At 41.1% G+C, this 103,662-nt stretch overlaps 3 protein-coding genes across 4 annotated transcripts; 2 read left to right on the forward strand and 1 right to left on the reverse strand.

Annotated features, from left to right (window-relative positions):
• Window positions 1–19,399: 19,399 nt before the first annotated feature.
• LOC124273511 (nuclear protein MDM1-like) lies at window positions 19,400–43,050 on the reverse strand. Of its 2 annotated transcripts, none has more exons than XM_046708781.1 (16): window positions 42,935–43,050; window positions 40,449–40,563; window positions 39,299–39,528; window positions 38,462–38,869; window positions 37,260–37,388; window positions 30,846–31,001; window positions 30,107–30,134; window positions 29,302–29,434; window positions 28,688–28,793; window positions 28,230–28,462; window positions 25,796–25,984; window positions 25,079–25,287; window positions 22,804–22,856; window positions 22,393–22,558; window positions 21,277–21,408; window positions 19,400–21,011 (listed from the first exon to the last, which is right to left on the reverse strand). In XM_046708781.1, exons 1-16 carry the CDS (start codon window positions 42,950–42,952, stop codon window positions 20,857–20,859), a joined length of 2,460 nt encoding a protein of 819 aa, XP_046564737.1. In that variant the 5' UTR covers window positions 42,953–43,050; the 3' UTR covers window positions 19,400–20,856. The 2 variants fall into 2 exon arrangements, with proteins under 2 accessions (XP_046564737.1, XP_046564745.1); XM_046708789.1 differs by lacking the exon at window positions 40,449–40,563 and adding an exon at window positions 42,102–42,216.
• A 5,780-nt stretch (window positions 43,051–48,830) lies between these two features.
• LOC124273500 (inter-alpha-trypsin inhibitor heavy chain H2-like) lies at window positions 48,831–73,887 on the forward strand. The gene is made up of 13 exons (XM_046708768.1): window positions 48,831–49,006; window positions 58,402–58,559; window positions 58,890–59,000; window positions 59,744–59,991; window positions 60,187–60,350; window positions 60,597–60,876; window positions 61,145–61,284; window positions 61,999–62,553; window positions 62,841–62,976; window positions 63,776–63,823; window positions 69,624–69,737; window positions 70,022–70,390; window positions 72,985–73,887. The coding sequence occupies exons 1-13, from the start codon at window positions 48,932–48,934 to the stop codon at window positions 73,230–73,232; spliced, it is 2,646 nt and encodes an 881-aa protein (XP_046564724.1). The 5' UTR covers window positions 48,831–48,931; the 3' UTR covers window positions 73,233–73,887.
• Window positions 73,888–79,554: 5,667 nt separating this feature from the next.
• Window positions 79,555–97,720, forward strand: LOC124273488 (inter-alpha-trypsin inhibitor heavy chain H3-like). Its single transcript, XM_046708760.1, has 13 exons — window positions 79,555–79,708; window positions 86,370–86,527; window positions 87,035–87,145; window positions 89,276–89,523; window positions 89,706–89,869; window positions 90,113–90,392; window positions 90,551–90,690; window positions 91,049–91,639; window positions 91,982–92,108; window positions 92,661–92,723; window positions 95,774–95,887; window positions 96,231–96,599; window positions 97,102–97,720. The coding sequence occupies exons 1-13, from the start codon at window positions 79,634–79,636 to the stop codon at window positions 97,347–97,349; spliced, it is 2,688 nt and encodes an 895-aa protein (XP_046564716.1). The 5' UTR covers window positions 79,555–79,633; the 3' UTR covers window positions 97,350–97,720.
• Window positions 97,721–103,662: the final 5,942 nt, after the last annotated feature.

The raw sequence follows: 103,662 nt of genomic DNA on the forward strand, positions 1-103,662 counted from the left end.
TTCTCTGGAGACAGTGTTATCTTAGCCACTGTAGTATTTACCTAAAAACGTACTTTGAATTGTATATGACAGTTTGTAAACACATTCTTACCACTTCACCAACAATATACCTGAACACCATGAATGAAGACACTGTGAAGGACCGCGACATACCTTCCTGGAACTGATAACAACATAGTTTTTTCAAGATCATCTGAGGAGAAATTTCTTTTCGTCGAGCCAGCTGGCAATCTCGACTGAAAGATTATTATATTCATTATGATATTTGCTCAACATCCTGCCGTGGCCACAGCTGTCGTATCAATACCTGCAGCTGGAATCTGCTGAGTCGAGTGTTTATGTTTCTGTGCTTGTCCAAGACAATGTTATCAGAATCAAACCAATTTTATCCTCTGCCCCGGCGTCAAAGCAGTGTATAACAAACTGCACTTTTTTCATCGCGATATCTTGCTAATATGTCTCCATCACGGTGATGTTATGATTTGTATAAACGAAGATAGCATTATCCCTTGAAGTTTCTTTTTGATACATTGATTTTTTTCACAAAACTCGCTTTGCATAATTCAGGATAATATTATCAGTTTGTCGCCTTCCTATGTGTTGACACTTGGACATATCCTGTTAGTGGTCATAGGACAACCATGATAGATGTTGAGATACACAAACCCCCAGTGAGACCAGAGAAACCTCACAGACGTACTGTGAAGACGTAACGAGACGTGTAGACATAGATCGTTTGCCACTGAGATCAAAGTAAAGCCATGGTAGACATACCAATCTACCAGTGATAACAGAGAACGGTTTTAACCTGTAAGTTGTCTACCGGTAAAGTCAGATAAAGGACATTGCTGTTACACATGTTGGCCTTCTAAAATAGTTCACTATGTCCTAACAATCACCAGCCTGCAACGACACTATCGAGGTTCTTCAAGAACCCTCTGATGTCATCCTTCTGTCAGCTGGTAACAGGTTATATGACAAATAGGTAAACTGTTTTATACACAAACTTTCAATGGACCTTCGGTTAACATTAGTCTAACAAACTACATCAAAGAATATGTCTAACAAACAACATCACAGAATATGTTGATTATGAACTTGATGTTTTGCATTAATAATGTCTCCACATACAACATGAATGGGCTTGCATAATAACTGTATGTGGTGTTATTTATGGAAACATCCAAATTATGGGAACAATACTTGTATTTTAAAACTGTAGTGTGTGTTATCGTGTTTAGTTATCACATGTAAGAATGCTCTTTGTGAGGTAAATGACATACAGAAACTAGCAGAAATACCACGCTTGTGTACTTGTTGTTCATGATACGTATAGCATGTCAGAACGTCAAATGCTGTCTCCAGTGAGAAATTAACAACAGGGTTATGTGTTTTGTCGGTGTATTTCGTCAAAATTCTGTCTCGAGTGAGAAATCAACAACAGACCGTAGTAGTTTGTTTCCATGGAGGTCTTCCGCCCAATGGACCATCTCGTAAGGCGAACACTCTCGCCAATGTTTGTCCAACTGCAGAACATTTAACGGTGTCACGTACCACTAGCATCTCGATGCATTACAACAATGCTACACTTGGCCACATCTAAACAATCAGAATGTCACGTGTCTAAAAATCTCTTCCAGTGTTGTGGAAAGGAAATCAACCCTGGAGACCGTGCCATAAACATCCTACATGATACCACTACAACATTTCGTGAAGTCTTTTCTCTATTTTCTCACTTACCGTTTGGGACATCAAATGTCAAATGGTTACGATCGTAGATTTCATATCCATTCTTAAAAGCAGTTGATGAAAACATACTACATCCTTGTTTTAGATACTGATAATAATCGGACAAAGACAATACTTCAAAATCTGTTGGAATCGCAGGAATTTCGTCTGTATCATAGCAGAGTGAAAAGAAAGCAATCCCAAATCAGTCGCTCTCACTAATTATTATGAATATTTTAGTGGGTTGAATGTAGAGTAAAATCATATCGATAACACTGTAGTCCCATTATGTCTGGACTTGTAAATAAAAATGACAAAAGCCTTTTTTACAGATTCTAAGAGACTATACCAGAAGCATGTATGTTACCAAACTGTGATGCCATATCGGTGGCAACCGTCACAAACGAATGCAAACGCCTGTAATATTTCTACCCGAGAAACAAGAAACAACACAAGAAAAACCAAGGTAGTGCAAGACTCTCTCTACCATTGTGAAATGTGTCTGATAAAACGTTTTCCTACGTTTGTCGTGTGATAGTGGTTTAAGTTGAAAAATCCTTTCGGACATACTTTCGGATACTTCTTAAATTACAAAAAACTCATGAAATCATAGGCAATGGATTCCGTTGTAATACAATGGACGCAGTCTGTACAGAGATAAATTTAAAAGTGTTCAGCGCACCAGGTCATAACATTACCTCTTCAAGATAAATTCGTTGTTAAGGTGTATACTGATAGAGAATGTTCCATACTTTCTTGAATATCAGACAATACGCTGGGAAATACAAACATGCTATCGTATAATGTATGATTATTTATCCTGTGAGTAGTTTCTGTTTTAGTGAAACTTGCCCACTTAGGGAACATATGTCAGCAGTTAAATCATCTTCAAAGGAAGTTCTGGAGGTCCCAGTGCAGCAGCAACCCACAACAAGGCATCTTTGAACATGGAGATCATGACCCCACTCAACATCAGAAGAACAACATGTCCACAACCCAGTTGCCGGGATGTACGGTTGGTCGGTGTGATGCAGGTGCTCTATCTACGGTCTTGTAGATGTCGTCATAACGGTGGAATCTGCGGAAGTATGTGAACACAATCATACTATGGAACTTACTATTAATTCTGATTAGTTCACATAAGTTGTCAATTTTCAGATTGATACCTCTGTTAAATTAACCCGCTAAAACAGATAATCGAACGCATATATATCGATAGCTATAAAGGAGTCAGAGTACTGTTGCTGAGAAGTGTGAATATTTTACCACCACTGTCTACATTGCCCTCACTGTGTTTTATTACCTTACATCCCATCGCTCTGTTGTTTGACGGACTGATTCCATGTATCAACTTGGGAATCAACACGTCAAATAATTCTATATTTTACCAGTTTATTTTCATGTACTTTATGTTATGTACGTGTAGGAGAACAGTTCCTAGGACTTCAGGGAAACAAACAATGGTCATGCAGAGTTACTGCCCCTACTAGAGTGATTGTGATTCTCGATCAGATACACGTCCATCTCGTTGTTCATTTTCAGACACTGTTACATTGACATTCGATGGTATATAAGATACGCGGTCTGCTAGAGGAGCGCTAGGTCGAAGATTCTATCTTCTGGTCGCACCATGCTGAATGGGCATACTGTAAAACATGGAGTGGAGTCTTGGAGTGGAGCCTTGGAGTGGAGTCTTGGAGTGGAGTCTGGAGTCTGGAGTATATGTGCACTTGCCACTTCAGTAAATACTGATTACTGTTTAGAAATATACCATTAATGGCTCTTCCCAGTTGTCATTTATACCTTTTGAATCACCGGTTTAAAAAAGTACTGCAAATTCATATACATGCTGAAATACCTAATTTTTTAACAAATATATATTATATTTGTAGTTTATACAGGATATTGCCACTGTTCCTTCATTGACTGCTATGCAATAAATATGTTATCTAATTCATCTTAGATATTAGTCTTTCTTGCCTTACACATTTGGGAAATTGTCATTGTTCATATCTATACATTGAGATGCAAATCCTAAAGATAATCCAACACATTTACAGTCCAGATAGTTACGTTTTATTTCTGAAATTTGATATTTATGAGGGAAAGTTAATACAAGTATATAAATCATGAATGGGTAGATGGTTTTGTGTTTGTAATTGTGCTATTTGTTATGTAAAACATAAAACCAGACAACAATACTGTATTCACGTTTATATTATGCTGATGGGACTCCTGATGTCATTTCAAATCTTTTCAGTTCAAAATATGTTACATGTGACATATTTATAAAACAAACTATCTAAACGATGAACGATATATCCTGCCATACTGAAATTTGTGCTGAATCCCTGGGAAGGCTGTCAAGTGTCATGGGTTGAGGACTGGTCATTCATTCTTGGAACAGGGTTTGCCTGGAACTTTATCAAGGCATTGACATTGTAGATGTTTATCAGAACTAAACATCCTGTAGTTGGAAAACGGTAATTCCTCGAAAATATTTCATTAATTTCTTTAAAAAAGAAATATTGATAACAAATAACAATAAAAACGTGAATACAATGTCTACAATACTTTAACTGGAAAATATATTTGTACTTTCAAGGGGAAGATATTTTATGTTGGAAAGATTCTTGGCTATGCAAGGATTCATATTGCAGTATTACTATATTTACTACCATAAGGGTGTTTACACCAGTTTATCCAAGTGATAAGGCCACATCAAGAAGGAAAGGTAAATCCAATTCCATATCGTCTGAACTACTTCAATACAGTGGTCACGTGCATTCTGCTAGTCATTCATCTACCCCCACCCAGACTCAGCCATTTCACCTGACATTCATGGCTGGCCTTATTAGGAAATGTTATGGCTGTGGACAACCATTCAATAAAAGACATAAGTCCCCACCTCACGATTTGCTTCTGAAGAGATTTGATCATCATGTTTACACCAGCCCGAGGAGTAAAGAAAAGAAAACAACGGTTAACTTGCAAAACACATATTTCCATCTAAATGTTCACCGTGCAAGGCGATTGGATCCAGGGTTTGAGATGAAGAATATTCTCATACATAATGAATTAAGGGAACAACTGACTCTTGTTCACAAAGAGAAATTAAAAAAACTTAACGTTTTCACAATGTAATGTTCATTGTATTTGAGGACACTGAATAACAAGTCATGTCTACCAATACATTACTGTGAGACTGATATGGAAAAGATGGGCAGGCCTGAAGTGCATAAGAAGTATGATGTCAAAGATGTTCATATATTTATCTTAAAGATGCAGTGCATGATCAACTAGTAATGTTTGACTTGGTTTTACAAGTACATCGAATGTCTGTTATGTGCCAACTATTAAAATGTCTTTACTATTATTATAACTGTCATAGAAATGTTTGCTATGTCAGTTTTCTCCAAACTCCTTAATAATTTGTCACAAATTCAAACTCTCTGCAATTATGCTTTCATTTGTAGACAGCAACGTAATCAAGAGTGTGAAAATGTTTACATGGCAATCCTCAGTAGCACTGGCTTAGCTTTCTGCCATTCTGAGGGCAGATCGTATCAGTGATGTGTTGCCTGTTATCTGTCACATTCCAATGGACTGCCCATACATAACCTTACAGAAAGTTAAGATTTTCGAAGGCACAGAGAACTGATGAAACTCACTAACAATCAGCTTGCAAAATATTCAACTGTATTTATTTTTGCTTTTTGTTTGTAAGTTCAAGGATGTAGAAAGATAACTATTTTTATAAAAACAAGACAATTATGACATTGCAACAGTTACGTTTGCCATCACTGACAAAAAAATTCCTGTTCCTGAATAATATAGTGCTATGTATCTTATGTTATCAATTTCTTTGTTATGTAATATGTCTTAGCATAGACCGTATTTCTGTAACTTTCCCTTAGAACGGCTTCCTCTACACAAATGTGCATTTGCATGAGTCAATGTTATGTATGTCCTTCATCGGACAATAAATAATGCCATTATTAGTATTTGGTTTATAGGTTGTAAATCATTTCCACCGTACATTCATCTGTTATAGCGCCTAATTCAGGACAGCCATCGTTCAAATATTCCTAAAGATAAAAAACTATGTAGCCAAACCATGTGAAACTTAATTGCAATTATTTAATCCACGAGCAGGATAATGTCGCTCGTAGGAAGTGCCCTGGTGTTGAGCCAGAACTCCACTCACCTCATTCATGTATACTATTACTAATGTTTGCCATGTCTTGTGCAACCAACTAAAGAAGTTTGAACTTAACCTATCCTTCGTCTTTGTCAACTTATTGTACTATAATTCCAAGCTAGTTCCCCTGTCGATCATATCTACGCGTTGACACATCCATCCTTCCGATCTATTCATACACATTTTTTTCTTGATGTCAACAAAGCCCCAGAACAGGACCCGCAGTTAATACAGTTACAGAATGACATTTCTGGAGTTGACAGGGCTAATTGATAAGTGTATACAAAATGGCTCCTGCCATCTGATAAAACTGATAACCAGCTACAGATGTTGGAACGAATGCGCTGGTTTAGTTTCCCTTATGATCAAAACAAAACAAACTCGGTCTTCAAAATATTTACATTTAAACTCCATTCCAAGACTCCACTCCAAGACCCCACTCCAAGACTCCACTCCATGTTTTACAGTATGCCACACGTGCAGCTTTCGACTTAAATATAGTTCCAACCCGACTTGATCCCTACTTTGCCTCACTTCAAAGCGGCGTCGAACAATATCCACGTTGCTCCCTCTCTAACACAATATCTGTGTACACTCTCTAACTCAATATCTGTGTACACTCTCTAACACAATATCTGAGTACACTCTCTAACTCAGTATCTGTGTACACTCTCTAACTCAATATCTGAGTACACTCTCTAACACAATATCTGAGTACACTCTCTAACTCAGTATCTGAGTACACTCTCTAACTCAGTATCTGTGTACACTCTCTAACTCAGTATCTGTGTACACTCTCTAACTCAGTATCTGAGTACACTCTCTAACTCAGTATCTGTGTACACTCTCTAACTCAATATCTGTGTACGCTCTCTAACACAATATCTGAGTACACTCTCTAACTCAATATCTGAGTACACTCTCTAACTCAATATCTGAGTACACTCTCTAACACAATATCTGTATACACTCTCTAACACAATATCTGAGTACACTCTCTAACTCAATATCTGTGTACACTCTCTAACACAATATCTGAGTACACTCTCTAACTCAATATCTGTGTAACACTGTGTACTCTCTAACTCAGTATCTGAGTACACTCTCTAACACAATATCTGTGTACACTCTCTAACACAATATCTGAGTACACTCTCTAACTCAATATCTGTGTACACTCTCTAACACAATATCTGAGTACACTCTCTAACTCAATATCTGTGTACACTCTCTAACTCAGTATCTGAGTACACTCTCTAACACAATATCTGTACACTCTCTAACACAATATCTGAGTACACTCTCTAACTCAATATCTGAGTACACTCTCTAACACAATATCTGTGTACACTCTCTAACACAATATCTGAGTACACTCTCTAACTCAATATCTGTGTACACTCTCTAACTCAATATCTGAGTACACTCTCTAACTCAATATCTGTGTACACTCTCTAACTAGTATCTGAGTACACTCTCTAACTCAGTATTTGTGTACACTCTCTAACTCAGTATCTGAGTACACTCTCTAACTCAATATCTGTGTACACTCTCTAACACAATATCTGATTACACTCTCTAACTCAATATCTGTGTACACTCTCTAACTCAATATCTGTGTACACTCTCTAACTCAGTATCTGAGTACACTCTCTAACTCAGTATCTGAGTACACTCTCTTACTCAATATTTGAGTACAAGTTGTAAACAGTAGGTTTAGTGTTTAACTGTCGTTAGCATTGTAATCATCATCCCGCACCAAGTATCACCTAAAATGTCAAAAAATGGCGATGGCAAAATCCTTCGAAGAACCTATCCACATTTTCTGTACAAAAACTGACAGTCGCAGAACAGGTTCATTGTGCTTTGTCGTTCGTTGTTCGGCGAATTCGTGACCCTTTCTCGAGGAAGATATTAAACTGATCCGTGCAGTGGCGAGTACGCCGATGTTTCATCGAGGTTATATGTCTCCTCTATGGGAGGTCCCGTCTCGGCTCCGTGTAAGGCGTATTCGGAAAGTGATTCTGTATGTAATCTGCCATACAGGTTCTTCTAAACATTATTGTAAATGTTGGATAAATTACAAGTAGATCGGACTTGTTTGTTGTGTCGAGCGGTTAACACGAACACGTCCGCCCCGTCCCGACGGGTACAATATCAGTCCTGAGCTTCACCCTTGATCCTTATAACACTGAACACCATTCTAGGCAACAATTAACTGTGAACGGAAACCCGTCTATTTCATCCACGTGTTTTAATTTATTGTGATGTTTCCTGAGGATACAATCTATAGCGGCGGCCATTTTGTAAGCCTCTGTAAAAGGGAGTTAACTCCATCTGTCCAAAACACCGGCGATCCGTCAATCATCAGCCAGTCATGAATGTCAATCCGATATTTGCTGATGAAGATAACTGATAAATATAATTATAAGATACTATATACAAGTTCCACACGTAGGCTGTGTGTTTTCTGTTGGGACATGGAATGTAATATCATGCAGCTGGTTAAGTGTGTGAAATATGACGAACCGTATTTTTAAAAAACTCAATTATCAGATCTCAGACTTCCTGTCTGGGCGATATGAAACGCATCTATAGATGGTGTACGGTGGTCCTCAAGGAACATCGCACATACTCTCTCCTGACAGGGTAGAGACTTCTAAACGTTAACAGTGTAAATTATGTGTCAATCATTTTACCTATCAACAAGTAAAATTTATAACATGTTAATAGAAAAGGATAAGGTATAGAATGTCTGACGCCAGTTGTCAGGCTCGAAGTCTAAAATTTTAATGTAAAAATTCATTTCATGTCAAATATCTCCCCTGTGGGTGTTATCGGAGTGCATCTGATCATATCGTGTGTTATGTCTAACGTCATGGCCGCTGACAGATCAGCGAGTGTCAGTGATCAGGTCGGTCAGTTGGACCATATTTTCGTGTAACCTTTATCGAGGAATCTATCGTATTATGTCAAAATATATACAATCAGATGTGATAACGTGTATGTAACTAAGTGTACTACCATTACTCAATCCAAAATAGCACGACAGGCATTAAAGTCTTGTCACGGGATAAATGATATAGGGGCCGTACATAACTGTAGTATATTACAGTGAGATGTGAAATTGTTCTCTTCATAACGCCAACATGTCTGCAGGAACCATCTACATCTTACCAGGTTGTTTTGTCTCTCCACGGTACTAAGGTAACTTTCTGAGTATCATCATTATGTCGGTACTATAACGTAACCCAGGAAACAATATTAAAATTATAAATTCAACAATTGTTTTCTCTTGATATTGAACATATATAAACATTGGGGTAAATAATAAAAATGATGAGCTGGATGTTTGTGTCCTTTGAGTAACTCCAAAACACGAACACAGATTCCTGGAAACTTCAAGGTCAATGTTATCTCATAGCTGTTGTTGTTTCACATGTACATATATAGTTGTCTGTTTCCTAATTCATTCACCTGATGATGGAGTAAGAATATACGTTGTGTCCATCACTATAAAGAAGTTGACATCCATAAAAATTCTTGCCTTTATGTGTAACTCTTCTAAATGTCATTCAAAGACTAAATGTCAATGTTAGTTGGATAAAATGTTACATTTGACTGTTCACTTTGTTATATGTCGTAGTGGATGACGGCGTTCTGCAGCACCTCCATGGCCGATTGCCTCCGTGGTATAGTGGTTACATGACACAGAAGGGGGTTCAAGTCAGTCACCAGTCGTAGTTCCGATACATGGAACATGGCGCCGTGAAAGAGTACTACAGTACCAAACGCACGTTTCAAAATGTGAAACCGACTACATGTGACCTCCTACAGCACACGATGTCACATTGCGTGTTGGTATAACGTTCCCTGTTTATTTTACACGATATTTAAAAAGCAAAACGTATGGAAACAGTTCATGAATGGAACAATATATATGGCAATTCTCATGCTGATTGTCAGCCTGTTACATTATGTTTATCAGTGTTGTGATAAGACAACTAACTGGCTGTATAAGATTCAGCTAATCTTAATCATGGCGACATCAGTGTCGAGTGTCAAAATTAACCGTATTGCTCTGTTGCAATTTCTGTCTCGTAAACACTGACAACCTCGCGATATCTGTGACACAGAGTAACAAGACTTGTGTCGCTTGTGTCGCAATTCGAGAATGTGTTTTCTTTCTTTTGAATGCATTGGCAAAACCTACCCTGTCATAAATAATGATAACAACTTTGTCTTGATGTCCCATACAGCTTTTCTCATAAATCGTTCTAAATTACACACATTCTCCACTGGTGGCCCTGTCAAAAGGATAATTAAACTCTCGTCTTTCGTTGAATGTATACATTGTAAACATACTATACCATGTTGACGAAAGCCCTAGATGGCTGATAAAGCATGGACGTGTATTTTCGCATTCTCGGCAGTTCTGCTCAAAATGGCATGTCAGTCTTAATTGAGTCAATTTCGACAGGGTTCGGTAATAACATATTATACATTTGTCGGAAGTAGATTGTGAATACCGTTGACGTTTTGTGCACTACTCAACTGAATTGTCAAAATATGTGCAACGGACAAAAATTAAACGATGATTATAATGGTAAACCGGATGATTTCTGAGAACACACTACCTTCCTGATATCATGTTTATAATACACATAAAACAACATATGTCAGATGTCTTGCCATCTCTCGCGCTGCGGTGTCAAACTACTGGAAGCCAGAGTTCACTGACGACAGCTTATGGAGTTGGTGTAAGACACGCTTTTCGGTCGGGTACTGTTGAAAATTGTATGAATATTAATACCTGCCCCAAACTATCAAAATCACCATTAATTCATTAGAAGTACCCCGGAATGTTCTTGCATAGTCAAAACAAGCATGTGACAGAGTTTTCCAAAAGAGGTAAATACTGTTCGTTGAAGGTAGGCGAGACTCTTTCTCATCTCACATTACACGAAAACATATTTGTTACGATTGTTTTTCACCCTGGATTCCATTTTATGCCTATTTTGGAAACTCGTCCATTGTTACAGGTAGATGGATTATTGCTTTAATCAGTCATCACTGTTTTACGTCATACGTTTTACGTCGTTTTACAATGCCCCAGTAACTGATTATAACTACCACTATATGTTTACTACCAATGCAGTTCCTTTGAAGTGATTAGGATTGATTTGTAGACTCAGTTACGTTTAGAATACATGTTGCTAATGTATCACATTTCCTTGTTGTTTGTAGGTATCACATCGAATCTTTTACGTACAGATGTCTGTGTAACTTGTTGTTTCAGCTTGGTAATCGATATGTAACAATGGAAATTTCATTGTCTGGATAAACGAGTTGTCATGCTAGAAAAGGAATAAGCTGCAATATGTACCGAGCACAAGAATTCTTCATGGTGACACTTGATCAACTTTGTCTATCTATGTGTATTGCACGTTACCTTCAGGAAATCACGTCACCTTCAGGACATCAGAACAAATACCTGTCAGGGGTTTCGTATGTTACACCTTTTCAAAGCTCATGGAACGTTCAAATAAGTAGTTTTTGGCAGTATCAGAACATACCTTCCATTACCTGTCAGCGTTTTCGTATGTTACACCTTCTTCAGATAGGTGCTGTTTGATGCAGTTTAACATTAATACCATACGACTCAAACAGTCCGTGTCTTCTCCCCTGAATGCCAAGCTCCAGGCAACAACAACCATCATCTATTAACGTGGCTGGAAATAACAGGGAAAGCACTAACAACTGGGCCTATTCAGCGATAATAAACGTGTTAATCCACCTATAATCCACAAACCCAGTCGGTATAGTTCTGGGAACACCTGCATACATTAGTAAACAACCATGGGTCAGGACGCCCTGGTTTATAGATGTTTCCCTGCACGACAATGCATTTGGCAGCTGCATTTCCGTGAACACGTTTGAACTAACTCGGGCAGCAGAAGTAGGCTCATCTCAAACAAACATCTCGATGCACTCGCCTATACTGTAAAAGCAACACCAGCATGTTTCAGTCAAGTACGTAATGCATATATTCACTGAAAAACTTCAATTGCGTGCGATGTTCATTTACTGGGTTATTGTGTGGAACGTGTATCGTTCTAAGCAAACACAACGCAACAGAATCCTGCAGCACCCAAGGATTAACACAACACCTGGCCTGTTGCATGTATTGTGTTGTAATAAGTATTGTACATAGATGTAAAGTCCATCTGCACTCTATCCACGATGTAGGCAGCATATGTTATATTTAGCATTACACCTTCTCGTAACGTATTCTTTGTGTTGTGTATTCTAACGATGCATGTTCAAACCTGACCAACATTCACATACAAACACACAGTGAGATAGATACCTAGACACACACAGGCAAACATACAGACTGCACTGACATAGAGTATCACAGACACACGACACACGAACACTCACACACACAAGCACACACACCAGCACACACCCCATACCAAGTGTAAACCGAGTAACACCCGCGGTGTGGACTAGGTAGTGACGAGTAGCTGATAACATGCGAGTAACGGGTAGGAATATGTTACAGGAGCGTTGGGGCTCACGTCAAATCATGCACTTTCTATATTTACTGTTTCATTTATGTACAAACACGTATTATTGTTTTTAAGTTTAACTCTGTCAGGAAACTCTCTTAGCTTATAGAATACTTGTTTCCAAAATTGTAAATCAGTCAACATTAACTAACACAAGTCAACCATGGTTGAATTCGGATATATCTCCGTCAGCAGGCTTTCCAGATCACTGTCGGTAACGTCACAAAATCATGCCCAAACCCTGCAGTAGTGCTGTGTCTGATGTGTACATGGGAGGCAGGGGTGTACTGATGTACACGTAGCCCTACACAATTCCCCTTGTGTGGATCCGGATATCTTTTTGAGATTGATTATTTTGATAACGAGTAAACCATGCCAGTTAGGGTATAACAGTGGTTACTGTCTAATCTGGTTTCAGCAACAACTCCCTTAAGGTTTCCGTATAGAATGTATGTTTTCCAATTGCCTCGTTTAACATTATCATCGACCGACTCAGTGGTGTAGTGGTTAGAGCGCCCGCCTGGAGAGCGGAAGGTCGCGGGTTCGATCCCCGACCGCGTCATACCAAAAGATGTTAAAATATGGTACTTGTTGGTCCCTGCCTGGCGCTCGGCATTAATGGGTACAACAAGGACTGGTCGGCTCGGAGTCAGTATGTGTCTGTATTCATGCTTCACTGCGGCATGATATCTCAGTGGGCTAGCAGAATAAAACCAGCTTAAGTCTGGGCTAGTACAAGCAGACGCATATATACATACACACGCATGCACGTCGTCATATGAGCGAAATATTCTCAAGCACGACGATAAAGCCAATTTCACCTCACCTAACATTATCATCAGTTATTATAAGGACAGACCTACGTATATAAGCACGTATTCCTTAGCAATGAGACCCAGTCCAGTGTACACCTTTGAATTCTTCATTACAGCACCACATTTGGTTGTACGGGGTTTCATAACAGAACGGTCGTTACAGAACTGACATGTCGGGAAACATGAGCACGCTTGTGTTGAATGAAAGCAGCTCATGCCCTGTGAATAGTGTTATTTTTTTTACAGGTACTGATGCCGCGATAGTTACAACCATTTCTAGGGCGCTTCACCCACTGTCTCCAGCACACTGCAACTGAAAAGGTCTGCTGGAAGAGTGAGTGAGTGAGTTTGGTTAACGTTTTACGCCGCTTTTAGCAATATTCCAGTAATATCACGGCGGGGGACACCAGAAATGGGCTTCACACATTGTATCCATGTGGGGAATCGAGTCCGGGTCTTCGGCGTGACGAGCGAACGCCTTAGCCCCTATAGACTACCCCACTGCCCCCATTTACTGGTCCCTGTGTACAACCTCTATATGTACGTTTCGCTGGCTGTTATTTCTGTCGACGAGTAAACTCACCTTGTACACGTTCGGACGTCAGAACAATCTGTTACTCCCCAGTGCAGATTCCAAGTCAGACCACGTCACACGAATTAGGAAGTTCTGTTTAATATTATGTCTTTGTTATATTTGATTGTTGTTTAACGCTGCACTCAGCATTTGTCCAGTTTTCGGACGGCGGTCTGCACATGAGACAATCCAATGACAGACATCATGAGCATCAATCTATGCAATTGGGATAATAATAATAATAATAATAATTGGCTTGTATAGCGCCTAGTTTCCATCATTGATGCTCAACGGCGCTACATACATCGTTAAAAACACAATAAGTGTGAAAAGAGTTCTATTCAGAAGCCATCTGGAACAAGTAGGTTTTGAGCAAGTTCTTGAATTGTGAATGGGACTCAGTTCGTCTGAGGGTGACGGGAAGATTGTTCCATAGAGCTGGTGCTGCTACAGAAAAGGCTCTATCACCCATGGAGGTTTTAGTGCTTGGCTGTGTTAGTCTTAACGTATCCATTGATCTAAGAGCTCTGGTGGGTACATGCAGTTGTACAAGCTGGCGAAGGTAGTCACAGGACTGGTTATCGTAGAGGCTGTTATGAGTCAGTAGCAGAATCTTGAAGTAGATCCTATACTTTACTGGAAGCCAGTGAAGGGATTTCAGAACTGGCGATATATGGTCATGGCGATGGGTTCGAGAGACCACACGAGCTGCTGCGTTTTGAATTTTCTGCAATTTAGAAAGTGTTGAAGATGCCGTGTTGCAAAAGAGTGAGTTGCAATAGTCCAGCTTTGAGATTACAAGTGTTTGGATACGATGACAAGCATCAACCAAGACAGCAAGCATGACCCCCCGATCCTGTTGGTCGCCGTTCTCGACAAGCATGGGTTGCTGAAGATCGGTTCTAACCCGTGTCGGGTTGATATGCTTCATGCTATGAAACGTGCCAAATAATAACTTCGAACTCTAACAGTTCCTGTCATGCTTCTCCACCAACAGCTACAGTCAACACCTTCATTATTTTGGGATCTTGGTGAGGACCTGCTCCATGATCACACAGAACACTTTTACTTTCTTCAGGCAGAACAATATTTTCTTTTATCTTGCTTCAGGTGCTAGATTGAAATGTGAGGTGTTTACCCTTCGTGCTCGAGGTCATAACACTTAATTTATAGTGCTTGAATACTCCGCTCTGAGACACACACTAGCTGCTGACTCCTCTCCCACTGAGAGTTGTGCAAGGTAACGTCTTAACGCTGCGGGGGATCGAACAAATGACCTTCCGGGCAGACACATCGTCAACTCGCCCACGTACTTGTAATAAGTGTGCTGCCGTTTTTGGCACAATACCACGGAATCAATAAGGCCACTAAGTCTGACAACCTCATCCGTTCAGTTTGAGAACAGGCCCAGTACCTGGACCCCGTTTCACAAAGCTATCGTGGCGTACGACTGTCGTACCTCCTATACTGTAACCGGAGACCATATATCTATTATATGGTCTCTACTGTAACATACACTAACAACAGTCATAGCGCTACGATAGCTTTGTGAAACGGGGCCCTGGATCCCCACGGAGAAAGATGTTTCGTTCACGTATCTGTATATCGGAGGATTGCCACTGTTCTTTTTACTGTTCACTGGGTTATGAATCGAAAATAACGATGTGAAAACAGTATGAACCAGAGGAACCTAAACAATATATGAAATTCTACAAAGAAGCAAACAATCATTATACTAATCACTTGATGAAAGTTCTATAATTTGCTTCATAAATTACTTGGGAACTGTTTTGTACATAGTATGCAAAATTATATCTTGTGTATTTTCAGTCTGTTGCACTTCACGTATCTATAAGCCACCATCGTATTTCTACTTCTGAATAAGCCAGTGCATTTGACCATAGAGGTCATTTAAACCTAAACGATACGGGCAGTGCTTATACGACTGCTGTCGTCAACGTCTTGCATGTCTTATATTAATGTTACAGTCCGATGAAATATACAACAACGCGTAACAAACTTTCTTTCAAACACTTTTATGAAGAAGTACCAACATTCATTGAATCGAAATGCACAACACGTTCCCGATTGATCATGCTTGGAGATTTTAATGTTGATTTTAATAGCAAATAAAGTACTCAGTGTGATAACATGAAATGTCTTCTCGAGTCCATGTACTGTGTCTAGTTAGTTCCACAAGAGTGGACATACCCTAGACTTGGTTGTAACGATGAAGGATACATGCTGTGTTTGTGACCTTAGTGTGACCGACCTTCAAATATCAGACCATTATCTGATCATTTTCTCTCTGGATGTCGATAAGCCCCCGCACCCGAAGAAAGTCAAGCAGTGTCGGAAGATAAAGGCTATTGATAAAACTGCATTCAGTGTTGACTTATCAAATAGCATTCTTGTGCAATGTCCTCCCTCGGATTTAAATGATATGTCAGAACTGTTTAACTCCACACTTCTGGGTGTATTGGACAAACATGCGCCTCTGAAAAACAGGCGAGTAACGGACAGGCCTGTGACACCATGGACTATGACGTCACGTGTATTAGAGGCTAAACGCAGTAGACGTCGAGCTGAGCTGGAGATCTTCTCTCCTGGAAGTACACAGGCAGATTTACTGTGTTGCCAGGAACAAGGTCACCTTGGAGATACGGCGTGCCAAACAAGCATCCCTGAACAGCAGAATCCAGGAATCAATGTCCGATCCTCGGTCAGTCCATCAGCTTATGCCCCGCCTTCTTGGTAAAGACTCATCCCGACCTCCCATCTTGTCCAATCCTCCTGATAAGCTGCCAGACGTCATCCAGAATTTTTTCACAAATAAAATAGCCAAAATCCATGATTCAATGGTGGGATCTAGTAACAGACAAGATCCTGGAGTTTCCAGAGTGTCCCTAAACTGTCGAGATTCCAGTGACAATGACGAACAGACTCTCACACATTTCAGAACTTTCAGGGAGGCTGAAGTACGTACGTTGATCAGGAGATCGATCCCCACATCTTGCGCTCTTTACCTTTTGCCTACATCTGTACTTTTAGACCATCTTAATGTTCTTCTCCCAGTACTCACTTGAACACGCTGTTTTCAAATCTGCCCTAGTGAAACCTCTTTTGAAGAAGCCAAACCTTGACTGCAACGTACTTGGCAATTACAGACCTGTATCCAACCTCTCGTATGTTTCAAAACTCATTGAGCGAGCAGTGAATGTGAGGATGTCAGAACATCTCCAGCAACATGACTTGTATGACCATCTTCAGTCAGCCTATCGTGCTCACCACTCCACTGAGACTACTCTTGTTAAAGTCCTAAATGATCTACGACTTGGTTTGGACAACATCAATATTGGTATCTTAACACTCCTCGATTTAAGTTCGGCTCTCGATAAAATTGATCACGACATGCTCATTCATCGTCTCAGGTGAGATTTTCACATTGATGACACCGCTCTCTGTTGGTTAAAGTCCTACCTAACCTCCCGCCGCCAGACTGCTCATAGATGGACATCACTCTGCTCCAGTCCATCTCAAACATGGTGTACCACAGGGATCGGTCCTAGGGCCGGTCCCCTTCACATTGTATGTTAAGAAGTTTGGAAGTGTGATTGCCGAACACAACTTAGATCGTCATCAATACGCAGATGACGCACAGCTATATAAGTGTTTTCCTGCAGACCATGAACAGTCATGTAGCGCACAAACAGACATGAGTCACTGCTGTGATGACCCCCAACAAACTTAAGCTCAACAGCAACAAGACAGAGTGCATTCTCCTTGGTCCAAGTGTGGAATCAACTCACTGGAATTTGACAATTCGCTTGTATCAACTTCAAAGTCAAAGGCCTGGGCGTGTTCTTAGATTCAATCTTGTCACTCGATTCTCATCTTGTCAAAACCTGTTTCATGTCACTCCGCAACATTGGACACATTCGCCAATGTCTTACAGTTGAATCTGCCAAGACTCTTGTATTGTCACTTGTAATGAGTAAGCTTGATTATTGTAACTGTTTACTGGCCGGTGCATCAAAGACCCACATAAGCCAAGCTACAGAGAGTGCAGAACGTCGCCGCCCGCATCGTGACTCGCTCTGGAAAATATGAACACATTACTCCTATACTGTACAGTCTCCACTGGCTTCCAGTCGAGTTCCAAATTATGTTTAAACTCTTTTGCCTTGTTTTCTGCTGTCTCACTGGAACTGTGCCTTCCTATCTATCCAATCTTCTAACCGTGTACACGCCTTCACGATCTCTTCGCTCACAGGATAAGAACTTGCATGTTGTTCCCAAAGTAAAGACAGTACAGTATGGAAACAGGTCCTTTGTCCATGCAGGATCAATGGCCTGGAACAGTCTCCCACAGAGTCTTAGATACTGTTGTGACTTTCATACTTTTAAATCCAATCTAAAAACACACATGTTCAAGATAGCCTTTGAACTGTAGCTCTTTGCCTTACTTGCATTTTTATTTGTGTATTTTCAGCATGCATAAGCATGGATATATGCGCGTTACAAATATGCTATTATTAAATATAACGTTAACACCATCCGTTATGGACACGACTCATGCACAGATAAGCCAGTATCTCCCTGGTGTGGTTTTGATGACAGCATACGAGGCAACGGCTACTTTGGCCATAGTTGTGTTGTCAATAAATGATGGCTACACCGACGTTTTCACAAATACACTATAAAACTATCTTGATATAACTTTCGTGCGAAACAATCGCCCCTTCAAGGAATAACATAGTCCAATCGAAATCCATTGACAATTGTACATGTTTAATGGCAATAGCTATGGTGGTCATTTTGACAACCCTGCACTTGCTTTCTCTGCATCATAGCATGCAACACCGTACACAGGACCATGTGGAGGAACATACTCTGCTCTCGTGACAGCTGTTCAGTGTGTATCCAGGGCATACCGGTATGTACTTTTATCAAATGCCATATTTCGGTATATTAAGTCAAATACAAGCAAGTACAGGATAATAAGGAAGTGGTTGTGCTTTGCCTTTACCATGCAAATATATTTTCCAGGCACACATTCTATTTCTGATGGTTGGTTAAATAATGAAACCTTATTTCAAAGCAGATGAATGATCTGATAAACAACTTCTGAATACTTCAGAGAAATATATATAAGCATTTCCTGTATATTTCCTTGGCAGTTATATTTTCGGTAAGGTTCAGAGGTAATAGACTGACTAACCGTGAAGAAGCTGGTTTGGCAAGATTACTGATGTGTATTGCCATGGCAACAAGCAAACACTTCAGTCTGATGTGTGCTGCTGGTAGGGCACGGCATGCTTACTCATTTCATGCTAACACCTGGTGTCAACACTTTTAGTGATCTATTTGTGTAGACTGGTGTTTTGCCATTACGTCCACTGGAATCTGTTGTGGCATAGAGTCCAGACACATACTCTGATGTTTCCACAAGCTTATCTTACTATAAAGAGGAAAAATTCCACAATTTCAAAGAAATCAAAACTTGTAATGATACATGTTTTATTGAGTTCACTCGCTACTTGAATGTATTAGTTACAGCTAATGTAAAGAGAATATTTCACTCAGATATCGAATACATTGCATATTAACATAGCTTACACAAAAATGTTCAGTATGTCATTTTAGTGCAAGCACTGACTGAAACAGCAGGCTAGTAACAAACATGTTGTCAGTATCACAGTGAGCTTTGCGAGATGAGTCATGATTACAATAAATAGACCAACTAGGTATCTACGCCACCACTTGGGCAGATAACACAAACTAGAGGATTTTGAACCTATCTCGATTTTGTTCCTTGAATGTTAATTCCTGGGTTTTGAAATGAGTGAAACTATCAGTACTACATCACAAGCACTTTCAATAAAAATGACAAAAATTAAATATGCCATTTCCTGATCTCTATGTGTACTTTCATGAAATGTAAAAGAATATAGCAGTGATTCAAGATAGATCCCCCTGGAGAGAAACCTACAGTTCCTTCATTGATAACTGCTAGAATGACACCTCCCACTACACCATCTCCAATGAATATTTGCTTGCTCTTTCCAATTCTTGGCATATTTCTAGCTCAAAGTAGTTCAACATTCATTTCAATATGGACAATGCCAAACATTATGTTGAACATCACAATATAAAAGGTGTCTTTTTTAAAGACACTGCCAACAGTGACAACTTTCGGAGAAAAAAGACGCCATAAGTAATGATTTACTATTTAAAAGTATCCCAAAGTACTTTGGTCATAGTAAGAAATGCATCTACTCTAGTATGCACAAAATAAAATAAACTATACATATAATCTAAACCATAAAAGAGTTGAATTCATTTTGATTTTGCATTTGCATCATATAATCCTACAATAAAACGGCTGCAGTAAAATGAGAATTAAAATAACGTAGTTCTTTGCAACAACTTAAACAAAAACTAACTGAAAAATTTGATTTCAATAAACAAAGCAAGATAACAGTATATCATTGTAACATGTAGAATATGCTAAAATAACCCTAAGCATATGGCATTTCATCCTGAAATGATCTTGTAGAATGGTTACCCACAGGAGGGTACCTGTAATGCCAGGTAAGGTCAGGCCAGGTCATGTCTCTCAGAAAGAACATTAGGTTTGCATCAAGATGTTTCTTGACTAAAAGTCGATGATGTCACTGTGGTAGAACATAGCATCATGCTTGCTCTGTAACTTGAAAACAGATTCAGCATGATTTGTAGAGTCGAAAACAAAACAACAAACCATAAAATTTGTTTCAGTAAACAAGATCTAGTAACAACTGTAGAGTAATAGAGTACAGCATCGTTCACTGGAACTGCCACTAGAACTGATATACCATGATCACAGCACATAACCCACCATCAGATCCAGATACAGAGGAACTGTTGATGGTAGAAACACATCAAGCACAGCAGTCAGTCAACATCTAACTACACAGGTATTCATCTGGTAGCAATATCTCCCTTCCTCCAGAAGTTGTCCCTTCGATTCTTGGATCGCTCGTAGATGTCCGACACCAATGAGCAGCTGGACGCGATTGAGCGGACAGACAGTGAGAGAGACACATTGTCATCATTGTCTTCTGCGGGTTCGGAGTCTGTCAAACAAACAAGAACTTTTTGAAGTAGTAACAGATCAAGAAATGATCTGATAACTATCAGTTATGAACTGATAACTATTGTCAACAATATTCTGTGTGAATGGCCCTCAGATAATGGAGTCAGACCAGAAAATTAGTGACTGACACAGCATTTATTGGCCAACTCCAGCCATCAAGCAGTGATGATTTCACTGAGTCAGGGAAACTGAATTATAATCATTACCACCTAGTTGGTGTAACCATGACAGTTGGCAGCACGTACCTGGAGGCAAGTTGAGGACTGGCTTGGTGTAGGTCTGAGCCATCTGCTCATGTAATGTGGAGGGGACACCGGCCGGCCGCATCCTCTCCTTCCTCCGAGACTGTCGACGTACAGGAGCTACATCTACTGGCTCTGTGCAGGGGAATAGTGCAGTGTTAAAAACAAGCAAAATATTTAAATGCTGCATTCCATACTTTTTTAAATAGCCCAACTCTCTGAAATACATCTACCAAGAGCTACAAAGCAGATGATTAGTTCATGTGATATCATGACAGGCGTTTTCTTTTTTACATAGATCTGAAGCAAAGGGTTGTCACCTTTAGTCAATTTCTTACACACTTCATACATGTCCTTGTATCAAACATCACATTGAAACATGTCTGAAGGAAAGTGTTCACACATATAAATTATTACACGAACAAGTGTGTCCTACCACTTATACGAAACGAGTGTGAAACTTTGTGCACAATTTTACATGAGTTTCGTATAAGTATTCGTGTAGCACAGTTTTGAGTGTAATAATTTCTTTAGTATCCATTTTATTCATGTACATTAGTGGAGTAAAACACGGTAAGCATGTGTGACTGCTCTGTTCATTGATGTCACATTCAATTGTTTTATGAGGTCACAGACGACGAAATACAGAAACAATGGTAGCTGGGCAAAAGTGATATGTGCACACATGATATATATATGACACTGGTTATGTTTCACCATAGGGATAATAAATTCTGTTTAGTTCAGACTACATACACATTCATTTTCAGCTAGAATCCAAACCACGAAAAAAACTTGAACCTTCATTCAATACCTCCCAAACCCTTTACAGGAAAGCCCTTTTCTTTCAATAACAATGTATGTACCTCAAGTTTTTAATCAGAAATAGAATTCAAACACTGACATAACTTTCAGTCAATCCATCCATATACAAGGGTAAATTTGGATAAGTGACAGAAAGGTTTCCCAAAATATTTCAAAAGATCTCAGCAAAAGTCATGCAAATGAGGATCTGAATTTCCCAAAGCACTCATGAAAATGTTCAGTGGGGTTCCATCACAGAGAAGGTTAACTATTGGCTGAAGCATCAGTAGAAGATATCAAGTAATGTGTTCCAACCTTCCACAACCTGCTGTTCCGGGTCAGACAGATCCTCTGCTGGGGTATACACATAGGTGGTCTTCAGCGGCTGGTCCACGGAGGCGTCATCATCTCTCAACATGTGTGTGTCGTGTGATGGCTGGCCGAACGTGGGGGTTGTCAGCAGTCGGTTCAGATTATATGTCTGAAGGAAACATTGACTTTAGTCCTCTATCTCTGATGAACTCTCAGGGTATATCATTTATCCTGCTTACTGTATTAGCAAATCTACTTTCATTGAACCAAAAACAAGTAGAAACCAGAACGACCTTGAATGAAGAAATTTGAATGGTATGTTCCAGAAACAGTTCACTCCATAAATTAGGTGATTTTTCTGGTCCTTAAAAATAAGATGTGCATGAAACAAGATAAGGATGTGCAAAAACTGACCTTTCCAAACTGTTTTCTCTCAGATTCATCCTCCAAGGTGTCCTGACTGCTGCCTGCTCAAGGGGTGCAAAACACTGTGAGTAAATTCAGTCAGCACAGGTCATAGAGTAGTCACAATACTCTTACTGTATGAGTCAATTCAGTCAGCACAGGTCATGGAGTAGTCACAATAATCTTACTGTGTGAGTCAAATCAGTCAGCACAGGTCATGGAGTAGTCACAATAATCTTACTGTGTGAGTCAATTCAGTCAGCACAGGTCATGGAGTAGTCACAATAATCTTACTGTGTGAGTCAATTCAGTCAGCACAGGTCATGGAGTAGTCACAATAATCCTACTGTGTTAGTCAATTCAGTCAGCACAGGTCATGGAGTAGTCACAATACTCTTACTGTATGAGTCAATTCAGTCAGCACAGGTCATGGAGTAGTCACAATAATCTTACTGTGTGAGTCAATTCAGTCAGCACAGGTCATGGAGTAGTCACAATAATCTTACTGTGTGAGTCAATTCAGTCAGCACAGGTCATGGAGTAGTCACAATAATCTTACTGTGTGAGTCAATTCAGTCAGCACAGGTCATGGAGTAGTCACAATACTCTTACTGTGTGAGTCAATTCAGTCAGCACAGGTCATGGAGTAGTCACAATAATCTTACTGTGTGAGTCAATTCAGTCAGCACAGGTCATGGAGTAGTCACAATAATCTTACTGTGTGGGTCAACTCAGTCAGCACAGGTCATGGAGTAGTCACAATAATCTTACTTTGTGAGTCAATTCAGTCAGCACAGGTCATGGAGTAGTCACAATAATCTTACTGTGTGGGTCAACTCAGTCAAGCACAGGTCATGGAGTAGTCACAATAATCTTACTGTGTGAGTCAATTCAGTCAGCACAGGCCATGGAGTAGTCACAATAATCTTACTTTGTGAGTCAATTCAGTCAGCACAGGTCATGGAGTAGTCACAATAATCTTACTGTGTGGGTCAACTCAGTCAGCACAGGTCATGGAGTAGTCACAATAATCTTACTGTGTGAGTCAATTCAGTCAGCACAGGTCATGGAGTAGTCACAATAATCTTACTGTGTGGGTCAATTCAGTCAGCACAGGTCATGGAGTAGTCACAATACTCTTACAATGCTTGGGTCAACTCAGTCAGCACAGCTCATGGAGTAGTCACAATAATCTTACTGTGTGGGTCAATTCAGTCAGCACAGGTCATGGAGTAGTCACAATAATCTTACTGTGTGAGTCAATTCAGTCGGCACAGGCCATGGAGTAGTCACAATAATCTTACTGTGTGGGAGTCAATTCAGTCAGCACAGTTCATGGAGTAGTCACAATACTCTTACTGTGTGAGTCAAATCAGTCAGCACAGGTCATGGAGTAGTCACAATAATCTTACTGTGTGAGTCAATTCAGTCAGCACAGGTCATGGAGTGGTCACAATAATCCTACTGTGTGAGTCAATTCAGTCAGCACAGGTCATGGAGTAGTCACAATAATCTTACTGTGTGAGTCAATTCAGTCAGCACAGGTCATGGAGTAGTCACAATAATCTTACTGTGTGAGTCAATTCAGTCAGCACAGGTCATGGAGTAGTCACAATAATCTTACTGTGTGAGTCAATTCAATCACACCGTCTTTTTGTCAATTTACTAATCATATTGATTAGTCAACTTCCTTGACTACCAGACATGTGCTAAATAAGTAACAGTAATATCATTTTGCCTGTGGTGGTAAATGGGTGCATGGCATAATGAAATAATAATGGCTATTTATGGCGGCTTGTTTCCACACACTTAGCATACTCAGCGATGCTAACACATTATATCCCAAGCTACCTGTGTGGCTAGAAGTCATATGACTTACCCACGGGTACCCATTCACCGCTGGGTGAACTGAGGCAAATTTGAACAAACTCACTAGCCTAAAGGTGAGACCACATGTGTTACGTGTGCTTCTGTGTGGGGCAGTCCTAGAAACTCTCAGGGGTCAAGCTGCCAAACAGGGTCACTCATCTATGGACTGTCCACAACCAATGTTGCTTAACTTCAACAGATTAGTGACAAGGCTCTATGTACAGGACCACACACCACTACGTATTATATCACACATAATACATAGACACCACACCATTCATCCATATAGCACTGGATAATTGATGTACAGTTAATTTTAACATGGCAAACTGCTGTTCAGATTTATGGTGGGTCAGTCAAATGTTATGTCTTGACAAAGCCCTTCATTGTTTCTTGTGTCAACTATTGCAGTTACCTGATCTTGATGACCTTGACTGGGTGACTGGATGAGGGGGAGAGGTGAGGATGGCACCCCCGACAGCTGGAGTGGTGCGGTCAAGATGGTGCCTGGTCTTCTTTGAAGTCTTACCAGGATGTCTCCACTGTGGGGTGGGAATCCTGCCTTGGGGAGTGTCATAAGATGCCGACGGGGAGATGACACTCTCTACTGCATCCTCTTCCACTCTACAATGTCATGCACATCATCAGGGAACTTTATCAACTTTATCCAAGTTGTCCACTTGTACAAGTTTCAATTAGCTATAGTCTTCACAAGTAAACATCTAGTTCTCATATGTGGGACTACAGCATAGAGACTGTAAAATCGCAAACCTTGTTGAAACCAAATATCCAGACTATTTAACTCCAGTCACATTTTGCATTGTTTAATAACAATGGGCAAAAACACCTCTTCAGTTCCAGCTCCCACTAAGTTCTTTCATTGATTTCTTTCAAAACACAGAAAAATCTCATGAAGTTAAGTTTTTAACAGGTCCAAGTTAACTCTCGCAGGTACAGTGAAATATTCTGAACTTGTGTCAGGTATGATATATACAGCTGACCTTGAAAGTTATAGGTTTGTCATGTAATCTGCCATTTTCATGCTGTTACATATTCTGCTTTGTGTTATTGCTAGCAATGTATATGTCTGACAATATTGGTCTTCAAATGACCACAACGGCATACAACTTACTGATTTTGTTCCATGTTCTCATCACTCCAAGCCATCTTCCGGTTCTTCTTCCCAGCTGCCTGCCTTTCCTCAAATATACCATCCTCCAGCTCTGATGGCGTCTCAGAGTCGGCAATGGTGGCTTTGCAGGACTCAAAGTCTACAAGATTCTTCTCGGACTCTTTCTTTGATCTTATTTGTTTCTTTGTTCTGCAACAAAAACACACGCAAATATTTCTCATGACAGTTGTCAAAATACCTGTGTTAAATGTCTGCTGAGATATGAGATTGACAAAAGGTCCTGACATTTTCTATATCAGAAACAGTGTCCTTCACTCTCTGCACAGGCTCAGCGGAAAAACAACAACATGAAACTGTACCTGTCCTGAGTGGACCAAAGTAAGCTGATAACTCATAGCATCATTCACTGTCAATGTTCTGATGATTCTTTTCATCAGTTGAATTGGAGCTGAGTAAAAAGATGTCTTGAAATAAAAATACGGTTAAAAAAAATGCTTTGGAGGAAATTCACCTTTTCAACCCCTACAGTGTATGATAAAAATCAAAACCAAAAAGTATTTTCTCTGACTTACATACCATCTAAGTACTACCTTTTCAAGAATATTTGTTTGATATTATGTGCATTACCGCAGTTTAAGGAAACGCTTTGGTCAGGAAAGGTCCATCCAACAAGATATCTTCTCAAAAACAAAAAACAACTTGTTTTCAACCACTTCTCTGGTCTAATTGTTTGATGGCCAAAAAACCTATAAAGAGGATGTTGGATGCAATTCCAGTCATCCATAATGATGCAGTTTGATTTTGTCTTAGATTTTAGCACGCTGGATGTTTGAGACATACCTACTTATGTACAAAGTTGCTTTGAACCTAGTGTGTCTCAATTTACACTTTAGCACAAGGTTGGTGTGTCCAGTGTCTGGACATGTACCCACACATGCAGTGCTGCATCCAGGAATTTGGGATTAAGGGGGACATCCCCCTTAACTGTTACAAAAGAGGGGGACCTGACACCAAGAAGGGGGTATCACATATTGACTGACGATAGGTACTTACTAGAGCTGTGTATTGTGGTCTAAGTGGTGAGGCGATATATCCCGATACCAGTTTAATTAAGTGAGGCGATATATCATGAAAGTATTGGCAAAGGAACCTGGCAAGGAGGCGAGGACGATTATCATCACGATAAATGGTGGCGATCAGCTGATAGCAGGGTGGGGTTCTTATGATCATTATCCGATGCTACAATTTCTAATAGCAGAACATATATGATAGATAAAATAACTGAATCTTTATTTGTTATACAGCAGATCTTGTGTTGCATTCACACACACTTAAAAGCTGTTCATTTAATAAAGTTTCAGCATTTAATGTTTTAAAGTACAGTCAAACATATTCAGTATACTTTGATCTAACATATATAAGTTTGAAACCAAAGTTTCCTTTGGGAAGATGTGTTTCTCTACGCGGATGCTTTCACAAACAATTGAATGTAATTTATATCAAATTCAGAATCACTGAAAAAAAAAAAATCTTAAGTATGCTTTCTAAATTTTATCTTCTCTTTGTTCTCTTTCTTAACAAAGCTAAGACATCGTTAGGTGTATGTTAATAAATGGTGGTATTTGTCAAACAACTAAAACATATTTCAATTACTAAATACAAGTATTATTCTACAGTTCACAGAGTTTGAAAAATGTTCACCCTCTTTCCTTAAACACCAACTCCTTTGTCCATGTAACAAAGATAACAGACACAAACAAATTCCTAAAAGGTTCAATTTGTTTTTAAAATTCAGAAGAATTTCAAAGAGACTCCCTTCCTATTCCTAATGCAACACTCCTTACAACTTTAATTAGTATTGAAGTTGTATCAGGATATATCGTCTCTTGTGGCGATATATATCGATGTATCGTGGACCCTTGCGATATAAATATCCTGATATATTGCCCTAAATGAGTTTTGTATCGATGCACTTTCATTATTGCGTAGTTGATTTGATGCAAACATCGATACTATCGATGAATCGTTACACCACTAGTATTTACTGTAATGCTGATGTCGTCACAGCAATGATATCGTCAAGAAGCGATTTGGGTATTTGTTATGAAAGAGAGAATAATGAAACTGGTTTGGTTTACCAAACGGAAGAGTTTATCAACACGATTCACAGTCTTGTTCATATATTTACCAAAGATGCTTTTGATTTGTGATATGTAAATGCATCCACAAGACCCACACGTTACACAGGTGCGTGAGTTGACACAATATGATAGGTACGTGGTCATTTATATTGCGTGACAGGTCGTGCATCGATTTTCATTTTTAGAGGGGAGATGTATGGTAATAGGGGAATCCCGCAATCGCACAGCCTGGATGCAACACTGCACATGTACAAGCTTCCTATGAGCCCCATGTGTTTTAGCGAAGTACCTACTTGTGTACAAGGTTGCCGGCCTCCAGTGATAGCGCCGACAAGGTGCTACTGCTGCTGCTACGTGCTGTCGGGATGTCCCAGAAGCCGGCCTGTTTTGCCATGAGCTGCACCAAGTGTTCCCGGGAGAAGTGTGTGCCCTGAGCTCTCTTCTTGTACTCATTGGCCTTACGTCTCAGCTCCAACACCTCTGCAAACCAGCTCTTCAGTGGTGGCTCTTCACAAGTGACTTCAGGCTGACAAGGAAGTAAGTGGCTTAAATTGCTCAAGTCGAGAATATTGAGTGAGTGAATGAATGTTGTTCACCACAACATCCCCTGTATATTACTAGTGAGGGAAGGTTGTTTTCACCACATTTAATAAACATCATCTTGTCCTGTAACCATCGGACAGGCCTGCACACAATATTAATGACAGACAAACAAGGTTGATTATACAATCAACCGATTCCATGAACCAACCTTCTGGGCATACAAGTGAGGAGGATCAGCCCCCTTCCAGGCTCCCTTGTCAAAGCTGAACTTCTGGGGGCTCTTGAAGTTGGCAGCATACTCTGTGACCACCCTCCTAGAAATCGGGAGAAATATATCTTAGAATTGGATATAATTAGGTGATTTTGTTTTATTCAATATTTCTTGAAGGAGTATTTTATTGCTCTTCTGTTGCAACAATGACAAGACAATTAAAAAAGTTTAAACTGAAAGAATATTTTTGTTGTAAATTTTGGTGGTAAAAAGGTGTAATTCAGTCTTTGGCTTTGTTGGATATTTAGACATGAATCTGTCAAACAAGACAAAATTGTTCTCCCCATGCAATAACTTCTTGGTCAGCAACAAAAGTTGTCACACCAGAGATCGGGTATGAACTGCACTGCTATAGTGTACTGGGCATCTAATCATTAAAAGACAGTGGCACTGATTTAATTACAAACATACTTCATCTAATGAGCTGTAAAGTTGTGAAAAGAGACAGTTCTGGTTGGTACAGCAGGTCATCTATGGCCAAAAGGACAATGTGGACAATGGGACAGTTAAAACAATGAGTTACATTGGGATGATCTACATCAATGCCCCACCTGAGTTTGCCATGGTGAGGCTGGGCTTTAGGCACCTCTGCCTTAGTCACATCCTCCTCTGCCTCATCCTGCCCAGCATCCCTGTCTTGATCTACAGATGAAGCACGTCGGGCAGCACCTCGGCCCTCCACAGCTGTCAAATATTCAAATAGGCATTTACTCAAAGACAAGGGGAGCAGCACGTGAATTACCCATTGGTGTAGCTGGCTAGAGCAACTATGTTCAATAATACTCAATGGCAATACACCGTTAGTATAAAGGTACTTGTTGATGAGACAAGCAGAAGGAAGCATGCTAACACACATACAGACATGACAAATTACCAGTCAATTTATAAAAGGATATTTAATAGACAACAAATCCAAAAGAATTGTCAAAAGAAGTAATTCATGAAAAAGACAAAATGTCAGTAACCAGAAATTTCAAAAATAATGATCATTTGTAGTAATTGTACACACGATGAGCAGGTTTAATGCAACATTGAACATTATTTCAGTCGTGGAGTTGCAGGTAGATATGGCTGGAAGACATAAAGTTATGCAGGTTTTACATGTTTAGTTTTTAGTGAAACCCACAGTAAAACCAAGAATCCTAATTGTGAACCCTTCACCATTAACAGTTCATCCTATCAACATGTTCAAAGATACCACTCTGCAGTCTCAGACTACTGGGCTGTCCATACTCTATCACTGAATGGTATGGAACGGATGCAATCCATCCCTATCACAGTCTGGTGACACTTACTCCTGGCTCTCAAGTATCAAGCATGTTATGTGCATAACAGTTGTTATAAAACACTTCTCACCACCAACACTCTTGCTCCGCTTCAGAGCCTGAAAATAACATAAATAGAATCTAAAACATCTCATAAATAACATATAAATTATTATACTTCTCCTGGGCCAACACATTCCAAATTCCCTTCCTTTGACCCCCATAACACACCCACAGTTGCTACACTGCCAAGGGGCACTCCCAGAGTTACCTCCCCTTGAACTCACAACCCTTCTCATCAAGTTTCCCCCATTTGCTAGTGAACTCAAATGCATTTACACTTGAACACTGAACTCATAATTTGTTGTTACTGAACCATGTTTTGGTAATACTCAAAAACAATTTGAAAATATCATCTTATTTCTACTGCTCAAACACAAACCTGATGAACAAATACAATGAAATAACTTCCTGTTGAACGATTTCACAGTAATATTATAACTTTACGAAGAGCAGTTTTAAAAAAATATATATAGAAAGTGGACATTAGAGCTGATCTGATTACTTAACTATCACTGTCAACACGGTCAAAACATGCCAAGAAAAATCTAGTTACTATTTACTGTTTTACTTGAAAATCATAAATAATACATCTACTTCTGATTTGTTATTGCATTAATTATTCAATATTCGATGGTGTGACCCCCTATTCATCATTTAAATATCATATATCCCAACTGTCCTGACATTTTCCAACACACACCCCAACTACACATGCTGACACAGAAGGGTACTTCAATCACTGGACCTTCAGTCAACACTGTCCCTACCTTCTGTTTAACGGCAGCCATCTGCTGCACTGCTCGTTTCACGGCTGGGACCGGCTCGTTCTCCACCGCCCTCCACTTCTTGAACTGGGCCTTGTACTCGGATGTCTTTGGGAAGCCGGACGTCTTCACTGGCCCCACCTTACTGTTGTAGACAATCTACAACAAACATTGGCATCAGTCTCAGTTACACCAACATCATCAACGACACAAAACACCTAAACAAACATCCTATACAGTATAAGAACATGTAGAAATACAATTGCAAACAGGGACATTTTATACAAGATAAAATTTATACAAACCTGTAGAGGTTAGAATTCTTTGAAGAAAGTCCTTATATGGGGTACATATAAGGACTAGGGCGAGGACCCGGACTGTCATAGCCTATATGCCGATTGGCTTATCGGTGTCACACCCATAGTAACACACCCCACCCCGCAACCCAAGGGTTGAAGGTGGGGGACTTGCCAAAACAAACTACTGTCCATACCACACAGCTAGCCAAGCGTGGGAAAATGCAGAGTATAAGCAAGGCACCGATATACCAAAGTATTACTTCAATCTCATTATCATGAATGGAACATGTGGTTTAGATGCAGGTGTTGGTGAACATACTTTTGTTTCAGCAGTGGGTACAAGTGTCATTGGCTATATTATCACTTCAAGTTCTGTATTCACATTGTGTCACGAATTCGATGTTGTTACGAGGTCTGAGTCTGATCATCTACCTGTACGATGTACGTTTCAGTCACGTGGCATACACGCCACTCTACTCGAGGATGGTAACGTAACACAGGATGCACGTGGCGAGGGTGCGAAGTTTAGATTTCAGTGGGATGTTGACATGGTCGGTTAATTCAGGGAGAATTTACTTTCACCTGATATATCTAGATTGCTTGAAAGCTTTAGTGATAACGTTCTTTCAGATATTAATAACGCAGTAACATTTCTTACAAATGCAATATGTCAAGCTGCACAGTGCATGAAACGCAAACATTTTTATCCTACAGTCCGTTATTGAACGCTATCTCCCAAAAAAGAGAGGTAAAGTGTATGCATGTTTCATAGATTTTTTCCAAAGCCTTTGACTTCGTGAATAGGGCAAAACTGTGGAATATTTTAAGGCTAAAGAGGAGTAAGCAGCAAAATGCTAAAATCAATCCAAACCCTCTATGCAAGTGTTATCGCGCGTGTCAAATTTAATAATAATTTATCAACATGTTTTGATTGTCCATTGGGTCTACAACAAGGGTGTATCCTAAGCCCTCTTCTTTTTTCCATTCTTATCAATAAACTAGCTTATGAAATCGAAGCATGTTGTGTACCAGGAATTCAGCTTCATCCTGAACTTGTACAGTTATTTCTTCTTATATTTGCTGATGATGTTGTGTTTATCTCTGATACAGTGTTTGGTTTACAGAAAAGACTTTATGTCCTAAAGATATTTTGTTCTGAGAATTGTTAGACGGTAAATATGGAAAAAACAAAGGTAATAGTTTTTACAAAAGGTGGAAGACTGTCCAAGTATGAAAAAAGGTTCTATAATGGTGTACAAATAGAAAGTGTTTCCTGGTACAAATATCTAGGTATTTTATTCAGTAGGTCATTAGTATGGACCAAGCACACAGAAAATGTATGTCTGCAGGCTAAGCTATGTTACTGAGACAGTCTTCATTATAACATACTTTCTCACTCTGTAATTCTCAAAGTGTAACCTGGGCCTATGGCCTATATTACTTTTCTGAAATAAACCACCATTTGAACCAAAGTATAAATAAAAGCCACCACCAGATACCGTCACCCGATAAAAAAGGGGAAGGAATAAAACCCGACACCAAGTGCAAAACAGAGTACATCATCTAGAAAGCTCAATCGGCTTGAGAGGTGCTACTCTGTCCACTGCGGAGAACCGTCTGGCCAAACCGAGCACTCTCACGCGAGTGTTTGTCCAACTGGTAATGGCGGATGAACGTACTCGGTAGGCTCCATATAAGCCGCGGAGCAGATCCCCTCAATGGGCAGAACAGTAGCATACGCCTTGGAGGTGGCTACTGCTCAAACCGAATGAGCCTTCAACCCCTCGGGGGGAGATAGGCCTTTATGTATGCAAGCCATACAAATTGCTGACACAATCCATCTCGATAAGGTTTGTGTAGTAGCCGGATGACCAGCCTTGCCACCGCCGTAGCAGCAGAACAGCTGTTTCTGTTTCTCCTTGCGGAGAGACGCTGTTCTCTTGATATACGCTTTAAGTGTCTTGCGTACGTCTACCACGTGAACTCAGCGTTTCGTGTTACTAGATGAAGCAGGAAGCGTAAAGGCGGGAAGATCAATAGGCGCCGTTACATGAAACGTGCTAGTGATCTTAGGGCGGTAGGAGTCAGGTAAGCCTATCCTTATGAAAAATGGTAAGTTCCGGATCCGATGACATAGCATGTATGTCACCGACCCATCTACCTGATGTGACCGCCACCAAAAATGCCACTTCCAACTTAAAAGCTGGAGAGACAAATGCAACATATCGTAAAAGAGAGGACTGGACATCAAATCTAAAACGATGGACAAATCCCATGGGGGACTCGTCCGTCGGCCGCGCTCTGTCCACACCTGCTTAGAAATGCTGTACCAGGGGGTGTTGCCCTAAAAAAAGAGCACCCTCGGCAGGAATGTGGAAGGCTGAAATAGCCGATGAGTAGCCTCAGATAGAAGATGCGGCTAGGCCAGCTTCTAACCGAGACTGTAAAAACTCCAACACCTCGACTACAGTCGAAGAAAAGGGGTCATGGATCAAGGTAACGGGTCCATCTATCCTCGTACTGTACGTTAGTAGAATCCCTCCATGAAGCCAGAATTGTGTCTGCAACTGGTGCAGGAATTCCGCTCGCTTGGAGGCAATTCTGGACAGGGGCGAAGCCACCCACTGAATCCTGGGATCCGGGTGTGGCTGGCCGTTCTGGGATAGAAGGTCCGGCCGCATTGGTAATAGTACAGGTGCCTGCACGAGTGACCTGAGTATTACCGGAAACCAGCACTGAGACAACCACAGAGGTGCAAGAAGCACAAGCAGTCGCGCTGGCTGGGTGGCTAGCTGCGATAGGACCCTGGAGATCAGTGGTATCGGTGGGAAAGCCCACAGAACCCTGTCCGTCCAATCGAGCTGGAAGGCATCGGAGGCGATTGCTCTCGGATCCAGCATCCGTGAACAAACCACCGGAGTCTGGTTCATCACCCCAGAGGCAAACAGATCCACCTGGAACAACCTAATCCCGAATATCTCCCAGTCGAGCAACCACTTGTGAGGTGCTAGAATACAACGTGAGAACGCATCTGCACGAACGTTGTCTACCCCTGGGAGATAAACAGGCATGACCCGTATGCTGAACTGATCGTACCACCTGAAGGCGTGACAGAGACACCGTACCACCCTGCTTCAAGATGTAGGACATCGCAGTTTGGTTGTCCATTTCTAGACGAACCACTCGGTTTTGAACCTGCTCCACGAAGCGTTCGAATACCAACCGGACTGCTCTTAATTCTAGCACATTGATGTGCAGGGTCGCCTCATTCTCGGACCAAAGGCCAGAAGCTGTGAGGTCTCCCAGGACACCCCCCCAACCCTGTGAGGGAGGCGTCCGTCTGAATTGTGAGCGCCGCCACGGGGTCTCCAGCGGTATACCTCTGGATAGATTTGTGGTGTCGGTCCACCACCGCAAGTGAGGAATAGGCCACACCAGAGTTACTAGAATCGTCTCGTAGCTCTCCGAGTGAGACCACAGCTGCGTTAACACTTGCTGCACCGGACGCATCCTCAGACGCGCACGCCAAACTATGTCCACTGTGGCTGCCATGTTGCCTAGCAACTGAAGCCGTGTTCGAGCTGAGGCCCTTGAGGACTGAAGGAAATGTAAAACAATCCTCTGGACTTTGGACTAATCCCTGCTGTGTCTCGAATCTCGCCCCCAAGAAAACCAGATCCTGAGTCGGAACCAGTTCTGACTTCTTGAGGTTGATAATCCAACCCAACTTGGTGAGAGTATCCATCACTGTCTGTGTGGAATCCTGACTCAAGTGAGTGGCGAGTGCTCTGAGAAGCCAGTTGTCCAGGTATGGGTAACAAAAGTTGCCCAGAGCCCTGGCGACTTGAGCTGGCACCAGCATGAGTTTTGTGAACACCCTTGGCGCCGTGGAGATGCCGAAGGGGAGCACACAAAACTGATAACACTTCCCGTCCAAGGAAAACCAGAGGTATTTTCTGAATTCTGGGTGCATCGGGACATGGAGGTATGCGTCTTTGAGGTCAATTGACGTGAGCCAATCCCCTGCCTCTACAGACGAGGTCACTGAGCGCGGTGTCTCCATCTTGAAAGACGGCACCTCAATCATGTCGTTCAGACACTTTAGACACTTCAGCAACGACTGGACCTCGGCAGGGAGTATATCCGCCTTCTCCTGAGAAGTCGGCACCGGGGTGCACCGAATCCCCGAGACAGGAGGATGGCCTTGCTTCCACTGCGACATATGACATTCTCTCACTCCTGAAGGAATAGAGTTAGTCAGCCGACTTCCCCTTCCTCTGAAAAGGCTGCTGAGAGGAAGCAGCATGCCCTTTCCTTTATCCTTGCCCTTGCGCGCCTGAAGTGGAGCAGTCCACTTCCTTGTGTATTTCATAGCTTTCGGCCGTGGGAGCCGTGCCAATTAACACTTATCAGAAGGGTACACAAAGTCCGCAGTCTAGACTACCAGTTGTCCGACTTCCATTTTTGTGGAAGCCGCGGTGGCTGAGCGGCCTAGGCGTCTGACTTTGTGTGCCGGCGATTAGGTGCCTGACTCTGACGGTGTGGGTTCAAATCCCGGATGGGACTCAACCCAAAAAAGTACTAGAATCTGTACTTTACTAAGAAAGTGTAATCCCAAATATAACATATGTTATATAAAAAACGTAACAATTTTGTTTCTTAATTATGGCGACATTATAATAAAGTCGACTGCACGATTCTTTTTTATAATAAAAACAATGACTGATAAACATTCTACATCTTGAACACAGCACCACGGCAGTGAGGGGTTGCAATACAGAGATACAAGATCCAGCTTGCAGTTACTTCCCTTGGCATGTGCTCTACTCTACAGCACATCTCATGTTATGGTTTCAGAGACCATATACTAAACTTAAATTTAAATATCATTTTACTGTATGGTCTCTGGGATGATCAATGACAATAAGAAATTTGCAATAAAACATTTCTGAGCATAATAATTTACAAATTGAATGGTATATATGTGTGCTGACTTCCAGACAATGTTTCATGTGCAGAGATTATTTCCATAAAAAAGAGCTGGAAAAAGCAATCAGCAATCAGCTGTTCACACACTTTCTCCCCAACATATGGTGACCTAGGATACAGTGGTAGGGAGACTTTGCATCGCTTATGACCAATATTCATTTTGCTGAGAGCTTGTGGTGAGGTGGCAAATGGCAAAGGTGACCATAGAAATATAAGGGCATATGATATTAAAGCACACAGAGGTGCTTAACTGGTTGCTAAGAATGAATATACTTTTGGTAGTCTTGATAGTATACACAGTATACATACACTGGATAGCCTGAAGTTGAGATCTGTGATTTACAATTGTACAACAGATGGAGAGTTACCATGGTGACCACCACAAGCTATTCAAATTGAAAGGAAGGGTCAAAGCTACCATTGTTGTACCTATCAAAGAACAATTCCTGTTAAGAGTCCCTTTCAAGGCTATAAAAAAAAAAAAATGAAAATGGGGAGGTACCTGCCTGAACCATTTCCTCAGAGGCAATTGTGTGAGACTCACTTTTATTTTTTCATTTTGCATATTGCAGTATTCATGAATAGCGTCAAACCCTCAGACAAATTTGGCAGATTTGCCAACGGTGATTTGGAAGTCTACAACCCATCAGCCCCAGTGTCTGACTGTATATTTACACACTGACTTTGACTGAAGTTGTTATATGTGACATGTGACACTTGTTTGCTGTTCATAAATTTTATGCTTGTTTAAAATTTCAATGTCAATTACAAGAAATGTTAAATCTGAAATATGTGTTATTTTTTCTTCTGTGTGGCCTGTGAATTTTCAGTGGGTCAGACAGACGTCTGAAACTTACAGGACCTAACGTCCGTCCTGTTACTTTGAAACACCCTCCGTGAACACTGGATAAAGCAATTTGTTATCAACTTCATATACCACCTTCAAAATGTTAGGGTGTTTCCATGAAGGTTGCTGCTCAATTATTTGATTCTAAAAATCAGCCAGATTGTTAATTCTGTGATTTGAAGGGAGATAACCACCTGCCTTTCAGTCAGGAGTAGTAACATGAAAGTATTGGCAGTAACAGCAGGTGCTAATCCATTGAACTAATCCTCACTCCTTCATTACCTGTTCTGCAGCTAACATTGGAGATGAGCCCACTCTGTTCTTCCACTCAAACTCTCGCTGGTACTCCGACTGTTTGCGTGATGGCCGAGCTGGCGCGACACCTGCCTTGTACTTCATGGCATATTCAGCCTACAAGGGGGACAGACTGACATGAAGAGGGCAAGTTGACAACACATGCATTATCTAGCAACATTAAATAAACTAAATCTGAAACAACATGACCTACAGTAAAGACACACACCTTTCCAAAGTCAAAAGGAGAGGATATCCACCATGCAGTGATTGTGTTACAGTTAAGTGTTAGTTGGACAATTTATGATGCTAAGAAAATTCAAGTTTAATATCATGGGATATACATCTGTATCACTGATAAAAATACTGAACTGAAAAAGTCTGAAGTTTTTATGATAGTGTGTCAATGTCATGGAAACCATGAACATGATAAATACAAGAAGATCATTTCCAAATTCCACAAGAACTTGTTCAAAGCTGTTTTAGTGTAGTATCATTAAGTGGGCTGATTTAGTGCATTTTGAATGATATTTCAGTTGGTTATGTGTGACGGGGAAAGGCCAACATAATGCAGTTAGTAGAAGTGAAAAATGTGAGCACAGGTTCTGACCAACCCAGTCATAATTGGGGTGAGTCGAGGTGAAACTTCAGCTGAACATCCCCGTCTCTCAGTGATGAAATCCAGATTCCACATACTCGCTAACATGTGATAACAGCCATGCTGAGACATTAAATAATTCTACCACTGTTCAAAAGTTATCTAACGTATAGTGAAAGTGGTAGTCCAAAACAATTGTCACTAGTAACGCATACGTTTTCTCAGTCTTGATAAACCCTCAGACTCAGAAATATGGTCTTTTTTTCAAGAATTATCCAGGGACCTAGCGTAGAGCTTATTTCTCTAGTCTTCAGAGTTAGTAGCTAGTCCAGCTTGAATAAAACAAACATATTTGTTGTTTACATTTCCTGTCAGTAATATTCAGTACCAATATGTAGCAAATTCACAGCACTGAGAACAGGTTAAGAAACATATCCCACAAATGCTACTTGTCAGTGAGAACTCCCATCTGTGTAATTTCACTTGCCCTCAGCTCAATTTAGTGAACTCGACATTGTGGAATATTGAATGGAATGAATTTCAAATCTTTGAACCCTGCTTAATCCCTTAAACATTCAAAGTGCAGACTCACAGGAGCCTCAGGGGCTGAATCAAGCACACCCTTCTCTGTGTTGGCCTGAGTGAACTCATTCATGCTAGGCTTCTTCTTCTTCATCTCCCCCAGAACATCACTTAGATTCTTGTCCTTCAAAGCTTGCTTCACTGGTGCTTCATTCTCCTTTGTCTTGCTCTTCACTGCAGCCTGCTTCAGAGGCAGGTTCTGGACAGACTTGTCCTTGACCTTCTGAGTTGCAGTGTTGTCACTGGTCTTCTGAGGGACAGATTTACTCTTTGGTTGTGCTTGCACCATCTTGGTCTTCACAGCCACCTGACCAGGGTCTCCGCGTGGGGCAAGCGGAGTGGGAGGCATCTGGGGCTCCACAAACTTCTGTGTGTCAACTATCGGTGCAGGTCTTGCTTTGTCAATGATTTGATCATGCTGGTGCAAACAAAGAGGTTACATGTGACACAGAAAAACACTCAGTGCATAGTTATCAACAAACAGCTTACACACTGAAATTGGGTGACATTTAAAAATGTTAGCTACAGATTTCTGACTTGTAGCAACTGCAATGAAATATCTGTTTTACATTTTGTAAATGGAGTTGTTTATAGCCAAAGTGAGCAATGTTCCAGCTGTATCAACAGCAAGTAAACAATGGTGTTGGATCCAGGCATCCTAGTGGCTATGAGGAAGTGTAACAATCCATGCCATCAAGGCATGATGACAGGCAATCAGCAAAAAGACCACATTTCTGTTGACACAAACTAAAATAGGTTTGAGCCTGGAATGCCATAGTTTTCAGCATGGAAGTAGGCTTATATGTAAATGATGTATATTCACAGGACCAGTGACAGAGTATCTTACCTGCTTTTCCATGCGAAGTTGTTTTGGTGGCGACATAGCTCGATTGTTGTTGTTAAAGTTGCCACTCTTTGGTCGGTACTGAACATTGCTGGCAAACTTCTCATTTTGACCGAGCAGAGCAAAATCCCTGGCCGGCTGCGACGAACGCGGGTCATAAAACTCAGTGGACAAGGACACCGGCGGGCCAGCCACTTTCCTCCTCCTCTGTAGGGGTGGCTCAGTAACCAGTGCTAGAACACATCAGTGGGTGAGTACATCCATATTAAGCTACTATCATTACATCCCAAAGTTTCTCCATGTGACACTGAATGGAAGCCCAAAGTAAAAGTTATTTTTATGTTTACAAATCCAACAAACATTGGTAACAGTGACTGAATCACTACAGCAGGAAACAGGGATTTGAATCCCCAAATATGTTCTGAATACCAGATGTGTCTGTTAATGTAACCATGGTAACACAATTTCATCTTTATGAAACATGTCAAGCACATGAACATAAATATCATCATCAATATTTTGTTTTCTTTACATAAATGATATTGTAAACAGTCAGCCAGGGTTATGACAAATGATATTTGATATTTACAAACTAAGGATGCAGAGCTGAGGAGAAATAAACATGCTAGAATCAAGTAAAAACATACAAGAAACATCTTGAGAATACATTTAGCATCTTTCCTAACTTTCCACTCTGATCTGCAAAAAGTGTAGAAATGATCATGAGGGCAAGTATAGAGAAATCTTTTGAGGACACATTGTGGGCAAATTTTTACTGTTTACAGAGTTTTCCAAGACATGAAGATATATAGACAAGGTAGGACATAAAGATTTTTAAAGATAATATTAGTCATGCCTTTTGGTTAAGAGGCAGCAACAAAATGCAAACTAGGTTACAAAAGGCTAAGAGAAAAGCAAATCACACAAGTTAAAAGACTTAAACAACACACATAACAACATATTATAAAGATGCAGTGGTAAGCATGGAAGTCCATGTCACAGTGACCAGTAAAATGCCAAAACAAACAAGAAAATGAACTCTTAAATCCTTTCCCAAGATCGACTCTATGAAAATGAAATGATACAACAGTGAAATCTGACTATGAAACTGAAAGTGTGCAGAGATGCCAGAATGGGCTGTTGTGACTGGTACCTTGCTTCATCGTGTTCAGCCCTGCTGACGCTGCTGCCTGCTCTGGGCTGGGATCGAAGGAGGCACTCTTGTATGATTGAAACTTGGGATAGTTATCCGTGTATTCTGACTCACCCTGAAAGTTACCAACTCCTGACTTTATCATTGTGACTTTTGCACAAATTATTGTGACGTAAAATAATGTAAATGTTTTCTCACAATACACAAATTTGAGTCTGTATTTATGGGCTCCGTAATACAAATGTACATGTCATCACTCACCAGTGTTGTGAAATATGCTGATCTCTTTTAGACCTTGGGATCTTTTTGCCTTAGTTACTTCTCCGATATCTATTGATAATTGATCAATATTTAGCTGTGATCTATATCAATAGCCAGTCCAAATTTATAATGACCTATACTTGTTTATCAAGAAGTCAAACGTCTCAACTAGTCCAGAAACATGCAATAACACAACTCAGCTACGACATTCACTATATAGCTGCTGCAATTTACATGACACAGATCAATGTAACAATTTTCTTTTCTTTCTTTAGTTTAACAAAGCTCCTTAACCATGTGAACCCTGCTAATTACTGAATGCTTGAGGGTGGAGTTAACGAGTTTGATATAAATATACTGTACTTGGGGATTAATTAGGGCTTTTGCAAGTTTGTCATTCAACAAAGGAAACAAACTTTCATAATGAACAGCATTTTCACCTTTGTGATAAAAACAAGTCATGCAAAACATGGAAAGAGGCAGTCATTTTGAATTGTAGTGGAATTTCTCAGAATCAGAAGCTGGCTAATACACTCATATGTCAATGCAAGATAGATTTAATGTTCTCGATCATATAACAAACATTAATTGTATTAATCTGCTCCAAACTGTTGCAAATATGCATGTTTCGATAGGCCATTCAAACGTTAAAACTAAAGGTAAATGTCATTCAATATTAAATGTGAGTAAGACAGTCCTAAGACCGAGACAGAAACTGCACACATAATAAATGAAAACTATGATTAAAATAGTGTAAGTTGTGTACATATAACACTTCCTGGCAAACAACATACTGTTGACAACACAAGATACATCACACCACCTCGGTTGACCTTGGTCTGGATTCCCCAGTAACCCATAGTCACAATAACCATGATAAGAGGCTTGTTTAATATTTAGTAACTTGTTTTACCACATGCCATACCAACATGGAGTGGACATTTCTCACAATATCAACCAATGGTCTATCAAGTCCAGACTTGATAATGTGCAGGCTATGTTATATGATGCTGAATCTTGCTGATGTCAGTCTCAAACAGCAACCAAACTGATAAGACTGAGCAATCAATCTCATTCTCTGTTGGTTATAGTTAGTTAGCACTACACGTAGAACGCATCAGCTGGTAGCATGCACATGAAACAGACAACCACAACCAGGGATGAGAATGAAGTTTTGAGCAAAACAGTGAAAACTAGCTGGGGGTTTAGCATCTAATGGATTTAGACGATTCACAAAAATGACCCTTGGCCTTATGAAATTCCACGAATTCAGCGGATCCGCGGAAAATTCTCATCCCTGCACAACTAGCATCTGCAACTTAGCATGGTGGCTATGCAGGATATGCAGCATGCAAAACGCCATCACAAGCCTACGAGTGTATCACAACATACAAGCCTTCGTTGTCTCCATCCCAGCTGATGGAACTGCCTGTTCACATGTTGGCACAAAACTCTTGCTACGATATGAATCAAACCATTTGAAATTTTGTTTGTAGTCTGATTTTCCCTGTAAATAAATACACATTTCTATCTTACATCACTTATTACGCATACATTATGCCATATGAGTGATCAACATTGGTTTTAGATTTAATAACATTTTACATGGCTAATGCTATGTTTACTTCGAATAACGATATTTACAATCAACAATTACACTCTCTTTGTGCAAAAACATTTCGATCAAGGTCCTCCATATTTTTCCAGTAGATTTTAACAGAGACCATATTACATGGTCCCTGCAGTAATTATTTGTAAACGTCTATGTTTGGTATAAATTGGTACATATTTGTACGACCCCTTCAGCAAGACTTCAGCCAGTCGACTTCAGTCAAAGTATAAATGTTTGGATTTAACCTACAACTACAATTGTCATAATATATTTTTGAGAACGTTTTCTTCATGTGAACTGCAAGCCCTACGTTATCAGGAAAATGACATTTCTGCAACATAACAACTTTTTTCCAAGGTGATTATTGAAGACATTTACATCAACAAGTCGTTTATTTAGTCAGACCCTCGCATCACTATTACAAATATACCATCAGTTCTACTACGTGGAATTACTCTTGCCATATCATGTATTCAAGTTCCTAGGAAACAAGTAACGACTTGCCCAATGTTGACAATATTTGAAACGGATGCATCGAAAATTTCATTGCTGATTTATTTTAGATAGTATGTTGTGTACATCAGAAAGAGCTAGATAAATGAAACGAAGATACCTTGAATTTTACCGGCATGGCTGCTTTATGGTAAAATTTGGAGCAGATCAACGGACTCAAAACAAACTGATTTCTGTCTTTGAATTCGTAACTCCCACCGGATGCCTCCAAAAACCGCGTCGTCCGCAACACGCATGCGCACTTTAACTAGGGGACGCTACCCATACCTGACAGTAAGTCTTCGTCAGATTCTGAGCATTGAGCCATTCGAGTTCGTATCACAAGTTTACATAAAAAATTTAACAGTCATTATCAGCAAATTATTCTTACCAACAGTATGTCTTTCTTTCCATCATACATAATGAAATGAATAAATAATTATATACTCCAAACGTAGTGTGTGTGCGCGTGCGCGCGTCCGTAGATCGTGTGTCTATATAGTGGCCATTTATATATATATTACTAGACCATATATAGACGTATATATATATGTCGTCTCTGAAATCAACATAATTTACAGAATAAAATCTGTTCTTAAATTGTAATCATAAAATATAATGAAAAAGAGCCTAGATTCGCATGGACAGAGATCTTCAGATAACGGAGAAGGTAAGGGGTGGGGAATGTGTATGTACATGAACCAAAAATGGTGTAAAAACTATGTCTTGCGTGAAAGTTTGTGCACAAAGGACGTGGAAATGTTATCAGTTTCATTCAGACCATTTTACCTTCCAAGAGAATTTGGACAGGTATTTGTAACTCTTGTATATGTTCCACCAAATGCAAACTCAAGCAAAGCCGCTCTTTCAATTCGGACAATTACAGAAAAATTGCAAGTTCTTTCACCGGATGCTCCCAATTTCATTATGGGTGATTTTAATAAATATTCTTTAAAAGATGTACTTCCACACCATTTTCAATATGTGACGTGTCCATCCAGGCGAGACAAGACATTGGATCTTTGCTACGGCAATATTCGTGACGCTTACAAAACCTACGTAAACCGCCTATCGGAACATTAGATCATGACGCTATTCATCTTGTGCCAACCTACAAACAGAAGCTGAAGTCGGAAACACCTGTTATCAAGCAGGTTAAATCATGGACCACTGAGTCACTGGATCAGCTGAAAGGGTGTTTTGAGTGTACTAACTGGGATATTTTTGATGAAGCATGTAATACTCTGGACGAGCTAGCCAACGCATTCATAGATTACATAAAGTTTTTTGTTGATAATATTATTCCTCTCAGGGCAATCAAAGTTTACCCTCATAATAAACCGTGGGTCACAAAGGAGTTTAAATCTTTATTGAATGAAAAGAAACGAGCATTTTGTTGAGTTAATATTCACAAAGTTAAAGAAATACAAGGGGATATTTCATGTGAAACAGCAAAATGTAAAAATACATATAAATCTAAAATTGAAAAAGTGTTTACCACAAACGATTTGAAACATGCTTGGCAAGGATTTAAGTCTCTAATTGGGATTATAGAAAAACAGCAGTGTATTGATGTTCAAAATAATCTTGTTTTTGCTAATGAATTGAATTATTTGTTTTATGCCAGATTTGACAATCATGATTTTACCAGTGATATTGATAACATGTATTCATTTTTACCCTCATCTAATGACTTAGTAATATCAAGAAGTGATGTTCTGTTGTCATTTAAACAACTCAAAGTAGGCAAATCTTGTGGCCCTGATAACTTACCTGGTATTGATTTGAAAGAATGTGGAGAGCAACTATGTGTCTTATTTCAGATGTTTCAATGGTCAGTTAGTTCAGCTGTAATCTCCACTCTCTGGAAACTTCCAATAGCATTCTTGTTCCGAAAATGAATAATCCCGCCGTAAATAATGACAGTCGTCCAGTTGCTTTGACATCGATAGCCATGAAGTGTTTAGAACGGATTATCAAACAATTGTTACTTGATAATGTATATCATTTGTTAGATCCTTTACAGTTTGCATATAGACCAGGGCGTGGGACGGAGGACGCAACATTAACCCTCCTGCAAAATATTTACTCTCATCTGGAGAATTGTAACAACTATGTAAGAATCCTCTTTATTGATTTTTCTTTTGCCTTCAACACCATCCAACCTTTTGATGATAAAACTGTTTTATCTAGGCGTTAATAGCAACATTATCAAATGGGTTAAAGAGTTCATGGCACATAGAACTCAGTATGTCAGTGTTATTGGCTATCAATCGTCTTTTCTCTCAACCTCTACTTGAGCTCCACAGGGCTGTGTTCTTTCACCCTTACTCTTCATTTTGTACACCAATGACTGTTACTTGGCATTAAGTGACGTGTTTACTGTGAAATTCGCAGATGACGCCGCTGTTATTGGCCTAATTTCTGATTCTGAACATAATTATTGTCAAGGGATTGGAAAAATTCTATCTTGGAGTGAAGACATTTTTCTTTTTCTGAATGTAAAGAAAACTAAGGAAATGGTGGTTGATTTTCGGAGAAATAAGGAACCTCTACATCCTCTTATAATTGATAACGCAGAAATTGTAAGAGTGGACCATTACAAATATTTCGGTGTTATTTTAGACTCAAAACTTTCGTTTTCAAAACACATCGATCACATTTACAAAAAAAGGCCAACAACGACTTTATTTTCTTCGCCACTTAAGAAACTTTTCTATTGACAAAACCATTATGATCGGTTTTTTTCAAACCTTTATACAAAGTGTGCTGACCTACAATTTTACGTTGGTATGGGGGTCTGTCTGCTCGCAACAAAAAACAAACTTTTCAAAATTGTTAGTACTGCCAGCAAACTTACTGGAGTGTCTTTCGAGTATATTCCCTTTATTTATGAGCGCCAGGTTGTCAAAAAGGCAACTAAAATTAGATTTGATAGTACCCATATTTTATCTCACCACTTTCAATTACAGACCCGTGCAAAATGTATTCGGACACTTGATGTAATTTCCATAGACTTACATGGTATTTCAGTGTCGCAAAAATAATTTTCATGAAGTGAGTTTAGGATGGATCTTTGTAAATTTTTACAGGCAAATATGAAAACATCTCTGCTCTGCGCACATTATTTCAGTTTAATTTTCCGACCACTATTTAACTAATGACATCACATTTATCAACTTACGTATGGTTCCACAATGCACAATCCCATAGGCCGCCATGTTAAAGGAGTTTACGGTACTGTGCACATGTTGATTAAATTGTTGCCATTCGATAAATAACAAACGGAAAATTAAACAGAAATTATGTGATTGTAGGTAAGATGATTCCTCACAAATGTGCAAAATTTGACTTGTATCTCAAGAAAATCAAATTCATGAAAATTAGTTATGCTACACTAAATGAAACACGCAAGTCTATGGAAATTACGTCAAGTGTCCGAATACTTTTTGCACGACATGTACCTCCATCTGGACGCCGCTTTCGATTACCTTCCCTTAGAACAAACAGAGCTCGACAGTCCCTCATACCATCCAGTATTCGTGTTATTAATGCAACAAATGTTTTGTAATAGTCACCATGCATGCGATACCTCCTAACGTAGCCTCTTTACATATGTGGTTAATTATCATCAACATTCTATTATCATCAGCATTCATTTTGTACATGTAATTATTGTGTATATATTTGTGAAATTGTATATATTCAATTTGAGGCCGTTTTTGATACAAAAAGAATTTCCTCCGGGATAATAAAGTTTCATCTTATCTTATCTCTTATCTTATCTTAGATACTTTCATCATTTCCTGAAACTGTGGAAATGTAGACTTGCCACATATTCTAGACTTGCATGGGCTTTCTTGGATACATTTGTTTCAGGGTCTGTATGACTGACTAATATAGTACATACTTATCATCTTATACACAGTTATCATCACTGTCTTAACCTCATCTCTCTTCCGCCAACGGAAACATCTGCCTCTCCTCCAGTCCATCACTCCTAGCAAGTCCGCATGCTACTGACACAGGCCAGTACGGAATAAGCTGAAGGCTGCAAACCAGCACATGCCTTCACTGTGTATGTATGAAGTAATTAGCTAATTTCTGTATTGGGTCATTGACATTTGTTACAGCTGTGTAATGATAATTGGGGTGTTGATAAGGTGTCAGTAAGTGTAAATGGCTGCTTCCACGCCTCTTTCAACCGTATTTAATAATAATGCGCTACACTCCGTTCACTGGGTGAATGCTCATAGCGCTAACAATCACAGCGCAGCACAATCTAATTATCATCACCCCGGATAACCCAAGCTGTGAAAGGTTAATAGTAACATGACTTATCCCACCGGGTACCCATTTTCTGCTGCGTGAACAGAGGCAAGTTTGAACAAACTCACTTGCCTAAGGTGCGACCACATAGGTGTTTCGTTGTACGGCAGGACAGAAGTTCTAGAAACTCTCAAGAGTTAGGCTGTCAAACACGGCCTCCCATCCAAGGACTCTTCGTGCCCAACGTTTCATAACCTCAACTGATATGCGACCATGCGGTATTTCACGTCTGTCACGCGCATGAGCTCCATTTCTAGGAAATCCCAAAATGATATATTATTTGACGCTCTAATGTGTGCTGAGACCGAAACGCACGGGTGTGGTGCTGGCAAACCTTCAGGTATATTCACGGTAACCTGGATTCAAACCAGAGATCACAACCCAGAGGTGATTCTAACGTTGGGCCTACCGAGTGAACGGTGGCGTCAAAGACGATTGACTCAGACGCGTCCAAGCAAATTATTAGATACATAACATTTCATAGCCTCACTGCACCTTTTAAAAGCTCACCGAGTGTGCATGACAAGTGTGTTTACTGATAAAATAAATCAGTGAAAGAGTATGGGTTAACGCCTTCCAGCAATACTCAGCAACGTCATAAGGTTGGGATATTGTACTGTACCATGTTGGGAACAAAACCCGGACCCTCGTTGTGACAAGCGGGCGCTTTGACCACTGGTCTATCCCACAGCTCCAGGCATTATACCATATGTAGGTCTTTGATATACATAGATACATATGTCACGTAACACAGTCACTATGTCTGATAAGTATTATGTCAGCATATGTTAACAATGTTTTGCATTTGAGACCAACTCACTATTCATCCAAATGTCAGGTGGCTATCTCCAACACGAACAATAAAGAAATAATACCTGTAGATCATGGATAACCTTATATGTCAGAATGTTTGATAAATTCGACCCCATGGACGCTCCAGGCTAGAACTGGTAGGGAGCAACCTAGCAAATCTATCGTGTGGTTTATCTGGAACTAGTGTGATTGCGTGGTTATATCAATCACTGGTTCCTCTGTTTAAGACTTTGTGCTGGCCGTTGTCATATTACTAAACTTTGCTAAGGTTTTGAAGTATCTAATTACGTGATACTCATGGCATTATCTGTTTAAGCTTCCCCACTGCCCCCATCCTCCATGTTAAAAGACTCACCCACTCACTCTAGACCCGTGAAGATCCGGGTTAGAATTGATCTCCAGGGCCTAGATTTTTGAAGTTCTCTTAGCGCTAAGATAGTCGTAAGTGCCATACATTAACATTAACTTAGGACTATCTTAGCTCTAAGAGAGCTTCGAAAATCTAGGCCCAGCAACCCATGCTTGTCTTAAAAGACTAACTAACGAGATCGGGTGGTCAGGCTCGCTGACTTGGTTGACACATATCGTCGTATAGCAATTACGTTGAACAATGTTCGTGCTAATGATCGCTGGATTGTCTGGTACAGACTCGAATTACAGACCGCCGCCATCTTCTACATGTAGCTGGAATATTGCTGAGTGCGGCGTTAAACAACTTGCTCGCTCGCTCCCTCCCTCCCTCCCTCACTCACTCACTCCCTCCTCACTCGCTCGCTCGCTCCCTCACTCGATCACTCACTCACTCTAATGTCAACACAGCGAAGCGCCACTTCAGTTCAGAGGAAGCAGTCCACTCGAGATGTGTCAGTCCCATCACACATGACTTACATCTTGTCCAGGCGGTATTATATCGAGCATTCACAAGGTTACCACACGTGCAGGGTGCTCCTGAGACAGGTGCGTCAAGGTGTGGGGGATGTCCAGAACAGACATGTGGATCACGGCGTTTCTTCTACTTCTACCCACCATCACTGTGGCGGAATCAGAGAAGGTAATGCAGTATTGTTTAATTATGTATTTAAACCTTGCGTTATAAATAATTACTTATGTTAATTATGTTATGTTCAACCTAATTTCGTCAATATGAACGTTTGTTATTGGTCAATTAAGTCAGGTTACATAAAACATGTCCTAACAACACGATAGAAATAGGATCTTTATGTTTATCACAAGTTTACTGTACTTTTAGTTATTTAGGACACTTCATTACAAACCTATATATTTGTAAATTATTGTTTATGCAAATAATTGTGAAACTTATGCAACGAAAACACAAACTATATATAGGTTCACTAACGTTATCCTAAAAAAACACAGTTTGTTCACAAAGAACTTAATATCTACCTCATGATGTAAAAGGTGGTTGAGTGGGTCACTTTGACAAACAAAATCTGTGCCCAGCTTGTCTAATTGCTGTCTGAGTCCATCTATCCTATCAATAAGTAAAGAAATTGTACCGAGTGTCTGTTTACTTTAAATTGACTTAAATCATACATTTCCCGGAAACATAACCATTAACTGCAAAATGGATTATGAACGGAAAAGATCTATTGTATCCATTAACCCCGTGAAGACCTGGGTCGATACATACCATTGTACCTTGCTAGACTAGATCGGTGCTCATGATGTCAATCACTAGATCGTCAGGTCCTGATTTGCCGTCACTGGGATATTTCAGAGTGCTCCATGAAGCATCACATCAAACTATGAGTTTCTGGATAACGTTCTTTGCACAAAATCACTATTTAGACAAATTGTCACCTTTTACAAATGATGATGCGTCACTGATTAAAGGTCTACATCTGTAGCTGTAGTACTCGGCTAGCACCTGGCATTTCCGTGTCAATGGTTTGTCCTACTTCCCTAACAACTGGTCTCAGGCAACACTAAAGACAAATCTTCAAGCACATACCACTTTGATTGTATAGTTCCCAGAGTACCAAACTAAATACTCCACGTTAAGTCTCGCAAATTTGTTTGTGTTTATTCCATACCACTATTAAGATTATTAGATATGTCTGTCGTAGTCACCGGCACAATGCACTGTCCAAAAAACAAGCGCATAGTAAATGATAAACTAACACGTAGTCTCTGAATATATACCATTTTTATGGAAACAAAATATTCCTTTTGCATTAAAAAGGAGCCCCAGTGAGGAAGGGAGATTCTTGAACCTGAGGAAATCTAGACTTGCTTCATTGAGAACTTTAGCATTGCAGAAAGTGACGAGGTGCAGGGACTGTGAGACAGATTAAGTAGATGATAGGAGTGTTGATGTTTTTAATTCAGGAGACATTTAATACAAATGCAATATTGGATTGACTTATGTTAATCATATGTTCGCTATCTGGTGTCGTGCGCCAGTGTAAATCATAGTAGCTCTATACAGCTATTTCTATAAGACGGCACGAACACGTGCACTGACAATAACTATAAAATGTCAGTCATCGTTTTGTCGTACGTTTGTCGACTTATTGGAAGTAAGTTGGAAAATGCCTAGGCTGGATGCTGCCAGTCGTAATATCACCATGAAGCACAAATCCCAATCTACAGTTGCGCGTCAACGTGCACCACGTCATCGTGTCATGGACATGTTTGAGAAGGGTATCGGGGCAAACAATCAGGAATCGTCTGTGTGACCTGCATTTGTCCGTGAGACGTTGTATTAAGACGTTGGCATCGACGACAACGTATGCGATGGATGAACATCATATAGTCATGGTCTCTGAGAAACTGGTTCAGCGATAAGTCCTCATGTCTTCTCCAAAGCTGAGATGGAAGACAGCGTGTCTACCGACGTCGAAATGAACGTTATGCATCGAACTGTGTTCGCCAGGTCGTCAAATGTGTTGGCGTGATGGTGCGGGGTGTCAATTCCTACACACGCAGATCTGACTGGGTGGTGATTCAGGGTAATCTGACAGTAAATCGATCATTAGATCAACCGATCAACAGATGGAACCGATTCAACATGACAACGATGCACCACATTCAGTGTCACCATTGAATTCCTTGACAATTCAAACGTCAATGTCTTGCCATGGCCTCACAGATCTCCAGACCTGGGTGCCGTTCCAATAACCGATCTTATCTAAGACCAATTTTAGCAAGTTACGCCAATTTTACAATCGTCTTAGCTAAAAGTTACACCCGTTCCACTACCCGATCTTAGGCCGATCGTAGCCGGTCCCGATCTTACGATCCGACCCAAGCTTAGATCGAGACTCTTTCGTGCGAGAGATAGAGGAATGCGAGGCACGAGTTATTTCCCTTTGCATAGTCTCGCAAATGATGGAAGTAGTTTACGAACCAACTGAGTGAGTGAGTGAGTTTAGATTTACGCCGCACTCAGCAATAGTCAAGCTATATCGCGGCGGTCTGTAAATAATCTAGCTAATTAAGATGCATAGCGTTCACTAACATGAGCGTTCATGTTAGTGAACGCCATGTATCTTAGCTATAAATAATCGAGTCTGGACCAGACAATCCAGTGATCAACAGCATGAGGATCGATCTGCGCAGTTGGGAACCGATGACATGTGTCAACCAAGTCAGCGAGCCTGACCACCCGATCCCGTTAGTGGCCTCTTACGACAGGCATGGGTTATTGAAGTTCAATATTCTAATCCGGGCCTTCATGGGTATTTTTCCAACCAAGTGTAAACGTGGAGAGAAAACCTAGAGCAAAATATTAGGGTAGTGAGCACCTTGGTTTCAGGTGCAAGTGTGTGTGAACGCTGCTGGGTATCAGGCATAATATAATAATAATAAATGCATATTTATAGTGCGCCTATTCCACATCCTGGGGCATGCTCAAAGCGCTATGTACAGATAATTTACACGAGAGTATTTACAGCCGAGATTATAAGTAATATACTGAGAACAGGTTTTAAGTCTGGACTTAAAAAATGTCAATTGTGTCAGAGCTTTTATTGTGTGCCTGAACCTTGTATAACAGAATAAACAAGGCGTGACGAGGCATCCTCTATAACGTATTTTCTATAGAATCTGTCAGTGGTCTTGAATAACACGCGGCCTGCCTTTACAATCCCCACCAAATAAGCGCACGTGAAATCAAACATATTTGTATCTTTTTGTTTCAGAACATTGTTCACTTCACGGCTGTCCCTATTCTTAACCATAACGTTGCAATATTGTTGTACAAATGTGTTACACCGACTCGCTCGGTTGTGTTCCCATGACGACAGTGGTCAGACTGGCCTGACATTTGTAAGGCTTCACTATACTGTGTGTTTACAGCACAGAAATATACAAATTCATGTCATGGCTCTTATTTTTCACATAGAATAGGAAAGCCACCATTTTGGTTTCTCTACAATTGATTTTAGCTATCCTAAGTTGGTCATGAGCAACGTAGACTTTGAATCTTAACTTTACGATTGACTTAGGTAAGATTGGTTAGTGGAACGGTATGCCGATCTTAACGTCACGCTAAGATTGGGATTTTAGGGGTTTACGATAAGCATAGGGCTAAGATCGGTTAGTGGAACGGCACCCTGAACCCGACAGAGCATCTGTGGGATGAACTCGAAAGACATGCACGCCACATGCACAACTAGCAAAGTGTTTCAGGAAATATGGAGGAGAATTCCACGCTACAGCTTCGGTCGACTTATTCAGTCTATGCCCAGGAGGTGTACACACAGCAGTGTTCACAGCCGTTAATGATCGGAGCGTCCCCTCCCCTCGTGTCTTGTGACAGGAGATCAGAACTTGAGACTATTGCCATGCCATGCGTTTCTATTTTTAGAAGTGTGTAGTAGGGAATGGCACAGTGTACCACGGCATATATGTCCTAGGATTATGGAAGCTAGCTAGGTTGTATTTACGTCGGCCATCTTATCTCTTCCGTCGTGGAAATGTCCACTTGGTGTCCGCCACCGTCTTGGCCCCAAGCATCTCCACATTGCCATGTGTGTGGATGAGCCTGTTGGGCTACAGCCTCCACATAATACAGCCACAATAATATACTAGGCACATAAAGAAACTGTGCATACAAAAATTTAAAATCTAAATTTATCAAACCTGTGTAGACACATAAGAATTAAACTCAGAGATTAGTGACATGTATCCAACATGCATGCACGTGCCACGTTCTGTGACGTCAGTGGGTTCGTCCTTGAGACGTGCAATACGTTGTTGCACGTGCATTCCGGGAAAGAGAAACAGAGCAAATGAATGCCACACAAAACTGTCACTTTGGAAAGCTCAACCCCTGCCCTTGCGATCGTTCAAAAAATTAAACGGCTATTGAAACGCATAGCATGCCAAGGCTCACGTCTGCACAACGTACGTCATGAGGCCATTGGGATGGTCCGTGGGGGAATGTCTTAACGACAAGTGGCTGCACATTTCCACTGCCACCGGAACACCATTTCTGCACTGGTGAGACACTACCAGAACACAAATTGACGTCATCGATCGGCCACGTTCTGGACGTCCAGGTGTAACAATGACAAGACAGGACAGATGGATAAGGGTGACCCATCTGCGCCACAGGTTTCAGACTGCAGTGATGACAGCCCGAACCATCCCAGGACTTCGCCGTATCCACCCCAACACAGTTCGACAACGTTTACGTCATCACGGGTTTAGACCATACGGCCTATCCTGACACAACTTCATCGACAAGCTGGCCGAATGTGGTGCCGAAATCATGTCCGCAGACCCTTGTTTTGGTGGAGAAATGTTGTTTTTACAGATGAGTCCAGGTTTAACATTTCCCATAGTGATGGACGTCAACGTGCCTATAGACGCGTGGGAGAACGTTATGCACAGGCCTGTGTCTTGGAGAGGAATCGCTTTGGTGGTGGTTCCGTGATGATTTGGGGTGGAATAACAGCACGCCAAAGAACTCCTTTGGTGATTGTTTAGGGCAACTTAACTGGTGTGGGCTACAGGGATCAGATTCTTCGACCTGTGGCAATTCCTTTTCTGCAACGTCATGGCCCTGGGTTAACATTCCAAAAGGACAATGCCCGCCCTCATACAGCAAGGGTTGCTATGGATTTCTTGCAACACCACAACGTTGACTTACTGCCTTGGCCTGCAAATTCACCGGATCTCTCCCCGCTAGAGCATGTTTTCGGACGAGATGGATCGACGTCTACGCCGTCTTCCTCATCCGCCAGATAACGTCCTTGACCTTGCAACAGAACTTGAGAGAATCTGGTGGACACCCCACAAGCCTTTCTTGCACGTTTGATAGGCTCTATGCGTCGTCGATGCACTGCTGTTCTCAATGCCGATGGTGGACATACCCGTTAGTGAGCTTGTGACATGGTCGTTTGACCCCTGTCCCGCTTGTGGACTCGTGACGTCATTGTGATAGACTTTTCAATTGAAATTCTCCCGACTTGTTATGGCCTCATGAGCCCTTCATTAAAGTTTATATGTACCTTTGACATTGTTATCGTACTTATCAACTGGGATATATATTATAGCGTTTCGATCATAGACATAGATATACTAGACATGGATGCACAAGCAATTATAAAAATACTGTAATATGCCTGTCATTTAAACCTATATCTGATATATTTGTGAAATGTGAATTTTTTATTGAGGATGACTCCAGCACCTGCAGACCCATTTCAGATGTTGTTAGTCACCGAATCTTCAAAATCACTGGGTCTACTTTTCAACAGAAATTACGTTCTTTGTCTGTTTCCCTAAATTTACATATATTCAAAGTTAAAGCGTCAGTGTAGTTGTGACAATGCTGCAAATCGACCATTGACCTTCGACCTGACGAGAGAACGCTTTAACCACGAGCGTACCCCATCGTCCCTTTATATTGTTAAACATATATACATTGGAACATTTGTTATACATTCAAGACCCGTGAAGATCCTGGGTAGAATAGGTCTTCAGCAACCCATTCTTGTCATACAAGGCGACTATGCTTGTCGTAAAAGGCGACTAACGGATCGGGTGGTCAGGCTCGCTGACTTGGTTGACACATGTCATCCGTTCCCAATTGCGCAGATCGATGCTCATGCTGTTGATCACTGGATTGTCTTGTCCAGACTCGATTATTTACAGACCGCCGCCATAAAGCTGGAATATTGCTGAGTGTGGCGTAAAACTAAACTCACTCACTCACTTTTATCCATTCAAGATTGATACCAGTTTTGTCCACTTATATCCTTCAGTTTTTGTGTTAGTGATATGATATGTACACGGATGCATATCCACATACAAAACTCGTATACCAAATACGACCAGAATATCTACTTGATCGTTAACTGAATTATGAATACTGACACTTCTGTTTACGATACATGCTATCGAACCTCCTCATTTATCTATTAGTAGGCATGGAACTTACTTTAGTCACTCACGTTCCCTACTTTCTACCCTTTAGTCACCACGTTCCCTACTTTCTACCCTTTAGTCACGTCACCACGTTCCCTACTTTAGTCACCACGTTCCTACTTTACTTTCTCACCACGTTCCCTACCTTTAGTCACCACGTTCCCTACTTTCTACCCTTTAGTCACTTTCTTTAGTACTTTAGTCACTCACGTTCCCTACTTTCTACCCTTTAGTCACTCCCACTTTTACCCCCTACTTTCTACCCTTTAGTCACTCACGTTCCCTACTTTCTACCCTTTAGTCACTCACGTTCCCTACTTTCTACCCTACACATGATTCAAAATAGGTAACTGAAATTTGAGAAACCGTCCATATGGGATAATGTCTGGATTCCGAATGAAGTGAGTGAGTGAGTATGGTTTAACGCCTCTTTTAGCTATATTCCAGCAATATCACGGCGGGGGACACCAGATCCCAATGAAGAACAGGTATACCAAGTATGTGCATGTTCACGCTTTTTCAATATCATTTTACTCCGGAAACCATTATAGCACTGTAATTATTGTTTTTGGATAGTACAGCTAATTATAATTGTGCTGTAATGGTCGGTCAGCAAACTCAGACAATTGTGCAATAAAAGCAGGGACGGTTAACGTTTTATGAATACCAACATACATATCGCTTTTGGTCGATCTTTGTTGCATTAAGGCAAGATGATCAGGTGGAAACTGTCAATACATAGTTTGTTGTGAATTTAAAATGCAAAAAGAGTCAACTTGGATCTATTAAACATAATAGATCTTCGCGGGATGGGAGGTTGCAGAAGTCCAGTTACAATACAACTTAAGGTAGAACAATCTACCGTTGTTGACGTGTATACAAGTGACAAAGGACCACTGAAACACTGGTAAACTAAGTACAAATAATATCCATCTTACAAGTAATCATCATTGATCATCCTATACACAACATGCTAAGTTCTTTTTGACAAGAAAAAAAGCAAATGGTAACGAAAACAGAGTGCCAAATGTTCACCCATTGACCCGATATATGAACCTTTTGAACAGAACACTTGTAGGTCAAGAAAGGCACTCATGTTTATTGTCTGTGCAGCCCATGAAATTGTAGGTGCTCAGTCCTAATGTTCATGTACCTTATGATCTCAGTACCTTATATAGCGTGGTCGGACGTGCTAACAAACCCGATGTTAGTTTTATAGCCGAAACATTGAAATACATGTTAAATTTGAGTCAATATCGTAACACTCCATCTACACATTACCATGTATTTACAAACCTGGTCATACATGATTTCAAGGGTATTAAAATCCATGTCCGACATTCACAGCATTTACGTCTGTTACACATGCTACAAAACACCTATAAGAATGGCCAGATTTATACACTAATAAAACACACGTAAATACAAAGTTGTGTGTTCGTGTATGTTAACACCCCCTTAAAAGCTGACAGTCAGATGATGTCAATTGTTTTTCATATGCCGCTGGATGAGACGTTCATTTCCCAGTGTATGTAACTGTGGGAAATAGTGTCCTTCGTGTTTCTTGACCTTACTTGACGATATCAGTCTTTATCAAACAATGGATAGTGTTCTCGGCAGGATAAAGCCAACGGATATTTTCGGTATCCGTTGGGGTCATATACGGATATCGATGCAAATTAGAGAGGTCATATGCAAATTTCAGGGACTACTTTCACAGTGTAAACAAACATGGCGTCAAACGTCTGCGCACACTCCGGCACAGCGATGACTTAACATAACATCACTGCCACAGGCTAATTTGCATATCACGTGACCGGACTTTTCTCTTTTTTTTAATCAAACGCGCATATTCATAATAAGAAGAGACTGGACTCATGAGAGCTTTTCGGCGCTCTCTTCATAATGTTTTACATTGCTACGTATATATTCTTTCCCAACTGCGACAGTTAGGCCTATGACAGTACATATTTAGATATCAAACTGGCTGAATCGTTTGCTCTCTGTTGGCTTCGATGACAGCACGTGGAGCCGTACAACCTGTGTAAACAAAGGATCGCTTCGCAAATCGAAATAGTGTTACATGTTTTTGGATATTTTCTCAGTGAAACTAAACCATTCTATTAAAGATGTTTAGTTAGATGTGTAGACTCGTCAAAAATAAAAGAGTAAAAGAAATCTGTACATTATATTGAATGGACGGTGCAAGATGTGACGAATCGTCACATTTTTCTGGCCTGTGGCAGAGGTAATTATGCTGGCTTGCCGCATGGAACTCTGGGTAGGAGAGTGACGTCGGCGGTCGTGTCCGGATTGACGGTCGTTGTTACGGTACTGTCAATGCTTTGATCCCAGAAAATTCATGCCTGGTTATGATAGATGGAATAAATTATAAAGCGAAGATAGAAATTCATAGGCTTACGAAGATACCAACATCAGTTCCCCGGCCGAGTCGGACTGTCAGTGTTAGCAAGAGAACGGCATAGGTGCACAATGTCACGCGAACATTAAATCGTATTTTGTTGTTCGAAAGGTTAATTGAAGGTTTCTGAAGTTCCACGCGAGTTTGTTGTTATTTTTCAAACGTAAGCTAAGGTTTGTTGACAACAATACGTGCTTTAGCATAAAGCTTACTGGGAACTAGATGACCTACCGCAGTCAACTGCGTGATCAGGAGAAAATTTATGTCACCGGGCTTGTGACGTAGTGTATTTCTCCGCACATATTTGTGACGTCATATACATTCCACAAAGTTTAGTTTCATGATTTGTAGCGTTTCAAATAGCATTTTTTTAAATTATAAAGCAAAAATGACATTGTATGATAAATAGGTTATCACACTCTCGTGTAGTTTTGATGGTTAATATCCTGCATTAGGAATAACACTATGTATTTAGCTCGCCAAGGCTCGCTAAATACAATGATTATTCCTAATGCAGGATATTAACCATCCCAAAACACACTCGCGCGATAACCTATATTTCTTTTTGTCCAGTTCTACAGTTAGATAGATTATCTTTCGTATATATGCCATCAAATGCATTATAGATCGAAGAGTTCAAGTTTCTGCATGTGATAACGGACATACGGTACCGCTTCGCAAAGACATTGGTCACAGGTGGAATCTCCAACACAGCAGACAGCTCCACCGAAGTCGCTGTTGATGTGAAGCTGCCAAACTCGGCATTCATCAGCGGCTTCTTCTTGTGAGTACAGGCGTATTGAGTACAGGCGTATTTAGTCCTTAAATAGATACAGAAACGGAGTGAGTGAGCTTAGTTTTTCGCCACACTCAGCAATTCTTAAGAAGTTGTGCAATATTGACTCCTTAAATTGAACGTTATCATCGCGACATGCTTTAATACTTTTGGGGGGTTCACGTTACAGATCATTTGATCAGTAACCTCCCAGTTGAAATGTGCATTACAGTTTCATGTCGAATGGAGGTGAATTTTGTAGTGTTCTGGTGATAGACGAGTGTTTAGATCAATAGAAAATACGTAGTGATCCTACAAAGGCATGTCTTTTTGATTCAGTAAATCCAATGGTCTGCAGTACAACAGCTCAATCCTCGAAAAGGAAACAGCGGAAAAGCAGTATAAAACATCAACAGCACAGGGCAAAGCTGCCGGACACGTGAGCAAGAGGTACGTCATGTTCCATCTTCATACGTCATGGCTAAATGTACAGCTCATTTGGTGTATAATGGTATGGAGGTATTCACAGGTTTGACGAACGTAGGTCATGTTCCATCTTCATACCCCATGGTTTAAATTTACAGCACATATGATGTATAATGGTATGGAGGTATTCACAGTTTTGACAAACGTACGTCATGTTCCATCTTCATACCTCATGGTTTAAATGGCTTATTTGGTGTATGATGGTATGGAGATACTCATAGGTTTGTCAAACGCACGTCATGTTCCGTCTTCAAACGTCATAGTTACATGTGCAGTACACATGGTACATATCATGACTTGGTGACACTTGAGGAACAGTCAGTGGTCCTTCCTGTTATCAACCACCGACATATGTCATAATACATCTTCACAGGTACACTCAAAGAAGTTTCCAGTCATCTACTATAAAACGTTCTTTTGAGATATTTGATAGAATGATAAGCACTATATGCAAGTATACGCACACAGTATGATTCATGGTTAAACGAAATGCCAGGTACACGAGAACTATTTGACATCATTACAGTTATCTGAGAGGACACACAGAGCCCACGCTTTTTCTCCTTGATGAACTTACAGCAATGTCATGATCACTAAGGTTTGAAACAGTGACTGTCATTTTGACTCATCACGTTTGCAAATAACTGCACCAAAGACAAGGTATGCAAATTGACATACGTCAAAAATACATCTGTTTTGAAATTCAGTGTCCATGAGACGAACAAGTTCAGGTTAATCGTCAATGTTCCTGGGAAAGCCTACCTAACCTTCAACCTGACGTATGAGGAGGTGTTACAACGACGTGACGGTGTCTACACACACTCCATCTACATCGACCCTGGTCAGCCTGTTCCGGACATGAAGATCGACGTCGCTATACAGGACACACGTGACATCACAACACTCAAAGTCCCGCCAATATCTGGCAACAGCATAACGGATGTAGACATCACGGGTAGGAACTCATTTTTAAACTAGAAAATACTTTTGAGAAACTCATTGAACAGATTTTTGAAAGCAAGCAAAATGCTTTGTTGATATCCCAGATGCGAATCATTTCTGTAGCACATCCTCCAGACATACATGTATTTTACACTGTGCCTGAGGAGACATTGACTGATATATGGTGTATATGTGTTGTTGATACTAGAAAACAACAACATGGCTGTCATACAGAGACCCACCCCCAACTCAGCCTACATTCGCTTCCACCCGACCCTGGAACAGCAGTTGACTCGGTGGGCAGAAGGAATCTCTGGGGTCTTCTCGGTGATGTATGATGTGGACAGGGGCTTTGATGCTGGCGATCTCCTGGTGAGCTTGGTAGCCATTGATGCATATAATATGGGAATATGGGTGTCTGCAATAATCAAGGAACGGCTTCAACATAGCTTACGTTATATATGATACAGAGAATCTACATTTTCAGCACCTGCCCTTATCCATTGGCCCGTAGTTTATATGTTTATTTGCAACACACTTAAGACACTAAACCAGGGTTGTTTGTTATTTTGTTTGAGATATGTGTATCATACATGGATTTCTGTGTGTTTCATCTAGGTCTCGAATGGCTATTTCATTCACTTTTTTGCTCCCGCCGTTCCTAACCCCATCCCCAAAGACATCCTGTTTATCCTGGACACGAGCACATCTATGTACAACGGGAAGATGGACCAACTCAAGGCCGCCATGAAGGTCATCCTCAGAGATCTCAGAGCAGACGACAAGTTTAACATCATCTCATTCAGCTCTCGAGTCCGATACTGGCAGTCGGACATGGCGGAAGCAAAAGATGCCGAACTTGCTGTCAAGCATATTGATTCACTCAAATCTGCAGGCTGTAAGTTGTGCATATGCTATTCAAACTAGTCTGATTTACAGAAGTCATTATATCTCATATATTTCATAAATTTATATTCCTGTGAACAGTACTTGATATCCCCACCTATGACTTGTCCCTCCAAGTGCATGTGTACATGAATCTAACAATGTTACAAGAATTAATCTGACTATTGTATTTCATGGGGCAGGGCTTGTTCGTAAACCCTCTCCAAGCATATAGGAGGACTGAATGTGAACTGAGTTTGTAACTGTTTAATCATGTTCAGGGACGAATATCAAGGAGTCTCTTGTATCCGGCCTGGAATATCTGAGCGAAAGACAGAGGTCATCTGAGGGAGCTCTCATTATATTTCTTACTGATGGAAGAGCAACTTTAGGAGAGCATGCACCCAACACCATCTTGCAGGTACAGCTGATGTGAAGGGAAGTGGATGATAGCACTCTACACATGGGAAGAACTTGCATGACTGCAAATGTTTCTGAAATGAATATTTAGAACATTTTAACACAGTTTCCCGAACACAGACAAGGCATATTTTCTCATTACTGGTGTTAAACTTAACGAGTAGATTTTATTGTTTTATGATCTGTCATAACTGCTGTGGATCAGTTTTCACTTTTCAGTGTCTAAAATATTAAGAAAAACCAATATGTACCATCCTCGATAATCTCCAGGGTATACGTTACGATCACTCTCCACTATACCCTGGATGCATCCACGGCTTGGCCCCATAATTATAACAGTTCATTCGTTTGCATGTTATGTAATGCCGCAATCAGCAATATCCCAGTTAAATGACGGCGGTCGGAAAATAAATAAGCCTGGAGCAGATAATCCAGTGATAGACATGATCAGCATTGATCCATGCACTTGAGATACAATGACATGCATCAAACAAGTCAGCGACATTTACCACCCGTTCTAGCTGGTCGCCTCTAAAGACAAGCATGGGTTGAATATTTGAATTGCCATATTCTTTAAGATATATTGATGTTGGTTCGATGATTTGCTGTTTTTCATTTAAAAATTGCCATGATTTTCGGATCAAAATCATCTGTAATTTGACCATTTTAGCACATACCCTGTTCCTGAAACCAAACTACCACAGTATCCTTCCAGAATGTGAGATCAGCCAACAAGAAGGACATCCCTTTGTACACGCTGGCGTTTGGCAAGGATGCCGACTGGGATCTCGTCAAGAAGCTGGCGCTCCAGAACTTTGGCATTACGAGAAGGATCTACACAGATGGTGATCCAGCCAGGCAGATTCAGAGCTTCTACCACCAGGTGTCCTCAGTCATGCTTCACGGTGTCACTTTCCGGTACAGTGACGCCATTACCACCGGAACACAACGGAACTTTACAAATTTCTTTGAAGGATCAGAGCTTATTGTAACTGGCGTCCTTGAATCTCCAACATACTCACTGACAACAAACATAACAGGAACGTCTGTCAGTGGGCCTGTAAACCTGAAACTCTCTAGCCCAAACGTGGATCTGAAGTCGCAGTTTGAGGCCCTAACACCCTTGTATGACGACTCCAATATGGAGGGTATGCTCCGGAGAATGTATGTATACCTGTACATCCGGGACCTCCTGGCACAGAGGGTTGGCGAGATGGACAGGAACAGAAGAGAAGTCCTGAAACAGGAAGTTCTTAAATTGTCTCTGGAGGTGAATTTGAATATTATAGACGAATCAGATTCGTATTTGTAACACATTAATCGTTAAAGCTAGCATATCGAGGACCGTCGCATTGAATCAACGTCATACCTTAACAAAGGGATAAACAATCAGTTAGCAATGTTTTCTGTTTCTGTGTCTATTTCCTACATGCAGGTACATACATGTATGTAAGAAAGGTATTTTGTACACGGACAAACATTGGTATAATCTACAGTCTGTATATCTGAGTTGTGCCTTATATTGGCCCCAATGTGCATCTTATTTCTGTTTGACAGTATCGGTTCGTGACAACTCTGACGTCGTTAGTTGTAAGTCAGGGTCATCCATACCCGCGAACAACTTTGCCTGATCTCGTCTTGGATGAAGATCTGTACTCTTTCAAGGAAGTCGTGTTACCCACCCCTGAACCAAGTAGGTAGAAGTAGGAGAAGCAGGTAGTGAAACATGAATCATATTTTCACAAACAACTGTTAAATAACATGAAAACATTATCTGTATTATGATGTTTTAATACCCCCAACCAATATTTGTTAACGGCACTGATTGAATACGACAGTTCGTTGTTTCGCGGGCCTACTGCTGGTCAGTATATATCGACGTTATATACACACATCACTCTTCAGTCCATGTTGCTAGAACGTACATTTTTCCATCAATAAGCTATATCTGTTCTTGTAGGTGTGAGATTCAACTCATCTCGGTTATTTAAGTTGATCCAATATATTGTCCGATGTGATACCTACATTGTGGTATGTTTGTTGATTACTCGGTTATTTAAGTTGATCCAATATATTGTCCGATGTGATACCTACATTGTGGTATGTTTGTTGATTACTCGGTTATTTAAGTTGATCCAATATATTGTCCGATGTGATACTTACATTGTGGTATGTTTGTTGATTACTCGGTTATTTAAGTTGATCCAATATATTGTCCGATGTGATACCTACATTGTGGTATGTTTGTTGATTACTCGGTTATTTAAGTTGATCCAATATATTGTCCGATGTGATACCTACATTGTGGTATGTTTGTTGATTACTCGGTTATTTAAGTTGATCCAATATATTGTCCGATGTGATACCTACATTGTGGTATGTTTGTTGATTCTTGGTTATGACGAGATTGTTACAATGACATTTGATGAAATTATTCACATTTGTGAAATAAACCTGATGGAAACACAAACTTTAAATATTCAATTTTCTAGAGAGATACTACAGCTACTACAGGCCCAAGTACAACCGCAGAGGTGGAGGTAGGTCTACTGGTTTTCTTAAATACCTTCTGACGAGAGAGCTGCAGTTGATGCGTGACTGCTTCGATATGCTTGATGAAATCTGTAATAAGAAACTGACAACAAGAACTGTTCAGTGTTCCGTTAATGACTGACACTAACCGTGTGCTACACCGGGTTCAGGCTCAGCTAAACTGCTGAGGGAGACAACTCTCTGCTATGGCGACTGAAAACCCACCAGTTAATCTCTTTATCCCATGTGGTTGTGTTGACACCGGTTCAACCATCATGTTCCATTCACAGGCACAGTTACGTTCACATTATCTACATATTGTTCATGTGAGACATCGAGATATCCATGCATAGTTTCATTCCAAGAACCTTCTTCGGATTTGCATCAGACTTATTTCTTCACCTAATCTGTTTAATCACGAAAACAGAATTTGAAGCAATGGTATCTGCACATGGAAATAATCATATTAGTGTGATTCGCAAACTAGAATAGTCGAAATTATTGTATGATTAATCACAATAATCATGATGAAACAATGTGAAATCTATTACTGTGAAATCGGACTTCGATTAGTTAAATATAGACCGCCAACGCAGGGTAATAATCAGTTTCGACAGTCCGACAAAACAGATTTCATAGGGCGTAAAACAGCCGTGAACAATGGTATGAGGAAAACATAGAAAGGCAGTGCTGACCCTGAGATGCCAATGAAAGGAGAGGTCATGTCCCGCCCCATCTGTAGCTTCTTCACCTCACCTCACTTGTACATAAAGGACGTGTTGTATTGCCTTTAGCATCATTGAAGTACCGCGTCGTCATGTGCACGAATTAGAACTAGTGTTCTGCTCCCTGATAATGTACCATGAGGCCACCAGCATACATCATTAATATTACCAGGCAACACCTCCCTGATAATGTACCATGAGGCAACCCAGCATAAATCATTAATATTGATTAAGACAGCTTTTCGGTCTGTTAGGACGACCTTTAGTGCTAGGTGTGCTAAAGGTGCTGTCAGGCCTCGATTTGGGGAGGAATTAGCTATAGGGAGCAAGCCTTGAAACCTTGAAACAAGAAAGGAGGCAGAGCTGTGAGATCCTGAGTTTATTCAAGCAAGTGTCCTTGCATGACATTCAATATACATCAGTTCATACATAATAATGACTTACAATAATAGAAATAGTAATCAATGATATCCTAATACAGTTCATATCTAAGTCAGGTAATACAAGCAATGTGTGGTACAACAGGGTATGTACGGTAACTGCTTACATAAACATAATACAAATAATACAACATTTCCTTGAGTAACTACGGTACTGATAAATAACATGACCTGACGGATAAATTAATCATTAACAACAACAATTGCAAGGAACAAGTACTGAGTGGAGCGCCCAACAGTTTAATTACAGCATGTAGTGCCTAGTTCATTAACTGTTGTGCGGATTTATGACTATTACGTTATGTCGCGCCTAATGCGTTAACTATGGTACCGATTTATGACAATTACGATATGTAGTGCTTATTGCGTTAACTACGGTAGGAATTTATGATTATTACGGTATGTTGCGCTTAATGTATTGACTACGGTAGGAATTTACGACTATTACGGTATGTCGCGCTTAATGCATAACTACGGTAACTATTTATGACTAGTGTAAGTACATTTCCGTTATCAGCATATATGCCTTGAGCAAATACGGTAAACGGCGCGAAGTGCTCAGATTTGACATATACCATTTAACTCCGGTATTGACTGTACGCGTTCTAACTCGAATGTTAACATTTATTTTCTGAATACAATAATTTCAGTAGATACGGTAAGTGATATTAGAGAGATATAAAAGTGTTGTAAATACGGAGACAGAAGGCCTAGTTTAAGTTAGAGTACTACTACTTAAGCTTGTTTTTTTCATGAATTATTTTGGTTATTACGGTAAGTGTATTTCGACGGTGGGGTTGCTATTGGCAACGTGCAATTTCGTCATATACGGAGTTAAGCCATGACCTAGAATATATGTAATGGTGTAGTGCTACATTTTTGTGCGTTACAAAACAAGACAGTAACTTAGTTCAATGAATATGTAATAATGTACTAGGACGGCGCTGTTGTCATTGGCTACGCGTATTTTTTTAAATAAATACGAAATGAAGACTGTACTTGCAAACTACACTGATTTGAATGTATATTTTCTGGTAATATGAAGAGTACACAATACCATTTTCTACTGATTACGGTAATGTTATTCGCGTATAAACTGTTCTGTACGGTATACAACTGCACGCGGAACGGAACGTTTAATACATCATTATTCAAATTCCTATAGTGTTGGTGAAATATCAAAACACAAATGTTGGCTGTTATGCCTATCATGTGAGCGTGTTTCTGAGGTAAATCTACACGAATATCATTTGATCGGCGTACTATAGTAAAATACATAAAACTTCGTCTTTGCTGGAAATGATTGTATAAACTCTCGGAACTGTTTGTGACTAAGCTACTAGAATCTAGGCTACTGAACGAGAATCTAACCTGCATATACAGATCTAACACGCAAACATGAATGAAACTAGACAACGACTGGGAATACACACATGTGTGTCGAAACATAGAAAAGAAATATTCGTTTGTACATGAAAAACATAAACTTGAGGAGCCCACGACGCAATGTGCATAAATAAATATCCCTGGATAGTGCTTAAGAATTATCGGTTATCTAGAACTAGCATTTATAATGATAGGTATTTAAAGTGCTACAATATCGTAGGAATGTTTCAAACCTAACTCTAACATTTTCTAGACGATAATTACAAAGAAATAACAAGTGAAACATAAACAAGAATAAAGTTTAAATGTTTCTTGCCTTGAAACAAGAAAGGAGGCAGAGCTGTGAGATCCAGGGTTTATTCAAGCAAGTGTGCCTGAGATCGAAGAACCCAGGATTTTATACCCCACAGCTCTGCTCGTTTGTCATTATCAAGTTTCTATAACGTTGAAGTTTCCATATGCGTTATCTACCCTATGCTGACAAAGTATACTACACAAGGTAGGTGGTAAGAAGATGATTACCTAACAAGGTTTGATTTTATTTATGGTGTAGCCACGGTCAGCTTGCGCCAGCTGCTTAACAAAATATCTGTCAGCGCTTGACCATGGCATTTACGACAGGACAAAGAGGATAGCATGATGGTAATCTCGATCTTGTTCAACAAAAGTTGATTTTCGATTACGACTAAGTTGGTGGTAGACATGCTCCTACTGGGATGGGACTACTTATCTGTGCTTCACCAAGAGATGTACCCGAGAAGAAAGGCCGGAGCCGACACAGCTCAATAACTTCATTTTTGATTAATTAGTTTGCTAATTGCCTTTTACTGCGCTTGCCATGCGGGCCTATAAACAAGATACACTATGCACTGCGACTTGCACGTATACGGATTTTCTTTGTTATGAATAATTTTTGAAAAATATATAAATGTATGAAGAAATATATGCACTGTAATAATACCCCTATGCGTCGTGGAGCTTTTGTCCCCAAAAGCTTTTACAAAAACAGGAAAGGGTTACAAATACCGAGGTGTACAATGAGAATCAAAGAGGTGCGCATGATAGCGTTTGACAAACGTATACACAATGATCAAAACAAAAAATAGGATGGACATAGGGTTGGTACGTTTAAAAAAATTATGGTACAAGGACTGAAACACAATTATTTGACCTGAAATACAAATACACACTGCAGTAGAAGAAATCAGGGACAATTTAAAAAGATGGACAAGTCAAAAGGAACCTGAAAAGGGTGAAAAGATACATAGTATATAATTGAGACAGGTTGAATGATGAGGGAGTTTTTAGCGTTCCCTAACAATTTGCCCTTTAAAAGACCTTTAAAAGACCATGCCAGTTGGTTCCAAAACTTGAAAATACCCATGGTGGACTAGTAAAATATATGCGGTAAACGGTTGCTAAAAGAGTTTGTGTAATTTGCGGGAAGTGAGATAGGAGACCGAGATTGATCTGGGGATGTTGAGTGAACGGTCGGTCAGTTTATTGGTGACATGGAAATCAGGCCCCTGGAGTGTGAGAGTGTGAAAGAAATATCGTGAGAGTTGAAGATTTTCTTTGACATAAGGCGGTTGGGTGTGCAAGTAGGAAAGACACGGTGTGAGCGAAAAGAAATAGGCAATAGTGACATACTAAGGACCAGAAGTGAGTTCTAGGAGTAGACAATTGTTATGTAGAGAATGTTGCATGTAAAAGACAAAGATGAGAATTGCTGGCAAAAGAACAGTCGGGACAGGAAGGACAGATATCAGCAGTTACGAAAGGATGGTGACTCCCCATGATGGGACCTAAGACAAAACAAGAAACCAAGGGACAAGTCAGATGGGATGACCATAATGCAGGAAAGTTGTGGCCACAACATTTCACAGCATAGCACTTATAAAACACAAGGCAATATGATTACCTGTAAGGGTTGGTCAGAGCTCATCTGCCTTGACCGAAGATGTCATGTCGTCAGGAGGAATACCATGGAAGGTCATGACCTATGATTTTGCAAAATATCTGGGTTTCCGTTTTCGTCTGTGACCTGATCGGGTTCTGTAAGTGTGGTAATCACTTATCATTTCAGGACTAAGGTTAGAGGCGGGTTCCCAGGTACGCTGTGGGTAACCTTCCCATTCAATTAAGTAATGGGTTTCTCCTGATCGCTTTTTGGCTTTGTGAATGCGTTTTACCGCATACAGTTGATCATCTTGTTGGGAAGATGATGGGTGTGTGTTGTCTGGTTCATTATCTGGTTCTTGGCTTGACATGTGCTGTGTTGTGATAGGATTGTCTGGCTGTGAGGATGTTGACGGAGTTGGAGCAGCTGTTTGTGAGCCTTGTCTATGTGCATTGTCAGGCTGGGAGGATGTTGACTGAGTAGGTGTTGCCAGATGCTGGGTGGGTTGTGACACTTGCATACGAGGGGTGGGAGGTGTATAAGGCTTGAGTCTGTTGGCATGTATGAATGATTTATGTTCCTTGTTTGTGCTTGTATTCATGAGCTTGTGTGGTTTAGACCAATGCGAATGATTCTGTAAGGCCCTGTCCATTTCTTTGATAGTTTGGGTGAAAGGCCAGTTTTGACTGTGGGATCAGTCATTAGAACCTGATCGCCAACAGAGTAGGAAGGTTCCCTGGCTCTGATACCCTGAAGACCTTTGCTTTTGTCCTGTGCAGCAGACATGTTGTCCTTTGCAAGTGATTTAGCCACACTGAGGTTTGTTAAGAGATCTTGCAGATGACCCTGTGCATCATTGCCAAGAGTAGATTTGGGTAGCAAGGTAGTGTCAAAAGGGAGATTCAGTCCTTCCCAAACAGAAGGTAGTGTGGCGAATACCCAGTTGATTGACAAGGTACATTGCGCATGGCCATCATTACACTTGGAATGAGTTTGGCCCAGTTGGTTTGATCAGGGTCAGCATATGTTCGGAGAGCTTGTTCTATTACACTATTCCTCCTCTCACACATGCCATTGGTTTGGGGGTACCATGCAACGCCTCTCTGATGATGGACCATGAGGCCACAAGCATAAATCATTAATATTACTATGCAACACCTCCCTGATAATTTAACTTTGAGCCACCATTGAGACACATGTTATCGTTTCCCAATTGCGCAGATCGATGCTCATGCTGTTGATCATCAGGTTGTCTGGTCAAGATTTGATTGTTTACTGACCGCCGCCATATAGCTGGAATATAGCTGGAGTTCGTCGATAAACAACAAACAAACAAACAATCCGCATATACTTCCAGGTGGTTGGGATCCTCACTTCATGGTGTTCCTGGAAGGACTCACGTACCCCATCTGTTTTGAGGTGCAAGGAGAAGAGAAGGAGATCTACCAACTGATGCATGACCCACAGACAGGTACGTGGGTTGAACTGGACCATCACCGTTCAGTCAGCAAGGAGTAGTTTTACATGACACTGTATTTGAATTGAAAAGGAAATATATATTATAAATAGTTGGCCATTAAACGATGTTCTTTCATGTTCATCTTTTATTGATAAATGTTTGTTGCATGTCTCCCTTAAAAAAACAGCTATTCAAAAATTTTCACTCTATCTAAGATCTTTCCCAGTGGTCTTTCTTTAAGTGAAAATATCAACAATGAGTAAAAGCAACTCTACGATAAACACGCTATATTTCAGATTTGACAGTAAATGCACGGATAGGCAAAGGTAAGATGCTCAATCTACAGGGCGAGTATGTAACGTACATGGTGGAGGTTGCGGTTCTATTCAATGACCTTCACCTTCTGCTAACCTGTAGCAACATCACCCTGGAGGAGGACAGCTATTCCTGGGACAATGACTTTAACAAAACCGTCCCTGGAGTTCGGCTCTTCACAAAGCAAGACACAGGGCGCATCACCAAACTATCTGTGGTTTTTGACAGTGGGTTGCAGATCGACATCGTGAGACATTTACACCAGGCCTCAAACACTTTAGGGCGAGACTTCCTTAACATCGAGCTTGGAAATGAACAACTTCTGTCTGAAGAGTCAGACGGCATCATTGGTGAGTCACAATTGTGTTTCGTAATATATTTTGACAGAGAATACGGCCTATAGAATTAGAATGTTTCCAGACTTTTATCTACGATATACCACATTAGAATAATATTTGTCCCACTGACCCATGTTTCAAAAAAGAAGCCACTACCGTTTGATTTGCTTGATATCAGTTGAAACGATGAGTTAGATTCCTTCTTCACGTCACTGAAAATAATAAATATCGTAATCCACTGACATATGTCTTTAATTTGACATTTTGTGTTTCTCCTCCACTGTCTATGAGCTATATCAAATTACCGCTCACATGAAATGTACATGCATGGTATCAAAGTCTTCTGTGTGGAGGCACTGCTGGCCACAAATGCACGTTGATGAACACGCATGAAGTCGCAATGCAGAGTCATGTCTGTTGGGTACACTATCCGCCGGTTTAAATCGCATCGCGGTGGGATTATGGGTTGTACCTCCATCACTGTCGGTACTTCTCCCACATTGAGCTGCATCACTTCCGGTACATCTCCTAAATTAAGTTGCATCACTTCCGGTACATCTCCCACATTAAGCTGCATCACTTCCAGTACTTCTCCTACATTAAGCTGCATCACTTCCGGTACATCTCCTACATTAAGCTGCATCACTTCCGGTACATCTCCTACATTAAGCTGCATCACTTCCGGTACATCTCCTACATTAAGCTGCATCACTTCCGGTACATTTCCTACATTAAGCTGCATCACTTCCGGTACATCTCCTACATTAAGCTGCATCACTTCCAGTACATCTCCCACATTAAACTGGATCACTACTGGCACATCTCCCACATTAAGCTGCATCACTACTGGTACATCTCCCACATTAAGCTGCATCACTACTGGTACATCTCCAACATTAAGCTGCATCACTTCCGGTACTTCTCCCACATTAAGCTGAATCACTACTGGTACATCTCCCACATTAAGCTGCATCACTACTGGTACATCTCCCACATTAAGCTGCATCACTATTGGTATTTCTCTCACTTTAAGATGCATCACTTCAAATACATCTCCTATATTAAGCTGCATCACTTCCGGTACATCTCCTTCATTAAGCTGCATCACTTCCGGTACATCTCCCACATTAAGCTGCATCACTTCCAGTACATCTCCCACATTAAGCTGCATCACTTCCAGTACATCTCCCACATTAAACTGGATCACTACTGGCACATCTTCCACATTAAGCTGCATCACTACTGGTACATCTCCCACATTAAGCTGCATCACTTGTACATCACCTACATTGCTGTAGTACATCTCCCACATTAAAGATCACTATCACATCTCCGGCACATCATCCCACATTCCCACATTAAGCTGCATCACTCACATCTCCACATTAAGTACATCACTTCCAGTACTTCCCACATTAAACTGGATCACTACTGGCACATCTCCCACATTAAGCTGCATCACTACTGGTACATCTCCCACATTAAGCTGCATCACTTCCAGTACATCACCTACATTAAGCTGCATCACTTCCAGTACATCTCCCACATTAAGCTGCATCACTTCCGGTACATCTCGGGACTACATTAAGCTGCATCACTACTGGTACATCTCCCACATTAAGCTGCATCACTATTGGTATTTCTCTCACTTTAAGATGCATCAATTCCGGTACATCTCCCACATTGCGTGCATCACTTCCAGTACATCTCCTACATTAAGCTGCATCACTTCCGGTACATCTCCCACATTAAGCTGCATCACTTCCGGTACATCTCCCACATTAAGCTGCATCACTCCTGGTACATCTCCCACATTAAGCTGCATCACTACTGGTACATCTCCCACATTAAGCTGCATCACTATTGGTATTTCTCTCACTTTAAGCTGCACCACTACTGGCACATCTCCCACGTTAAGCTGCATCACTTCCAGTACATCTCTTACATTAAGCTGCATCACTTCCGGTACATCTCCCACATTAAGCTGCATCACTTCCGGTACATCTCCCACATTAAGCTGCATCACTCCTGGTACATCTCCCACATTAAGCTGCATCACTACTGGTACATCTCCCACATTAAGCTGCATCATTATTGGTATTTCTCTCACTTTAAGCTGCACCACTACTGGCACATCTCCCACGTTAAGCTGCATCACTTCCAGTACATCTCCCACATTAAGCTGCATCACTTCCGGTACATCTCTCACTTTAAGCTGCACCACTACTGGCGCATCTCCCACACTAAGCTGCATCACTACTGGTACTTCTCCCACATTAAGCTGCATCACTACTGGTACATCTCCCACATTAAGCTGCATCACTTCCGGTACATCTCCCACATTAAGCTGCATCACTTCCGGTACATCTCTCACTTTAAGCTGCATCACTACTGGCACATCTCCCACACTATGCTGCATCACTACTGGTACTTCTCCCACATTAAGATGCATCACTACCGGTACATCTCCCACATTAAGTTACATCACTACTGGTACATCTCCCAAATTAAGCTCATTCGCCGTGGTATAGCTCGAATGCTGTTCTAAGTGGCCGTAAACACAACTCACTCGCTCTTATTAACGGTTGTTTTTTATTTCTCCACAGGGCAATTCATCCACAAGAAAATCCGGCTTCACAAAATCACCTTCTGGAAAGGACATCTGGTGGGGCACCTGCGGAGTCGGTCTGTCCATGGACGCCATGAAGGGAAGGGATACATCAAACACAGACGGGACCCCGTGTGGAACGAAACTGTCTCCTGCTGGTGGCTGGGCGAGAAGGGCAAGGAACTGTTTAACGCCCCTCCGGAGTACTACGTCGTTGACGACATGTATCGGACAACGTTGTATTGAATAGATGTTTGTCCACTGTATTGTCAATACGGACGTTAGTAACACTTATAGACATGTCATTGCTTGTTTCTTTACTCCCCTCATGATTAATCTAAACATATTATACCTCTCAGCTATTTGTCCAGTGTATCGACAATATACAAGTTGTTGCATGTTCCTTGCCAAGTATCCTGATTACTCAAACAATTTACGCCTGTGCCCTAACCGCATACAACATAGTCGACGTGATTATCCCGGATGACCCAAGCTGCTAGAGGATTAATGGTCATATATCCCACCTGGTACCCATTCACTACTGGGTGAACAGAGGCAAGCTCACTTGCTTAGGTTGAGACCACATGTCACGTGTGCATCGTTGTGGGGCAGGTCTGAAGTCCTTGCAATCCCCAGGAGTAAACTGTCAAATGCAGTCACACATCCAAGGACCATCTTCAACTGATTTGTTACCTGGGCTTTATCCAGAAGACCACTGACGAAATCAAAATACACGGTATTGAATAAACGTTGAATTCGGATACCAGGTCTTGGTCGCCAAATGACGATAACTCTCAGTAGGGGGACTACAGTTTTGAAATGTACTCACATGTAATATATATATAATGTAATATTAATATTTATCCATTTTGTACGATTATTAATAAACCACTAAAGTGAGCCACTTTTCGTTCGTTATATTCTAAGGGTCCAGAACTAAATAAGCAGAATTTGTAGACAAGAGGAAAAGGTTTCAGTTAATGTCACACGATGGCATTTTAATCTTCCTATGTGAGATGTTTAAAGCATGGGTGAACGCGGGAATAGTACAGGCCAAGCAGCATAATGACGATAACTCCAAACCTCCACCTTGGGAACAAACATTCACGTGTACACCATACAAGGGACGCAACTCTGAATGCCTCCCACTTCCCTTGAAACAGTACGGCCCTGAAATGCTGTATGCAGCCCATGAGAAACAGAAACATGTGTTACGGTAGCAGTGTGTTTAAGAGAGACAAAGTTATCGCTGTGACATTCTGGTTACAAGAATCTGACGCCAACTATACACTGGTACAGGGACAAATAGGCACAGCGCACATGTGTATGCTGTTGAAATATGTACGGATATTACCCTCGGAATTACACCTGGCGTATCAGTTATAGTAATTCAAATTTAAGTGATAAAAATAGGAGGTAGGATGCCTCATGGTCTATTCCTTACTTAACAACATACAGCCAAAATACTGTAATGTATTAAGAAAAATGGCGAACAATGATGTAATATGAGATGTTTTAATGTATTATTGTCCAAAGAATACAAGTGCATAATGCCCAACCTTTAAGAATGTGGTTACTGAAAAGACAAAATGAACTGATCTGTTCTTCCACTGCAATGATAAATGAAATTTGGAAAGAGAGCAATAGATGGCTAGAAATCAAAATTTGAATTCAACTTTACAAAATGAAACAGCGAGTTTTCAAGTCCACAGACCCCCCAAAAGAAATATTTCTTCAGGTCAAGTACTTAAACTACTAAATAAAGATTAGTGGGTCAGAGTACCTGAATGTGTAAGTAAAACTGTGAAAGTAATGGTAAGTGTGGGCAAATGGAGTTGTTGGGAAATAGATTGTTAATATGTGGTTGTATATTTGTTGGTTGTTTAACGCTGCACTACTTTAATGGATAGGGAAACGAGGTCATCACAACGTCGTAATCGTCTCTGGTGTCTGTGAAGTGTAATCAGCAGGGTTTTGTTTGTTTCTTGTTTAATGCCAGAATCAGCAAGCAATGTTCCAGCTGGACCAACAACTAGTCTCTGATATGAACATATTTTACAGATAAAACAGTTCATAATAAAGAAAATATAATATAATGAAAAAGGAGCCCTGAGATTTTCTTCATTTTCAGAACCGGGGCTATCTCTACTTGCCACATATTCTAGACTTGCGTGGGCTTTCTGGGACATAACTGTTTCCGGGTCTATAAGACAGACTATGTTCCAGCTATATGGTGTGGGTGTGTAAATAATCGAGTCTCGATCAAACAATCCCGTGGTCAACAGCATGGCCATCGATCTACGCATCTGGGATACAATGACACGTGTCAATCAAGTCAGCAAGTCAGTAATTCCGGCAGTCACCTCACATGGCACGCATGGGTGGATGAAGACCATTTCGAGGGTGAAAATCAAGTTGTGTGTAAGGGAAGGTTTGGGAAAATTAACGTGTGTGAAGGTGTGAAGATGTTTGAACTGAAGTAATATGAGTTGATGTGAATACATTATGGAAATGTATATGGAAATGAGTATTTGCAGCTGAAAGTGTGTTGGTTAATACATGTACACAAAGGTTACACTATGTACATATATTCCAGTGTATGTACTTGAGGGTGAAGGATGACGTAAGCGTGTGTACATGAAGGAGGATGTGCATGTATACATGAGGGTTAATGGATTTGATTGGATGAAAAGCTATCGGAAAGGGTACAGATTGTATGAAGCAGATAGACTCCGATGTTGAATGGCAATGTCATTGAGTGAAGGTTCTGCGTGAAGGTTTGAGACATTGTATGGTTGTTAGATACCTGGATGTACGTGAGAAGGTGTGTGATAATGAGAAGGTGTGTGATAATGAGAAGGTGTGTGATTATGTGAATGTACTTGAGAAGGTGTGTGATAATGAGAAGGTGTGTAATAATGAGAAGGTGTGTGATAATGAGAAGGTGTCTGATTATGTAAATGTACATGAGAAGGTGTGTGATAATGAGAAGGTGCGTGAATATACGTGAGAAGGTGTAAGATTATGTGAAGGTGTGTGATTATGTGAATGTACGCGAGAAGGTGTGTGATAATGAGAAGGTGTGTGAATATACTGGGGAAGGTGTAAGATTATGTGAAGGTGTGTGATTATGTGAATGTCCGTGAGAAGGTGTGTAATAATGAGAAGGTGTGTGAATATACGTGGGAAGGTGGGAAGGTGTAAGATTATGTGAAGGTGTGTGATTATGTGAATGTTCGTGAGAAGGTGTGTGATAATAAGAAGGTGTGTGAATATACGTGGGAAGGTGTAAGATTATGTGAAGGTGTGTGATTATATGGATGTACGTGAGAAGGTGTGTTATTATGTGAAGGTGTCTGATAATGACAAGGTGTGGGATTATGTGAAGGTGTCTGATTATGTGAATGTTCGTGAGAAGGTGTGCTATTATTATGTGAAGGTGTCTGATAATTAGAAAGTGTGGGATTATGTGAAGGTGTCTGATTATGTGAATGTTCGTGAGAAGGTTTTATGATTATGTGAAGGTGTGTGATTATGGAAATGTACGTGAGAAGGTGTGTTATTATGTGAAGGTGTCTGATTATGTGAATGTTCGTTAGAAGGTGTTATTATGTGAAGGTGTCTGATAATGAGAAAATGTGGATTATGTGAAGGTGTCTGATTATGTGAATGTACATGAGAAGGTGTGTTATTATGTGAAGATGTGTGAGGGTGTGTGATTATACGGATATACGTGAGAAGGTGTGTTATTATGTGAAGGTGTCTGATATGAGAAAGTGTGAGATTATGTGAAGGTGTCTGATTACGTGAATGTTCCTGAGAAGGTGTTATGATTATGTGAAGGTGTATGATTATGTGGATATACGTGACAAGGTGTATTATTATGTGAAGGTGTGTGAGGGTGTGGTCTTATGGGTGTAAAGGTGTGTGATGGCGGGAAGGGGTGTGAAGGTGCATGCGTATGGGAAGGTTTTTGACTTTGTATGATGTTGTGAAGGTGTATTCCGATGTGTGTTGATGCGAGGGGGTATGAAAGTGTATAATGATACGAGTGAGTGAGTGAGTTTAGTTTTACGCCGCACTCAGCAATATTCCAGCTATATGGCGGCGGTCTGTAAATGATCGAGTCTGGACCAGACAATCCTGTGATCAACAGCAGAGGATCAATCTGCGCAATTGGGATCCGATGACATATGTCAACCAAGTCAGTGAACCTGACCACCCGATCCCGTTAGTCGCTTCTTACGACAAGCATGGGTTACTGAAGGTTCATTCTAACCCGGACCATCACGGGTGGTGTATAATGATATGAAGGTGCGTGACAATATAATGATGAGAAGGTGTGTAGGGTGTCTGATAGGTCATCGTGCTTCATTTGCTTCAATACATGAAAACTGTGAAGAGTTGAACCAATATAATAGTGCACTTATACATGACATCTATTTGAAGATTGAATGTACAGTTTATCTTTACAAACTGACGTACGTTCCTGCGTTTCAAATACGCGTGTACACATGTCCATTCGCTCTAACCCTCGCCACCTCGGCGTTATCTCTCTTCCGCCTATGGAAATTCTACTTGGTATTCCCTGTGTGTTAACGCTGTCAGATCCATCCAGCATCAACTCCTATCACTGACACTGAAGTATAACGTCGATGTTACCATAGAACTGCACCGTATGCAGGACTGTCAACTGTCTATATAAACCTTTCCATGTTTTCTATTGGACATCAAGTTGTGTCAGGAATCAGTAGCAACTATCTTGACTTGCTTACAGGTCTTATTCTGAATAATGGGTGTGAATGCATGAGCACTTAAATCATTTCAAACTGAAGATATTGAATATAAAAAACACCAAATATTATTAACTGGGTCTGAAATATGTACCATGTTTCCGGTGCCCATGATATTCATATTTTCATCCAGATTATTCACATGGGACATATACCCATAGGGTGGCGATTGTCTGAGTGGGTAGTACATTTGTCTAGGTTGTGCATGTGCAGGGGTCGTGCAAGTGTGTCGTGTGTGCTTGTGTCGTGTGTTTGCATGTGTGTAGGTTGTGTATGTAATAGTCATGCTACTTGACATACAAATCTTCAATGAAGTGTATTCCAGCTGACTGTTTTAGTGTATCATTTACGGGATATGGGCTCAGATAAATAAACGTAATGCAACAGACATTTTAAGTAATCTAAGTATGCATTCTCAGCTTCTAAGCCTGGGATTCTAGGTAAGGATACAGATTCCCAGCAACATGTGCTTGTAACAGCAGTCAGCTATATATGGTGTGTTGTGGTGGGTGAGGCTTGACTGATTGCATCCTTGTGCTTGTAACAGCAGTCAGCTATATATGGTGTGTTGTGGCGGGTGAGGCTTGACTGATTGCATCCTTGTGCTGGTAACAGCAGTCAGCAATATATGGTGTGTTGTGGCGGGTGAGGCTTGACTGATTTAACAGCATCAGCAAATATATGGTGTGTTGTGGCCTGACTGATTGCATCCTTGTGGTAACAGCAGTCAGCTATATATGGTGTGTTGTGGCGGGTGAGGCTTGACTGTCAGCTATATATGGTGTGTGTTGTGGCGGGTGAGGCTTGACTGATTGCATCCTTGTGCTTGTAACAGCAGTCAGCTTGTAACATATATGGTGTGTTGTGGCGGGTGAGGCTTGACTGATTGCATCCTTGTGCTTGACTGATTGCATCCTTTGTGCTTGCTTGTAACAGCAGTCAGCAATATATATATGGCGGGTGAGGTGTGCATCCTTGTGCTGGTGGCAGCAATATATGGGGTGAGGCGGGTGAGGACTGATTGCATCCTTGTGCTGGTAACAGCAGTCAGCTATATATGGTGTGTTGTGGCGGGTGAGGCTTGACTGATTGCATCCTTGTGCTTGTAACAGCAGTCAGCAATATATGGTGTGTTGTGGCGGGTGAGGCTTGACTGATTGCATCCTTAAGTCGTAGCTCGGTTTTCATACTGTTGATCACTCGAGGGTCCAGATACGATTATCTACAGAACTCCGTCACACAGCTTGAATATTGAGTTTAGTAACATCAGATCAGTACATTAGTAGTATTTGCTGTCAACCATCTGTAATGATCCTAGAAATGTGTATCCCTTTATATCCAAAATTATAATTCTTCGCCGTATGGTCATTTCAAACAGTTTTCATGAATCCTGCAGTGTTGATAATGGCAACTTCCATGTCAGCACGTGTGCAACTGTGTTTTGTAATAGTGTCAGTTTGAAACTTGGACGAGGAGGAATACATCCTCACGAACCAGTATCACTATTCTATCTGCAAAGGGTCAGGCAAAACATACAAAAAGAATTACAAGTTCCCTCTATTTACTTGGCTTTGTATGGTGCGAAATACAACATATTTTGACTTGAAGTAGCGCAACATATTCACAGCCATTACAGTAACGTCTTTGCGCCAGTACCACGTCAACACGCCACAAGATGATGCTGGGAGCTGTCCTTGAGACGAAGGGGATGCAGTCTGTTTCCCCACTTGACCGCCCCATGTTGTGTTGGTCACATGTCCCATGACTCACATCTTCTCTCCATTATACTGGAGATTCTCGGTGATACCACACGTGCAGGTTGCTCCTGTGACAGGTGCGTGAAGGTGTGGGAGGATGACCAGGACAGACATGTGGATGCTGACGTTGCTTCTACTTCTACCCACCATTGCCGTGGCGGAAGACGAAGAGGTAGTGATCTTTATTTAAACCATGTGTTTTTTCTCAGTGCTCTATTGACTTATAAGTTATTTACATGACCCATAATTAATCCACACCATCTTAAATAAATGATTTCAACATATGTCGTGAAATGTTAAGCTTTTCTTAAGCATGGTCTTTCTGGAAAGATTTCAAAAACCGACGCTTAGGACTGTCGCTCAAAAGTTGTTTGATTAAGGTAACAGCACTAAAAGCTCAGCTCACAAAATGTTTTACGGTAGACATGTGGAGTTTATTTCCAAAATGTGACGAATCAGTGACAAAAATGATGTCCCATGAAATTCCCTAATTCCATTTGTATCAACTGTCCCCGTGTGTTTTTTCAGTGAGGCATTTGCCTTGCCTTCGCGTGTGTTTGTGACAAATACCGCCGGTTGACACAATAGGTTAACCTTTGCCCGCACACCCGGTATCGCCATAATTTGAAAGTTATTCCTCAAAAGACACCTATGACACAATTATAATCGTAGAATGGGTTCAGAGGTCAACCGAAATTATTATTATAGGATATTTATATTTAAATGTTCATATAAATCAGCCAGTTGCTGTTCATGTGAGTTATATAATGGAACACATTTTTGTTATTTTCCAAGTGCAATAATGATGTTGGTATACCTTATCGTAAAGCTGTCTAGTATCATTTGACTTGATGTCGCCCTGTTACAAGGTCTGTTATTTGACTACCATTTCCGTCGCTCCCATCTTTACATCAGATGAGTTTACTCCCAATCTTTGTGGTGGTGTGTAGTTCTGTGCCTACAGTTCAAGTCACAAATCAGGTGTTGGCGAGGAGAGTTCTTGGATGGGTGACCGTGTTTGGCAGATTGACAATTGAGAGTTTCTAGGACTCCACTGCGAAGCACGTGTGATACGCGAGGCCTCACCTTAGGCAAGTGAGTTTATTCCAACTTGCCTCTGTTCGACCAGCAGAAAATGGGTACAAAGTGATGTGACCATTAACCTTCTACCGCCTTACAGGCACCGTGGGGTAATAATAATTGTGTGTTAGCGTTTTGAACATGTGCCCTGGACATCGAAAAGGCGCATTATAAAGTCACAATTATTAATTATTATTATGTTGTGAAACGAAGGGTATTCTTGAACCAATTCTCCATCAAGTGCATGTGATATCTTATGTAAGATGTAAGAAAATAAGGAGGGTTTGACGATTGACGTTCTTAAGTTCAGGTAGACACGTGTATCAGAACTTTCAATCTACATTCAGATATACCACATGACCATATCCTACAGTAGCTGCTACATACAGGAATCTATGATATATGACGGCGGTCTGTAAAAAGTCAAGTATGGACCAGACAATTCAGTGGTCAACATCACAAGCATTGTTCTACGTAATTGGGATACGATGATATGTGTCAACCCAGTCAGCGAGCCTGACCACCCGATGCCGTTAGTCGCCTCTTACGACAAGCAGGGGTTACTGAAGACTAATTCTAACCCGGATCTTTAAGGGTTTTCAGTAGTAGTAATAGTAGTAGTAGTAGTAGTAGTAGTAGTAGTAGTAGTAGTAGTAGTAGTAGTTATTGTGTTTCCCGTACAGCATTATTCCCTCTTCCGCTCAGCCCGCTAAAACCCGCCGAGGTCCAAGATGAAGTGAGTCTAGCATCTTGATTAGTGGTCAGGATATTTTAGTAGTAGTAGTAGTAGTAGTAGTAGTAGTAGTAGTAGTAGTAGTAGTAGTAGTAGTAGTAGGATATTTATATATCGCTAATTCCACAACACATGGCCATGCTCAAAGCGCTTTTTGCCAACATTTTCATCTGTCAAAACTTGATGAACAAGCCAAATGTTTGGTAAGAGGCTAGGGAGGTTAACACCTAGTCCTGTGTATAAGGCCTTGAAGGCAGTCTACAAGCGTCTATGGGAAAGCCTTGCTCTGTCTTTAAGTCACTGCTTGGGCAATATCTTTTTTGAAGTTTACAGGTGAGGTGAGGTGAAATTGGGTTTAACGTCGTGCTTGAGAATATTTCGCTCATATGACGACTTGCATGCGTGTGTATGTGTATGTGAGGCTGCTTGTACTAGCCCAGACTTAAGCTGGTTTTATAGTGCTAGCCCACTGAGATACCATGCCGCAGTGAAGCACGAATACCCCACTCAGACACATTATACTGACTCCGAGCTAACCAGTCCTTGTTGTACCCATAAATGCCGAGCGCCAGGCAGGAACCACTCCGGGCGGACACTCTAACCATTACACCACGGAGATGGTCAGATTACTCAGCAAATGTGAGAATTATATTGATAACTTATTGGTCCTAACCTATCCAATCACTCGTGGCACCAATATATAACTACATTTTGATAATGTCACTATAACAAATGCGGGCTTAAAACTCCGTGATTGTATAGAAACATTTATTAGATCTTCAAGTATAAGGCAGGTGCCATTTGTTTCACTTCCATTGATATTTTCTTCTACAAAGAGGTTCATCTATATCATCAACATGATTATATATCTGTCTGAAAGAGAATACTGTACTGGAATGGTAGTACTAGACTGGGCCATCTGTGGGTATGACAGCAGCACTGTAGTCAGGCTCCTTGGAGACAGGAGAGAGCTTGACAACAGGACCAAAACCTGTCATTTCTCATTTTATCTGATGGTTGTAGAATGTAATTTTAATTGATAATGACAGCAGCATGAGTAGCCCCAATTCAGATGTTATTGGTCTATGAGTCTCCCATCTCACTGGGGCTCCTTTTCAATATAACTGGAATTATTTGATTCTGTCAAATATATATGTATTCCGAGACCACGCGTTAGTCAATAGTCAATGTAGCAGCAGCAGTAGTAGTAGTAGGAGCATAAGTAGCTGCAGTAGTAACATTAATAGCTGTAGTAGTAGCTTTAGTAGCTGTAGTAGTAACATTAGTAGCTGTAGTAGTAGCATTAGTAGCTGTAGTAGTAGTAGCATTAGAAGCTGTAGTAGTAGTATAAGTAGCTGTAGTAGTAACATTAGTAGCTGTAGTAGTAGCATTAGAAGCTGTAGTAGTAGTATAAGTAGCTGTAGTAGTAACATTAGTAGCTGTAGTAGTAACATTAGTAGCTGTAGTAGTAGTAGCATTAGTAGCAGTAGTTGTAGCATAAGTAGCTGTAGTAGCGTTAGTAGCTGTAGTAGTAGTATTAGTAGCGTTAGTAGCTGTAGTAGTAGCGTTAGTAGCTGTAGTAGTAGTAGCATTAGTAGCTGTAGTAGTAGTATAAGTAGCTGTAGTAGCTGTAGTAGTAGCGTTAGTAGCTGTATTAGTAGTAGCATAAGTACCTGTAGTTGTAGCATTAGTAGCTGTAGTAGTAGCATTAGTAGCTGTAGTAGTATTAGTAGCCATAGTAGTAGCATTAGTAACTGTAGTAGTATTATTATGAGCTGTAGTAGTAGTAGCTGTAGAAGAAGTAGCATTAGTAGCTGTAGTAGTAGCAGCATTAGTACCTGTAGTATTAGCATTAGTAGCTGTAGTAGTAGCATTAGTAGTGTAGTAGTAGCATTAGTAGCTGTAGTAGTAGTATTAGTAGCTGTAGTAGTAGCATTAGTAGCTGTAGTAGCTGTAGTAGTAGTAGTAGCTGTAGTGTAGCATTAGTAGCTGTAGTAGTAGCAGCATTAGTACCTGTAGTAGTAGCATTAGTAGCTGTAGTAGTAGCATTAGTAGTTGTAGTAGTAGCATTAGTAGCTGTAGTAGTAGCATTAGTAGCTGTAGTAATAGTTACTGCTCTTGTTAGACTTACTCTAAAGTGAACGTCTTATCTCGCTTCCGTCAGTGGAAATGTCCACTTGGTGTCCCGACTCTCCTTGGTCGCAGGCATCTCTATAGATCCATGTGTGCACATTTGTCTTCCAAGATACCACTGGAATAAAGTAACTGTACATTTTTGATGGTATGGCATTTTTAAATGCAAAAAGATAATAACATGATTTATGGTGTTTTCCCTAATCACATTTAACTGTGGACCTTTTGGAGTCAAAGGTCAGTTCACATATTCAGTATCGTGTGTGTCCACCATTGGCGTTGATGCAGGCTTGACAACGACGACGTATAGACGGCACTAAGCGATTGAAGAGAGCTTGGGGAATGTTGTTCTAGTTCTGAACCAACGCTTGTCCCAATCAGCTAAAGTCAGTTGCTGATTCCGGGCTTGACGTCAACGTCGCTCCATTTCAGCCCAAGCGTGGTCGATAGGGGACAGGTGCAGAGAAAAAGCTGGCCAGGTAGCCAGAGGAGTACCGGAATGTTCTTAGGTTATGTCTTGTCATTGTGGGGCACATGAAATTAGGATTTCTGAAAATTCAACTCGTCTTAAAATATGACATATTCTTTAAAGAGGTGTTCCTAAGCATAAGGACATTACTGTTGTGTATGTATAATTTCTTCTTCAGGGTGTTTATGCCGAAATTAACCATATTTCTAAATCTTTGACATTAAAATCCTGCCAATTATATTGTTTGGCTCTCATGTTATGGGTATTCAAGGGTGTACATGTATTGAAACAATCCGACAACTAGTGATAGGGTACTGGAGGAATGCGGAAGATGCCACGCGTCCTTGACGCTAGACACCTAAACCATATAAGGTGTTTAATTATTTGTCGGAAAGTGCAAGTGGTTCTGGAGATATATGTAATTGGGAGACATTAATTTAAACCACACTTTGATCATTGTACAACAAAAATAAAACAATTGATTTCACTAGAAAAGTTCCAAATGTAAAATGTTCATACTCGTAGTCACAGTTTAAACAACAATTCATGTATGAGAGTATTCGACCGCTGTATAATACACTCTCTAAAAAAAGAAACGCATATAAACATTTGAACTAATTTGTTTTCTTTATCATGATACATTGTATTGGTTTTAATAATCAACGAAATGCAATGAAACTTCGCATAGGTAATGTCCCAATATCGATGTTTGGTATAGGCTCGGCAAAATGTCAGATAGATCACACAAAGACGCTTGGTGGCGCTTAAGTTAGTATATAGTGTGACCACCATTGGCGTTTAGTACTGCGCGACATCGGCTCGGCATCGAACAAATCAGTCTCTGGATCTGATGTTGCTGAATTGCAGTCCACTCTGCCTGTAGTGCATGGGCGAGTTGTTGAAGGGTCTGCGGCTGTGGGTGACGCTGTCGTACACGCCTGTCCAGAGTGTCCCAAAGATGCTCGATCGGGTTTAAGTCTAGTGATCTGGAGGTGCCATGGCAGCACATTGATGTTCTGATTCATGAAGAAAACTCTCGTGACACGTGCTGTGTGTAGTCTGGCATTATCCTGCCGGAACAGCTCCCTCTGACGGTTGAGAATAGAAGCAGGTGTGGACGAAGGATGTCAGCACAGTAGCGTTGCGCACTCAGGTTGCCTTGGATCATCAATAAATCACTTCTTCCAGTGAAGAATATTTTCCCCAACGTCATCACGCTGCCCCTCCCAAATCGGTCAACCTGGGGGACGCAGGCGTCGGCAAAACGTTCATGACGGCATCTGTTTCCTTCTCATTCTTCCATAGCGTCGTTGCAACAGAACCTCATCGCTGAACCAGATTCGACGCCAATTAGCCATATTCCAGACCTGAACGTTGGTGCACCACTAAACACGATGTTGTCGATGTAGCTGACGAGGCACAGGGCCAAAGTACGGTCTTCGTGCTCTCAAACCCGCCTCTCGAAGCCTGTTCATGACAATTTGTGCGGATAATCTTCGTTATCCGGGTATGTGTCTAGCGGTATTGGTGGCTGTAGCTGTACGATGACGTAGGTGATGTACCCGGATGTACCGATCTTGGGCTCTAGTGGTCACTCGGGGTCGTCCACTTCTAGGTCTGTCTTCAACGGAGTTCTGCTGGTGATATCTTTCCAAAAGACGAGAAATCGTGCTCTGGTGTACGCTTATACGACGGGCAACTGCATGCTGAGTTTGTCCTGTAGCCCTATAGCAATATTTCGATTGGCGAGGCTGAGTCATTGCATTTTTAATTCTTTAGAAAATCTCAAATAAAGTGACTTAACAAAAACAGTGATCGATCTTTTATACTCATCAGTGACACGATGTGGGTCCCAAGTTTCACGCGCATTGCACGTGCATTATGTGTTCTGTGACATTGCATGCACCAACTCAAAATCATGCGGTTACATACAGATATTTCATGCTGGATGCGTTTGCATGTGATGATTTCAGACAAAAACATCATAGGAATTCTAAATACATTGAAACGTGTTTGTAAAATCCCCCCTGTACCAATAGACGGATGGATCAAAATTCCAATTTTGTATTGCGTTTCTTTTGTGAGAGAGAATACATGGACATTAAAATATCATTGTCGCACCTTCGACGTGGTTATTAGGAGTGAGTGAGTAATATTCAGCAATATTGCAGCATTATCATGGAGTGGAACTCCAGAAACCTTCGTCACACCCACATAGGAATCGAACCCCGGGCTACGCCCCAAATGAAAACAAATGTTCTTGCTATCGAGAACCAGCCCTGCACCCCATCTTCACACATTATGAAGATCTAGTTGTAATATCCCATGTAAAAGGTGGAATGTGTAACAAGCTCTGAATGTAATGACATGGAGGCCGTAAAACTGTTCTATTGTCTTTCACCACAATGTATTTTGTAGATCGCAGAGTTCGGGTTTCTGCATGTGATAACGGACATTCGCTACCGCTTCGCAAAGACGCAGGTTACGGGCAGAATCCTCAACACAGCAAACGTCTCTGCCGACGTCGCTGTTGACGTGACGCTGCCCAACTCGGCATACATCAGCGAGTTCAGCTTGTAAGTATGTTAGTCAATGTTAGCATAAATAAAGCAATGTGGGGTCAGGTGGTTTAATATTTTGTCAACATTTAAAGTATTAAATATTCATTTGTTTATCTCATTTCTGCTCGAAATGCAAATGACCATCTTACTTTGGCTTGAGGAAATGAACCAGTGTAATTCCGATATGGCAATGTTAAAGAACGCAATGTAAATCATCCAACAGCCCTGTCATGTTAATAGACTGACTGAGCATGTTTTACCCCGCGATTAGCGATATTTCAGCATCATCACGGCGGGGGACACCAGAAATGGGCATTGCACAATGCAGCCATGTGGGGAATCGAACTCGTGCCTTCGGTGTGAAGTCCGAACGCCTTGACCACTAGACTACCCTACCGACCCCATATTGATAGAAATAGATGTAAACTGATCAACGGAAGTCACTATAAAATTACATTGATCCTTTCAAACGACGAATAAAATATTCAGGGGAGCACAAGTGGGTATTTTTGTCGCTTTCAGTAAATTCAATGACCGGAAGTACTACAGCCGTGTCAATGAAAAGGAAAGCGCTGAAAAGTCGTACAGAATAGCAAAAGCACAGGGCCACGCTGCCGGCAAGGTCAGCCAGAGGTACGTCATGTTCATCCATATTAATACGTCAACAGTCATTCCTTACACGCGGTGTCGTCTATCGTCTAGCAATGTGTACGTCCACCAAAGGTCGGTCTTGTGGTATAGGATCCTCTTCATTGCCAACGCTGGAGATACCCGACATTTTGTAAAGGCGACAGAGAGAGGTACATTGTATTCAGTACTAGCCATCCTGGGCCGTCAAAGTTACACATACCAAACACTGTCAACACGATAATCGTGACAGCAGTCGGAGGTACGTCGTATGCCATATCATCCTTCTTCAAGAGTAGTGTTTGCATCTACAGAGAGCATAGCAAATGTGTTCTTTGCGCACTTGCAATTCCTTCAGGGGTACTTCCTGTTCCATATCACCCATCTTCATGCATCATGGTTGCAAATATACCACACTTTGAGCATCATGACACATAGAAACTTGCAATTCCTTCTGACGTAAGTCCTATTCCATATACCCATCATCATACGTCATGGTTGCAAATATACCACACCTTGAGTATGTTCACTCATGGACACTTGCAATTCCTTCAGGGGTATATTGCATATCACCCATCTTCATGGCTATATATGTAGTACACATTGGGCATTCCTTGCAATTCCTTAAGCGGTAAGTAATATCCCATATCGCTCATTTTCGTACGTCTGAACTCCGAGAACTCGAACAAGTACCTGCAAACAATACGTGTCCACAAGTGCGATGAAATGGATATTATATATTTACAGTTTGATCACAAATTCAATAATTATTATTTTACGATAACATGGACATATTCGAACAAGAAGAAACCTAATTTGATCATTTGATTTTCATAGTGTGAATGCAATAAAGCTCCCATGTCATGTATGCCACTCTCCGACGCCGCTTATGTCCTAAGTGTAGGATATAACATGACCCGCGGGCATTATTGAAAAGTAAGCCAGCTTCCCAAGGGAAGAGGGATAACTTTTCAATAATGCCCACGGGTCATGTTATATCCAACTTATAAACCGACCGAAGATATAATTTCATATTTGGTATTTACTATTGAAATCTACAGTCCGTTTGAGTCAGAAACGGACCGATGAATTGCAAATTTTATCATTGTACAAAATTGCCACATAAAGATAAATAGTACATATGTTTATCATTTACTAATACCCAACAGCTTTCTTATATTTGAAAATTTTATAAACATGTGTACTATTTATCTTTATGTGGCAATTTTGTACAATGATAAAATTTGCAATTCATCGGTCCGTTTCTGACTCAAACGGACTGTACTGGCAGCCGACGCCTCGCAATGCCCGTGCTCCGCACGCGCTACCCGTGCCCTGCACGTGCGCTGCTCGCACTACCCGTCTTGCGAGGAACACACGGTTTTTACCGACAAACAATCTCATTCTTTACAGCGATCCTTCGTAGCCTAGTAGAAAAAAACCACCACGCTACTAAGCGAAGGGTTGCGGGTTCGAAACCGGTTGTCGGCACTACATGCTGGAAATTGTCAATAATGCCATATTTTAAGATCGCATTTAGTGATGGCAAGACAAAATCGTATCAATCTTCAAAACAAGTAATGATTCAAAGTCAAGGGCTATTCCTCAGAAAATCCCCAGGCAGAGGGACGTTAAGATAATGCCCGGGCAGAGGGACATTATTTAGATAATTGCCCGAGGAAGCGAGATTGTATCAGATTTGAGGGCTATTACGAGAAAAAGTGTCCCCTAAGAACAATAGAGTGACGTCACTGTCGGTTTATAAGTTATGGTGCTCTATAGCAATCGTGTAATTTTGTGTTTATGATTTCCTCGCATATAGTAATACACGTGACTCATGTTACTGTTGAACATGAATTATTAGTGTTTTGGATTATTTGTTGCTGGGCACAACAGTCTGCAAGGTTTCAGAAGCATGACAGCGGCATATACGTGTTCGAATCTGGTCAAAACGATCTCGTGATTGATATTAGGGGCAAATCCTCCGACGTTGACATGCAATCAACCATGTCAGCTATCCTGACCATCCGATCCACTTAGAAACATCCAACAATGAGTAGAAAAATGCTGTGGAAAATGTTATATATTTTATAAAAAATACTCTACGTTGAATGTAATCTATTTTATAATATTCAGTGCCCATGAGACGAACAAGTTCATAATGAATCTAAGTGTTCCAAAAAACGCCAACCTTACCTTCAACCTGACGTATGAGGAGGTGTTACAACGACGTAACGGTGTCTACACACACTCCATCTACATCGACCCTGGTCAGCCTGTTCCGGACATGAAGATCGATGTCGCTATACAGGACACACGTGAAATCACCACACTCAAAGTCCCGCCAATATCTGGCAACAGCATAACGGATGTAGACATCACGGGTAGGAACTCATTGTTATTCTTCTATTCTTGTATATAACTTCTGAAAGCAACCAAAATAAGTTTTCTTCATGCTCCAGATATGAATCATTACTGGAACTCATCTTTGAGACATACATCAAGTATACTCTTTATTTGAGGAGACATTGACTGATATATGGTGTATATGTGTTGTTGATACTAGAAAACAACAACATGGCTGTCATACAGAGACCCACCCCCAACTCAGCCTACATTCGCTTCCACCCAACCCTGGAACAGCAGTTGACTCGGTGGGCAGAAGGAATCTCTGGGGTCTTCTCGGTGATGTATGATGTGGACAGGGGCTTTGATGCTGGCGATCTCCTGGTGAGCTTGGCAGCCATTGATGCATATAATATGGGAATATGGGTGTCTGCAATAATCAGGGAAACGGCTCCAGCATAGCTTACGTTACATATGATACGGAGAATCTACATTCTCAGCACCTGCCCTTACCTATTGGCTCGTAGTTTATATGTTTGCAATACACCCAAGACACTAAACCAGGGTTGTTTGTTATTTTGTTTGAGATATGTGTATCATACATGGATTTCTGTGTGTTTCATCTAGGTCTCGAATGGCTATTTCATTCACTTCTTTGCTCCCGCCGTTCCTAACCCCATCCCCAAAGACATCCTGTTTATCCTGGACACGAGCTCATCTATGTACAACGGGAAGATGGACCAACTCAAGGCCGCCATGAAGGTCATCCTCAGAGATCTCAGAGCAGACGACAAGTTTAACATCATCTCATTCAGCTCTAGAATCCGATACTGGCAGTCGGACATGGCGGAGGCCAACAATGCCGAGCGTGCTGTCAAATACATTGACTCACTCAAATCTGTAGGCTGTAAGTCGTTCATAGTGATGGAACTTGGCTGTTAGTAATAACACTGCAGTTTTGATATTGAGTATCATGTCATTATCCTGTTATAAGTGACCAAATCATCTGCAGCCCTTATCAAGGCTGGAATGCTGAGAGATTATGGTATTTTAATTATTCTTCAGGGACAAACATCAGAAAGTCACTTGTATCCGGCCTGGAATATTTGAGCGAAAGACAGAGGTCATCTGAGGGAGCTCTCGTTATTTTCCTCACTGATGGAAGAGCAACTGCGGGCGAGCGCAATCCTAACCGAGTATTGCAGGTAAGACAATTCCCAACGGTCCTGAATGTCAGAACTGATATAACGGAGGGTGGGAACCTCCTTTGAATCCGTTCCTTCATAAACAGTGCCTGTCAACTCTCAGTCAAGACGCATGACCAAAACATTGCTAAAATGTATTTTTAATCAACTTTTTCCCTGTAAATATTTTCCAACTTATATGACCGCCAATTGTCCATTCCATTGGCTCTCTTCTTAGATGAAGCACGGTTGTCTGCTTCACAGGGTCTTCTCTGCTAATTATGAACTCTGCATTACATTTTTGGATCGCTAAAATTAGTAATCGTAAACTAACATAAAAAAATATTACTCATTGCCAGAAGAGCTTATATCCTTCCAGAATGTGAGATCAGCCAACAAGAAGGACATCCCCTTGTACACGCTGGCGTTTGGCAAGGATGCCGACTGGGAACTCGTCAAGAAGCTGGCGCTCCAGAACTTTGGCATTACGAGAAGGATCTACACAGATGGTGATCCAGCCAGGCAGATTCAGAACTTCTACCACCAGGTGTCCTCAGTCATGCTTCACGGTGTCACTTTCCGGTACAGTGACGCCATTACCTCCGAAACACAACGCATTTCCTCCGGAACACAACAGAACTTCACAAACTACTTTGAAGGGTCTGAGCTTATTGTGACCGGTATCCTTGACTCTCAGAGCGACTCCTCTGAAATAGACTCACTGACGACAAACATCATAGGGACATCAGACAGTGGACCTGTAAACCTGAAACTCACCAGTTCGGAAGTGGATCTAAAGTCCCAGTTTGAGGCTCTAACACCCCTGTATGACAACGTCAATGTTGAAGGAATACTGAAAAGAATGCATGCTTACCTGTACATCCGGGACCTAATGCAACAGAGAGTTGGCGAAAATGACAGGAACACCAGAGAAAGTCTGAAGCAGAAAGCCCTTGAACTGTCTCTTCAGGTAAAATCGGTTTCGCATTACTTTCGCATGAGCCTGTTATTTTATAACTCAAAACCTTTACCCTCAAAATATCATATTACATCAGTGTATTACTTCAGCCAGCCAGCATTGTTTTACCTTTCTCTTTTAGAGTCCGTAAAAGAAATTTGCTTTGGCAAAAATACATACTACGGTAGATTAAAGATCCCTGATTACATCTGTCCATTTTCCCCAAAATGTCTGACACAAATATAATGCTTTCCACAATACTTGTTTCGTACAAAATGTTTTGAAATATCCACCTTATGGACCTAATGAATCTTTTTCTAGTTATAACATAGTCCATCAAATGTCTGTCCTCAGTATCGCTTTGTGACTCCCCTGACGTCGCTAGTTGTGGAAAACAGAAATACACACGAGTTGTCTGACCTCCGTCGGGATGAAGATCTGTACGCTTTCAAGGAAAAGGTCCTGCCCACTCCTCCGCCATGTAGGTAGTCTTCACGAACATGCATGCTGGTTTTACTTTATGGTACTGAGCGCCAAAGTCAAAACGTGCTTTAGTCAGAATGAGGTGACCAAACCAGATCAGTGTATTGCTACACCTGACAAGTGCATTACTGTAACGCTGTACCCTACTGTCCAGGATGAGGTGACCAAACCAGACAGGTGTGTTGCTACACCTGCCATGTGCAATCACCTGGACGCCTGTACCACAACATAGCTATGATAGCATTACTGTAACGCTGAACCCTACTGTCCAGACAGGTGTGTTGATACACCTGCCATGTGCAATCACCTGGACGACTGTACCACAACATAGCTATGATAGCATTACTGTAACGCCGAACCCTACTGTCCAGGTAGAAACGACAATATCATTAGCGTTTGCTTTACTTGTTATTCTCAACAAGTAATGAAACCGGGTGGAAAGGTGAACGTCTTTGTGTTACAGAGATCAATGACGTTTGGTACTGAGATACATGACATTTCTTGTATTGAGTTATTTCACTCTCTGTAGAATATTGTCCACATGTTCCAGATTACCGGCGTTACTCTGGAGGTGGAGGTGGCGGCGGCGGCGGTGGATCAAGCAGAGGAGGAGGTGGGTTTACGTATTTGTCTGTCCACTAAGCTGGTTTGTGTTGATATGTTGAACACATTTGACGTGAACCACATTAGACTCAAGTGAACACATCGGAATAGGGTCATGTCTTATATTACTAGTGTCCATACATGAAACACAACGCAAGGACACGGATATACACTTAAGCACGTCGTCTACACTTTGAGCCACTCTAAGATATCCATGTATCCGTGTATATCTTTCAGTATAGTTCCAAGTAGCCACGGTTCATTCTGCAAACTAACAGGACATATTAAAGGGCGATAGTCATCAACCACACAAACCACAAGCTTGGTGGAAAGCAATTACACACATTTTCTGACCACTACTTTATAATTCCAACAATTGAGCTCTAATCAAAGGAATTAACAAGTAAGCACCAAAGTTGAGGATTATCTCCCTTTACCACAAGGCTGTAGTATATTTGCTTGATGATTATCTCCCTTTACCACAAGCCTGTGGTATGTTTGCTTGATGATTATCTCCCTTTACCACCAAGCTTGTGGTATGTTTGCTTGATGATTATCTCCCTTTACCACCAAGCCTGTGGTATGTTTGCTTGATGATTATCGCCCTTTACCACCAAGCTTGTGGTATGTTTGCTTGATGATTATCTCCCTTTACCACCAAGCCTGTGGTATGTTTGCTTGATGATTATGCCCTTTTGTGATTTGATTATCTCCCTTTACCACCAAGCCTGTGGTATGTTTGCTTGATGATTATCGCCCTTTACCACCAAGCTTGTGGTATGTTTGCTTGATGATTATCTCCTTTACCACCAAGCCTGTACCACCAAGCCTGTGGTATGTTTGCTTGATGATTATCGCCCTTTACCACCAAGCCTGTGGTATGTTTGCTTGATGATTATCTCCCTTTACCACCAAGCCTGTGGTATGTTTGCTTGATGATTATCTCCCTTTACCACCAAGCTTGTGGTATGTTTGCTTGATGATTATCTCCCTTTACCACCAAGCTTGTGGTGTGTTTGCTTGATGATTATCTCCCTTTACCACCAAGCCTGTGGTATGTTTGCTTGATGATTATCGCCCTTTACCACTAAGCTTGTGGTGTGTTTGCTTGATGATTATCTACCTTTACCACCAAGCCTGTGGTATGTTTGCTTGATGATTATCGCCCTTTACCACTAAGCTTGTGGTGTGTTTGCTTGATGATTATCTACCTTTACCACCAAGCCTGTGGGTATGTGATTTCTCCCTTTACCACCAAGCTTGTGGTATGTTTGCTTGATGATTATCTCCCTTTACCACCAAGCTTGTGGTGTGTTTGCTTGATGATTATCTACCTTTACCACCAAGCTTGTGGTATGTTTGCTTGATGATTATCTCCCTTTACCACCAAGCTTGTGGTATGTTTGCTTGATGATTATCTCCCTTTACCACCAAGCCTGTGGTATGTTTGCTTGATGATTATTTCCCTTTACCACCAAGCTTGTGGTATGTTTGCTTGATGATTATCTCCCTTTACCACCAAGCTTGTGGTATGTTTGCTTGATGATTATCTCCTGTTACCATGATTAGCTTGTGGTATGTTTGCTTGATGATTATACCACCAAGCTCCCTTTACCACCAAGCTTGTGGTATGTTTGTGATGATTATCTGTACCACCAAGCTTGATGATTATCTACCACCCCTTGATTTACCACCAAGCAAGCTGTGGTATGTTTGCTTGATGATTATCGCCCTTTACCAGCTTGTGGTATGTTTGCTTGATGATTATCAAGCTACCACCAAGCCTGTGGTATGTTTGCTTGATGATTATCTCCCTTTACCACCAAGCTTGTGGTATGTTTGTGATTACTTTGATGATTATATCCCTTTACCACCAAGCTTGTGGTATGTTTGCTTGATGATTATCGCCCTACCACCAACTTGATGATTACCACCCAAGCCTGTGGTATGTTTGTTTGATGATTATCTCCTTTACCCTAAGCTTGTGGTGTGTTTGCTTGATGTTACCACCAAGCTTGTGGTATGTTTGCTTGATGATTATCTCCCCTTTACCACCAAAGCTGTTTGCTTGATGATTATCTCCTTTACCACCAAGCCTGTGGTATGTTTTGATGATTATTCCCTTTACCACCAAGCTTGTGGTATGTTTGCTTGATGATTATCCACCAAGCCCTTTACCACCAAGCCTGTGGTATGTTTGCTTGATGATTATTTCCCTTTACCACCAAGCTTGTGGTATGTTTGCTTGATGATTATCTCCCTTTACCACCAAGCTTGTGGTGTGTTTGCTTGATGATCATCCCCCTTTACCACCAGCTTGTGGTAAGCTTGCTTGGTATGTTTGCTTGATGATTATTTCCCTTTACCACCAAGCTTGTGGTATGTTTGCTTGATGATTATCTCCCTTTACCACCAAGCTTGTGGTATGTTTGCTTGATGATTATTTCCCTTTACCACCAAGCTTGTGGTATGTTTGCTTGATGATTATTTCCCTTTACCACCAAGCTTGTGGTATGTTTGCTTGATGATTATTTCCTTGATTTATCGCCCCACCAAGCTTGTGTATGTTTGTGTGTTTACCACCAAGCTTGTGGTGTGTTTGCTTGATGATCATCCCCTTTTACCACCAAGCCTGTGTGGTATCCCTTTTGCTTGATGATTGATTTCCCTTTACCACCAAGCTTGTGGTCCCTTTGTTTGCTTGATGATTATTTCCTTTTCCACCCTTTTGCTTGATGATTATTTCCCTTTCCTTGTGGTGTGTTTGTTTTGATGATTATTTCCCTTTACCACCAAGCTTGTGGTATGTTTGCTTGATGATTATTTCCCTTTTCCACCAAGCCTGTGGTTTGTTTGCTTGATGATTATTTCCCTTTTCCACCAAGCTTGTGGTGTGTTTGCTTGATGATTATTTCCCTTTACCACCAAGCTTGTGGTATGTTTGCTTGATGATTATTTCCCTTTTCCACCAAGCTTGTGGTATGTTTGCTTGATGATTATTTCCCTTTTCCACCAAGCCTGTGGTTTGTTTGCTTGATGATTATTGCGTTTTCCCACCAGGTGGCTATGATCCTCACTTCATGCTGTTCATGGAAGGTCTCAAGTACCCTATCTGTTTTGACGTGCTGGGGAAGGACAGGGAGATCTACCAACTGATACATGACCCACAGACAGGTACGTGTAGGGACGGGCGTGATCACCACTTTCACGAGCACCTGTTTCACTGAACTATTCACCACCTTTTAGACCGTCTATTTCGATAGATAAGTGACTGTGCATGATCTCGCGGACGTTGATTATTCCAAAGAATTAAACTTGATTTTATAAACATGGAATGATCTGCTGAAATCAATTTAACGAAACATGTTACTTTCTAACAGCATTCTTTTTCTGTTGTCCGAAGTGTCCATGGTGTTTGTATTGTTGCTAATGGTGTCGTGGATCCTTTGTGAGCCTTGGACCAATTAGACCTTGGTTTATGACCCCATAACCCGGACAATCATCTCGGTTTTTTCAGACTTAACTGTGAATGGACGAGTAGGCGAAGGTAAAAAGCACACCCGAGAAGGCGGTTTCCGAACGTACATGGTGGAGATTGCCATCATGCTCCATGACCTTCACCTTCTGGTAACCCGTAGCAACATCACCCTGCACGAGGACAGCTATTCCTGGGACAATGACTTTAACATAACTGTCCCTTGGGCTCGGCTCTTTATAAAGCAAGTCACAGGGGGCATCACCAAACTATCTGTGGTTTTTGACAGTGGGTTGCAGATCGACATTGTGAAACATTTACACTCGGCCTCAAACACTTTAGGGGGAGACTTCCTTAACATCGAGCTTGGGAACGAACAACTTCTCTCTGAAGAGTCAGACGGCATCATTGGTGAGTCACAATTGTGCTTTGCTAGTTTAATGAAATAAAACGAGGTCTGGGCCGCTTAGACAACACGAACAGTTGTCAAATAAAGCGACTGCGTTATGATTTAGTTTGGCGTTAATGGGAAGTCCATGAATGAAACATCTCCGGGAACCAACCATCACTTGTGACCCACCAAAATGAAGGATTAGTTACTATCGTATATATGATTTATCTACCGTTCTACTAATGTTAACAATTGTCCAACTTATGTCACTTTAACAAAGTGTTTATGAACATCAAATAGTGATGATCCCCGGTGTTATCAGGGTGAGGTGTTCTTCATCTAGAGGTCATGCAAAGACAACTCATTTGTCAATGTTGAGAACGTGCTGCGCATATCCACTTATTATATATCTGATTCAATCCTGTAACCCTAATAACACAACCACTTTGCAAGTGTCGTTTCAATGTTTGCAACCATCGCAAGTCAAGATGGCAACATACTAAATGTTTATTTTCTACACAGGGCAATTCATCCACAAGAAAATCCGGCTTCAGACTATCACATACAGGAATGGACACCTGGTGGGGCACCTCCGTAGTGTCACGGGTCTAGAAAGACGCCATGGACTGGCCCGCATCAAACACAGACACGACCCCGTGTTCAACGAAACCGTCTCCTGCTGGGTTCTAAGAGAGAGGGCGAAGCGACTCTTTGATGCCCCTCCTAAGTACTACATCGTTGACGACATGTACCAGACAACGCTGTCCTGAGCGGGTGCTGGTCAAACACATGTTTGACTGATATGCTCACAGTGGACGCTCACTCAATAATTAACCACATGATAGTGTATGCTTCTTTTTCAATTACTCCACGCTGATTCACATACTGTGTCTGATGTGTAGTATATAGATACTCAGTTATGGCAATACGTGTGAACTCTTTATAACTGCTGCTTCAACAAGCATACTTCATCAATTCGATTACCAAATACCACCTACTACCTATCGCCTCTTTGGTTCTGGATTCTTTGTTGTATCAATCATGATTATCCTCCCTACTCCTTATGATTACTCCCTATGATGAGTACTCCCTATGATGATTACTCCCTATGATGAGTACTCCCTATGATGAGTACTCCCTATGATGAGATTACTCCTATCATCAGTATGCCCTATCATGATTACTCCCTATGATGAGTACTACTCCTATGATTTCCTATGATTACTCCCTATGATGATTACTCCCTATGATGATTACTCCCTATCATGAGTACTCCCTATCATGATTACTCCCTATGATGAGTACTCCCTATCATGATTACTCCCTATGATGATTACTCCCTATGATGATTACTCCCTATGATGATTACTCCCTATCATGAGTACTCCTATGATGAGTACTCCCTATGATGATTACTCCCTATGATGATTACTCCCTATGATGAGTACTCCCTATGATGATTACTCCCTATCATGAGTACTCCCTATGATGAGTACTCCTATGATGATTACTCCCTATCATGATGATTACTCCCTATCATGATTAGTACTACTACCTATGATGATGATACTACTCCCTATGATGATTACTCCCTATCATGATTACTCCCTATCATGAGTACTACCTATGATGATTACTCCTATGATGATTACTCCCTATCATGATTACTCCCTATCATGATTACTCCCTATGATGAGTACTACCTATGATGATTACTCCCTATCATGAGTACTCCCTATGATGAGTACTCCTATCATGATTACTCCCTATCATGATTACTCCCTATCATGATTACTCCCTATCATGAGTACTCCCTATGATGAGTACTCCTATCATGATTACTCCCTATCATGATTACTCCCTATCATGAGTACTCCCTATCATGAGTACTCCCTATCATGATTACTCCCTATCATGAGTACTCCCTATGATGATTACTACCAATGATGATTACTACCTCCTATGAGTACTGTTTCATACACATCCATCTAAATCAGTGATGTGCACAATATATATATATAACACTAAACGGCAAAAGAAAGTATAGGTGGAGTTTGATGAGTGGTAAACAAAACACAACAAATCAAATTGGCGAAGCGTGTGTATATCGTGAAAGAAGGGTTAATGATCATTATTAGGCCACAAAATGATTGGAATACAGGCAACACATAACATGTGGGCGCTAGTTGAACAATGGTGGGGTCCAACAACTCATTTTTCAGCGATGTCTTAAGAGCAACACATGATTGTCAATCATTGTCCAAGTTTACACAACAAACAGAACATGTCTCAATACCGTGTATGACCCCAACGTGCATCAATGCATGCCATGACGCGTCGTCTCATTGACTACGTCAGGCGTCTGATGACGGGTGGTGGGATTCTCTGCCACTCTTCTCTCAGGGCACGTTCCATCTCATCTCTCGTCACTCGGGGTTGTTGACGATTCCTTAACCGTCTGCCCGGATGGTCCCACAGATGCTCTATGGGGTTCATGTCGGGTGAACAGGCAGGCCAAGGGAGAACATCAACATTGTGGCGGTTGAGGAAGTCCTGTGTCAATCTTGCTGTGTGGGGTCTGGCATTGTCATGTTGAAACACTATCCCCTGTGGCTGGTTCCGCAAGAATGGAAGCACAACTGGGCGCAGAACTTGCTCTCTGTACTGAACAGCATTCAGGTTCCCTTGCACAATGACCAGGTCAGTCTTCTGTTCCCCACAGATGCCTCCCCAGACCATAACACCTCCCCCTCCGAACGGATGGACCTCTCGGATGCATGGTGGAGCTAAACGTTCACCTCTTCGGCGATAAACTCGTTGTCTGCCGTCGTTCTGGAACAACTGGAAACGACTCTCGTCAGAAAACAGTACTCGGCGCCATTCTCGCACTTGCGAGATTCGAACTTGCCTCGCCCATTGTACCCTTCGGCGTCGATGTTGTGCTGTCAGGAACATTCCTCGGAAGGGACGGTAGGCTCTGATTCCTGCAGCACGAAGTCGTCGGAGTACTGTGCGTTGGCTGATGCGATGTCCCAGCGCTGTTGCAGCCGTCACCGTAGCCGTGACGAACCTGTTGCGTAAGTGAATTGTTCGAATTCGGCGATCTTCCTGGGGTGTTGTGACACGTGGTCTGCCCGTTCTGGGTCTGTCTACAGTCATTCCTGTCTGTCGGTAACGTTGCAGCAGCCTGGATACCGTTAAAGGCGTGCACCCGTACCTTCGTGCAATCTGTACCTGTGTTGCCCCCATCTGGTGCATACCAATCGCCCTCTCTCGCTCCTCTCTTGTCAGTCTAGGCATATCGATTGTGTGCTTTTGTCAACTGTGTTGTCAACCCATGGTTTCACCTTATTTATACGCCAATTCGGCACGTGCATCTCCCTCTGCAGCCTTTGCACGTGTTTTACCATTTTTCTGGTGCAGCGTGGCACCACCGGTCATGATGTGTTTGGGAGATGCGATTTTGCATTCTTGTGCTTGGGGACAACTGTCTGAATGCATACTTTCAACCAGCTATCAACACTTTCACAGTAAATTGACTTTTTCCGACCTATACTTTCTTTTGCAGCTTAGTTTATGTTTAGTTATATACTGGAAATATTCAATTAGTTATGTTTTCTTGCACTCGAGGGCACTTTAGCTATGCATTGTAACACTGAAACCAAAGACTATACATGCATACACTGCAGTTAGTCAAAGAGGATTTCTGTGCGCTGATAAGGAAGTAAAGCAAGAATGAACGATGGAAAATGTGGTGTCGTCACCAGGCACCGGCCATCCCGAGAAACGTTGAACAATTTTCTACAAGCGACATACAGGATCACCATGATTGCGTTCCGTTATAGCTGGGGCACATGGGATTTCATAAACAGTAATAAATTGGAATCACTTTATAAAGTTCTTTATTTGTTCGTTGTTCACACCCGAACACAGCATTTTTCCAGCTGTAAATAATCTAGCCTTGATATGTAAACCAGTGACAGACATCATGAACCACATGCCTACGATGACATGCATGAATAGATTCTAACCCGGACCTCCCTTGTTTTATATACACGAGAGCACAAGAGCGACTGTTTTCATTAAATTAATTATCGTTGATCATAATGCATTAATCTACGGTCATAGTCGGGTTCTGAGTAGGTCCTTATACATGAATAAAGTCTTACACCAACCAAAAACAAACAACAGACAAACATACTGTCTGGCGACGGGACTTCTTAATAAATTGTTTTGCAATGTACAACCAGCGGAATGCAAGTAACGCAGAAACCCGATGGTTGATATTGTGAGTGACTATTCCACTGTCCGTCAGAGGCAATAAGCTAAGTCACCATGGCTCACCACCCGATACTTTTGGCCGCATCATGCGACAAGCATTGATCCCAGTTGACAGAGGACAAGACAGACATTACTGCATGTCTTCCAGGAGACAGAGGACAAGACAGACATTACTGCATGTCTTCCAGGAGACAGAGGACAAGACAGACATTACTGCATGTCTTCCAGGAGACAGAGGACAAGACAGACATTACTGCATGTCTTCCAGTTGACAGAGGACAAGACAGACATTACTGCATGTCTTCCAGTTGACAGAGGACAAGACAGACATTACTGCATGTCTTCCAGTTGACAGAGGACAAGACAGACATTACTGCATGTCTTCCAGTTGACAGAGGACAAGACAGACATTACTGCATGTCTTCCAGGAGACAGAGGACAAGACAGACATTACTGCATGTCTTCCTGTTGACCAAGGACAAGACAGACATTACTGCATGTCTTCCTGTTGACCAAGGACAAGACAGACATTACTGCATGTCTTCCAGTTGACAGAGGACAAGATAGACATTACTGCATGTCTTCCTGTTGACAGAGGACAAGACAGACATTACTGCATGTCTTCCAGTTGACAGAGGACAAGACAGACATTACTGCATGTCTTCCAGTTGACAGAGGACAAGACAGACATTACTGCATGTCTTCCAGTTGACAGAGGACAAGACAGACATTACTGCATGTCTTCCAGTTGACAGAGGACAAGACAGACATTACTGCATGTCTTCCAGGAGACAGAGGACAAGACAGACATTACTGCATGTCTTCCAGTTGACAGAGGACAAGACAGACATTACTGCATGTCTTGTTGACAGAGGACAAGACAGACATTACTGCATGTCTTCCAGTTGACAGAGGACAAGACAGACATTACTGCATGTCTTCCTGTTGACAGAGGACAAGACAGACATTACTGCATGTCTTCCTGTTGACAGAGGACAAGACAGACATTACTGCATGTCTTCCAGTTGACAGAGGACAAGACAGACATTACTGCATGTCTTCCAGTTGACAGAGGACAAGACAGACATTACTGCATGTCTTCCAGTTGACAGAGGACAAGACAAGATTACTGCATGTCCAGTTGACTGAGGGACAAGACGAGACATTACTGCATGTCTTCCTGTTGACAGAGGACAAGACAGACATTACTGCATGTCTTCCAGTTGACAGAGGACAAGACAGACATTACTGCATGTCTTCCAGTTGACAGAGGACAAGACAGACATTACTGCATGTCTTCCAGTTGACAGAGGACAAGACAGACATTACTGCATGTCTTCCAGGAGACAGAGGACAAGACAGACATTACTGCATGTCTTCCAGTTAGACAGAGGACAAGACAGACATTACTGCATGTCTTCCAGTTGACAGAGGACAAGACAGACATTACTGCATGTCTTCCAGTTGACAGAGGACAAGACAGACATTACTGCATGTCTTCCAGTTGACAGAGGACAAGACAGACATTACTGCATGTCTTCCAGTTGACAGAGGACAAGACAGACATTACTGCATGTCTTCCAGTTGACAGAGGACAAGACAGACATTACTGCATGTCTTCCAGTTGACAGAGAGGACAAGACAGACATTACTGCATGTCTTCCAGTTGACAGAGGACAAGACAGACATTACTGCATGTCTTCCAGTTGACAGAGGACAAGACAGACATTACTGCATGTCTTCCAGTTGACAGAGGACAAGACAGACATTACTGCATGTCTTCCAGTTGACAGAGGACAAGACAGAACATTACTGCATGTCTTCCAGTTGACAGAGGACAAGACAGACATTACTGCATGTCTTCCAGTTGACAGAGGACAAGACAGACATTACTGCATGTCTTCCAGTTGACAGAGGACAAGACAGACATTACTGCATGTCTTCCAGTTGACAGAGGACAAGACAGACATTACTGCATGTCTTCCAGTTGACAGAGGACAAGACAGACATTACTGCATGTCTTCCAGTTGACAGAGGACAAGACAGACATTACTGCATGTCTTCCAGTTGACAGAGGACAAGACAGACATTACTGCATGTCTTCCAGTTGACAGAGGACAAGACAGACATTACTGCATGTCTTCCAGTTGACAGAGGACAAGACAGACATTACTGCATGTCTTCCAGTTGACAGAGGACAAGACAGACATTACTGCATGTCTTCCAGTTGACAGAGGACAAGACAGACATTACTGCATGTCTTCCAGTTGACAGAGGACAAGACAGACATTACTGCATGTCTTCCAGTTGACAGAGGACAAGACAGACATTACTGCATGTCTTCCAGGAGACAGAGGACAAGACAGACATTACTGCATGTCTTCCAGGAGACAGAGGACAAGACAGACATTACTGCATGTCTTCCAGTTGACAGAGGACAAGACAGACATTACTGCATGTCTTCCAGTTGACAGAGGACAAGACAGACATTACTGCATGTCTTCCAGTTGACAGAGGACAAGACAGACATTACTGCATGTCTTCCAGTTGACAGAGGACAAGACAGACATTACTGCATGTCTTCCAGTTGACAGAGGACAAGACAGACATTACTGCATGTCTTCCAGTAGACAGAGGACAAGACAGACATTACTGCATGTCTTCCAGGAGACTTGTTTGTATGGTTTTGAATGTTTGTTGTGTCACGCCCGAACGACCAAAAGGTTCACGTGGCCAAATAATTTTATAATGCTGTAACACAAAAATTAAAAGATATGTACATTCAGACCTGGAATTCATCTT

The sequence above is a fragment of the Haliotis rubra genome, unplaced genomic scaffold (genome assembly GCF_003918875.1).
Source record: "Haliotis rubra isolate DU_JTF1 unplaced genomic scaffold, ASM391887v1 Scf1034, whole genome shotgun sequence".
Lineage (NCBI taxonomy): Eukaryota > Metazoa > Mollusca > Gastropoda > Lepetellida > Haliotidae > Haliotis > Haliotis rubra.

Excerpts from the sequence above, each read along its gene's own strand:
- LOC124273511 (XM_046708781.1), bottom strand. Across the intron at positions 38,870-39,298 it reads AACTTCGCATGGAAAAGCAG|CATGATCAAATCATTGACAA; the intron begins GTAAGATACTCT and ends TGTTTGCACCAG. Across the intron at positions 21,409-22,392 it reads GGAACAGCAGGTTGTGGAAG|AGCCAGTAGATGTAGCTCCT; the intron begins GTTGGAACACAT and ends TCCCCTGCACAG.
- LOC124273500 (XM_046708768.1), top strand. The coding sequence starts at position 48,932 with ATGTCCAGAACAGACATGTGGATCACGGCGTTTCTTCTACTTCTACCC. Across the intron at positions 60,877-61,144 it reads TTCACTCAAATCTGCAGGCT|GGACGAATATCAAGGAGTCT; the intron begins GTAAGTTGTGCA and ends AATCATGTTCAG. Across the intron at positions 63,824-69,623 it reads GTACAACCGCAGAGGTGGAG|GTGGTTGGGATCCTCACTTC; the intron begins GTAGGTCTACTG and ends ATATACTTCCAG.
- LOC124273488 (XM_046708760.1), top strand. The coding sequence starts at position 79,634 with ATGACCAGGACAGACATGTGGATGCTGACGTTGCTTCTACTTCTACCC. Across the intron at positions 86,528-87,034 it reads TACATCAGCGAGTTCAGCTT|TAAATTCAATGACCGGAAGT; the intron begins GTAAGTATGTTA and ends TGTCGCTTTCAG. Across the intron at positions 96,600-97,101 it reads AGAGTCAGACGGCATCATTG|GGCAATTCATCCACAAGAAA; the intron begins GTGAGTCACAAT and ends TTTTCTACACAG.